Here is a 127070-nt window from a genome sequence, read left to right as displayed (position 1 = left end):
TTTTCCTTTGAAATGGACGATTTTCATGTTGTATTCACACAGAAGTTCCCACCAGCGGACTTGTCGTCTACTGAGTTCTTTTGTGGTGAGAAAATAAGTGAGATTTTTGTGGTCGGAGAGGACAATGAAGAGTTCTTTTGTTTGAAGGTAGATACGCTATTTTTGACAAGCTTCTACAATAACTATAAATTCTTTATTGTGTATAGCGTATTATAGCTGAGTAGCGTCGAATTTGTGAGAGATGTAGGCAACTGGGTGCCATTCTTTGTCGGGGTGTAACTGTAGTAAATAAGCTCCAAAAGCTGCTACAAAAGCATCTATTTCAATTTTGATAGGTAATTTTAGATTGTAAATTCTAAGAATTGGGGCGGATATGAAGGAATTTTTGAGGGTATCGAAAGCGGCGATTCGTTCGGGCGTCATTTCGAATTTAACTTGTTTTTTCGTAAGTTCAGATAGCGCTGCTGACATGAAGCTATACTTTCGAATGAAACATCGATAATAGTTGCAAAGTCCTAAAAATGACTGTATTTCCTTGATTTCTTGAAGGATAGGCCAATCTTGAATAGCTTAGACCTTCTTTAGATTTATCTTAACACCATTAGAAGTAATTATAGCTTTTAAGAATTTATATTCGGTAACAGCAAATTCAGACTTTTCTCTTGCGCATCGCAAGTCGTATTCTCGTAGGAAAGCGAGGATTAGGTTGACATGTTTTTTGTGTTCTTCAAGATTTTTACTGTAGATCAAAATGTCGTCTAGATAGACAATATAGATTACATCGATGTGTTCTCATAGAACATGGTTTATGAAGGCTTGAAAAAATGTAGGCGCATTGGTTAATCCGAAAGGTATAACCATATATTCGAATAATCTATAGCGGCATTTAAAAGCGGTTTTCTATTCTTCTTTAGGGTTGATTTGGATATTGTAGTAACCGTTAACAATGTCGAGTTTAGAGAATATTTAAGCGTTTATAAGGTGATCAAAAGATTCGCTTATGAGAGGTAGAAGTTCTGTGTCTTTAATGGTAATATCATTGAGACTCCGGTAATCAATACATATGCGTAGTTTTCCATTCTTTTTAGGGACGAAAAGGATAGGGTGTCCTGCTGGTGAATTCGAGGGGCGAATATACCCATTTCTTAAATTCTCGTCAATATATTCCCTGAGAGCAGCAGTCTTTTCTTCTGTGCATGTATATATAGGTAGGGACTTTAGTTATATTCCTTCTTTGAGAGGTATGTGGTGGGTGAATTAATTGATTTTCGGTAAGGGCTCGCTTTCTTCAGGTGGTTTGAAGACTAAGCGGTTGTCAGAGGTAACCCAAGTAGGGATATCGAGATTGGTGGTTTGAACAAGTTCTTTGGCCTTTACTAAGAAGCATCAAATAGATTTTGGCTTATTCTTGATTCGATTTTTAACTTCTTTAGGTGATATATGTTGAGTGAGGTTGAGATGAACTTCTTTGTCAAAGAAAAGATTCTTTGTACGAGTGGTACTATTGTTGCTTTTGATTTGTCGACATGAACAGCGAGAAAAATCGATGGTTTTTTGTTGCCAGTTGATGTTGGGGTTATGTTTTTCAAGCTATGGATATTCTAAGACTAAGTCATAAGGAGTATCTAAAATATTGATTGAAAAAGTTTCGATATGTTCATTAATTATAAGTGTGATTATAGCTTGTTTGGTAATGATTCCGAGGGATTTTCCTTCAAAGGCGGTAATAGAGATAGGGATTTTTATTTGCTTGGTTGGTAGATTAAGTTTTTGTACAATTTTCAAACTAATGAAAGAGTCTTCGGCACCACTGTCGATTAGCATACTGATTAGTGTTCCGTTGATGTGAGTGGGGAGAATAAAGTGTCTTTTGGTGAGGTTGAACTCGAGTATTCTTGATCCAGTTTTAACAATGCGTAGGCTGGACCTTTCAGGAGGTATCGATTCCTAAAACATTTCTAGTTTAAATAATTCTCAAAGAATTCTTCTGGGATATCATTCCATTTGTCGAAATCTGGTTCCGAAGGGGGAGGTGATTCATATAATAATTCACAATTGTTGAGGGAGTAAAATAAATTATGTGGGTCGGAGAAACAGATAATGTGGTGATTGAGGAAATGTCTTTTGAACTAGTCCCATCATCTAATTTTCTTGTTATCGCAGAGGTAGCATCGATATTTGTAAGGTACTTTTCATCTTGTTCCCGTAATTACCTTGAGGTAATACGCATGGCCGGTTCGTAGAGTCCATTTGTTAACATGCTTGTTATATAAGAGAAGTTCGTCGTAATAGAGCTTTCTAAAAGTTTTCTTGCAGAATTCGCAAGATTTCTTACTGTTGTGAAAGTAATCTTCATGACAGGTTTGGTTGAGATTGTCTATGGGATAGGAGATTTTCTTTTCCTGATTTTCCAAATAGGTTACGAGGTCGAGCTTATATTTTGCGTTGGGGATTTTGTTATTCTGTATCTTTTTTTTGTTGATGAGTTTGAGGCTACTTTGTCTGAAGGGATTTTCCGTGGTACAAATCTATAGGATGTGCTTTTTAAAATAATGGTCGAGGAGGTTGTTCCAACTTTTTTCCATTTCGTAGTATAGATTACATTAGTATTTTGGTTGTTTCTGGTTTTCTCTTATGTCTGCAAAGTGTACGAATTTGGTTCGTTCTCTTCAAGTATGCTGGTGTTTACTGCAGAGATATAATTGTTTGTATAGGAGGGAGGTGGCAATTTCAGAACATATATGGCATGATTTTCTTTCGTTAGGAACACTTTTATGAATGAGAAGGTGTTTGTCGAGTAAAAATTCAATATTCTGTTTGTAAATGAGGAGGTCTTTAAAAAAACTAGGTCGCAATTTCTGAACACATTCGTCTATATGGACTAGGAGTTGGATGTAGGTTTGAAATTGTAATTCTTCTGGATAAGTAGAACAAGTGTGTTGTTTTAAATCATCTTCGAAGATTATGTTGAGCGCAGTTGTGTGTCCTGTGTAGTAGTACCAATTATTGTAGCATTCGGGGCAGAGATAAAAGGTATTGTTGTATAGAGTATATTCAGCAATTCTTCCAATGTATAGGTGATATTCAACTTCTTTGCGGAGTTTGGATTCTCTTACCATTGGGTAGCTAGGGAATAGGTTGTGGGTTTTAACCAAATATTCGGCGCTGATTGCAAAATGATATATTTCGAAATGGTTGGCATAAAATTCTTCGAATAAATCAAAGTTTGCTCGATATAAGGCTTTTTTCAGTTTTATTTTATCTGTTTACTTATGTTTTCGTGCATAGTTGTATCCATTATATCCTACGTAGCAATCAAGGTATCTGATATATTCTTAATCTCCTTTGATCGTCTAATCTACTTAAGTGTGGATCTTGTCGTTACAATCGGGGCTGTGGATGTTTCCGTTGACAAAAGGGCTTTCTTCGTTATCCGAGGTAGAGGAAAAAAAATCTTTTGATAAAGGTAATGAGGGAAAATATGCGTCGTTATCCTAGTCGGAGAGTAGAGGTGGTATGAAATGTTGTTTATACGCTTCAGAAAAATCAATGGTTGATAAGAATTATTCAGTAAAAGGTTGTTGTTACGTAGCTCTTAAGTAAATTATTGAGTTTCAAGGTTTAGGATCACTCTTAACGAGTCGATACTTGTGTTTCTTGTTCTGTAAGTAGTATTGATAGAGTTCTCTATTAAGCTTTTGTTGGTATTAAAGGTGCCTTTTTGGTGGAGGGTTTTGCCATAGCTAATGATATTATTCTTTGGTAGGAAAATAATTAATATCTGAGGGTTGGGTAATGATTTTTTTGTCGTTATTGTCTTGGGTCGTTGATTTAGAAGTATTCATTTGGGTATCAGAGGTAGAGACTTATGAGGAGTTTTTATAAACGGCTTTGAGGATTTGTTGTTGAATATCTTTAATAAAGTTTTTCTTTTAGAGTATCATCTTAAATTCGACAAATTTTTTTTGATCTTTTGTTGAAATCTTAAAATTTTGATTGGTGTTGTGAAACTGTTTGTGTTAGTGTGTGGTATTTCGTTGGTTTTTTGGGCAATTATTTTTAAAATATCTAGTTTTATTATAATTTTAGTATAGCGGTGTGTTAGATTTTGGATTTTTTTTGGGTTTGTTGTGCAGATACTGTTGTTGTGTGTTGTTGAGATCTATAGGTGCAGGTTTAAAAATCTGATTGGGGTGCATCTTTCTATCCTTACCACGTTTCTATTGTTCGTTGTTATTTTTTTTATTTTTCTTGCTTTTAAAGTTGTTGGAGTTGTTATTGTTCTTCTTTTTATTGTTATAGGAGGATTGGTTGGTGCGAGTTTTGAAATTAATATCGTCAATTTCGATAGTATGTTGTTGTATTTCTATGCGAGTTATATTAGGGAGGTTTTTATCTTTTTGTTCTTTTTTCTGAATGTAGACATATCGTTGGAGTTTAGTCTTAAGTTCTTCTCTTGTTCGGTAGTAAAGATTACCATCATCTTATTTAGTTAGGATTGCGAGTTTGTTGAATTTTTGAAAATAGTTTCGAGCGAAATTGGTTTGTTTGAGGGAGGTGATGCTTTGTTGTGTACGAAAGATTTTGTTGTCTTCTTCATATTACTGTTTAAGGAATTTGGTGAAGACATTGTAGTTAATTATAACTTTAACAATATATTCTTTTTGCTTTTCAATGGATTTGGAATAATGTTGTTAGTAGGTAATGTAAATTTGTAGAATAGTATCTTCGAGGTACATTCCTGCGAAGAAGATTTTGGTTTTATTATCAGAGAATCGTCCAGTTTAGAGTTGGAAATGGGTATCAAACTGCTGAAAAAAGTGATCAAGTTTTCTAGGTGTTCTGTTAAACTTAGTTAGGTTGCCAATTCGTAGTAATTTTATGTTGTTAAATCGTTTTTAGAGCTTGTTACGCTTTTTTTCTATCTTCATTCCTTCCAAATCCATGATAGAGATTTTGATGGTGGCTTTCTTGATGTCTTGGTCGTATTTCTTTTGCAAGAGTTCCAATTACATTTGCAATTCTTCGAGGGTTTTAGGAGGAGGGGGATTTTCTAATTGGGGGTTGGTGGAGTTTCCTTCCCCACTGTTGGTAGGATCGATGTTTATTTGTTTAGTAGACATGTTTAATGTTGCTAGCAGGCTGTCAATGTCTGTACTGAGTTTTCTTATGTGTCTGTTGTGCGTGTCTTCTTATAGTCTTTCTATAGGTTGTACTTGAATGCCTAATTCAACTGTTGTAATTTCGTTTTGGAATCCTAGTAGTCTATAAATTTTAATAAATTCTTCATTTTCTCTTATATTAGTTCTACTTTGTAATTCGAGATTAGGGCTTACCTGACTTGCTAGTAATTCGGTTTGTGCTGCAGCGTGTCTAATTATTCTTTAATTTACAAGTTGTGCTAAAGTTTCAAGAAAATCGTAGAAGTTTTTTTGACTTTCACTACTTATATCTATGTCTAATAGACTGTAACTTCCCGACATACACTACTTCTTTCTAAGAGTTGGATCAGTCAAAGTGTTACACTTGTCCCAAAATTCCTTGGCAAGGTTTCCTAAAACAACTTAGCACTTTGCTATATTTCTCAACTCTATATGTTCAGATCTCTCAAAGGGTAGTATAGTATTCGGGGTGAAGATATAAAATTGTATGAATAGAAAGTATAATATAGTAATTAGCTATAAGACTAAATACTATTTAAATAAATTGTAAACTAAGTTGATAAGTTGACCAATAAAGTTCCAAGATAAACTAAGAACTACCATCGCTTAAAGGTCTTTAAATATATAATGAAGTTTTTTATAAATGAGTGATTAAACATATAACAGATGTTTGGTTGATTTGTCAATATTGTCGATAGTCGACCAGTTGATATGTTTGATAAAAAGGACTTAATGTTGAATATTACATAACAGACTAGTGTCAAACATTTCCACCTGTTAGTTAAAACAAGAAATATATTGTTTTATAACACATTTATATATGAAGCAGAAAACAGGCGTATAAACTCTCAATCTGAAAAATCCGAATAATTATAATTAAAAACATTCTTGTGAGATAAAGAGAGGTAGAAACAAGAAGCATGTTTGTCGCGCCAAGACATATTTCCTAATCGGGTTAGTCAATATGGCTGGGCCGTGACAGAATATATAATATTTAATTTTAAAAGATGTAAAAGGATTCCTGAATATAATATATCCTAAGTATAGGATGCATGTTGTTGATTCTTCTGTATATCTCTGACTAGCTGTTTGTTGTTTTTTCTGAAGCGTTTACAGTAAAAACTTTGTAATTCTGTTAAGCCCCCAGCATAGTTCGGAGAGCCGCCCCTGATCGGCAACGGCGCACATGTACCGAGGGCGCACAACATCCAACCAGTCGGGCCGACACGGCCCAATCGATCATGACCCTCCCGGTCGTTATCTAGACCTATTAGTCTTGGTGGTACAGGCTAATCTATAGTATGAGTATCACGGAGTTGGAAGAGTTTTGGTTGCCTGCAGAAGTTGTCTTTGTTGATCTCGATTCTCACGCCACTACAATACAATGAATACCACCGTCCCCCCCCTTTTTTTGAATCTTGATAGATACAAAAACTTTGAATCTAATCTTTTTGTTCCTCTAGATTTAGGGGAGTCGAGATCAGACAGACAGTGTAGGTTGGAAAACACGTAGATAGGGCTTCCACCGAACGCGCATGCCAGTCGAGTCAGCGCTGCAGCATGCATCTATACTTACTTACGTAACGTTGTACCGACACACAACTGTAGGAAAGGGAGGATCCCATTAAGAATCTCTAGATAAGCTTTCAATCTCGCGATCCACGGATCCGTGAGACATGTTTTGTACATACATACATACATACATACATACATACACTATGCATACTAACTATCCCGTGGCTCTACTTACCATCTGCGGGTCTTTGTATGTATGTGGGTATGTGGGTATGTATGCACATGCAGGTTCTCAGAAACTCTTTCGCACACACAGAAAGATAACATTGGATTTCACATGTGATAGGTCTAGTATATTCGGAACTCTACTCCGTAAACGAACCCGAGGAGCGGAACCACAGATAGTTTGGTTTTTTTCTTCTTTTCTTGTCTCTCCATAAAACGTTAACGAGGAATAGGTTACCGGGTACCTAGTATATCGATATCTCGGGCGGAATGCAATATATGTACGCCTTACTTTAGCGTTATGATAATGATGATGGTGGTGGTCCATGCTGTGCCATCGTCGTGTCTTTACATGATTTGAAGGACTTACTTCATAGTCTATCGTTTCACCCGGGACGTTTTTCTTTGATTTGATTTTAATTTGATTTGATTTGATATTCGAATGATTGCTCATTTACTACTTACTATAACCCGTCCACCAGCACGATATCCTACTATAGAGCTAGCTAATTGAAGCTCGTTCCTGTTCAACCACCATATCGTACACAAGAAATCCACTAAGAACTATGACTATACTATGACTTAAGAGAGAAGGGAAAAAAATAATATCAAAACAAATAGCGGCAGAAAGAAGAAAAGGAATCGCCAGAAACACCCAATGTTGCGCAATATTTGCAAAAAAATAAGAATCAAGTACTCGATAAACAGAAACAAAAAAAACACTGAGCAGTCATTTCGACACTGTATAAAAAGAAGAAGAAGAAAAGTAAAAGAAATGTTCAACCGCCTTTCTCGCCCGTTCGGTATAGATATAATATACTCGTGATAGTAGTAAGTTTGGTTCGTCTTCGTTTTCCATGTTGAATTTCCCGCCTGTCCGTCCTATCATATAGTAGTAGTAGTAAAAAATAAAATGTGGATATATAAATTAAAAAAAGCATGTTGAAACGCCATTGAGGATGATGGTTTGGTAAAAAGATAAAAAGAAATTCGATGATAAAGAGTAAAGGTTCATGGCAGCAGGAATGATGGAGTCTATCATTTCGACTTTTGTTTTCGCCAGAGTTCCAGAATAAAAGATAGCAACCTTGTAGTAGTAGTAAAGTAGAAAGGGAGCGAGGTATAGAGATAAGAAGAAAAAAAATAGAGAAAACACCGATGCGATGCAGGTGCGATAAAACAAAGCATTCTCATGAGTAAAAAGGGAGGGGTTTATCGACGACAGCAACAGTAGGGAAATCGTAGAAAGAGAGGTAAAGAGAAAAGGAAAAACAAAAACGCTATCAATACTTGCCCGTAAAATATACGCCTTTCGTTCGAATCCATTCCGCGAGAGCCCTCCTTCAGCCACTATTTACACACCATATACTTTCCTAGCTCTCCGGTTTCTTTGCAGAAGCGAACCATCGTCCCGTTTCAGGGATATAAGCCACGAGCCCTCTTCGGATCGCATCAGCTCTCTACGCCGATGCAGCCTCAACAGGCTCGGTTTGTGGTTGTTTCTGTTGCACCCCCATGTACTCTTCGACAACATCCGCGACGTGCCTAAGCATCCCCGGATTGCTATCGTTATCGTTGTCGGGGCTCGCCACAGTCCCAAGATTTTCATGGCGGAAGATATCATCCTGAGCTTCCAAGACCCTTGGGTCAGCTACGTGAACTTTCCCAATATGTTCGGCACCTTCGTCGGAAAGACCGGCTTCAGGAATGTTGTCGCCATAAACAGTCTTCAACTTTCCTGCCGCCCGGCTCATCTTATCGTTCTCGAGTAGTTGTTCGACGATTCTTCCGCGTGTGTTGATTCTTAACGCTTCGTCAAATTGCGCGTTCTGTTCTTCGATCATGTTGCTTCTGAATGAATTGTAGGAGCCTTGGCTAAGGAATGAACCGGCAAGTGCGTCTTCGTAATGTGCATCGTCGTCATTCTCGTCGTCATAGTACTCTTCTTCGCCATCAATTGGTCCGTCTTCATCATCCTCGTCGTCATCCTCGTCGTCATTATCCTCGCCTTCGTCTTCGGAGTCGCTGAAGGAAGCATAGTCAATTGGCTGTCTCCAGTAAATGAAATCCGTACAAGACTCGTCAGTTGTTAAATTTGAAGTCGGTGGGAAGAAATGGTCGACGTCGTCCCTCATGTTGACATATGTAGACTTGTAGGTTGTCAAAGTGAGAAGGTCCAGAATGACCGATCCGTTCGAGTCGATGGTGTAAATCCTAGTCGATGGGATGTTAACCGATCGATAGGAAAGGGCATCTGTCAACCGATTTCCGAAGCCCGCGTAGAAGGGGTTCGCATTCTCGCCGAACAAGCTAAGGATGTCACGCAAACATGCCATCTTGAAGACTTCCGGTTTCCGAAGATAGACTTCGCGACGCAGGGCAGCGAGAGTTCGATCCGGAGACATGATAACTGGTCCCTTTGGAAGCTTGTATTTGTCTTGCACGATACCATTCAGGTAGTTTCGTGTGGTATCCGCTTGACCAACGGATCGGCTGGTGAGGTAGATGATATTATACCCGTTGGCCGAAATCTCAGTGAAGAGTTTGGCTACACCCAAATGAGTCCAGTCCCTTCCGAGCATATTGTAGAAATGTCCGAGAGCATCAGACTTGGTGATTGTTCCATCGATGTCGGAAATCACGATTGGGATGTTCCACTTCCACAGCCAAAGGTTGGCATTGCAGACGGCCTTGTTGACCGAGAAGCTGAGAGTATTCGCACCGGGCTTCAAGTCCAAGCTCTTAAGTTGGCAGCTGGTCAACCGTAATGTCTTTGCATAGTTTTTAGGTTCCGACTGGAGTCCTCTTGGGGGCGGTGTCTTCGGTGGGGTGACAAGCTGCTCATTTGTCATGCTCTTGCCGTCATCCGACGAATAGCCAGACTCGAGATCAGAAATATCGATCGGTCCCGCGGAAGCTTCCCTTGCCCGCCTATCGGCCTCAGCCTTAGCTTCTTCGCTGGTATAGATAATAATATTACCATGCCTGTCTGCTCCAATCAACGAGCCAAGATCATAACCCGACTCGAATTCGTCAGCCAGGATTCTCCTAGCCATAACCTCGGCTTGTAACGAGTCCTCCTCCCCAGTCTTGTAGCCGTTCATATCGAGCATCAAGTCACCATCGTCGGTAATCCTCGTGGGAATCGAGATCTTACGAGAGAGCGCTCTAGCTCTTTCGAATCTCTCTGGATCACTGAGGGGTGAAGAGGAGCGAGGCGTATTCTCAGCTGATTTCGCTTTATGACTGTCATCGAGGCTGAACTTATGGCCCTCAGATGGTAGGATATCGGCCGAGGTTGATCGGTCCAAGCCACTATATTTCCAGTCGCCACTCTGCGGTCGGACTTTGATAACATCTGGTGGAGATAACGAATACGGCGAGGCTTGGCCGGCGTCCGACTGTGCCCTTCGAGGTATAGCGACAGAATCCGAGGTAGCAGCAGATGACGTCTTTCCCGCGTTCTCTAGATCCTCCAAAGTTTCCAAATCTAGCACGGATCCACCATCTGAAACCGGGGACATCGGTCTAGGGCTGGAAGCAGGTGATACTAGGGGCGATGTTTGCAGGTCTTCTGGGATGTCGCTGGTGGTTTCGAAAACGAAAAATGCCTCTCCTCCCTCGCCTAACTTCATGGGGAAGTTGGTTCTATGCCCATTGACACGGAATTCCACCTAAAATTGGCAGCATACCGAAGTTAGTTCTAGAATCAGGGCGGATGACAGGGCGGTAAGCTAGGGTAGGGATGTGAGGCTTGCCTTCTTCTCCAGCGGCCGTAATAACGAAAACTTGCCAAAGCGAACATGGAAGGGAGAGCAGGCCAAATCTCCTAGAAAAAACAGCAAGCATCGTATTAGCATGTGATAGCTTCATCCATCCTGAACATTTCGAAAGACCACCATACCATTTTCCTGTTCAACAACAATAACGTCGATTGCACCGCTAAGAGTAGCAGGGTTTATGGAGTTGTAGGTCTTTGTGACAGAACCGGCGATACTTCTGACGTACTGCATGTTGGCGGATTCAGTAGTCCCTAGAGTGTACTACTATCGACTATCGAAGTTTGAATGTTTTCGAGGGAGAGAATGAAAGGAATGAAAGGCCTCCTTGACGGAGAAGGGGCTTCCTTGGGGTTTTCTTCGAGCACACGACTCTCACACTCTCACTCTCACTCTTGGACTCCTGTCACACTCTCATGCGCTCGAAATGGAAATGGTATGGGGAAACGTGGTGTGCAAACTGAGGTTGTGGCGTCAAGAATGAAGGAAAGGGACGCGGTATTCTTAGGTAACGTAGCGAAAGCAAAGAAAACGGGCGACAGGCGACGGGTGACGGACGACGAACGACGTAGAAAGAGAGAAGGCTGGCTAAGTAAGGCTCAGAAGCTCCAGACCAGCGTTTAAAAGAGTAATGACGACAAAGTGCAGAACCGGAGGTCGCAGGGCCTTGATTAGCCGTTCCTAATAGGTGTTTGTTGGGCAGCTGACGACCACCACCACAAGCCAGGCTGGGGAGTTTTAAGCTAATTAAGCTGGCTGTCGGCTTTACGGCGATCTCCTAAAGTGACGACGGTTGAGACTACGAACGAAGGAGAGATGCCGATTCGCTGTGTATTGTGTGAAGTAGTTCGAGTCCTAGATGTGAAGATGGATGATGATGGTGATGATGATGTTGTGAATGAAAAAGAGCAAGCAGAAGGAAGGTTTCGAGGCAGTGGCAGGCAGTGGCAGGCAGGTTATTGGAGATTTGTGTTCTGTTCCGATCTGTTCGGTTTCAAACGTTGGATGGAATTGGAAAGTGTTGAATTCAACGTTCTGATTCTTATTCAAGTTAAGTTAACGTCAACATACGAGTCCTGCTATCTGCTTCTATTTTATATAATTTGGTTCTCTTATAAGGCCTCGGGATTTCGAACTTGGAAATTTGACTCGGGTTTGCTTTAATATATTATTAATTCCAGGCGGATAGCGGATAGCGGGGGGGAAGGAGGAGGATGAGATCGAAGAGCCGGCTGAGGCAAGATGCTAAGTTAAGTAGATAACCTGTTCGGGTCGACAATTGAGCCAGTGAGATGAGACGATGACAGTCTGTGGGACGGCTGGAATGCTTCGGATTTTGCCTTCGAACAATCAAAAACAATCAAATTACTGCTCGAATGGGCTGAAACAAAACCTCAAAGGCTATGAGACGAAAATAAAAAGAAGAGTCAAAAGAATACGAAAACTACGAAAGGGTCCTTTCTACGGTAGGGGCTTGTTCCGGTCTTTATTGAAAATTACAATGGTATACCGTCCCCTCCGGATATATCTCCAGATACGTCCATGGCCAGAGACGAAGACACTCAAAGCCTAAGCAGTTATTACATACATTACATTCCCACCATTTGCAATATTTAATCCCAACCGCATCAAGTATCCCTGTCGCAGCCCGTACGTGCAGGCCAGGCGCCGACTCGACTCCAAAGGAAATCATGGCACAAATGCGAACGTTCCAACCCCAATCGAAAGATGGCAGGATGAGCCCTCAACAGCCGCAGAGCCAAGGCGTAGGGCGGGGAACCACATGCTACATCGGTTCGGTCGGAGACTTCGAGAAAAGCATTTGTCTGCTCTAGCTCTTCCCGGTTCATGCGAGGATGGGGGAACTCCATGCAGACTTTTGGCCCCAGTTTGGTTTTGGTTCTCGATGCACTCGCAAGGTTACAGTTCCGGCAGCAGGTCACTTTTCATAATTAAATACATCATCCTACCCAGTGACGAAGCTCTGACGGCAGGTACAGGAACTAGTTGATGGAAGCCTCGGTCCAGCCAGGGGTCTTGAGTTTACAGGGATCCATCATTCCTGTCTCCTGTTATCTGTCAAACTTGTGGGTATTTAAGACTGATCTTGAGCAAAGAAAAAAAACTTTTTATACGTATAGGCGTATTATCGTTCGGAAATCACAAGCTTGGAACCCGGCGGGATTTGCACTATGCCGAAAGCCCCCATTGGAGGGATAAGACAACCTCGAGTTCCAGGTTTTTTTTTTTTTTACTTTCTCTATCAATTTCGTTCAAACACACCTGCGAACGGCTGTTTACAATTGAGATCCAAGTCCAATGCAATGCATCGAAGGGTTTAAGGACTCTAGCTCAAATCGATAAGTAGCAATCATCTTCAACGGAGACATACCGAGTCCGTTGACCGATTACGATCCGCAAAGTCGAGCTCAGGTCATTCGTGTCGGCCTGAAAAGGGTTGAGCTCCAATGGTTGCAATCGTGGGGGCTTGGGATTTCGAAACGGGCGTCCGTCATCAGTCACCTGGTACATTCACTTATTAGCCCCAACAGCCGTTAGAAAGAAGGTCCTGGCGCCCATCGATGGCACTAAGCCGTCGTCGGCACTTCAAAAAGCTTCAGTTCTGCAATTCTGCCCCAACATTTGATGCATAGCTGCACAGTTGATGCACGATGCTTGATTCAATTTAATTTACCCCGGACATTGATAGAGTTAGGCTCTTTCCCTTTAAAGGTTTGCGATATCGCGCCGATTGGTGCTCAATGTTAATGCGGAAACCATTACATTCCTGAGGATGCCCTGCAACTGGGTAATCAGGCGCCCTTGAGGCCTTCCTATGGCGGTTTTACACTTTTAGTATGGGCTCCAACGGATATTAAGTCTCGGACAGAACTGGATTGGATTGGTCCTGGGCTTCTGGTTGGATTCAGGACTAGGTTGTCGACCGGGATCTGGCTAACCACACAAACAACACCAATTAAATCACGGCGACTGGCATACAACCGGACAGCTTCTCGAAGGTATCCTACGAGTATTCTATAGGAGTTTCACTGCGAAACTGAGTCAAAGAAAAATCTAAATTTATCTTTTGTTCGTATGGTACACACATAATCGATTGTATGACAACGTGACCTCGAACTTGGAGAGGGTAATAAAGTACAACAACCGCGCCTGTCGAGCTGATTGGTAGATTTTCTAGCAGCGCAGTGTCCACATGAAGGCAAATTATTGTAACGGTAACCATAATCGTCAGCGCTTGACGAACGTGACTATCATTCGTTCAGATTCGACGTAATTCGTTTTATCTCGAACTCTTTGGCGCTATCAGTCACTTTTTCGGTATCAAAGGTAGCATTCCCAAAATCGATTATTCGAATTTGCAGGGGATCAGAACCATTTTCCTTGTCGTAAGTTATGTTGCTACGCCTGATATTCCCGTGCAAGACCCCAAGTCGGTGAATTTCCAACAATGCTTTTTTGGCCTGCTCCTTTGTGGCTGGGTCTTTGAAAACGTGCTCGTTCATTTCTTTGCCACAGTCTTCTAAAACTACGATACCGTATCCGCCGTCTATGTGATCGCCACTGACGTATAGTCGTGGGATGTGAGTGCCTTGGAGAGACGATAGATGTTTGTACCTAAGTTTGAATCTTTAGTAAGGGATATCAAAAGAGGTATTGAACAGGGAAATAGATAGATAAATATATCACGAATCAAAGGGGGGTATTTATTACTTACATTGCTACCTCTTTTTGTATTTTAGAATCGTCTTTGGATTGTAAAGATCATACATCTTTACAATAACCGATGTTCCCGTGCAAGTCTCGGGATCCTGACCTGCAATGAAGGCCTTGGCTCGTATAACCTTTGAGTGGCATCTTCCAATAGCATGTTGCAACAAAAATCGCAGGTCCTTGGCGCTTTTCCCCGCACTATTTTCGCGGCCGAGTTTTAAGCCTGGAATTGGCGTATTGATTTTGCTGCGTCCTTCAAGTAGGAGAATGGTCTCTGGCAGCTCGAACGTGGATGTAGGATCTATCGGGACATAGGTGGGATCTTTCCTGAAAGCCTTAAAAACTGCAAAAAGGTATGCGGCGAGGGGAGTTGGGAACCTTTCCTTCTATGTCAATTTCTGAGGAACACTCGAGCAAGCCCTCTGGGTAGTCTGTAGTGTGGATACGCCTGAAAACTCTTGTTGATTCAACGGTAGTTAAGATACCATAGTCGACCTTATTGTAGTACATATAACCGTGGAGTTGATGAACGGCTCGTAGGTACTTATTCGCCCCGTCTTTTCGGTTCTTGTTGACTTCGGTGACAATGTCTACTCCCTTGAGAGGAAGTTCGTGTGGTGTCTTGGTATTTACGAGCAACTTGGGCATCGGCATTCCTTGGAAACCAGAGCCTTCTCCTTGTTGGAATATAAGTACTCGGCTGGGGAACCCGATGTTCAAGAACGGACTTGGTGGGCGAAAGACTGGACGCGATCGTCCACCGTATATGGTCTCTATGGCTTTCAAGCATGGGTTTTCGAACGCATCGATGGAAGAATCTTTGACTACGTCTTCGTCTTCCAAATTTGTATTTCGAAGGACTTTCAATCCTTGTTTGTCAAAGGTCGAAAAATCGAACTATCTCATATTTCGGATTTGAAAGGTCAGCGACGAGATAGATTTCCTAATACTATCGCTATAGTCATTCAAGCTTACACGAGGTTCTAGAGCCACTTTCGAGAATATATCGACTTCATCGAAGAAGGTTTTCCAGGTCCTGAATTTAACTTTCAAGGCTGTTGGATCTGGACCGGCGAGAGTGGGTTTGTTAAGTTGCCACTACAACTGTTAGAGACTTCATGAAGGAACTCTTTGACAGTTAACCTAGGATATAGGTTGGGCAATAGACGCGTCCTCACCAATGTAGAGCATCTCAAAAACCTTTTACACTCGCGAGATCGTGGAGTGCTAGATTTGATGAAGGCAAGATTTGGACGATACATTTCGTTAGGTGGTCTGTGCAATGACCGGGTATGAAATTAGAGGTTGGTGTAAAGGTTAGAGCTGAAATTTAAAAACTAGTCCTGTGAGGTTGCTAGGATTGGAACTGTCTATGATCCCAATATGTAGAGTTGGTGAAGTTGTAGCTGGATCAATGAAACGCTTAGCGCTGAGGCCGTCTACAAGACCCATACAGTTCTCAAAAGAAAAATCCAACAGCGTTGTGCGTTGCAACAAAACCTCTACTCTCTTCAAGCAGGACCCTTCTCTTCAACCGTTTCACAGTCTAGGCTGAATTAAACTACATGCATAGAGCTACACAAGCAAGGATCCTCCTGACCCAATGGACCCTGGCTGATTCTGGTCCACATTGGCGAACCTTTTCAACAAAAGACAACACTTTTTAGGCTAGATTGTGGGTCGAGGGAGCTCGATGGGGACGGTTCGAGGTTCAACGGTTGTTATTTTCTTCCGGATTAATTATAATAGGCGCAGAAGCTAAAATTGGGCAGGTGCTCATTCAGCCGTTTTCTAGGGTCCTATTAGTCCGTATTTCGGATGGGCATGCTAGATCTATAGAACTAATTTTGCATATTGAAGCTATCGGGCTTTTTTGCTTTAAGCCTTTGTACAGGAACAGTCTTCATGATCTTGAAAGAAAGAAAGAAAGAAAGAAAGAAAGAAAGAAGGTATGAAATAAGACATTTTCGTACATATTTGATTCCCTATACGCCCACAGAGTGCAGTACAGTGGAGATCGATGTTAAAACTAGATAGTTACAACTACCATATCATATGATCACCCAACTGGCGGGCCTGTGGATTTTTGGAACATTCTTTCTTTTCGTTCGAAAGAAAGCTAGTCAGCTAGCTATCTGTAGCGTATAAACTTAAACGCTTAGTAATTTTTCCTCATTGCATAGAAGGGTCCGGCTCCCGGATGTTAACGTTAACATCCACCAGCGCTGCAGCCAAGATAACCTTGATGAAAATCCAACATCAACGCAATACATATATATATCGGCCTCCTAAGTCCAAAATCATACAAGATCGATGGAAATGGTAACGTATACGTTCTACAAGCCAGAGCATCACTATCCAAGTCTTAGGGATTCTTGAAAGTTTCAACATTGCTCAATGGTTTATAACGTTTAATTTATTTTGCATGGCCCGCTAGAAGTAGTTGTCCGTTGTGCACTATTCGCGATCGGTCTGCTTACAGCTAAGCTAGGGCCCCCTTGAACGGCCGGTTAACGGTACACGGTGGGTGTTGGGTGATGTTGGCTCATGTTACACAGAATTTATGCTTCGAGTCGGCTCCGCCCGTGCCCGCGTCCATTTTCCCATTCATATAATACACATCCAATGTTAGGACTAGAGTCTGCATTAGAGAATTAACGGCTGTGTATTGCTACCACATAGGGGTGGGGGCTATCAAGTCTGTATGGAGCTATGAGGGCGACTATTAATCATTTCTGTCTAATTCTAAGCTCTAAATCGTATGCCCTCAATATTGATATTGCTTAGAAATAATTTAATTTATTGTGTTTGGTGGACGATTCAAATGTGGCACGTATCTTATTCTCTGCTCCACGATAGAAACAGGCGAATTCAGCTGATTAAATTTCGAAAATGACAACTAGCTTTGGTATCCGAGATTGTTGATATCGCTATTATTTGAATAAGCCACACGATCGATGAAAGAATGGTCCATTCTTATACTACTAAGAGGTGAAGTTATGTATACCATCAATGGCTACTGGTCCTCTTCTATCCGTTTGCAGTGGCCTTAAAGTTACCCGAGCCCGCGAGGTTATTCAAACCAACATGAAACTTAAAGTCTGTATCACACTCGAGGGCGCCGGCGGTATTATAGACGAAACGACTGGGTGGGTGGTGCATAACTGCGTCTCCTCTTGTCTAATATGGTTGTACGGGTCTGCGTGTGCAGTATGTCGCCTTCCAGTTGAAGTCGGTGGGTGGGCCCAAGTGTCAATTTGCTGTCCTCGTGGATGCGACATCTTTAAGGTTGTGTGTTTAGCCCATTTCGATACCTGATAGTTCTACCCTTATATAATTGACCGTTTCATGTTCTTAACGTGAAAAATTCCTATTCCTCCTAATAGTAGCTGGATATATCCGAGGCTCTATTCTACCTGTGGTTTTAAAAGGTTGGAGCTAGTTCCAGATCCGGAGAGCCCTCAAGGCTGCAATGCTTTAGATATAGTTAGAGCTCCGACGTTAAGATCGAGTATTTAACCGGCGGTCCTCATGGTTGAAAATGGATTTGATGTATATTGGTTAACCTCAATCGGCAAGTTTGTCTTAATTTATGCAGAAGTAGAAGGTTGAGGGGTTAACGGTTCGAGATTGGATTTTTTTTTGGTGTGCTGTTGCAATTTTTGCCCTGAAGATGCCCAACCCGGTTTTTCGAATTTCCCCCAAAGTTTCAAGGGACCGAGTGCAACGTTGATATATATCAGCATGGACACAAGACTACTGTGTAGATATCGATCATAAAAGAGGAGAGTGTATTAAGATTGAAGAGTAGGAAGAGTTTTGGATTGTTTATAGATCATCCCTTCTACCTGCCTTTCGTCCCAAGGGCTAACTATTTCGGGTTGGTCCGCCCAAGGCTGACCAGCACAGCTGAACTTTGTGGCGTTTTTTTATGCAAGCATATCCTATTAAATGCACGTGTTTTCACCAGAGATATGGACTGGCAAATGAGGTTATGAGGTGATTGATGCATAATATGTGCCACTTGCTGGATGCTACCTTGACAGGGTCTCTTTCTGAAAAAGGGAAGTGTGGGGGCACAGCACATATGAATTGGGTGTGCGAGCGATAAGGGTTTTGCTGGTCCAGCCCGTCGAAGCCATGGTATGCATGGCTGTGTATACGAGATCGGGAGGATCTGTTGACGGAATGGAAAAAGCTTTAGCCAAGTATTGAAGGAAAGTCAAGGCAAAAACCTGTAATGGAGACCTAGACCTTGTTTTTCTCCGAAATGCGTCTTAGGTACATACCGCAGTGCTTACGTTCTCTCCATCGTCTTAAACTTTTGTGTAACTACTTCTAGCTTGACATATTACACGGCGGCTATTATTTCCTAGGCCATAAAGACATCCGTTCAAGCTAAGTCAGCAGCTGGGGCCTAACCCGTTCAACAAACATCGGTAATCATCAGACGAAACTGTCTAAGTTAACCTCAGGGTCGGGTCTAATACCGGTATTACTTAATATTCACCCTTGCGACTTTTTACTTTCCGCCACAGCGAAGATGTCGACCGACGATTCTCTCCCTTTAAATTCGTCCAAAAAGGCCTACTCGAAGTCGCATGCCCGGAGTTTATCCTTGGATCTCGACCTGAAGATGAAGAATACTCTCGTTTCCGCTCCTCCTTCTCTCAAGCGATTCGTAAAGGCGGTTTATTCTTGGCCAGTCTTTATCGCTGCCCTGTCTGTCACATTCGTTTTTCTACTTGGCTATCATCTGGGCAACAGTGCTGCGGAATATAGACCTGGGATTGGTCCTGATATCTCTCTCCAGGTAAGTTTTAAGATTCTTCTCAATTTTCTCGCGACCCCTCTTTTCATTAAACATCGTCGACGTCGACTCGGTGTAACAGCTCTGGTATTTGGGACTGGATACGTGCATAAACTCGGCTATGGAACCCTCTGTAGTCATCTCTTGCTCCTGTCTGTCATTCCTAATCGGCTGTGAACATATGTTGGTGTTTATGGATTCTCACATCAGAATCTGGTGATATAAGGCTTCGAGCTCCTACAAGATGAATGACTAATCCTAGCGCTCGATGTGATCATAGACTTCACTCGCACCGATAAAGGACCGACCCTTGATCACATATGTCTACTTCGAAACGGAAAATGCTCGCAAGAACGCCCTCTTTTTCATCCGACATGGTCTCCACTTCGAGGCAGATTTCATATTCATCATTAACGGCGAAAGCGACATTGTCGACCAAATCCCAGTTTTGTCGAACATTAAGATAATACGACGGAAGAATACTTGCTTCGATTTAGGTGCCCATGCTGAGGTACTAACCGATAATAACAATGCTTTGATAAACAGCTATAGGCGATTTATTTTACTTAATGCCTCTATTCGAGGGCCCTTTATGCCAACATGGAGTCGAGAATGTTGGAGTGATGCATACTTGGCCAAAGTCACCGAGAAGAATAAGGTAGGTCATGGATTTCTAATTCTTTGTACACGTGTAAATATGTCGATATAGTTGTGACTATCGGCTCACGTTTACTCCTTGTTAAGTTTTATGCTAATACAATGTTGTGATACAGTTGGTCGGCATGACTATGAACTGCAACATCGACAAGGGAAGGATGAAGGTCTTGAACTCAATGATATACGCCACAGACCGTATCGGTCTGAACCTTATCCTCCCAGTTATCTCGCATTGCTTTAAAAACTTTGGCTCTGCTGTACAAGCCGAAAACCGAGCCGCTCGAGAAGTTCTTAATCAAGGATACGATGTTGAGGCACTTATGACCGCTGCATCCTCGCTACCCGATTACGCCAGACAATGCACCCATGGCACCGTCCTTCGACCTAACTCATACTTTGGTATCAACCTTCATCCTTACGAAACAATATTTCAGAAGGCGAATCGTGACATTGCTCCGAAAATGTTGGATTTAATGACAAAATGGCATGACCAGTCGAACTATTCCAGCTGGGAAGTTTGCTCGAAAGCGAAGAAAGGGATCTGGTAGACTGTTTATGAGGGTATCTTTGGGATATAATGAGTCGACGAATTGGGGCGAATAGAAAGGGCAAATCATGTTTTGACTTAATATAATGTACCAAGGTGTAGGAGGCGTATCGGGCGTTTATGGATATCAATGTGGCCACGAACTCGTGTATAGATACACGTGTGTACTAGTACTGCGGTTTATCCACAAAGTACCTTAGTACATATGTACTTAATGGAAAGATAATATAGTCTATAAGCAAGCATAGTATTCAAGCCAACGTGTAAATGTCGTGATAGGAAGTCGAGAAACGGCTGTTACCTGTTGCATGTTGGCTGTATGTCGTCGAAAACAGGCTAGAACGGTTATATTAAAATTGCTAAGAAAAATTGAGTGTGGCTTGGCAGCTCTAAATCATGCAACATCCAATGCAAACCCCCATCTACAAACAGTTCCTCCAAAAAACCCACTGAACAAACAACCTCGATTCCTCTCACCAAGGGCTTCAAATCCCCAGATCCGGCAGCATAAACCGTGGCTGTCCTTTGTTAGGCCGGCCATAATGGTCGTCGCTTTAGTGGCGACACTTCTCGCCCTCGCATGGTACGCTCGTGATCGTTCTCCTCGCGGCATCCTCGCCCAAAAAGCGATCAAAACGTGGAGGGTAGACTTTCAAACACACAGGAATTGTGTACTGATGATATCTTCTACAGGCTTACTCACCGAGCATCGAAACTCCTTGCGATTCCGATTCCCGTCTTAGTTAAGGGACTAGGACTAGATATACCGGCACCTCCGCGGGTTTCACTACACAACATCTCAGCAGATTCAATCGAATTGCATTGGGCACCACCTGAAAAAGCAGGATCTGTGGCAAAACACATAATACAAATCAATGGCCAGAATGGTGAGTGTTTTTGGCATATTCTGTTGTGTTAGTTGCCGAGGGAGATGACATCTGACATGGGGTGGAAACAGTTGGCGAGAACGAACGCAGGGATACGAGCGTCGTCGTCACCGGCCTTAGCCCCGACCAAATCTACAACGTCCGTGTCATAGCCGCAAATTCATCGAATTTTCAAGCACCCAGTCCCTTGATACGGTTACGTACGCTACGGTCCAACGATGAAAATCCCAGGGATGGAGTTGGTGCTGCTACAAGTGTCGGTTCCGCTGCCGGTGGAGTAGCGACAGGGTTGGGAGCGGTCGGTGGAATGAATGGCGCAATTGGCAATAATCCGGCTCTTGGTCCAGACGATATTCCTACAATCCACGCTACCGATAATTTGGCTCAGACCCCTCAATCTAGACGGACGTTCCGGCGACAGCATTCACCGAATACGACAGAGGAGAACCTTCTGGCTACAAACGGGGCGGCAGGTCATGGCACCTCCCCTAGCGATCCAGCTACAACCGACGCTACCGTCGAAGCTCTAACAGCTGAATTGGAGAAAATTCAACGGGAGGCAGAGGAGTTGGAGTCTCAGTTCCTATCTCAGGAGGACGAACATAAGGCTGCCGAGGCTCTCCTGCTTACGGAATTAGAGGGTGTCCGAGACAAGAAAAAGGAAGAGGATAACATCAGGTCTCAGTTAAGGACGGAGACCAGGACACTTGAAGATGCGAAGCGTGCAGCAGAAGCCCAGAGAACCAAGGTTGAGAAAGTCCTGAAGGCACGCCAAGACGAGATTACGAAAATGCAGGAAGACTGTATTCGGTGGGATGAAGAGAGAGAGGCAGCATTGGAGGCGCTTCACAGGCTCGAAAGTGAAGCAGAGGCAAGAAAACAGGAAGCGGAAGATATGGGGAAAAACAAAAAGAAGGAACTGGAGCCTATTCTCACAGAGTTGGGTAGCCTAGAGGAAGAAATAAGAACTCTTTCCTTAGCGATTAAAACGATCAATGATGAAGAGGAGAGGCTCAGAGAGAAAGAAACTGACGAGAAACCCAAATCCATTGACGGTGATCCAACTGCGTCTGGCATCCTGCCAGGCCTACCAGGCATCCCGCAACTCTCACGGGGCCCTAGTTTCCCCGGTGAGCCCGAGGATGCCCGAATCGAGCGGGAATGGCAGGCTCGGTTTAAGGCATTGGAGTTGAGATACATGGAAATCCTTAAACACTTCCAGGCTGCACAGGATGAGTTTTTTCGCTCGGAGCATCAACTGCGTGCTTGGCATGCTCGCAGGGCTAGCCTTCCTGCCCCTCCATCCGATTCAACAAGCCTCAAAGGCAAGTCAAAACAACGGAGGAACCGTACTCGGAAGAATCGCACTCAGACGGTCTCTTCTCCATTAAATGTCTATCCTATGGGGGACCTTCCATATATGCCAGGTTCTATCCCCTTTAATCAACCTCCAACACCGTCGTCTACAACTGCTCCGACACGAACTTCTCCGCCTTTCCCTTCTTTGCTCCCAGCAGCCCCGTTATTCGGATATGGAAATGGTATCGATCCCATGTTTACACCTGAGATGGATAAAATCACGGGCGGCGCACCTATGTCTCCGACTGCAGATTCTCTCCTTCCCTCTAACCTTTTTATGAGTATGGACGAGGTCCCACCTAGTCCAAAAGGGAGCACATATCTTCTTGATCCTCAAACTTTTCCAACGAGTGATAATATTCAACCTATGATTCCGGCTGCCCAATCGCCCGGATCCTCGAATTCAATGTCTAATTCTCAAGTCTCATCGCCCCGGACTTCTTTCCCACAATTCCCTGTATATACTACTGAGGAGTCCGAAAGGCTGAACCGATCTAACAGCATTTCATCCGTTAATAATAGCCTCCGGGGCATCCCTCCACCGATGCCGGAGGAACCTGTTCCTCCCAAGAAAATGTTTCCGAATTTGTTTAACTTCACTCGACAGAGGGGAAAGACGTTATCAAATGAAACACCTGCACTCGGAAGTCTCAAGTCATCCCAATCAAGCTCTTTCCCAAAGCAAGAGGGCGCGGGCCTTGACCCAATCGGCACCCGTCGTCGGAGTGGCTCTCATGGAACTAGTTGGATGACGACTTCTGGCCTTGGGTTTCTCTCGAATAGTACGAATATCAAGCGCACTTTGAACAATACGAATGGTTCGCGTACTTCGTTCAATCACTTTGACCCCGAGTCAGATCCTTTGGACCCTTCACGACTTCTCTCAAAGGAACCACTCTCACCACGCCCCTCATCCATATCTTCTTTTGGGGAGAGCACTCTTCCCAAGCCTACAGCCGACTTTAGCGCGTTCGGATGGCCCGCCCGTGATAACGCGGTAGTTGTGCGTGCAAGCCCTCTCGCTGCAAATTGGGCCGATATCCCGAATGTTAATAATACTTCGTCTCTCATTCCATCTCTCCCACCTTCTCCCCAGACCTCGCCCCCGCATGCCCATCCGAGCCGCCTTGCGAAGATATTCTCCTCAAACAAAGGAAATACTAGCTCACCAGCCCCAAATACTAGTGGTGCTATCGGCCCACCTTCATCCTCCAATGTCAAGCTGAACCCTACGGCGCCGACTTTCGATGCATATAACGCCGGCTCGAGCCCATCCTCCCATCTACATGCTGAAACTCGATCGCTTAATACGGAATCTTCATTTGCAAGCTCTGCCAGTCTTGATCAACTCGCTCTTACAACTTCTATCACGTCCGTTGATAAAGAGTCGGCGTCTAGCAGTGCTGGGAAGGAGTCATTGCTTAGTCGTATCGGCCTCAGCCGGAAGGGAAGCCATACGAAGTTGGTTGCTGGAGGCAATACTAGCAGTCCTAAGCTCGGATCTCCTGCGAAGTTTACAATCTCATCACCTTTTAAGAAAGAGGGTGGATTGTTTTCTCGGAAGAAAGGAGATAGCGCCGTCACTCCTACCACTGATGTGATTGATGAAGAGGTTGATGGGCTGAGTAATATTGTCATCCCGACTCTTGATGGATCAAGCCCTGCTGGGGCAGCGACTCCGGTCGAAGGAAAGGAAAAAGACAAAGAAGCAAAAGAAGGCAAGCCAGCAGGTGGAAGAAAAGGTCATAGCTCCTCTGGTTCTATTGGAAGCGCCACAGAGTTGTTCGGCTCGTGGAGACGAGAGAGCACAGATGCGCTCTCGAGCCCCTTTAAGAAAGAGGGTGGATTTTTCGGTGTGATCGGAGGTAACAAGAAGAAGAGAGGGAACATTCAAGTCGATGCTATGGCCAGCACCTCGGAAGCAGACGAGGACGAAGGGTTGGTTATGGTTGAGGGCGGGGAAATATATCCTAAAGACCACGAATACCAGCAACATCTTTCCCCGCAACAGCACCACCACGGACATCACTACGGACTTCTCCATAAGAAGGGCAAAGAAAGTAGTGAGAAGGACCGAGAATTTCCTGGTGCGGCCACCGGGAGTGCTAATTAGGACTTACACTTCCTATACGCGTTGGGAGAGGGGAAGCAGGGAAGAAAAGTTGAAGATTGGAGTTTGTGGAGTTTGGGGGATATTATGATGTCTAATGTTCAGCAGCCGATCTGATATAATGCTATTTTGACTCTCTTTTATTATGTATTTTTTTTCTTTTTATCTGTCTCGACGAGGATACCTTGTATTAACCCAGGTCCTTCACGACTTTTTGTTTATGAGCGGCGGCATATCTGATGACGGGGGTGTATGTATTTATGAAGCTGCACGATGACGATGCACGAGTGTAAAGATATGATGTAGGGTGTTCGCGGCAAGATTTAATTGATGCTTGCGAGATAATCTCAGTGAATAGGATAGACGAAGCGAAACAATTCAATCGAATTCAAATCTAAGTACTTAAACGCTTCGAACAATAAGCCGTGATCTACTAGTGGCTGCTACTGAGCTTGACCGACTGAAGTTTTCGCTGAAGACCCGGGAGAAGGTGGGCCTGATTTGAAGTTACGCAGATTGTGGTGGCGGATGGAGGCTAGCCAGTTAAAGGTCTCGTCCCGGCGGACCAGTTTGTACTCTGGTAGGCATGCTGGACCGCGGCTCGTGTGTTGCGACAACACCCAAATATTTTTGAAGCCAGCAGACTAACTCATTGAGTCTTGATCGTAAATTAACGAAGTTTCTGAGATCAAAAGGTCATATTGTGTAAAAACCTATAGTCTACTCAATCTTTTGCTCGAACGGTGTCTGCTGCTGTTGACAGGGCATGGGGTGTAACGATAAACTTGTCCCATTTTAGGAACCGTCCGTTTTGGGAAATAGACTAAGCTCACGTGATTTGAGTTTAAAAGACAACAGACTCAACGCAAAATGGATGTGTTGGTGGGATGGAGATTTCTGCGGAGGATACCGTGGGCGGTGATATCGTGGATGCTTCATAGGTTTGGGGTTTTGTAATACATTTTATATGTTAGTATTGAATGTTAAAAGGCATATTCTGATATGTTTGATTCCCTGTTGTAAAGTTTATGCGGTGGCAATGGTGGATATATACTTCAACGTGCAATGTGTATGTGTTTTTCAACGATATCGATCTCGGGTCTGGGTCTGAGACAAATCGATATCTATGAACATGAGTATAGATATCAATACTGGATCCGCAACTGCTCAATTGAATCATGACCTAGTATAACAATAAATTAGCTTTCTGAGATACCGCAAGGATACGGCCCTGGCCTTGCGCATTATGGTGTTCGAATATCTTCATACCAAGGCCCTAGGCTGAGGTCCAGCCGCCAGTGTACTGGCCGGCTGGTCGAGGAACGGTAGTCCGGTGAAAGTTATCTCGCGATCTTTGAAAATATCATTTCCGGGTAAACGAAACCGATTTCTGTCCGCGCTATGCTCGTAGATGCCTCCCTTATGTATTAGCGGCTTTAGGTTTCTTAGGCCGGTTCCGCTGTAACGCTTAGGCTAGAAATACCTCGTGAGGCCTTCTCCCGGGTATAAATTAGCTCCCCTTTCCTCCCTTCGAAGAATATCTCTCTTTTCACAAACTTGTTCAATCTTCTTCCTGCTCTTCAAACAACTCGTCATTTCTCTTCATCGATCTCCAGCTCTTTCCAGCAATATCTCAAACGACAAGCAAGATGGCAGATCCACCACCACTCTGCCATTCGACTCCCTTGAAAGATGCGAACCCCAAGACACTCGCAGGGACCGAAGACCAGAAACATAAAACTACTGCCCCGGCCTTCGGTGGGGTCGGTACTACAAAGAACTTTTCTTTCGATTTCGGCGCGTCAGAAGCCCGACATGCTGTCACGGGTACGGAATTGGATGCTATATCATTAACAAGTGAGCCTGAGGCCTCCACCATAGAACTCGGGGATACTGCCATACCTGTTGAAGTCGAGCCTGAGAAAGCCAAAGCTACACCTAAAGATATCCCGTCTGGGTTGGTTGAAGAGTTTAGGGAGTCGTTGGAGTTATCAAAGAAGCTTAACGAAAGTCTTCAGCGTTTAGCTGGTCAGTTGGGGCCTGTATCTTTTGATATCAACGCGGACAAACAAAAATTGTTATCAGAACCAAAAGCTCCACAACCACCCCCTCCCATCAACATCATCAGCAACGATATTGGCCTTTACGAAATCCCTAGCTGGCAAGACAGAACTTCAAAGTGGAACCCATCAGAGAGCATTGATCTTACTGGAGCATCTCAGTTCCCGATCGACCCTGACACGATATCAGCACCTTCGGGGACATCTGCTGGTGCCAGTTTCCACTTGACTCGGAACAAGTCTTCTTTCTTTGTGCAGTCAGAGGCTTCAACAACTCGACCACCCATCAACCTTCCATCAAACAACAACGTCATCTCAAACAAAGCTACTGAACAACCATCTCAAGATCCCAAAGCTACTCCTTTAGGAATCAACGACGCGTCTAAACTCAAGCAGACCCTCTTTCCTTCTAACGTCGTCGAAGAGAAACCCCCAATTCCTGATCCAGAGCAGCACAAGAAGTTAAAAGAAGCTAGCATCAGACAGTGGGCAAACCATCTCCCTGTCTCCAAAACAGACGAAAAACACGTCCACGCTTTCGATATCGACAAACCCATCATCGATATTCCGACCGACAGCATCCTAAAGCAGGATACCTCACTAAAGTTTTCGCCACCAGATCCAAAAAACCGTCTCCAGCGTCGCCACTCAGATTCTTTCTGTTCCAGTGGCCGCGTTACGCATAAAAACACTTCATTTGTTGGCAAGATTAAACCTTACGATTTTGGAAGAGACCCAAAGCGTCGACCACGCACACCAACACGAAGAATGAAGTACGCCAATCGATCCCCTGATAAGTCCGAGCTTCGTAGCGACGACGAGCCGGAAGTTGATGATACCGAGCATGCTGAAGAAATCACTACCCCAGTAAAGTCCGCTGCTCAAGATGAAACTGCCTCCATCCTCACCGGCAATGATACCGACTACACCCCTTACAAAACTAAGCTCCTGCTTTCTGAGGAGGAAATGCGCAAGGAGCCGTATTTCTCAAAGCTCCTCCCCTTCAAAGATGTCAAGAGGACATCTGAGAAGAATCGTAGATACAAAAGGGTGTTCTACGATGAACAGTGCCGAAGTATCTGGATCGGTGCCTATGAAACGGTCAAGGCCCGAAAGACCGGCTCCTACAACCCCCTCACGGAGAAGAGGGAGTTCGACAAGAGGAAGGGAGAGCAGGAGATATACAATCCTGCAGATGAAAGTCGCGGATCCGTCGACTATAAGACCCACCAGGTCTTCGAGTGCTACTTCGGCATGCTTGAAGTGAACGATGAGATCAAGAAGATCACAGACAAGCAAGAAGCCGCTGGGGACGAGATCCCCAAGCTGAAGGAGCAATACGACAGCGGCGAATACGGCGAGTTTGAAACCGCCGAAGTCATGGCGCCATACATCCGCAGCCGTGAACTGGAAGTCACGACAATTCTTCCAGACCAGTTGAAGAAGCTCAAAGTCCGCCAGACTTTGTTGAAACGGGCCGGGGAGAACAACTTGTGGGATATCGCTAAGATGGACCACAAGTTCCACTATAACGGCGAGATGTTGGACGGAATCCTCTTTATGAGGAATTTCTTTGCAGAGATCAGCTCGGCCTACACGCAGGCCGAGCTGAAGGAGATGGGGATAGACATTCCCCATGAAGAGTTTTAATGGCCCCTCCCCCCACCATTGGCAACCATGCCTATTGTACCCCTCTCCCCCAGCCTGTTGCACACATACAAACTACATGTAACTAGTCAATCCTACCAGGCTTAATATCGATATTTGACCCCCGTAGTAGCTTCGATAGAACGTAGTGTTGCCTTTTCCGTAGGGGTTTTCTCTCTTCTTAATGGTTCCTTCGTTAAAAAAAGTCTGGACCGGGAATAGGTTTCTGTCTCGATATCACTGGACTTGGCTGGCCGGTTACGCATTCCAAAAATAAACTCAAAAGTAAGGAGAAAAAGGGAAAATAATTATGGAAATATATTAATACAAAGTGTACGTCTGAAAATACAACAAGATATAAAAGACGATGATGTACCGTCGGAAAATACCACAGGACGTTTATAGACGACTTCGAGGCCTTATAGGAAGGACAAATAAAATCTTATTTACACATTCTATATCCTCCGAAATAGTTTTCCGGCGAAAGGGATATCGATTCTAAGTTTGGAAGAAAAAGTTTGTCTGTCCTTGATTTTTGTTTCGAATCCTTTAAACCCTTTTCGAGAAGTTGTCAAGAGATACTCCAGATATGAGTCCAGTCGGGTAAAGATGGAAGGGACAGAAGCCCGTAGTAGAAAAAAGGCGAAGTCGCTTCAGGCTTGTTTCGTCACCAGAATCCTCGCAGAGTTGAAGAGTCTGGCGACGAGACAACTTCAGGCACAATATTGTTATGAAATGACTCACGTCGGTGAAATCTATCAGCCTTGCGGCAAACGCGTTTAACGTGTCAAAAATATCAGCCTCGTTTACCCATGACTGATATGTTCATGTTTGTCCCGTATGCTACCCTGCCGAAGCATTTCCTTCAAAGTCTCCCTTAATTTGCAACGTTTGACCCCAGAACTCGTTTGCAAATAGGATCCAGAGGAGCAACCCCCCCCTGAAACTGATTTTTGCAGATTCGAGCTCCATCTAATTTCAATCAATAGAGGATCAACGATCGTGAAGACTGGCGCACAGACCTACGGGAGTCTCTCAATCCAAGTCCTGTGTATGCGGCGTTGTGCAAGAGAGTCAATCGAATACGAAACCGATAGGTCTGGAGCCAGGAAAATCCTTGCTCATAGCATTCCTCAAGTCCCGGCGGCCCCGGACTACCCGACGGCGCCAAAGAGGTCGAGATAGCCAAGGCTAGAACAAAATTTGCAAAAGGATGGCGGGAGTTCTTCCGATATGCAGATGGAATTGCAGTTTTTCTCCCCAACTAAGAGGCCTGTCCTCACCCAATCACGGATCATGTCATCACTTGCAATAAAAGATGGCCACATCGTTTTAAGAAATTAATTCCGTCTGTCTCTGGGCAGCAGAAGCCAAAGGCTTTCAGGAAGAATTGTTGCCATGGCAAAGCTAGAGGGCGATAAGTGATCAAACACGTATTGGCATGAGAGGGCTGGGGTCTTGAATGAGGTTCACACCCATAGACGCGCAGACACATATGTACGTGTATGCACCTTGCAGGTCATCACTGAGTCAAAAGATAAACCCCCCACTTCACGTCTCCTGAATCAGGATTGTATTGCTAATAGAATTGTATCCCACCCTTTATTTTTTATTTTTTTGCAAAACTAGGTACTTCGTAACCCAACCCAAGTTTCGAACGTGAATCTAGGACAATATCAGGGCGTGTTGAGACATATTTTTTACTATATTCGTATATCTAGGTGAGAATAATTAGTACGTAGGTGAAGATACTTCTAATTTAAAACTACCAAACAAAAACTACCAAATTTAACAAAGTAAATGCTTTTTTTTATTTTTTTTTAATGTAAATATCTCAGCTTGTGAGATCCAAAATCTTAGAATGAATATTATATCTACCAATCTTGCAATAAGAGTAACAAATTTATAGCCCGCATCTTTAAAGTTTTCCACATATAGAACGTATATCAAACTGGTTACGGTGAGCTCGATTTCGATTGTATAGCATCATGTTTGTAATTAGACAAAAACAAATATTTAATAAATCGATCATGATAGCTACAGAATTGAGTTGAGTACAGGAGTTTTAACAAAACATTCAGGTTATTTGATTAAAATACGTAAGCAAAGAAACATAGCAAGGAGACTTTTTGGGAGCATGCTGGCAGATATTAATGTATTATGAGGGAAGCTTAAGGACAGCACGTACTAAGTGATCTTGACTCTGATACCTTATCTGCTGCCCATACATATCAAAAACTTTTAAAGAATCGAAGAGAAATCCAAAGATTTTGAAGAACATGCAATAAAAACACTATAACGATAAGTCGTGAATTTGAAATTGACACAACGAGTTAACGTTGCATAGAATTCCGTTTCCCGTTCAACACCGCTTTGTATCGTCGATGGTACCAATCGGATTGTGAAGATAGCCATCAAATCTAATTTCGATCGACCGTCCTGTGAGGAGTCGAAGCCTAACCGGTATCCGTACTTTGGCAAAGTAGAAATTGTGTCGGGGAGCCCCGAGGAATTTAATTAGTCCTAGAGGTCTCGAGGTTAGCCTTGAACTATTTTCCCCGGCCACCAGAATCATATTGTAGTAGTTGTGATCTTACCGGCGTCGACATCGATGGCGTGACCTATTTTGAGTTGATCTCAAATTGTATTTGCTCCTCTGGGGCCGACGAAACTTCAACCGCCCTCCAAGAGCACCTATACTAATGAGGTGGAGGATAGTGCGGAGTTGCTCGTTGCTCCAACTTGTAGGTAACATCGAATCCAAGTCCCACTCTGAGATACTCGACGACCATGGCCGTGCAGTGCGCCGACGTTTGAATATGGTTCTTTCCAAATCTTCCTGTTGTTTTTTCTGCAATTTCTTTCTGCTTATCCGTAGCTCCCACCCAAACACCGAATATCCGTTCCTCGAACTGAATATGCTATTTGTTGAATATATTTTACTATTCCTAGGCCGTCGTTGTTTCGTTATCCTTTTTAGGTAGTCACCTAAGAGTTTTATTAGTTTACGTCGGGACGTATACCTCACGTCTGGAACGTTGTGAAGAGCCGTAACCAGGTTAAACTTTTCAAGTTCCGGATCCATTGAAGTTGGTCGGACCATTCTCAACGTTGTACTTCTAAATGATTCTAATGAAATATATCTCGAAATGCTTTCAGTGATTGAATTTATATGAAAGAAGAGTAGATCTATAGGATAAAGTAGAACGTATAATAATAATGAGAGGACGTACTGCTATAGGTAAAGGTACCGAGGGAGGGAGGGAGAGAGGGAGGGAGGGAGGGATATATTCACATATAGGGTGAAAGGGTTCGCGTTCATCAACGCGTTATGGAAAGATTGGAGATCGAGGGGTGTAGCTAGTATATATTGTTGCAGACTCGGCACCGAATATGAATAGGTTAAGAAACCTTCTTCGAGCTTATTATACTTCGTCAATGCACCCTTAATAAAATGAGGGACTGCAAGATTGGGGGTACCAGAAGATTAGGGAGAGAGCGATACACTTGTTGCATGTCATATGCGTATGAAACATTTGAGTGCCTGGCTTTGGTGTAATTGGGCTTGTGCCATGCCGTTGGCGATGTTTTTTGTTTTATGAACCGGGTCCGGATATCCATAGTGAATTGTTCGACGGGTTTCGCAGACGTTCTACCAGATATTTGTCGATTACCGGTGTCAACTCCGCTCTGAGATTGAGAACCACGGTGTATCGCAGACGGCTGGCTTCGGTGCATGGTTATTTCTCTTGGAGAAGGTAATCTGGTCCGCGATTGTCTAGAATGCATATGATCGATATTTTGGCCCATGAGTACATCATGTATACTAGGACTAGATCCACACGTTAGCCATCGATGCATCTATGAGGCGGTCAGCACCGGCGCTGAAGGGAAGGTGACAAAAGTGCATGATCGCTACAATATTAAATTGAGCTCGGAGAAAGCGGCCTTGGATTTGGCGTTCGATGTAAGGGGCAGAGCAGCATTTCATTAATAGGCCTATGAGTGTCGGGTTCATTGAACGTACATCTAGGTTTATCCTTGTCTACAACACCGCATCGTGATTTTTTAACGGCCGGACGTTAACATAGCGTAGTGAAGAAAAGTTGGGAAAGCTAAATTCCGCGGGAGGCGTTTCGTAATTTGCAATCTCGTTGGTCATGTTCCCAGAATCAAGCGGGTCCGGGCTTGGGTTACGTTTGTCACGGGTTCTCAAGTTAGTAGGACTTCGATAGCATATCGCCCACCCACTTGATCACACCTGGGGTATATCGATGGGTCTTAAATTAGAAAAGAAAAGCCACATTAATTCAAAATCAGCCTCCCATTATTGGGAGTTTGACCAACTGAGGACGGAGTAGTTTTGCTCCATCTGGGCAGGCCAGGGCTATGTCAGAACCGGTACCTAGTACTTCTTCGACAATTTTCTTTTTTCAGGTTTTTCGCTTGATACTCAGAGCCCAACTTTACTCAGTGATCATTATTTTGGACAATGAGTCTATTACGTACTACCCCAGATCGTATTTGCTTTCTCTTTGAGATTCTTTAATTAACCGAGTGAGATACGCTATATGTTTCGTTATCTGTTTTGTCTACTCGGCTGTAGGAGCAGTTCGAACTCAGCACGCTGGCAAGTGGGAAGCCTAACCATGAATTCTTCATCCTGCCGGTATATAGTGAAGTAGGATCCAATTGATCAAGGGTGGTATATACTGGTTTCGTTCGCGCGTTCTCAGCATATATATCAAAATAGTAAACATCTAAAAAAGGACTAATTCTAGTGAGCATCTTCGCGAAGTCCACCAAAATTGAGCTAGGAAAGATACCTACCCGTGAGTTAAAGCAACCTCTGGGTACTTGGTCCTGTCGACAGTATGGACTTGTTTTTGGTATCGACGGGTACGTCGACGTCTCACCTGGTCGCTAGATGACACTGGCATATGCTCACGAGGCTTCCAAAACAACGCATCTCTGCGGCACAGTGTGTTATTTTCCTATTCGGGTCACACACACCTTTTTTGCCTTACCTACGCCAAGAACGCAGGTCGACTCCAACTCATATTTTTCCGGTTTTTGAATTTTCCTGATTTCGATTGTGCCAGTGGGATCTCATTTCCCCTTTCTCTATCTCCTTGTAACTGTCCCCCCACTATCAACTGAAAGAATAGATTCCAACTTATAATCAAATCTAATCAACTTTTATGGGTTTTGCGTTGTAAATTATCGCCAGAGCAATGTCACAGCAGTATTCTGTTTAATATCTTATACTGTAGACAGTGATAAATATATACATCTATATATTTAAGAATGTAAGAATGTCCTCCATTAGTTAAAATTTTGACAATTAATATTAATTCAGTATAATTTATAGTCAGTATTACCGTGACGATATTGACGCATTAATATTGAAACCTAGATGTATCGATACACTCGTGACTATTATCAATTACGGTATTTTTATTTCCTTTATTTTGTTTTGAATTGCGTCCTCAATTTGCTAATTTGCAAAATGAAAGAAACAAACAAATAAATGAAAAAGGAAAGAATTTTCGGGGAATCGGGACAAGAGAATCGGGCTGAAATATGATACTATCACTTTATTATCCTGGATTGGTGCAGAAGCCGGAAGTCTTGTTTTTGGTAATTGAAACACCCGGCGGCTCGCAACGGGGACTCTTTCGACATGGCCACCCACGGCGACCCACTAATGAGTCTGCCTAGGAATCTTCGTGCAGTTGACAGGGGGGTGTTCATCAGACTTGGGGGCCGCAGCGCTGTTGCTTGAAATAGACGGCACGAAGTGAGTATGGTGTTTTCCCTGAGTAGGCGACTCTCGCGTTAGTTACAGCTGCAAACCTCACATATTCCGGAAAGAAGCTGTGCCCACCAGTTTCCTAACCAGACCTTTTTCTGGAGAGCTTCTCTAAAAAGTGTCAAGCCACTACCCCAATTTTCAAGAACATATAGCAGTTTCTAGCTCAAGCTCTATTCCTTATCCTCAAAGATATCGTGAAACGCCCAAAACGTCAAAACTATCGGTGTTACCTTGCAATTGTCTCGTACCCGTTCTCCCCTTTTTCCAACATACACAACACTCTAGTTATTCGCATGAAATCTTCGTTGAAGACTCGACTGGTTGAACACTTCTAAATCCAAATACAACTACCATGGCGGACACTGCTATGGATCAAAGCTTCGATTCATTCGTAGCATCTCCAAGCCTCAAACGGAAACGCTCACGCCGAGGTTCAGAAGCCATGATAAATCTTCGAACAGAAGCTGCCAAAGTCGTGAGGAAAAAGCTTGGGCTTCATATCGAACCAAGGAAGGTCACGATCACCTGTAAGCCTTTTCCGAAAAGGAAAACGGTATACCTATGGAATATTAGCGGCGATCTGGACGAAACAGAGCAAAATATTGTTGCACGAACAATTAACAGCGAGTCTATACAACGTCGCTACTTTCGGAGCTGGTCTGACCATGAAAGAGAGCAACTCACTTCTTTGATCAAAAGAGGGGCCATTGTACCGGAATATTACATCAACAAGGCTACTACGGGCCTCACACCGAGGCTTCGTAGAGTGGTTCATACTTTGGGGAATCCGTCGGATTCGCAATCTGCCGCATGGGAGCTTGTGTCTAGTGACACCGAAGACGACGAGGAAGATGCCGAAGGCGAATATCCAACGGATTACCGGTCCAAATTTAGTCAGGATGGCCAGCTACAAGAGTCAACAAGTGAAGAGCATCCCGCAAAACGCTCTCGAGAATCGTCTACTGGAAACGATAGCGGGCCCTCTCCCGATAAACTCGTTCAAACTACAACTGGAAGCATACCGGAGTCACAACCCATGGTAACCCCGTTAATTCTCCAGACTTCATCAACGATTCAAACAGCTACGAGATGCTCTTTACGGCCTTCGCAATCTCCTCACTCACGGGCTGTATCGCCGGAAGCGAGTACCAGCCAGGGGCATGACGTTATAGAAGTCATTCCCGCCCCTCCTCGCACAATGTCCCTAAATGCCAACGGCATATTAGAGCTCGACCCGATGCCTCCTACAACAGTTCCTTCTCCCACCGTTTCGACAGCCGCGCCTATTGCGGCCTCTCCATTTACACCAATCACCAATAATCTCGCCCTCTTTATGGATCCTAATCAAATCGAGAGGGCCCTCGAGGACGAAAAAAATAACGAAATGGCCAAAAACGCCATTACAGATATGGAAATCATGATGAAAGCCTTCATAAGTCATGCCACGATCGGATTCCTGAACCTACCGCGAGTATTGAGCGAGAAACGCGTCCTAATGCGAGAGAAGGAAGAGAAGGAAAGTCATTACGAAGAGCGACTTAGCTTTTTGAAAAGGGAACTCGAAGGACAAGTGAAGCTCGCTTGTGACAAAGAAAGCATGTTCAAAGGAATAATATCTAGCCTGGAGACTGCAAACGCTATTCGTATCAAGGAGAAGGGAGACTTAGAGAAGCAATATACGACCCTTCAAGGCGAAGTAGACGCACAAGCTATAGTGCGCAAGGGTATGCAACATCGAATTGACGTTCTTGAAAAAGACCTTGCTAGATCCAAAGTTTCGGAGAAGCATCTTCAAGACAACGAGACTATCATGAAAGATTGCTATCAACGCCTCGGGGCTAAGCATGATAAGCTCAAAGAAACCGCCGACATCGAAGCACAGGGACTAAAGCAAAGAATCGAAGTCCTCGAAAGAGTGGAATCCGAGTTCAACAATCGTTCGGATGCATTGACTGAAGCCTATAAATCTAAAGAGGCTGCCCTTCAAGAGAAGATATTGGCTCTCGAAAGGAAGCAGTCCGAATTAGAAAATCGGTTAGAAGCGTCGGCCGATACACACAAATCCAAAGAAACGGTCCTCCAAGCAAAAATATCAGGCTTGGAATCGAAACTACACGCAATGGCTGAGAAACAGACATTGCTTAAGAGTATCTTGGAGGATTCTAGCACCTTTCTCCAAACTTAAATCTTAACGGTGACCAAACCAAACTTGAAGTCCCAAGTGTCGGGAACATCGCCATTGGTCAATGAACCAAAGCTCCAAACAACACTTGGGTAACCTTTTCTTCTTTCTATATAATACCCTAAAAAGTTGGGCATCCGACCCGTTCATTTTATAAATTTAATACAGGACTACCATTCATTATCATGTACTGGTACTTGCAACTGTCAAACAGAGCTCCCGAGAGCGAGGTATGTCAACTTACCTGGGTTATGTCCTTGCATTGTTTAGTTCGGCTTTTCTTGTTAGCCATTTAGCCAGTTTCGTAACCAAACCATCTCCATTTAGCGTCACCTATAGTTAATTTAATTCACAACGTATCCGAAAACTAGTCTCAACCGTAATATTACTCTAATCTACGATACTATAAGATTCTGAAGTAAGAATTGATAAATAATCTGACAACGAAAACAACACATCCTAGGCAAGTCCGTTCGAATTCCCTTATATTTCCATGGTGGAACTGAATTTGAAATTTCTTCCAATCAAATGCCCCTATTTTATGCTATTAAACCCTTCAAAAACACTCGTTCCCTTTTTAATATATATATTTTTTCTTTTCTAACAAGACAGAATTAAAAATAGTTTTCTTTTTTTTTATTTTTTTTTTATACAAAACAAAATTTGAAATGGGTGTTAAGTGAATATTGATGTGGTTTAGAGGGCTCAGGGGCTACATTCAGAAGATCAAATTGTGGAAGGGAATATGATCCAACGTGGGTGACATTGAGCCGGGTCATGTTGACTTGCAGCTGCGCGACTCGGAGCCGCCCGGACGAGCTACGGCAAGTTAATGATCCCCACAATCCCACGTATGCACTGCGTATCCTACTTAGGAATTTGGTAACCTTCAGTTATCTACTTAGGTAGCAAATTTGCCTCAGATTCTAGGACACTGCTATGACAAAATATCCAATTTAGTCGATGCAATTCCGAGCGCGCGGTGCACGAAGCTGGCCAGGCCGGGGCGGCAAACCTGACGCCGCTTCACCCGCTAACTAATCGGGCATCTATTTCAACTCCCCGAATTCTCAAAGGCCACACACAATATGCTGCAATTCTTGGTATGCCTTTACGAGACCGGTATGACCCAAAGGACTTTAGTTTCTCGCAACTGTTCAGCTAAGCTAAGTTTGGACGGCTCTTTGGTGTGAACTAAGTAGTCTGGGAGTCGCTTCCCGGCGTTCACAGTAAACTAAGCCAAGGTAGAGCCGGGCTGCTCAACTGCCAAGGCAGAGGTGAGCGTCCCCCAGGCTATTAACTAAGAACAAAGACCTACGAGTATCGGGTCAAGGTTATGTGGATCATAACGCGTCTTCACCGTTACGCTGAGACGGCTCCCCAAGCTAGTTACGGACGTCCGCGCGGCTACCGATTCCAAACCCGGGTTAGCTAACAAATAGTAGGTCTGTGCAACAGACCCACAAATTTATGTAAACAGCTAATTATTACGCCGATCAAAATCAATCAATAAACAAAATGTTTAAATTTTTATCCTTTCCCCTCAATAATCGCTCAAGGACCAACAGACTTTGAGCACAAGAAAGAGTAGCAATGAGCGGTGTTTTGAAATTTTGTGATTATAGTTGGATATATTAAGGGTCTAGTCTCGAGCGCGTCCTAGCATCGTAATGATAGATCAAACCATCGACTCTAGGGCTCTTGGTAACTTATTCCAGCCATTGTACCCCTTAAAGTACATGATAGTAGACAACCCTCGAGCTAAATTCTCGTATGCGCGATGCCCGTGTAAGTCAAGTTGAAATAGCATTATACAAAACCAAAACGTCAGATCTGCAGAGTATTCGTGGCGTCCATAGCGCGAGTCTTAAGACGCTGGATCTATATTTTTTTCGGATCCATTCGATAAGTACAGCTCATTTATCCCATAGTCGGGATAATCATAAACTTCTCTTCATCGGTATCATTTGGAAACCCGATGCTGACCTGCTCGATAGGATGTTGTTAGCGTCACCTCAACGTATTTGAGTTGCAATGAAACCTAACAGGTCAATATAACGTACCCTATCACCTTGGACCATCCACCCCTCCTGTGAGTCAACTTTATGGATCCTATGCGAGGCATCAGAAAATGTACGTTTGGGGGATTAACAGCTGATACCGAGCAATCTTACTTGTAAACACCACCGGATGGATCAGCTTCCTCTACAGCCCATTCACATGGTCCATTATTCCCCATTCCAACAGGGGAGCCTCCACCGAATGCGCATAATGCATGATCTCGTTCCCCAGCAAGCACGTTACCCATATGTGAAGTTTTGATAATGTACCGACCGTCGCCAAGTTCCTCGAATTTCCACTGCAAAATTATGATTAGATTATGAGCAGATGGCATATTTTTTAGTAAGGCAAACAAACTGTTGGGTCAGTATCATCACTAGCATAGATCTGCTTGATAGGGTCTCCAGTATTCATCAAGTCGTCGAAGCGAAGGCCAACCATCTTCTGGTTTGCGAGGCAGCTGATACGATATGTACCTGATGGAAGACCCATTTTGATCGATTGGTACCTTATAAGCTTGGATACGAATGACTAGTATATATATCTGAAGAAAGAGTTCTATACGATCGAGATAGTAATGGTATGTTGAGGCAGTATATTCGATTCGTTGATGTATGAAATCGTAAGAAACAATTCGATCCAGTGCGAAAAGCTGCCCTTTTATGCTTTTCCATCAGTCAAAACAATCACCCACCTGGCTAACTGAAGAACTCGAGATATTCGTCCGTCCGCAATCGAACATCAGAAAGCCATGCAAATGGGAAAAATCAAGTTTTGATAGCGACGGGCTATCGATTTCCCACGATAAGTTAGAAGATGCAGCAAAGAGCTGAAGCATCACATTGTGATGCCATAATCTTCATCATAGTGTCTACTTCCTGAACGAATGCGGTGACCTCGGGCGCTGCTACCCCAATATCCAGTTTAGATTGCATATCGTGTTGTATACTAGTTCATGATATTGACAATCCTCCCACATTCATTGCACGATGTTAACTATGTGCCGGCCGATCGACTGCAATAAACTCGCCTAGAATAGCATTTCCGACCTAAATCTCCGCAGAGGCCAATTTTCGGAAAGTTGGGAACTTCCGAGCCGTGGATTAACAGTATATCAACTAGTCCAGGTCTAGCGTCAGGACCAACAATCCCAGTTTGAGCGATTGGGCGATATCATGTTGCAGAAGCCGGGCGGTTTGTGTTGCTGATCAAGGCGACTACTCTTTCGAGACCCCTTAGTTGGAAGTGATAGCTGTTGGTTGAGTCTAGTTCCCTGCTCGTTAGTTCTATGAGTAGTCGTCAAATAGCATCTTGGCAACGGATAACGGAATACTAGTGCAGTTTGGTATAGTAGTATTCCATTATTCCAACGATCTTAGTTTGAAAGCATCGACGGAGCCAACGACCAGAGCCGAAGCTTCACTAGTCAAACTCGATCTAGACTGTGCTCGAGGAATCTCGTCCTTAACTGAAAATCCCGCATTCATCCTTCTACGATCGAATCGGATCCGGATAGTAGTCCAACAATAACGGAGAATACCCCGTGTGATGTAATCTCAGTTGCTCGCCAAAGGACTTGTATGAATGCGGGTGATAGATATCGACATCGATATATCCTAGGATCCTCTAGCTAGATGGTTTGCCGACATCATATAATCCAAACGGATTGCTTCATAGCTAGCTCCTGATTAACGAGCAGGATCAGATAGTATTTTCACTGTAGCATCAATGATGCAAACAAGTATCTATAGGCCGGTCTCGGCCTCTTATATGATTGCTTTATGATAATGCTGCGCAACTTAATCGATGACAGTTTACGGAAATTTGATAAGGTTGGTACACCGTCGTCTACGTTTAAGCGAACGGGTGTGCTAACTCAGGAACATGGGACTCGACGTCGAGTCACAATGCAATAAAACCTGAACAACCTTGCACAATGCTTGCTAGAAAAATAACAGGGCAGCAGGAAGTATCGAATCGTGTCCACGTAGTCTCGGTCTCAGAGCACCAAAATTTGCACTAACATGCCAGCGGTCCTGTCATTATCACTCCTAACGTGGCTAGATCTAGAGCGAGATGTGACTACTGATGTTGTATTTTTTGTGTTGTTTAGTCGTTCCAATATCTTGTGTGACAGGAGGCTAAGTTGCTAGGAGACGTCGAGACGTACTAGACAGCTGAGTACTTATGCATATGCGGATTTGGCTAAGTATAGTGCTAGCAGCAGCGGGATACAAGTACTCGGGAGTAAGGATTCCGACAAGATAAATTTTAAGTACTGACTTAGCAACCTATATTTTACTTCGTTATGCTTCACAATATTATCGCCAAACATGATATCATATGATCATGATACTGTCGAGCTTTATATAATTTATCATGGTTTTGGTATTAATTTTCAATGAAAGATGTTTCTATGACCGCTAAAGTTATAAAAGAAGTATACGAAAAAGTAACATGAGATCTGAGTAGGTACTAAGAGGTTCAAGATAAGTCACACCTCGTCTTGCAAGTTTCACCAAGATGTTTTCTTATTTTCGATTCTGATCATGTTCCAAAAACTTTATCTTGTTAGCTGTGTACATATTCATAATGTCACTAATCCTGGAACTAGTAATGTCACGTATGAAAATAGCTTCCATGAAAAGAATAATGACATACTATGCACATGTACGTGAGATTACACGCACGTCTCTGAATCAAACTCGGGTCGGTCACACTAGAAACTCTTTCCTGTTGAAAGTATAAACTTTATTGTTCGCTTGACGTTCACCTCCTATCCAGACTGAAGCCTCACGACTTAATCGAATTCGTGATACTCAAGCCCACGATTCTCAAAGTCTGTCGTGATATTATCTTCAACGAAAACCACAGGGCCTCACTGATCTGCTGCCACCGCTCCGCATCCATTGTCTAAACTACCCGCCCACCAACTTGACCCTAAATTCCCTCGAAGCATTTAAATACTGGCATCTGGAACAGTCCCAACTTCCACACTCCCACTATTTCAACCCAACGCTCACAAACCCTTAAGGTCTACTCAACTCTTTTTCTTGAATGCCTTTCCGTTTCCGCAAAACTAAACTTTATCTCCTCTTGGGATTCTTCCTCCTACGATTTGTTCTATCACCTTGATTTTGAATCTGACTATTGTCAAAATCTTATCGATCCCGTACTCCAAGACATACTAAATGAGTGCATTATTATTCCCTAGTTCAGTTGGCCCCGGTGGCGGATATGGTGGTGGATATGGCAGTGGCGGGGGAGATGACCCCGATCGACGAGGGGGCCATGGTCACGGTGGCCATGGTGCAGATGACAACTATGAGCCAATAGATGCTGAAGGAGAGTCTGACGGATCCTCGCACAGGGGGGAAGAGGAGGAATCGAGGGAGGAACAGAAAACACCAAAGGGAGCTGGCAAAAAGAAGGAGAAGAAAAAGCCAGATTATAATAGCGCAAAGCGCAGGAAACATTATAAAGACAACAATGTGACGGCAGCGAATGCCGCTAAGACCGCGATGGTAGACTCCCTGAACAGATTCAGAATCCCCAATCGGATGGGGGGAGCACCGGGGAGTTACGTATTAGCTGACGCGGAGAGAAGTCACTTTTGTCAGTCAAAGAGACCTGAACCAGAAAGGGTCAACGACTTTGAATTTTACTGGAGACAAAATCCAAGTACAAACTTTGACGCAAAGGACCAAAACGTTTGGGACCATACTTTCGGGAAATCAGGTACAGCTTCTAGATGGGGTGCTCAAAACCTGAACCACCTCGTGTCAATGCTCGAAAGCAATAAGATAGTGCCATCACGGTCATTCAAACGCAACAACAGGCCGGCCCAAGCACCGGCCCAACCGCCACAAAACCGATCTCAGCCATCGGCATCAGTACCGGTGCCCGGAATGAACCCAAACCAGTTTCAACAATCTCAAGTCGCAATGCCTACGACACAAGCACAAGAAGCACCGGCCCAATTGGCTCGTACAAATAACCCAAATTTACAGCAGAACACTGATTCACCCTTCGGGGAATTTGTTCCCTTTGACCATCCGTCTAGACAGCAGGGTCACGCAGCTGCGGCACAAGGGCATATACCCCCCATGGCACAGTCCCACGTACCAAACCTTGCTCATCGACCCCCTCCTCAATATACACAACAAGCACAGGGGCAACAATATTATCAGCCGGGCGGTCACCAATATTATCAAGAGCAGCATGGTGGCGTGCCCAACCCACAAGGCCAAAATCAACAGGGCCAAGGACGTGGGCAAAATCCACATGGGCAAAATCCACATGGGCAAAATCCACATGGGCAAAATCCACATGGGCAAAATCAGCATCATGGGCAACAACCTCCCGGGCAAAATCGTCGGGGGCGAGGTGGACCCTCAAATGGCTCCAAATACCCCCAATAGGCTGTCTGTATCTTGTGGACGGCAATATTCTTAGCCTAGAAGATTAGAATACATATTTAGACGACAATGATGTTTACAGAAGGTTCAGATCGTGGCGCTGGAGGCCCACCCATAGAACAGGTTGGAGCTAGCCATGATCTTGCATCTGTTCTCCTTTAAATCCTCCCTCTCCCTCTCCCTCTCCCTCTCTCTATCCTTCTTTTGCTATTTCTATTTTCTTCTCTTGATTAGCATAGTTCCCTCCATAGATCCACCATATATTTTATGGTTAGCTTAATTCCAGTGGTGGAAACCTTTGCCTGTATTGTTTTCTCATGTAAATTCTCTATGAATTCTAGATAATAGAATTAATATGAAATATTACACTCGGCTTCGGCCTGAAGCAAGTGAGAAACAGCGCTTCCATTCTCAAATATTGTCTCGAGTGCTCCCGTATCTGTTTGGTCAGGTATCATTCGAGAGCTTTTTTTAGTGAATAAGCTTACACCGAAATTTATTCTATCATAAGATCTAGATGACACTAGCTAGAAACTTGAATCTATATCTGCTTCCTTTTCTACTAACATCCATGGCCATCTACCATAACTTGGTTTTGGTTATCTATTGTTATCACGCCTCCCTACTTCTATTCTTATCGATCAGTTCGACCTATTTACAAGATTGATTCCCAACTTAAGCCCACTAAAAGCCTATATGCATAAGTCACTAACCATATTTACCGTGTAACTAACCTAAGCGATTATCACATTCTAGATGCTATTCTTCTGGTAGATAGGAGACAGGGCGATAGTACAGCTGATTCCATGCGTATTCTCGCCCTTGGTGCAAATACCATATGATCATTTAGATATACAACAGAAATTCTTGGGCGTTAGTGGTCAAATGGTACTGTAAATATTGTCAGCGGGCTTGTACTTCGACTATAGATAGGGCCTAGGGCCAACCACTGATTTTCAACGGTCATATTAAGGCTCATATAATGATTGAAGGGGTGTAATGGAGATATACTAACATTGTAATGGCATGGTTGTACATACATACGCATGTCATAGATAACACCTCTGTATTTGTCATTGCTATCATATGAGATAGCTAACCTCTATTCAGTTGCATTGCATTATTGGATGAAAATTTTAACCAAACTCCGCATCGAGTTTTAGCGAACACACACTAGATACAGCTGACAAACTTCGGTTTGTATTTTTTTCGCTTTGCGGCGTGATAATACCAAAGAAAGCTAGTTGTAGCGATTAGCTCGCCTCATATTGACACCGATCAATTGAATATTTGAATAGAATAGCATAAGCATATGTACATTGATAGCATTATATTATCGGTATATGTCTTATGATCAGCTGGAAACTATATCTTACTCAAGGCAACTTTTCGCTAGTGAAAATAAGTTTATTATTGAGCATTGGAAACTCAAGGAGTTCAAGTTAGATCTCATGACGAAGATAGCATTGGTTACTTATTGAATACACTATATGCCTTCGACCTTATCAGGTCTCATGCGCCTTGGAAAGATCCGACGAGTAAGATTATAGGATGACTCGATGCAAGCGCTTCGAGGCTTGTTAATTTACATAGCTCTTAGGCTTACAAAAGATGTATAAAGACGGTCAGTGTGCGCACGTATATCCTCCAGCTTAAGTCCAAATAAGATAACCTGACTCGAATTTCGAATTCGTCGTAACTGACTCCCTATCGACAACTATTAATTTCAATTTACTCTATTTTCCCCTAAAATTTATTAACCGGCCATCCTCAATTGGCCGAATACGAATATCAAACACCTCCATATACCACTCCTGGTCTGACTTTATTAGTCGTCATACGTGGAATCCAAGAACCACATAGCACTCACTTTCGCACCCCTAAAATCACACAAAAATGAATTCTCACGGCGGGTCTCAACGAGGTGGCGGTACGCCACCACACAACTTCGGCGGGGGGAAAAGCAACTACAACAAACACTATACGGGAATGATTCCTGAGAGCGAAGAGATAGGTAGAAATAGTGATGAACATAGTAATCCTTCCGAAGGGAGTGGGGGCACGAAAGGGAAAGGAAAGGCCGCATATGACTCTGCCTACAGAAAAAAGCAACATGAGCCAAACCAGGAAGCACAGGCGGCAATCAAAGATGTAGTCCAACGGAGTTTACAAAGGCACTTGCGCCAGTACCTGGGAGATATCGTGGTTCCTGTATCATACCACACAGATCCAAACGCCAACATGGGCAGTAAATCCTCAGGTCGAAATAGGTATGTTTGGGTCTGGGATGTTCACTGCGACGTAGCTATGAACAGTGGACATTTGGTGCTATTCAACGACACAATTCTCAATAAAAATAAGATGCAAACGCCCTCTAGGTGGACTCCATCGAATACGATGAAACTCAGCGAACTAATCGATAACAATATCCTGATACCCCGTCTAGTCTCACACGTCATGGAGGGAATTACGTCCGGTCTGCTCCCTACTAATTCCCCGAAGACATCTGCGGAGCAAAATCCAGTTGAGCATGCGCCGGAGCCTTTTAACCCTCCTCAATACAATCTGGAACAGGAACTTCTGTATTTACAGAGTCAACTAGAACTTCAACCCGCACCCCCTGAGCAACAATATGGCCTCGCGGGCTATGGTTCTAGTCAAACCTTCAGCAACGTTACAAACCGTAATTACAAGAAGTAATGAGCTTTCGATACATATGAAAATCCATTCGCCTCAAAACCATGGTCCTGTATCACCTGGGCAGACGGTGTTAATTAACTAAAAACTTTGTTAAGAGACAGCAATATCCGGTCAATAGTGCACAATAAGCTGTACAGGCTAGCTGAGACTCTAAATGGAGGAGCTGAGACACTAAATGGGGGAGCTGAGACTCTAAATGGGGGAGCTGTTGGCATCTTGAACTCATAAATCTATACATGTAATGATGTTAAGTTCTCCAAATAGTCTAAAAGTTTTCGAAAGGAGAACTCTTGATCAATTGAATATCATATTATATTATATGACCGCCAATCTACAGAGTATACAAAGATAGGTCTATAGAGTGATGGGTCGACCAAAGACCATAGCTACCTTAATTAATTATCTCTGAGGAGAAAATGATTTAGTATTTAGTATTTGAAAACACTGATGAGAAATTTAGTAGAGATGCACACGAAGAGTAAACTCAAGTTATTTTTCAGAACCCATATATATCCCTAGGGAATCCTTAGCGTTTGGTAGTCCATTCTAAACGGTGTGGACTCATCTAGCTATAAATCTCGAGGCGAAACTGCTACTGTTTGAATTCTGTCCGTGTGCGTTCTTTTGTTCAAATTTAAATTCTAACGTTAACTAGTTAATGATCAATGATTGTAATAAAACTAAATCGAGAGCATTGATATGTCTCTACAGCTTCACCGAATAAGTAATTCTGTGATTTGGCCATTGCAACTTGTATTGTGGTCGTAATTTTTTCAAGTCTGCAGTATTCAATATAGCCCTTCTAGTGAACAATCAAAGTGCCGAGCCGAGAGGGCCATAGACATCCTACTCATTGTAAAGTGGTGTATTGATTTTGGTGTGAAACATTAGAGAGAAAACTGGTTAACCTGCTAGTAGTATGTGCTAATATCAAAATCAACAACCACTGCCCGCTCCTTCAAGTCTGAAGTTGAATAAACCCCCAATCCACCACAAGAGCTACTTAAACAACAGTCTACCGTCCCTTCTGATCACCGTAGCTTCCATCTACACCCGCGTCTTCACCATCCTCATCAGCGTCCATAACCCGTCCTCAAAGATAACTTCTCTTCATTCACGCCAAAGTCACGATGGAATCTTCTTCAGATCACCAGCTTTCCTCCTATTCTTCCTCCTCTTCTTCTGGCTCCCTCATCGATGACCATCAGTCATCATCTTCTGCCGCCCCACCTGCCAAAAGGCAAAAAAGGGAGTATGACTCCCAAAAACGCGTCGAGTCGTATACGGCCTCACACAAGCCAGCATTTGAGGCCGTCAGGGAGGCAGCAGTGGATTCACTGCTCCTCTACCTCACCTACCACGAGACCTCAGAGGAGGTCTGGCTCAGGGACGTCCCTCAGCCAAGTAACCAGGTCGAAGGGGGACGCCCATACTACTGGGCAATCTCGGGCACCATGACGCCCATCGAAGAAGAAGGCTGGAAAGCCACAATCGGGAGGGGCAATTCAGGTCCCTCCCAAACCGGTAGCCGTTGGGGTACCGAAAATCTTCACATCCTCGAGGGGATGATGAAGTCGGGCCGTGTTCGCCCGTTCTTCGCTGACGAGGCGAAACCCGCCGTTTGCGGGATAGTCGCCCGGGGGAGTAATGTCCTCGGGTTGGGCTGGGGTCTGATGGGTGACCATGAAGACCCATCAACATACGACAAGGAGAAGTATGCCGCTAAGGGGATTACTCTCCTCAGGGAACTCCCTGACGCTGCGGACCGGATGGTTCCCTGCTTGTCGGGGGGTTCCGGGGATGGGAACCCGAAGGGCAGAAAAAAGAACAAGAGGTAGAGGGGTAAGAATTAAATGTAATTCATCGGCAATTATCCTTTATAGAAACGATTCTAACAATGTTTGATAGGTGGGGGTGTAGGGAAGGGGAGTTTGGAGGAGGATGTTATAATTCTTTTTTAATTTTTCTATTATTTATAGTATAGCTTTCTAGACCTCATCACTAATAGCACCGTGGGTCGAATTAATAGCCGATAGAGCGTGATGCTCTATCCTACGCCTTTGAAACTAAGATTTCTCCAAATTAGTATTTATGGATCATGGGGAAGTTCTACCAATACGAAGACAAGCGTGCATTTTGGAGCTTGTGGTATTTTGTGTGTTGGCACTTCATCGCGAGCTATCCTCCATCACGTCTTCCCCCACGCTCGTTCCGCGACCATTCTCCAAGCTTCATCCCGACAGCCACTTCCCACTATCAATACCTTCCTTTCTCTCCCATCTACAAACCAAATCAAACCACCATCGAAGTGGCCGAAAACATGGCGGAGACGAACGGGAATATCAATGGCGAAAGCTCCACTCAGTCGACGCTTAAGTCTACACAGACCACAGAACCGGCAGTTGACACAGGTGCATCGCGAAGACCTCGAGACGCGAGAACGATCCATCTAATGTTGGCATCTTTGGGTGTTACTTCATACCAAGAAAGGTACTTTCTTATCTTCACTTTGAAGCCCTCAATCAAGGCTACCTTGCTAATGTTTATTTATTTTTTTATCTTGTTAGGGTCCCTCTAGCTCTAATGGACATCGCATACCGATACACCAACTCCGTTCTCCAAGATGCTTTGCTCTACTGGGATGCTGCCCACCCAGCGACTACAACCGGCCAACCACCTCCCCAGATTACAATATCCGACCTTAGAATGGCGATCTCTGCGAAGGTTAATCACCAATTCGTCGCTGCTCCGCCCAAGGAATTTTTGTTGGACGTCTCGCAGGATAGGAATAAGGTTGCGCTGCCGCCTGTTAAGAAGGACTGGGGTACAAAGCTACCACCAGAGCAGTACTGTTTAACCGGTGTCAACTGGGAACTTTTGGCTGATCCGACTGATGATGGTGTTGATGAGGAGGAAGAAGAGGAGGAGGAAAATGGAGAAGGAGATCTTACACCGAGGGAGAATACAAGGAATGAACGTGACGAGGCGGATGAAGAGATGCCTGATGCCGTGGCTGATATGTTCCGAGAGAATGGCGATGGAGATCGAGACGAGGATATGGTGATGTAGATGGGGTATTTTTTTCTTCCTTTCTATTCTCTTTTTTCCTCCTAAAAGAATTTTGCATTCTGGCGTTCTCTGGAGTCCTTTTTCACAATCATCGAGATACCATCGTGTTTTCCTTCTGCATCTTCAGAACTGGTATGTATCATACATCTTGCATTCACCTTTTAATATAAACCCTGTTAGCTTCCGTTCCATTTTCTCTTTCTGCATGTTCAAGTTGTCATTGTCCATCTTTTTGGTGGAATTCAGCCGCGGGTCCTCTCGTTCGCGAAAAACATCCATGTCCCTTCGAATCGCACTATAAACTTCCACCAAGCCTATTCCTCCCACCACCCAGCAAACCTTCCTCCAGAAAATGGCCGTCGACATCAACTGGCCAGCTCTCACCACCGGCCCCGATGGCAAAGAATACGCCGACGCCCTCTGCGGCTTCTTCCACGACAAATTCCAACAAATCCCCTTCCCAAAATTCCTACGGTCCGTGAGCGTCGTCTCGTTCGACCTGGGTACCGTCCCACCAGAGATCGAAATCCAGGATATAACAGACCCATACCCCGAATTCTACGAAGACGCATACGCTGAAGGCGATGATGAAGATGAAGAGTTCGATAATGAGATCTATAACTCACCGGAGGAGATCCTAAAACGGGCACGGGAGAGACGGAGGAGAGACCGGCGGGAGGGATTATCGGACTTCGAAGGGTCGTACCATGCAGATACCACCACATCTGCACCGGTGACATCGCTACATACACCGATATTAGCACCGATGGGATTACAACCTCCTCCATACATCGACCACCGATATCCAGGTCTCAGACCATCCTTCACACCAGCAGTCGACCAATTCTCATCATCCACATTCCGCGGCCCGACATCAAACCTTCACTACTTCCATTCCGCCTTAACATCAGGCTTCTCAGGCGGGTTAACACCTCTAGCCTCCCTCCAACAAGCCTCAGTCGAAACCTTCCCCGGTAGATCACCATTATACTCCCGCAGCCGTCGACAAAACCAACAACCCCACTCCGGCCTCTCCTCAACCTCACCATCCCAATCCCCCCCATCAACAGCAGACTCCTCCAAAATCCCCCCTCCGATCTCAACATCACACAATAACCCCCGTCTAAACCTCTCCTCAGACGACACCCACCACACAGATGGAACCCGTGAACCCCCTCCAACCCCCTTCTCCGACATCTCCATCTCCTCAGGACCCCAACAACAGCAACAACAGCAAGGCAGCGGAACCCTCCATTCACCACTAGACTCCCCAACAACCCCACCAGACCCCCACGCCCCTCGCCTCCGTCTTCGAGAACCCCGCGATTCAGATATTCAAATAATCGCAAGAGTAAGATATACAGGCGACATCCGTATGGAATTGACCGCAGAACTCCTAATCGACTATCCTGCCCCTTCGTTCGTATCCTTACCAGTACGACTAACAATAACCGGCATGACATTCGACGGAACAGCCGTAATAGCACATATTGGGAAACGTGCACACTTCTGTTTTGTAGATAATGATCATGATCATCATGATCATGGGCTAGGAAATGGGGGGGATGGGATAGCAAGTATGTTGAAGGAGATTAGGATCGATAGTGAGATTGGAGAGAAGGGGAAAGGGAAACAGGTGTTGAAGAATGTGGGGAAGGTTAAGGATTTTGTTTTAGATAGGGTTAGGAGGATTTTGGAGGATGAGTTTGTGTTTCCTAGTAGTTGGACTTTTTTGCTGTAGGATGTGATCTTATTTTTTTTCCGAAATGCCTCTGCGTAGGAAGTATCTAAAGGACAGGTAAGGGTGTGTATGTATGTATATATTCATAGGACGGCGTCACAGGTTAGCATTTTTGACAAGGGAAGGAGCATGATTCCACTCAGAATAACTACACTACGTATACGATACGATGCGGTATCAAAAACGTCAAAAGCAGTGTATACTCCAAGTTATCCACCGTAAAAAAAAAGAGTATTCAAATAAGTTGACCATATAGACACGCAAGAAACCTTGATAAATATACACACGCAAGAAAGAGAAGAAGAAAAAGGGAGAAGAGGCAGACCGGGGCCGGGGGGTGTAACCCAAAACAGAAAAACCAAAGTTGATTATACAGAAAAATATGGAAAAGAGGACAAATAGACGTTTCTTTTGTTTTTGGGAGGGACAGGTTTATTAAAGCAACCTGAGCGGAGCATATGGAAGTCATCCGCCAGATGAGTGAAAATGAGCTAGCTCCTTGTCTTCTACTCGGCCTTCTTTCTTCTCCTTATCCTTCGTCCCTTCAATCTAGATCTAGGGAAAAAATGGCTACCTAATCTTGATTGTTATATTCCACCACGTCGAATCAATTAATCCCTTAACCAGTGAGTTTGCGCGAGATCTTGGCAATGACTGTAGGTAGATACGTTAGCACAGAGAAACCCGCGATTATGAAATAGAGAAAGAAACATACTATGTAGCGCCACCACACTGAAGATGAATCCCAAACTAAGCACCAAAACGACAACAGGATCAACCTTCAATCCCGGCGACTCATCGGTGTAAAGCTCTAAAAGGCGAAGAGGTGCAAGTAATTAGCCAGAGTGTCCTCCCCCCGAATATACTAAATAGCTCCAATTAGACTGCAAAACGTACTCAACATGGTACTACTGCTTCCACCAGCTCCGGCAGCTCTGGTGCTCGAAGGACGAGCATTGGCCTGCGAGGCGGCTCTGTCGGCTGCCGAACGACGCTTGATGACGGACTTTGGACCACCGGGTGGGGCTGGCGAGGCTCTACCGGTGCTGGCGCCAGTTGGTGGCGATTGTGGCTCGGGGGATTCAGAAGACTATATTTCGCACAAGGAGGGTCATGTTAGTCTTCTTTTGTCTATCATAAAGACTTTTGAGAGATGGGAGAGGCTGTTGTGGAATATGGGCGGCGACGAGGGGGGGGCGAGGAAAGGACATGGTGTAATTTGCAATATTGGGTGGGCTGTAGAAATGACATCGAGCGAATCGATAAAATACGAAAGACTCATAATAGCTTCATGATGTTTAAAAAACTCTTTTAAGAGGGTAGAGTCATCATGTTCCATTTAGCTCTTCCGGTTTCGTCTTTGTTCCTGGCCACCATCGCCAATATCGCTTCCACGCCGAAGGGAAGACCCTCGCACGACAACCAATTCCCCAGACGTCATGAGAACATTAAACAAGGACAAATCCACCATACCATTATGACTGTAGTGTTTTAAAAAAAAGGGTATAAAAAGAAACGACGCGCAAAGTTCTAAGAGCAGAAGCAATTGACTTTTTTTTTCCTTTGGAAGGGTATCGGGAGAGTTGTGATTTTCGTAGGAAGGTTTGTTTTATAATCGTGCGACGTATGTTTTGTTAGAATTGGACGACGGTGGTTTAATACGCCTTCGAGAGTTTCGGTTTTGGTGTTTTTGTCAGGGTGAAAGGACACCATACGCCAGAAACCGAGTGCTGGTGCGCCACACAGCTGGGTTGCCCGTTGCCGAGTCTGCACCGCCACATGTACTTTATCCATATCGATATATCTACTTCCTGACTACCTAACTTGGATAAGTAGGTGCTTAGGAATATAGTCTAGATCTGATAGAATATTAATTTGATGCATATAATTATGATTCTGGAGATATCATGAAATATTGTATGATCTATACAATACACAATGGCAATATATACAATTCTAGTGATAAATTATGTACATGACTCTCTCACAAGTCCAGCTATACAATACCAGCAAGGACCACTACCACCATCCGTCGGGTCGGTATAATATATACGCCCTCATATCCAAATGCATACCATAGTATATACCCAATGCCCGACAATTGACATCCTCCACATGCCATGCCAATGTCCAATCCATGACTCGACCCGATCGAATACCCTTAAGTACTAGGTCGGTCAAAATCCTCACGCCTTGCCCGTAGCAGCAGCAGCATCCTCCTGTTCTTTCCGTCTCTTAATCTTCTCCGCCTTCTCAAGCTTCTTCCTAAACCACTCCTCCCTCGCTCGATCCTGCTCTTCCTGCGTAGCATTCAACACCATACATCCATTCATAATCCTTTGTTGTTCCCTACACTTCCATACCATACTAAACGTCCTTCCTCGGGCGCATTCCGCATATCCTATACACCATTATAACCCATATTAGTATCAGAAAAACATGCACTTCACTTCTCTCTCACACGCAAGTTGATACCAGGATCGGTTGATAAGAAACATACGTCGAATCTCCTCCGCGCATATAGCCCTAACATTCGCATAATATTGATCACGCACTTGACTTTCCTGTGCCGATGATAATGGTAATGGATTCGACGATGGGAGGTGGTAGCGTGCTTGTTCGGGATCTGGGAGGGAACCCGATGGGTTCTGAACGGGTCGTACCATTTGGGCTATGCTCCGTTTTTTTTTTTTTCGCTTTCTTTCTATGAGTATTGGAAAAGCCCCTTATCTATCGTGATTCATGACGGGGAAAAGAGAATCTTGGGTAGAGTCGGGTTTTGGGGCTTTTGTTAATCCATGGTGGGATTGGATCGCGGTGGGATGGGAGTTGTAGTTGTATGGAGTGGCTAGTGGCGCGGGTGGTACGATATTGAGGTTGAATTTGGTTTGTAAGACGTGGGTTTTGGTACTAGCCACAATTGCACAATTGCCTTTTACTGTGCATGGTACATCCCCATAAACATTGTATTCATACTTACAGGCGAGTCACTTCATAATATAATATAGAATCATGGAAAGTATAAGTATATAATACATTCAAGAAAGCTTTTCATAAGCTTCACTTCATCATAAACAGGATTACTTTTTAAATAACCCAGACCTTTGGATTTATCTTTCAAAGAGAAAAAATAACTGAAGAAGTGAAAAAGAAAAGAAGAAGGAAAAAAAAGAATAGAATAAACCTAAACGCCAGTCCCAGGAAATGCATTCGATCCACTAAGTACCACCATCCCCTTCTCCCTCGAGATATACCCCTTGATATACCCCTTATAGATCATATTCGCCAAATAGCATTCAACTTCCTCCGTCTCCAACTCCACCCCGCTCTTCCAACTAACCGCCGCCTTAAAATGGTCAACCGGAATCCTAGTCTTCGACTCCCCAGCCGCTAAATACACTTTCCGAAACAAATTTCTCAAGGTAATGTCTCTACCGCGTTCGAGGGTTAGGAAAATTCGCTTCTTAACAAACCAGTCTTCGCCTCGTGCGAGGTTCTCGTCGTACCCGCGTAGATCACCGGATTTGATACATTGTGCAAGGGGTAGAAATAAAGATTCGAGGAGTGGGTAGGGTTTTAGTAATGTGGCGGAGGGGAGTTGACGTCGGGTTAGGAGTTTTGTGGGGATTAGATATGTTAAGATAAGCCTATATATCCCAACGTTAGCATCTCGTCCCCCCTTATTACAATACGAATGATGAATTGGGAGGGGAAAAAATCACATACTCTTTATTCTTCTGTGCGGCTTTATGGCAGAGCTGATAGGCCATTTCAAGATGTTCCTCTGCCCTGACGTAGTCTTCATCTAAGAAAGCAATGACACCGCAGTAGTACTTGAAAGTAACCACATCCGAAGTCCTAAAATCCAGCAGATCCGGCATCTCTGTCGTATTCGCAACAAGTGCCTTCAAGATATTCTTCGACAACGTTATAGCATTAAGCTTGAAATACGTCTTGAAGAGTATGTTGATAATATAATACGTGCCCCATTTCCTACTCTGTGCGAGTTCGGCTCTATACATCCACATCAAATTTTTCGTTAGTCAAAAGGTCCCTTTGTTTTTTATCTACCAGTGTGAATAGAAGAAAAGAGGTCGAAAACATACCGGTCGTTCAAGCAAACGTTGAAGGCTCGGTTGATAATCCTAGCAGCATCTTCCAACGACTTCCACGTATCCTCGCCGTTCGATCGTTTCGCTTCATCCGTCCGTATCGCAACGTATCTTAAATACTTGCAGGCTGTATATAGTACTTCAAGTTGCCAGACCTCCCATAATCCGTTCTGAAACCCTCGAATGACTGCCCTATCCAATCCGCACCGTCAGTCCCATAGTCCTATATCCCATCTTCTTCTTCTTCTTCTTCTTCTTCTTCTTCTTCTTCTTCTTCTTCTTCATCCCCATAACCTCCAATGTAACCAAAAAAAGAGAGGAACCAGACATACTGCGTCATATCCTTCATCGCCACAAACACCTGCGCCCAATCGACCTCATCATGTCTCTCCAGCGCCTGTGCGACCTTCCAGTAAGCAACATAAACCTCAGCCCAAGCCTCCAGACCCGTTTTATTTGTGATCTTTGGTCTAGAAGCGTTGTTCTCGTATTCGAGCGTACGGAAGATATCCTCGGCGACGCGAGCTGGGTTGGTGCTGTAGGCGAATTCCTCCAAGTCGGTGTTGGTGAGGGAGATGGTCGAGGCTAGGAGCTTGCCGTTTTCGTCGACGTGAGCGGTACGCCAGGCACGTCTGGTAGAGAGAGGTTAGTAGGTTGATGATGGGTTTTGGTTTTGGGGAAAGTTGGAGCTTTACATTAGAGATTCCATTGTGGTTGGTCTTATATGGGTCGTATTCGAAGGTTATAAAGACATGGTTGTCGCGGTTGTGTTTAAGCAGCGTAAGTTGTCGGGCGTTGGAGCCAATGATATCACAACGCACAAGCTAGGCTGGTTCAGGCTGGTCTCCAAGCCGGCCCTCAAACGATCAATCTAGATCTCGAGCTTCCAATAATTCTCTACGACATAATTTCTTGAGTAGCCAAGCGCTTCGTTATCATGTCAAAAATGCTTAGTAGATTCATTACTACTTTTAGTTAATGTTATATCCATGTGGTAGTCAGTCAAATGCAACATCAACGTCCCATACAAAAAAGCAATCCCAGAAACACCAAGGCGCCGCAAGCAATGTTACTGTGTATTGGTACTTCTAGAAAATACTTCTTCTTCTTCTATCTCTTGATTAAAGCATCATCTGGTCCATCTATTATCGATTGCTAGAAATAATATTGGTTTTTTTGCAGTTAAACTCAACAAAAGAATCAATCAATCAATTCGCCGTGACAAATGCTATATCCAAAGTTAGCTACTGGCTATCAAACCAAATATAGGACAGGCATTGGATGAGGGGGCATACTAGCATCGATCTGCTTAATATGAGGGATAGCCAAGCGGACTTTATTCCTGTAGGTCGCCGGTCCCATGAGCTGTAATGGATTCGCTTCGAAGTAGACGGTCTCCAGTTCGGCTTTGTCCTTCAGAACATCTTCGACCTCCTTGAAGGAGCTCAACTGATTCTCTGAAGCCCAGAAATCCACAATGTGGGACAAATGTTCGATCCCCTTTATCGAGGTGAGTCGGTTGTGCGTGACATCGAGATTCTTGATGTTCGGTGTGTTCTCAAGACCAGATAGGTCTTCAATGGCGTTATGGGAGACATAGAGCTCTTCCAAGTTGTTAAGACCGTCCAAACCGCTCAGTTTTGTCAACCGGTTTGAAGGCAGGGATAAAATTTTCAAGTTGGATAGCATCGAGACGTTCTACATCAAAAGTAAGTATGAGCATGAGCATGAGCGTGAGCAAAATAGCGACAGCGGAGATATGTATAGACGACAGATACTAACCTTGATCTCAGAAATCTTATTCTTCCCGAGCCATAGCTCCTCCAACTTTGTCAAGTTCTCCAAGTTTTGGATTTCCTATGCTTCATCAGCCTCCTCCCATTCAAGCAAGTTTCCACTCTCTACACCCTCCCAAGGGGGGGAAAAAAAGTGCATACTCTGACTTTATTAGCTCCCATCTCCAGGTTCTTCAACTCGACTAAAGTCCCTAGTCCTTCGATCGTTCCGATCCTATTCGACGCCAAATACAAGTTCTTCAACTTGACCAACTTCTCCAAGTTCTTGATATGTTTGAGGTCATTGTAGCTCAGATCTAAGTTCTCGAGGTTGACCAAAACCTCCAAATCACGTGTCATATGGCCGATTGCATTATCGTACAGGTCGATGTCTTGTAATGTACCGGCGATACATTCTAATCCTTCGATACGGGAAATTTCGTTTTGACGGAGGCAGAGACGCAGGACGGCGGTTAGCTTTTGGAGACCGAGGGCGGGGATCGATGTGATACGACAGTGGACCAGGTCGACATCCTATACAAATCGGTTAATTCGTCAACTTTTCTTTCATTTTAGAGGTAAGTGACGAACTTCAGAGTCTGGAGGAAAGTCTTCGAGAAGATCTAGAGAGAATATAAAAAAAAAAACTATGTTAGAAACCTGACACTAACTTTGATATTCTGTTCATTTCTAGAAAAACTGCTTCTTTTTTTATTTACCTTCATCGGGATTCAAAGATGGTGGTCGCATAGCGTTTGCCTCATCTTCGGCAGACGGATTGGTCAAAGCTTCCGGGTTTGTGAGAATGGCACGAGGATGCGTTTGTTCGGACCTCTCTGGTCGCTGATCTTCGTTTTCGGTCGTCATCCTGAGGAACGTTCGTATGGCCTAGTAAAAACCTGTGTCTCTGGTTTTACTAGATATTTGTTTTTTTGGGAGATCGGAGGGAATATGGAGGGTATCGAAGTGGTGGTGGTGGTGTTGAAGTGGTGGTGGTGGTTGATATGATATGTTGAAGGTTCGGTTAGAATTGGCAATGGTTCGTTTGACGTTAAGTGAGTTTAACTAAGCAAGCTTGGACAGGATCCTAAAACATGTCATGCCAAACCCCGACCTGCATGCACCTTGCATGCCACCTTTCGCCCACCTTTCACCTTTCGACAGGATCCGAGACTGACTAGTCCAGTCCATCCAATACAATATAACTTTTTCTACGAATTGGATTATCAAGTCGATATTCTAGAATCTGAACTGGACAAATGACTTTTTTTTTGCTAAGATCTCGAGAGTTTTCTCTCCGTATGTTCCAGCTATTTTCCCCTTTGCTTGGAATTGGATAATATGAATTCTTGGCCTAGATCGCACCGGGTTTGATTTTATGCCTTGAAATGAAATGGGTTTATTGATCTATACAGTATCTCGAACAGGTCTAGTTTTTTTTTCGGCTTTGGGGTCAGGTTGCCTATATAACTCGGAATTATTTCTTTTCCTATGATGAAAATAGATTAAGTTGCGAGTGATATATAATCAACAATGGACTCGACTGATAGTAGTCTAAAAGCACTGAGCTTGTAGGTAAATAATCTACATTTAACACTGGTCCTTTCCATAGACCTCGCTTCTACGCCCTGTAAGTCGGTACATATACTCTGGGGCCTTTCAAGTTGACTTGCAATTGACCTTAGTCGAATATATTTTCGAAATATAACAAATTACCCTGTTATGACCCGACCCGGATAATGGCGTGTCTCGAAACAGGTAATATTCCTAAATCCATCCGCTAGCTTCGATGAGCTAATAGTTGTGCGTGTTATATAGATTTACACTATTTTGTAATGCATCGAAAGAATGTTAGCATATCTTACTAAGCACTCGAAAACAAGACCTCGAATCTATATATCTCACCTTCTTCAAAGCGCCAATTCTGATGATCTGCCGGCCACCGTCCCCAGAGCTGGATAGGGGTGCCATTTCTCTCATTTCCATTATCGCCCAATTCGACATTCAGAGGACAAGGTTGTCGCGGGACAAAAATACTTCGACAAACAGGTCATTAGAATACCGATCCCACGGTTCAACTATACAAATGTGAGTGGAGAAATGTGCGCATACCGGTATATAGATATATCTCTCTCCTCGGGTACGATATCCCACTGGACGGGGAAATCGGAAGCGGCCAGACGCGTTCCAAAATCAACCTGGATCCCCGCGATTCCTAAAAAGCTTCCTTTGTCCTTATTTCGAAAGGTCCATAGACCGTCCTGTCGTTCCGGAATCCACTATTTAATAGAAATTTAACATTAGGAATTAGCTTTAGTATATCCAGGTAATATACTAAGATCGCAGAGGAATATTGTTTACCTTCTGGTTATCTCCGCCCTTCCATTCCCATCCTGTGATAGAATGGCCCTCCGTACCCGAGAGGTCAACGACTTTTCCCGCCTTGACGTTGACTATTCTGTAGCTCCTGCCTGGTATGATTCCCATTTTATTGCTAAAATATTAAAATGGAAAGAAGTAAATGCCTTTCTTTTAGTCCGCCGCAAGACATGAGTTTAGTTCAGGCTACTTATGCCCTGCGATGGCCGCTAACTAGGTTCTTGATGGTAACATTAGCGAGAAGCGGGAGAGGATCTTGGCTTGCGCTGGGGCACGACGCTAGCGGGCCGGTTACACAATTGAAGCGGATGACAGAAACAACGACGAGACTCTTTAGTGTCTGGGTTGGCTTGATCATGATCATGATCCATTCCCGTTATTCTAGATTGAATTCAGTGCATGATTTGATTCCGATCCGTCAGAGAGCTAAGCTATAGAATTAATTAATACACAGACACCATCTTCAACAAATAAAATAGTCAATCTTCCACACAATATATAGGTAATCCCCCCTTCGACCTTCATTAATATCAACACTCATCCCATCCCATCCCGCCGGTGGGATACATTGACGTCCACCGCTCCTCCACAAAGCGACATCATAAATAGCAGGTCCCGCAAACTTATATTCATACCTCAACAAACGGAAATCCCCACCCGCACCTTTAGCCAAATCCGCTCTAGCGGGATCGCCGTGACCGAGACGTTCTACACCGATGTATTGGAGACGACGGCGGTCGTCGGCGTTTTGTTCTTGCTCCTGCATCTGTTGCTGTTGTTCGAAATGGTGTCTGCGCGGACGTGGTGGGAGGGTTTTTACTACCTTTTTGAGGTATACGAATCTGACGTGAAGAGTTTTATATTTTATCCAGCCGGTCTTTACGTATACACGATAAATCTTTTAATTTTGTTTGAATATGGAGAGGAAACTTACTCGCCCTTGTGTCCTGAATTCAAGTCTGTAAGAGCACCGTTGATCTCGGGGATACTCTCGGGCGCCCGACCCACCCCGTAGATAACCTGCAAGATATGATTTTAAGTATATTCTCGAAGTTAGTCCTTACTAGATTGACAAACTAAAGTAAGTACATACCTCTAAATGATCAATGATCTCTGCCATCGATGCATATAAAATCAACTTCTACTAGTTATATATCCTTGAAAAGTCGTATCACCACTACTACTACTTTTGAAGAATGGAAGTGTAAGTTCAAAACCACCTCCATGCATTTTAACTGCTGTTCAGGAAAACTTGCCTGAAAGTCTGTCCTAGAATCGTCGCTCGATACTCATCCAATTAGGTAACAAAAGGAACCACCGTCACAAAATACTTCCATATGTCCTGCATGTCGATATCAAACGAATCAAACTTCACAGATTCCATGTTGCAAGTTACCCCGCTTGAGGCTTCAAAGTACCCCTCTAGGCTTTTTGATAAAAGATATATCTTTTAGTTTCGATTTTTGTATACATGCATATGCGGATCCCCATTAACATTCTAGGACCTAACGGGGTTCGACACCCCCCCTTTTATGATATCTACAAATGAGAATCGACTCTAGAGGCTTCGTTCCCTACCCCGAAGTTCAAACCTTAACAAATACTAAATCCAGATCTAATACCATACAAAATCTAAAATCACTTTTCGCGAAAGTGTTCCCGGGTCTGGTCTACGAGACAAATACATACTCATGTATTCAGATTCACGACCCTGTGTATCAAAACTTTTTAATTTTTTTTTTTTGAAAATTCAAACTCCTTGGGAGCGCGACAGTTCCTCTCTTATCAACCCCACTACTTCGCCAAACGCAATTCCAACTACTTCGTACACCTGCCTGCCGCTCCGCTTCTTCCGACCCTTTGGCTTAGTCTTCACCATATACCTTTCATCCAACAACTTCAAAAGCACATTCAAAAATCAGCAATCTAGAAATAATAAATAAAAATAAAATAAAAAAGAGAAATAGATAGGGAGAGGGAGAGGGAGAAGGCCCGAGTCGACAACGTGCTTACCTCATAATCGTCCTGATTTGGAATTCCTAAGTCATGCTCATCCCCTTCTTCAATAACCCTCCCATCAATTCCAACGATAAACATATTGTAACAATGTTGTCCAGCCGCCATAAACAAGCTCCATCCGTCACTCTCTCCTAGTTGACCGAGAAAGAACTGAGAAACGTCCATCCCCTTTGAAAGGAATACAATTATAATTAGATCCTTAGAAAACCAAATATGGGCATTCAACTTGTTGCAAAGAAGTATGGTACCTCACGCTCCCCCAAGAAATATCCTAAGCTTTGAGGGTAATACCCAACAAATTCTTCCAGAGTCATGCTAGAATAAAAGTTAAACCCCCCCCATTTGCATGACTAGTCTAATAATAATCCCCAAACTCACCCATGCCGATAGTAGTTCATGTTCAAAGCCTCGAAGCCTAGTGTAAAAGCTTCGAATACACAGCTGCTTTCTGAAAAGATGAAGTATAAAGTTCTCGCCCTCCGGCCCGGTATAAGATTACAACGCTGGAAAAGGTATATTATCAGTAGATGGACCTGCGACCCCGCCTCAAACAATTTCAAATCATATTTTAATATCAAATCGACTTCAGGCATCAAATGCAAACTCGCAAACAAGGCTTTCGGAAATGCAACGTTTTTCGGAAAAAATCTATAAAAATTTCCTGTTCTAGCCATTACAATCGCATGTACATACGACTTGAGACAGGGTAGATCTATGGCGTTAATCTGCGTTTGCACGCCCTGTAAATACAGCTGTTTGTCGTATATTCTTAAAGGGCATCAGACTTGGTAGCTTTTCGTTGCAAGTCGGAAAAACTGGATCTTCTGTTATTGAAAATGAAATACCCCCCCCAAAAAAAAAAGAGAAAAAAAGATCCCGCCCATGAATATTATCTATACTTGAGCTATTGTATATGCCCATGAGTCCACTATACCGCCAGCGAGTAAAGGAAACCAAAATATACATGCGCATAAATCAAACCTGCTGCTACCAATGTCCGTACCGTGAACCCATCGCTTTAAACTTCAATAAACCAGCCCAAAGTGATCTCGTTAGTCGTACCAAACAAACCCAAACGTTGCAAACTATGAAATCTCCAACCCAACAACCCCAGTAACATGCCCAATATTCCCAGTAGAAAGACACAAAAACCTCAAAACGATAACAAACTCATCATCCACCGTTGTAATCTGCGGTGGTGGTGGCGGCGCCGCCGCCGGATTAACAGGTCCTCCTCCCGTCGCCGTCGTCGTCGTTCCAGTCGTATTCGTAGTAGGCGCAGCAGCCTGTGCAGCCGATCCACTTTTCCGCAACTCCTCAAAATCAATGGTTTCACTCCTTACCTCATTATTATCTACAAACTTCCCATTTATTCGAGCGAACAACTTGATCCCGCGCTGTACCGGCGCCGTAAGTGAGATGAAATGTAAAACGTTGGTATCATTTGAAAACCATTCATTCCCTTTATTAAGTTTCGTATGACCCAAGTCGTAAATTTGGTTCAGCCGCTCGAGTGCCGCTGCGGCCGATGTGAACCCGTCAACAACGCCTCGAGGCGGTGAACTGATAATGTCGATTGAGTAGTGAACGTTTGGAACTGCTACGTAACCGTGGAATTCGAGTGTCATCTTTTTGAGGTTGATGCTGGTTGGGAATCCTCGAGGGATACGAAGGGTGTGAATGCCGAGCATATTGAAAGAGGCTTCGTCGGCACGGATGAGGGTTGTGAGCTTGAGGGGCTCATGGAGCTGTTGGGCTCGAGAAGCCATGATTACGAGCTCTGGTTCTGGTCTGTATTTTGGTTCTGGGGGTCTCTTGCCAGCCATGCACTTTTAAGAAAGACGGGTAGGCCGTTTCTTCTAGAATTCTAGAAATCCTGGATATTAATTAAGAGACGAAGTTTTTTTTTCAGGAAAGAGTGAAGAGAGTTGCCCCGAATTATTCAGAGTTCATGATATACTTGAAGGATCATGAAATCAGCGAGCCTTGGATCTAGATAATCCACCGGTTTCGTAGTATATGATAGGGCAGTGTGGGATTTGGTCTGCAGGGCGGCCAATGCAAGACAAACATGCATGAGCTGAATGCCGCCGCGATTATGTGTAATACTATATACCTACAGTACTTCTAAACACAATCATGGAGGTTATTCCGGGGGAGAAGCTGTCGTTTCTGGATGTACATACATGTACCATGTTTCATTTTGAGATCCCTAAGCCTTCAATCTAGGATATCTGCACCAGCTCTCTCGAAAACCTACAACATATCGGCATCAAATACTTTCCGAATACACCACTGACGTCACCCACCGGTACCATTTATTATGCATGGCTCTCATTAGAGTATGTATAGTGATACATACGATCTGGCGCTTCAAAATTACAATGATCAAAACTACTACTTACTTTCGTAAGGAAAAAATACCATACTTTCATAACTTAACTCAACTCGTCTTGCATTAACATTCGGAACTTCTTGATATACATTTGATCAGTATCATTTTATTAGTTTTACTTTTAAAAGAATCGACAATATGACCATATCAATTTAACAGGATGTTCCGCGGTATCAGATTCTCTAACTTTTGACAATAACGGTTAAGGATCCAATGCATATACTGTAAGGACTGTACAGCAGTGTAATGCTATAGTTTCAAGATGAAGATTACTAATTTTATGCTATCGATATATTACTGCTTACCTTTAGGTAACCACCCGCCGCTTCGGACACCCATGTTACCCCGCGAAGTTTAAGTTCTTCATACTGATGCACTTCATATCATAGCACCGTCCCGGCTCTGGCGTTGACACTCAAAAACTAGGAAACATATAAACCCAATTTCAAAGCACTCTACAAAACCTAATTAATACAGGGACAAGAATGATTAAAACTGCCACAGTTACTATAAATGATTATGATATACTGCGAAACCAACCCCCATTATTGCAGTTGCCTAAACTGCGTACAATGCTAGAGTCTATAGAAGCTCTGGCACGCGTACCGGCGTACTCCGTCCATCAAAAAGCTGTTATATTCTGCTTTTCCAAAGTAGACCTTTCATTTGACGTAAACATAAAAAGAAACGTTAAAGATTACTCCCCCCAACGATATAATTCCCAACATTCTGACTCTGGAGGAAAGTGATCTAGATATCTATCGTCCTTCCCATGATAGTATCCCGTGTTATTTGTGTTGGATTCTCTCTCCTTCCAGAGTTTAAGAGCTAGTCCTTGAAGGGGCTCTGCGCTATCCTCCGTGTCCTAGACTACCGTGGGGGACTTTGAGATACCTCGGTGATTGTAGATCTATGGCCGCGGCATACGAGATTCATTTCATGACACCCTTGTCTCGTACGATCGTACATACCTAGTCCCGGTCCCGCACACTTTGTGTCACTCGATTTAATCGATTTCCAGTCGATATCGCCTACGCCTTCCCGCATTAAGCGATTAATTACCATTATATATACTGAATCATTACCATTTGCTTTCAAGAAATGTTTGGATGTAGGCTCCTTCCTTAAATGGTCGCTTATATTCGATCTAAGCGACCATTTAGGGAAGTTAAGGCAAGTTTATCGGTATAGGATTCTTCACAGTATCGGCCAATAATTAACCGTTCTTACCGGCTGTGATATCGATAGCTTAGACCCCCTGGTGCATGATGATCTAGATCTGGACTTGTGTCACATCAACGGCCGCCGCCGCCCTTACAGCACATATTCGAATATTCAACTTAACTTAAGGAATTTTGTTATGCATGAATTATGAACTGTAGCAATCAGATCGGATATATATACCACAGCTCTGGGCCTCTTTCTTGGAACTTTTCTAAAAGCAGGATTCTAGGAATCAATAATCCAATATCTCTGAAAATTCAAAATTTCCGGAAAATAAAGGTCAAAGATGAAGGTCTCCCACTCTACCGCAATCCTGCTTTGTGCAGCTATAGCAAGTGCCCATCCGGCGAGCTTTACTTCTGAAAAATTCCAATCCCTGATCTCTCAGAAAAGGTGCGTCACAATTCTCAACATTCAACAAGGAGTTTAATTAACTAAAATTTTTTTTTTTCATCATTCAGCTTGCTATCCGATCTCAAAGCTTTCGATCAAATCGCTTCGAACAACAACGGAAACCGTGCCTTTGGTGAACCCGGCTACGTCGCATCAGTCAACCATGTCAAGTCCCGCCTCGACAAATCAAGCAGATTCAAGTCCTGGACCCAAAAATTTGAAACTCCTTCGTCCAACATAGAGCACTTGCGTCTCACCGTCAACGGCAAAAGCTATAACCTTAAGATGCCACTAGGTTGGGCGGGGGGAGAAGCGCGGGACTTAGATATTACCGCTCCACTAGCCGTACTTGATTGGGGCTCCCCCGGGACTTGCGAACACCCATATTACAACAATAATACCGACACAACCGGTAAAATTGTTCTGAATCGATGGGTGAACTGTCATAACCCGGGCAAGCACAGTCCCCACGTGGACATGAGCTCTAGCTCGCTCGGGTACATTTTCTACGAAGACAACTATGAGCCGTTGGGGGTTTCCAAGAGATCAGTACCCAATATGGTGAAGAGGGAAGAACATCCATTTAGCTTCATATATATGAGCCGGGCCGACGGAATCGAGCTAACCAGACGTCTCCACGCCGGTGAGGAGCTCATCGCACGATTTCAATATAAAACATCTCCGGTCAAGATTGAAAGCCAAAATGTGATCGCCGAAACAAAAGCTGGCGACCCGAACAAAGTTATTTTACTCGGCGCTCACCTCGACAGCGGCGTCAATAGTCCCGGAATCAATGACAACGCCAGTGGCGCTGCTCTTTTACTCGCTCTGTTCGATGCTATCAATCAAGGCAAATTCAAGCCAAAGAATAAGATCCGTTTCGCATGGTGGGCCGGCGGACAGGAATACCTAAATTTCGGTTCAAGCCATTACGTTCTAAATTTGTCCAAAAAAGAGGCCGACAATATCCTCCTTTACTTGAACTTCGATATGGTCAGCAGAGGTCACTTTGGTGTATACGATGGAGACGGCAGCAGATACGGTTATTACGGTTACCCGGGCTCCGAAATTATCGAAAAACTCTTCGAGGACTACTTCACCGCCATGGGACTTCCCGTTAGACCTGTTCATTGGCACGGCGACAGCGACTACTACTCATTCATGTCGCCGGATCTTTTGATAAAGCCCGTTGGTGGATTGCACGGTGGGGACGGTCTTCTTGACGATGCCTGCTGGCAACAAACCTGTGACAACCTTGCAAACGCCAATGTAACGCACTTGGAGATTAACACCAAGGCTGCAGCTCACGCCCTTTACGTTCTCTCTCAAACGTATAAGGAGGTCATTCCGCTGGTCCCATATAACCATACGGCGGCCCAAATGGCGGGTTATTAGATCTATAGAAAAAAAAACTCAGCCTCGTAACTAGAAAGTTTACGACGGTTGAACGGATGGGATTGGAGTTTGTGTTGTACGTGTGGTATAATTATAAGCCATCAACTAGCAGCTAAACCTCTTATTTCATCATGTAAATATTCGATTCACCAGTAGATAGGACTGCCGCTGTTGTATATAACGTACTTGCAAGGGGAATGAGATGAGACGGGGCGGGAAGTGAAATATAACAATATCATATTCTTCTAGACGATAACTACGCATTTACTCTTTAGTGTATTATACTATAGTCAATACCGTCGCGTGGCTAACTTTCGATTTCTGGTCACTGCTATTATATTATCGGAATTGAAACTAGAATTTCTGAAAGCAGAAAATGGAAAGGACAAAGAACAGAAAATAGTAAAGAGAACTATGAATACTCAGATACTGCTTAAAATGGAATTCCGAATCCTTATAACTGTTCTGGATATTGCATTGAGGCAACCTCGATAGTAACACAATAGTTTTATATCGTTAGTGTACGTAAGTCTAATAATTATGAAGTATCGAATTCTATATATGAAATTCATGATCACTAACTTTTCTTCTTCTTTTTTTCTTTACGCATGTATTTATAATCTCTATTTCAACTTGATCAGCTTAAGCTTTATTATCTCTATATATTATTTTTATACTCCATAGAGCCATCGAGCTCGAGTTCAATCCAACAAGCCACCCCAGTAGAGTTACGAGACTAAAACCACCCATTCTCTTTCGTACAATGCGACTTTCGTGTTGCCAGTGTGGTAATCCGTCCCATCTATTCTAGTCACGTGAACCAAAGAAAAACGCCAAGCTTCTCGAAATTTTGGTTCCTTTTCAGCGACCGACACAAACCCAGCCGACAACTTTCACCTCTGCGCCAACCACAAAACATCTCATCATCAATCATCATCAAGGCCACTGTCCTCAAACAGTCACCCCAAATCACCATGTGTAAGCCTCCTCACTCCACCCCCCAATCTAAATCTACTCATCTAACCTTAAAAAACTATAGCGTCAATGCGCAATGCAATCCAACGTCGCAACCACAAAGAACGTTCCCAAATCTCCTCCCGTCAAAGATACGGCCACCTCGAAAAGCACAAAGACTACGCCCTTCGCGCGCAAGACTACAATTCCAAAAAGGCCCGTTTAAAGATCTTAAAATCAAAGGCTTCGGAGAGGAATCCAGATGAATTCTACTTCGGAATGGTTAACGCCCGCACGAGGGATGGTGGTGTTCTCGTCAAGGAGAGAGGCGCCGGTGGGAATGATAGTAGAGTTATGGGGATGGATAGGGTTAGAGGGCTGAAGATGCAGGATAAGGCTTATATAAGAGTTATGGGAGATGTGGAGAGGAGGAAACGGGAGAAATTGGAGGAGGAGTTGGTGTTTGTGGGTGTTGATGGGGTGAGTGGTGGAATCGACGGAGGAAAGAAAAAACTATTCGATGAGGAGGGTAATGTGATCAAGCCGGCTAAGGGGAAGAAGAAGAAGGTAGTGGATGAGGATGAAATGGATTGGGAGGATGAAGACGACGATGAAGACGAAGGGCCCAAACCAACCAAGGCGGAGCAAAAGGCCGCGAAGGCGCGGATGGTAAAATACAAAGAACTCGAGGCGAGGATGAAGCGTGAGGCGGAACTTCGGGGCATGGAGAGGGAATTGGATGCGCAAAGAGAGTTCATGGGCAAGAGTGCACCTAGGATGGGTCTCACAAAGGAAGGGAAGCGGTGGTTCAATAATGCTCGGAAGAAGTGAAAGTTGATCAAATTGCCGCCTTCTCACGTGTACTATATTGCATGGGTTCTGGTGTTTCGGGAATTCTTAAAAGTCGCTTTTTTTTTTTGAGATCTTAGCGTTTTTCTTAATAGAATTTGATTATCTATAACGACGGCTACCTGTTAGTGTACACTATCGAAACCTATCAGCGTCGCCTAAGTTCAAATTAGGGGTTCGATTTTGAAAGGAAATAGTTCCGCTTGACCCCAATACCATTTAGAGCAGAGTTATTAAAAAAACAAAAAGGAAAGAATAGGAAAGAGAAAACCGATAACGCCTCGACACACACTGTCACATATTGATACCCATTCCTCCAAAAGCCTACGCCAAAAACCCATAAACCCAACACTTTCGCCGGTAACTACAGATATATCTCTCGAGCTTCTTTCGGTAAGCTGTCAGCAGGGCAATAAGGACATTTATACCGGCTACCAGTGCCCCTAGCAAGCTTTTGCACGGTATCCTTAGCCAGCACATGGCCACACGGAATCATCATCGGAGGGTTCGAGTCAGTAGTTTGTTCTTTGGAGACCGGACAGACGAATATCGAATGGTATTTGAACTTGTCTGGTAGGGGTACTTCGACGGGTAGTTCGTTTTGACTCGTCCATTCGGTCTTCTTAGCTTTCATGATTGTTGCCATCTTGTTGAACGTCGGAAGTGCGATGGCGCCAGCCGTTGTTGCCACATAAAGTGGCGACTCTGCTGAAAGTCGAAGAAGAGCACAGAATTCAGTCGTAAATGATTCAATGATGCTCTGCCATGAGGATTCATCTTGGATGAGAGCAGCATAAGGTGACATTGACAGCTTCTCACGCCATACCACGCAACCAGCAAGCTGTGAGATTTCTATAAAGCACCTCGTTAGGTTTTTGTTTTCGACCTAGGCACATATGAAATGGGGGGCACAAACCTGTAAGGTACTTTTTCTGGAAAGGCCCGAATTGAGCCTTAGCATAAGCTAATGCATTCGGTATATCATCCGGCGTCCCCTGAAACAACAAGATCATGTACTGCAAACGATGCAATTCAAACTCCAAATTGGTAGCTCTAGACTCCAATAAATCTCGACGTTTCTCAGCCCATTCTATCGCGGGCTTTAGCTCCTTCCGCCGGAGAGATTCTTGAATCGAAAACAGCTCTCGAAACTCAATATCCAGTACCGAGGGAACACCTTCAACAATACCCGCTTCTTTGGCAAACGTTTCGGCAATCTCGAAGTTACCCTCGCGGAGGAGGTGCATTTGTATTGCGCGATTAATGAGGGGTTGTCGGTTGGCTAGGGCACCGAATGTATTTTCATTGGTACTGTGTTTGAATTTCTATATACCATGTTAGCTTTCCATATAAACCACCATCTAATAGCATCATATACCTTGTCCAGAGCCTTGCCATATTTCGCGATACCTCCGTGGGGGCCTTTCAGACTGTCAGTCGCAAGCTGGAATCCTGTCTTAAGCTGCGATTCGAGGGCTTGTAGCGTAGGAACTGTCGCAGTAGGATCTTAAAACAATATAGTTAGTCTAAACTCCACCCTGGTGTCCCCAGTACACGAAATAAGAGCAGCCTGCAGTACCATTTTCGATGGTCGTCCGAGCATCCATCAACATTTCCAAGCATTTGTCGATGTCTTTAATGGACTTGGACAGGTTCGCCCCTCCATTTGTGAGCTTGTCCAACTCCTTCTCAATCGCATCCATCTTGAAGCCTTATCTGGTAGTTGTAGTATTATGGTTCCGGGAAGGTAATAGTCGTGACGGTTTGCACCATATGTTGGGAAGGGGGGAAGGGTCCACGGGAAGATGTATATCGTCAGCGATACATCGTTGGAGAATGGTGGCGTGTGTGTCGTCGTAGCGTGGAGGAGGCTAAAGTGGGCTAATTAGCAGCCGGTTGGACCGCGGTGTCGGGGTGTGGCGTCGGTATCCCAGGCACCTTGGCATGCAGCCCAACACGTCTGGCACGTGACTATCAAATGCAGTCTTCAGTGTCTTATAAGATCTGACTGTGTATACATCCTATCGATTCTCGAAATACCTTCACTACTAACCATACAGTCTAACCATCGACTATTATTCGCAAGACACGTCCGGTCTATACCACCACACACATGCACTTGTTACAAATACTTAGTGAAATACAAGATGCAGCTGTTAAGACAACACAAGTTACAAAGTCCAACGGCTCCAACTCGTCCGCTAATGCAATACAATGCACAATTTTGAATAAGGTGATAAGTCGGCATCTGCAAGTCTACGATCCTAAATGAGCTCGATATCGATCTGGCAGGTTGCACCAAAAGAGCAAACTGTTGTGCTTTCCGTCCCAACAATAGCTTAGACGCTAGTGACTCCGTGTGCAAAATAAATTGCTCAGTTTATGAGCGTCCCCCAGACTAGGTATCGGTTTATCAACCATGCATTATTCATGCAGAATTCCGCATATGTACGACATAGACTATAGACGGTGATCATGGATTCTTTTAGCACTATCTTCCTATGACCCTTCATGGAACAAACGGAGTTAACAGTCTTCAATAGGCAATCTGGTTAATACTTTGGGGTTACATTGCATTGCGAAACGCGAATTTTTGAATTACGCGAATGAGTTGGCCTCGCCAGATCAGAAAGGACTCAAAATCTCTGTATCAGTGTTGGCTCCATGGGAATAAGAACGTATTCGCTGAAGGTTAACAATGCGGTGACATTCCATGCAGTTTCTAACTTCATTCGTGGGTGTGTGTCCTCTTGGAATAGCTTTGGGCATTAGCGGTTTATATATAAATTTACTACATCGGATAATCCTAAAGACCGACCTATCCAAGCAATTCTGAAACACACATTATAACCCGCAAACTTAAAAAATATTTAATTACTACAGCGGATACTAAGTATACGAGTATCTAGTCTGCATACTTCAGTCACCCCCTCTATACCGAACCATCCCACAAAAGATGACCCACAAAGCCGACGAAGACCCCACAATAGTGGAAACCCTCCGCAAGCTCCAATCCCGCGTGCAAGTCTGGGTCAAACCCACAGACCGCATCCTTACCGACGCAGATGCCTACGAATACGACCTCTACCGAGCCGAAAAGGTATCAGGCAAGGTATCATTCCAATGGGGTCTCTCTCTCACCATCTTCGGTATCCTCGCGGGGTCTATAACATATTATACCTGCTGGCAATTAGTTACTGGAAATCTTGCAAAAGTGGAGCATGGGTGGGGGTTGTTTCCGAATGATGTGGCTGGGTTGGTTTCGGTTATGTTGTTCCATTTACTCAGTTTTCCGGGGGTTGTGATAGTAAGGGGGAATCGGAAGGTTAGGAGGGTATGTGGGGAGATTGTGGGGCATTGTGTATTGTCGTTGGTTCTGGCGGCGTTATGGTCTACCATGTTATTTGGGTCGAAAGTGTCGGGGAAGATTGTTCTTTTTGAGCTTAGGCCATTCAAAGTTCATACGGCAGCACGCTCGTAGTGGTCCAGCGCAAAATCCGAAAAAGAGGGACTTCAAAGGAGTCAGCGGGTCAAGTTCCCTCAAAATACTATGGTATTTTTTTTTACAAAGAGACTTCTAGGCCCTTAGTTGGTTCACGATAGACATGCATGGGAGACGAGCAATATAATGAAGTCAAGACAATCTATATATATAGGTATATATAGAGAATTCGAATTGATTCTTATTACAAGATGCCAACTAATTATATATAATATAAGGGTATAAGTATATACACAAAAGATTTCCGCTCCATGCATGCAAGGGTATATTTAATAAAAACAACTTCTCCACACCAAACTCTTATAAAGTAAGAGCTTTACAAAATCCAAACTTCTTTTCGAAAAGAATATGCTTCTTATCTTTATTAAGAGCCGCGCTCGTGTCAGCCCAACTTTGTGGCTTAACTAAGTCGAATAAAAAGTTGGCAAGCTTGCTTTCGGACTCAATCTTAGCTACTGTGGTATAGCTATAATCGAATCTAAAGCTGCTCTCGAATTTAGCGCCGATTTGGGGCTTACCCTCGCAAAGACCTGCTGAATCATAGCCTAGATCCATAGTCGAGATCATCTGAGGGTTTAATCCGGCCCAGACACCTAGTTTGCCGCTGATGGTGCTGTTCTTGAAGAATGTTGCGCCGACGCCAACTCCAAGGCGGAAGTACGGGTTGACTTCGGAATGTGATTTCACCTGAGAAGCACGGACGATAGGGTCAACTTTGAGAGTTCCCCAGTCCTTCTGTAGAACTTGGACTTTATCGCCGCTGGTAGCCTTCAACATCAATAAAGGCGCACCGGTATCCAACTCGAATCCAACGGTGAAATTTCCTGAAGCGCCAGCCTTCATGATGACACCTGGTCCGCTCAAGAATTGAGGTTCTAGGCAGACGATATTCTTGACAACATATGCCTTCAACCCCTTCGAGATAAAGTCCGCAACATAGTTGAGCTCCTTGGATACGGTAGCTGTTCCGGTGAGTTCAAGTAGAAGCCTTGCTTGGATCTTTGGTCTAAAGCCAACTATCAATTCGGTCTTTCCGGTCTTTGAATCACGTCCACCGGTTGCGGTGTACTCAAAGGTTCCTCTGACATAGCAACCAATACAAGTTCCTTTAACCTCGTAGTTGGAAACGACACCGTCGAGATCTGGGATTGTGCCAGATGATTCCACAAATACGACTTTATCGTTAATGTCGTCATTGCCCCATTCAATGGTAGCAGAAGCCATCGCTTCGAAATTCGGGATGAGTTTCCATGCTCCTTCAAGAGCGGCCTTGGCGGCACCGGTTAACAGTTCGAAGTCTCCAAAGCCAAAATCGCCGTTTGGTTTACATCCGGACATTTTGATTCCATGCTGATTAGCCTTGCTGCAGATGAAATCCGCAATGATGATTGAAATGGGAGAAGGATAGTATCCGACTTCGATAGGATCCCGTCTTTTGGTGAGTTTGATGATTGGGTGTTGGATTGTTTCGAAGTTGAATGTGAAGTCTCCGAGTGCTTCGTCCCATGAGGCATCTTCGGTGGTAAGCACTATAGTCGATTTTCGTGCGTCAGACTTGACGGAAACGACTTTGTGAGGTTTTCTTTCGTCTTCGGGGTTGCAGCCGTTGTGGTGATGTTGGGAGACGAGGAAGAAGTGGTCCTGGTCCTTATGATTGACCCAGTCCCATTGCTTGGTGGCGTAGGTCATTGCATCCTTGTCTTGGAATTCAAGGACGATATCTTCGCCCCTGCAGCTGATCTGCTTTGTGAAGCTATCGAATTTCTCTAAGGAAATTAAAGGATGTTGCGGGTCTGGCTTTGCATTGATTGTGGCAAGATGGATATCATATCCGGCTAGTGTTCATCAATATTGTTAGCAACTGACTCTGAAAAAATGTATTGATATATACATAGTATATATATATAGAAAAGAATAAACTTACTGGCCGGTTTCCCGAAGTATAAAGTAGCGGTCTCTTCGAGATGTAAACTCGATAGATCATCGCTTCGCTTCTGCAAATGTGGGAATAAATACTCCTCACGGATTGGAAGTAAATCATGGGAGTCTGAAGCCTGCTTGACTACCGGAGCAGAAGCAGTTTTAGAGCGAGTGTACGCGGAATAACCGCGATCTCCATCATAATTGAAAACACCAGCTGAAGCTTGTGTTCCAAATAAACCGGCCGATAACGCGACTGACAGGAGTTTCGAAGGTACCATTGTTTGTTTTACCCGTTAAAGATGTATGCTGAAATAAAGAGTACCTCTCGAGACTACTCCTGACGGATATACTTTATAATATACTATCTTCGAGATTAGACTTCAACAGTACCTCTTATAAGAAACCCGTAGAAAAAGAAAAAGGCAAAATTAGGTAAGAGGATTTAAAGAGAAGGTAGGTATAGATGTGATATGAAGATAGCCTCGGCCCCAGTTCTGGTGTGATAATCTTAATTCTTCACTATCACGAATTGGAAGAACCACGATGTCGTGTCGGATCAGGATGTTGGATACAAAGAGCAACTCCTATGCGTATTATCCATTGCTTATATACTCAGAGATTCTGACAATCACGACTACGAAATTTTGAAAGATCGAATCGACACTAATGTAACATTGACATCGATCTCGGCGCACTCGAGAACTCGGAGAGCTCTATAGAGCCTCAGGGCCAAAAAAAATTTTGAAGAAAAAAAATTGGTTCTAGATGTCCCAACAAGACTACAAGTGTTCCAACAAGACCATCGATGTTCCAACAAGACTTCTAGTACGCTCATGCTCTTACGTACTAGAAGAGAATAATTGCATTCGACATCGCGAGCTCCATTTGGGTAACAACCAATACAGGGCATGTGCATACGCCATGAAAAGGCCAAGAGAACTAATAATGTATTGTTCAAGTTAAATGGCTACTAGGTAAGAGTCCCTTGTTGCATTTTGGCAGGTTTCTAACGCCCTTTCAGTAAACGACGGAGCATTAGCAAATCTTAACCCCTTCCCTAGCCCCTACCAAGAGGAAGGCACTTGCCGCAGCGATATTAGTAGATATAAAAATTTCCGCTACGAGGCGAAATTAGCCTCTCGCTAATCTATGTTGGATCTAGAGTCTGTATAGTAGGTCGCTGGTGTGGCGAGGTCGTGTTTTAAAAGAGCAGCTGGCTAGTCGAAATGGGGGAATTCGGAACCCTCGAATCCCCCGCCCCGAAAGAGGAAGACAACCATACGATTAGAATTGATTCGAATCCCACCACCTAGACATGATTCAGATCCCCGCAAATGCTTCCTCAGGAAATACTCGAGATGATCTGGAACATATCAACTTACCTGATTGGGAATTAAACTCTATCGCATAATATACGAATATGCGATAGACCCCAGGCTGCAAGGACCTGGTTTCTGGGTGGAATTCTTTGGCGAAAACTCGTGACAATTGCAATACACGAGGTTTCACCTGTCGAAAAGCCTTCGAGCCAGGAACTTGAGACTCATCCATGGGAGGGGTACATTTACATAATCCTATGAACTTACATATGTATATAAATCGATATTTCGATCGTACAAGGATTATCCTCTCGAGATCTCCTGAAATCATCATAGGAATCCATTCCAACTGGAGTCCCCCCGGTCATTACTACCATACTACATACTATATTTACACTGGTTAATAATCTCGTGCCTAGGCGCCTTAACTGGTTATTACCTTCTCTCCGGATCTCTTTTCTTCACTGGTTGAACATTGCGATATCACCCCGGCCTATAGCTATACAGGCCTGCTATCTATCCCCGCCGAATCCTACCCCCAGCACACCCTTAATAAATCGAAAAGTCAATCGATTCAGATCTTTCGGAAATAAACAATATACTACAATCATGAAGATCTCCGCCTACATCATCGTGCCTTTTCTGATCCCTGTTGTTTTGTCGGCACCTCTTGCCAGCAACGATTTTGGTATCTACAAGCGCTTTCCGCAACTGGCCTATCGATCCAAGATCCTCCAAAGAGCGCCGAACTCGGACGTCGCAGATGTTCCAGAATCCGGGGTGATGAAGAAACTATTCCTCGAAGCACCTGTGATCGAAAGGCTTGATCCCCAAATTCGCAAAGCTATAGAAGACATGCCGGATCCTGTGTTCGATAAGCTGAGTACCCTCGCAGGCGACCAATTCCTGGCTTACTTGGACGAGCTTCTGGCTGGAAAGGTCCCCAGCTAAAGGTGCCGTCTGCGAACTTGTTTCTTCATCTTATTTTCATTTTTCTTGGAACGAAAGTTACGAAGTTAATGTTTTTCGTCTGTAAACATTTTAATGTTGTCGCGTGTCGTGGTCGGGTTCTGGAGATTTACAGTAAACGAGCGTCCTTACACTTTTATCAACACTTTTTTCCTTACACTTTTTGGATCTTCTTGGCTTGTGGCTGGTACCAAGCAGGACAATATGCTGAGGTTGTGGCGTTCATGTTTTAAATTTTTTAAGGGCTAATTGGGTGGAACTTGTTTTTTCGAGTATTTTGTATAATAAATTAAATTTCAATCCTTCTTCAAGTTTGTAGATTATGCAATTCTATGGAGATAAGAAACTTTTTATCGTTCAAAGCTGTCCCCTGTTAGGGCTATCAAGTGTAGTTATAGGGGAGAACGTATCTGGTGTAAATGAACACCTTACACAGGAGGCCGCCCATCAATACTGTACCAAGATCGTTGTGTGAGGAAACACAATATCATGTCAGAGTAAACCAGTCGTACCCAAGAAGCTACTAGGTAAGACTGAGATATACACCGCCCTTCTCTTCTCTACGCAGCAGCAATTAATTCTGGTTTACGAGATAACCGTATATACATGCGCAACCTCAGCTGCGCAAAGCTCAGCGGGTTACAAACTCGGAACCTCGCAAGACAGAAAAATGTGTTGCGGCAACCTCGACAATGTTACACGAAATCAAACCCCGAAAAATGTGTTGGACTCTTTTGCTCCAAAATTTTCTCTTGGCATCGCGCTTTCTGTTCGAAAATTTCTGTTCGCTGGATTCGATACCCATTGATAATTGCATCCTTACCATTTCAAAAATCTATAGTTATCTGCGCGCGACCAATTGCCCACCGCCACCACCACCGTCACTCTTATCGGTCGCCGTAATATATACTACTAGTCGCCAGTCATGGCCAAATCGAAAGCTACCAAGAAGTTCGAAAAGAACAAACTGACAAAGGTCATCGAGCAGCGGAATGCCGTCAAGAAGATAAAGCAACGGGTTAAGACTTCGAAGAAGCGAAAGACTGAAGATCGAGAATACTATAACGACGAACAAGCCTCAGGTGACGATGAAGAAGCCAAGAAGAAGAAGAAGCCCAAGGGTGCTTCGGCGACCGATGGCGAACTATTCGAAAATATGAGTGTAGAGCAATTCTTCCAAGGAGGGTTCGAGGTGCCGTCGCAGCCAGCAAAGGAAAGCAAGAAGAAAGAGAAGAGTGGGAAGCGAAAGAGGGACGAGACGGAAGGAGAAGCAATCGCTGAAGGAGGTTCGGAACCAGAAGGCGAGGGAAGCGACACAATCGAGGGCCACAAAGACCAGTTGGCAGCACTCGCAGAGAAGGACCCCGAGTTCTTCAAATACTTGCAGGAGAACGACTCGGAGCTGTTGGATTTCAAGATGGCGGAGCAGGACGACCTTAGTGCGATCAGCGATCTTGAAGATGATGATGAAGAAGAAGAAGCACCTTCGAAGAAGGGCAAGAAGGGCAAAGCAGAGGGTGACGACAAGTCGAAAATCGTCAAGAAAGCACAAATCGAACAATGGGAAAAGTCGTTAAAAGAGCAAAATAGCTTGAGGGCGACAAGAGAGGTTGTTCTAGCATTTAGAGCTGCTGCGCACGTAGGAGAAGCAGAGGAAAAGAACTTCAAGTATTCGATTGCGAGCCCTGATGGTATGGTTTTGTCACCGGTCCTCTTCTCTTTTTACGAAATAATAAGCTAACCCATAATCTAGTTTACCACGATTTGCTTGTTCTTGCGCTGAAGCGGATACCAGAGGTTCTCAACCATCATCTTCCTGTAAAGGAACTACCAAGCGGCAAAATGTAAGCTCCCTCACCTCACCGTACTGTAGCCGCCACGGTCCCGTGCTGATATGATTTTATAGACGTATTTCCACCGACTCTGCCAAGTTCAAGACCCTCACAACCCTCCTCAAGTCCCATTCATCTTCTCTCCTACACTTCCTCTCCAACCTAACAGACTCGTCCACCATAAAACTCGTCCTAAACTCTACCCTCGGCCTCATCCCATACCTTCTCTCATTCCGTCGATTTCTCCGAGATTTTGTGAAGCAGGTCGTTGAAATTTGGTCATCACCCTCAACCGAGGACTCCGCTCGGGTAACCGCTTACCTGGTCCTCCGAAAGCTCGTTGTCATTGGAGACTCGACCCTCCAGGAAGCCTGTCTCAAGGCCGCATATAATGGTCTCCTCAAGGGCTGCAGAGGAACAACCACACATACCCTCCCAAGTATCAATCTCATGAAAAACGGCGGTATCGATCTCTTCGGTGTCGATGAGGACCTTTCTTATATGCTCGGATTCAGCTACATCCGCCAACTAGCCGTCCATCTACGAAACAGCATTACAAATAACTCAAAGGAAAGCTACAAGCAAGTTTACAACTGGCAGTATGTGCACTCATTAGACTTCTGGTCTAGAGTACTCGCTACACATTGCGATGGACTAAAGCAGGCAGAGAAGGGCAAACAAAGCCCGCTTCACCCGTTGATATACCCACTCGTACAAGTCACGCTAGGCGCCGCACGGTTAATACCTACTGCGCAATATTTCCCACTACGGCTACATCTAGTCAGGTCGTTGATCCGTCTGTCGAGACATACTGGGACTTATATCCCCCTCGCATCGATAATCCTAGAAATCCTGACCTCGAATGAGATGAAGAAGGCACCAAAGGCGTCTACTCTAAAACCCCTGGACTTCGCTACAATCATCAGAGTACCGAAAAGTTATCTACGAACCAGAGTTTTGCAAGATGGTGTTGGAGACCAGGTTGTTGAGGTCCTTAGCGAGTTCTTTGTGCTATGGGCTACGAGCGTGGCTTTCCCGGAATTGATCGTTCCGCCGGTGATGATTGTGCGAAAGTACTTGAAGAAGGCTAGTACGCCTGGTACGGGGAATAAAAATGTTAGGTTTAATAATGCGTTGGCTGGGTTGGTGACGAGGTTGGAGAGTAATGCTAAGTGGATTGAAGAGAAGAGACGGGATGTTAACTTCGGACCTGGAAGAATGGATGAGGTTATGGGATTCTCGAAGAGTTTGGAGTGGGAGAAGAGTCCCTTAGGTGTTTATGTTATCACGCAGAGAAACGTGCGAGACGAGAGGAGGAAGAATTTGGAAGAGGCGAAGAAGGAAGAAGAGATGCGGGAGAAGAAACAAAAGGAAAGTGGAAAGACCAAGGCGAATAAGAACAAGAAGTCAAAACAGACCGCAGAAGAAGAGGAAAGCGATGAGGACATTAGCGACGATGACGATGAAGAGAGCCTACAGTTCGAGAGCGACGAGGATGACGAATGATCTATTGTATAAAAGATAATTGCAGGTTTGGTCTATGCGGATCTAGGGCACAAGTTTATTAAATATTACGGTGTACGATAGGAGTTTCCTGTACAAAAATATATACATTCAAGTCCCTAAATCTTTTTATTTTCGCTTCAAACACCAAAGTATGCTACTTTTATATGGGAGAGCACCGTGACTACAACTTGATCGTGATATTTTTTAGATCAAGTCCAACAGCTAAACTGCTCAAACCAACGGCGTATGCAAACAAAACACTCATAGAAACCGGTGTTTTAGTTTCTATCGTATTCATGGTCATGTTAACCAGCCCGGTAGCAATATTCGCCTATAGACCCGATATAACTTTTATTAGCATGCTATACCAGTAAAGAACAGTAAAACAAAGGATCTACTCACCACCAAAAAAATAATCAATCCATTCCTATTAAACGCCCTCAACAACCTCGGACTCCTCTCCTCATACGACGCCACTGAACTATTCTTCCCACCAGCAGATTCCGAATCACCCCAACATACCGCCTCGATCAAATAAAACGCCAAAAGCTGCCAGCAGTTAAACGCCGCGACCCAGCATATATAAGGCATATTCGCTATTCTTCTCGAGATCTGTGTATTAATCATGCCGTACTTGTAGTTATCGGTTAACTGGTATAACATCGTCCATACGATTGCTTGAAGCAATAATGGTTTGATAAGTGGTCTTTTGGCTGCACTTTGAGTGGATGGTTTCTTCTTGCTGGATGTTTGTGATTGTTTGCTTTGGGATTGTGATTGTTTGGCTTGTGGTTGTGATTGCTGTTGAAGGGGTAGTATTCTCATGCCTGTTGCTTGACCTGCTAGGAAGATAGCAAGGTATCCGAAAAACGAAGCAATGCCTTCTTTATTCGCATTGATGATATTAGTACGTTCGGCAAGAAGAACCCAATTCTGAAGTCCATAGTTGAATAAAACCAACTGATATCCAGCACCAGTACAAATAGCCAATAGCTCAGGAAACGCCATCTTCGTAAAAACTCCCTGGAATAATGCCACAAAGGGAGGTAGACATCCAAGTGTCATGAAGAAGTTCCAGTGTAATCCGTATTCGGTGATATGTTCATGATAATCGGCGGTTTTGGTAAGGAGAAGTCTGACGAGACCGAGAGCTAGTAGGGCTAGAGAACTTCGCAAGCTTCGTTTTAGACGGACGAGTAAAGGTGCGGTTTTGCTGATGTGGGCATCTCGTAGGATACCGCGGGCGGTGGCGACACCGTTCGCAAAGACGAAGGAACCGACGCCGAGATCCATCTATTTAACAATTAATAAAGTATTCCCGAAGTGACTTTGTATACAGTTCGAGTCCATACCAAGCTCTGACCCCAGGTCTCGACTTTAGCGAACCGTCTTGGGAATACAGGAAAATCTACCGCGAGGATAGCAAGACAAGTGACCATCATCATGCTACCCCTCCAAGCGGTAATGAACGCCTTTTTCGGAAGATAAACATCCAGTTTCTCTTTCTCAGATAATTCCTTCGCCGCATCATCCTTCGGTGGTGGTTTCCGTTGTTTCGATTGAGTCAATGGAGACTGTGCGAAATAGATAACACACCCGTTAAGGGCGAGGAAGAGACTGAAGTATAACGCATACTGGGAGTATACGGTAATCGAAAGCAAAAGAGCTGCGGCGTTTAATCCGAAGTCTATCAGGAATAACGGTAGAGAATATTCATCTGATTGAAAGAAGCCTTTTCGGGTTTGAAGTGCGGCATAGATAAAATACGCAATCTATAAGACACACCGTTGCAAATATTAATGGTAAGAACCTGTCCACACCGCCAAGTACCTGGATAGACAGACATGTCAAAGTGGGGGGAAGGGTACATACCGGCGCTACGGCAGTGACAAAATTAATCTCTGCTATCGACCCACCCTTAAGATTCGAGTAGAAAGCTTCTTTGTTGTCCTTAAGTGACTGGAATATTTTGGCCGCAGCGGCCTGCTCCGGCGTTACTTCCATCGTTGCGTCGACTTGAGAAATGAATGAATGAAATGAACTGAATGTGTTTTTTTTCGAGATCAACGTCGTGAAATTTAACGTTCTCAACGGCCGTTATATACTTCAATAACCGGTATAAGATAGACTTGGGGGGCCTTTATTCAGGAGCTCGTGGTGGAGAACATCGTGGCATATTCACTGGCGCAGAGGCTTCGAGAAAGACATGACGTTCGAGGTTAGGCTGGCTTTGAGTACAAAATGGCCACAGTACTGCAGCCAGGCATCCAGGGCTCATGCGCCGAGAAATTGGTGCCTGGCGGGGAGGCTCTGGGCAGGGGAATTCCCGGTCTGTGAGCGTGGCTGTTTTGGGAAATACCACACGTGAGCAACGCGGCTTCTCTGTCTCTCTTATAGACGGGTGTATATCGATTCAGAAAGACTCGAGGACGAGAATTAATAGATAAAAAGGAAGTCTTATTAATTTGTTAATGAAGTCATTATCTCAGTTTTGGGTCTGGAGTAGATTATGATCGGGTACCAGCTCAAAATTTCTGACTATATCGACGACTCTTTGGTCGTTCCCCATACTAAATGGATATCTATAGAGCTCTTCATGTTCCTGCACATTATATCCTCAAGATATGTAACGTGGCAAGCAGATACAGCGTATTATGGTAGTGTTCTGAGCGTTTGCTTCAATAAATGTTGTACCCGAATATCGGTTCACTGCTTAGTTCGATCTCCAGTAATACCCTGTGCACTGTATCACACGACCATATATATAACCTCTATCGATTTCCATTAATGTGCGTGACAACGGATGCAAAGTGGGGCTCAGCATAAAATGAATATATAAAACGGAGTTAATTAATCTTTTCTTGGATTCTTATTCAAATAGTTCATCCGACTTTCGCGGAAATATATATCCTGGCCACAAATGCACATATACGGCGGCGTTATCCGCACCTTATCTAGTCTTCGGAACCGTGCTTCTAAACGAACCGACAAACTTTGAGTTCCATGGATCCAACATGGTATATTTCGAGATAGTGTCCCCATCAGTCCTTAAAATGTGCGTATAAGATATATATCTTTCTGCAGGGGCAGGTGTATCCATGTCACATCCTAGGGGTCATCTAGATGCTGGATAATGGCATACAGAGGTCGTCATTACTAGTGGGTCTCGTTTTCAAACTTATAAATGCATAGGGCACACTGAATCCATGTATATATAAATCAACGGACCGAGCTACTATGTCTTATCAGCCCATAGCTATATACAAAGATAGTTATCAAGATACCCCTTTGGTTGAAAACCCTCAAAATTGTTAATTTATAAACCACGAATGTCTTCGGCTTAAGCTGCCCTTAAGTTATATCATTCACATTCAAATTCTATCTATCCCCTAAACCAATTGAACCATGGCAAGCCATCCCAACCCCACCGGTCCCAAAGACCCACTCTCCAGAGCAGCATGGAGACTTCGAAAAACTGCTGCAAAGTCCCTACGCACCAACCTCGGACTCCACATCGATCCACGCAGAATAACCTACACCGAAAAGGCATCTTCCATCCACGGCTACAAATGGGTCCTCAACACCAAAAACCTTACCCCAGGGTCCGTGGAATTCAAAAGAATGAAACGGATGGCTGTTAGTTGGGATGTGTATCCGAATAATTGGAATAGGATGGATAGGTTGAGAATCGCTCAGATGATTGAGATGGGTTGGTTGAAGCCTGTGTCTTTGGGGAAGAATAGGAGGATGACGACGCAGAAGGTGATTGATGTGGTTGACCAGGATGAATGGGAGGAAGAGGATGATGGGCTTGAAGATGATGGGGTTGCGGGGAGTTTGAGTAACTGCGACGATAATGCGGATCTTGGAATAGAGCAATGCTGTGAACGGGAACAGCTTGAAAATATCGATCATGACCCGAAAGTCGAGTCTGCTTCCCCCCCTGTTGCAATAGGGTCGTCAAGAGCTTCCCATCGCATCGTTAAAGTGGGTGAGAAGCTGTTGATTTCAGGAAATACATCTCAATATGAACCTGTAAGTTATGGTCTGGCATAGTAAATTCACTTTATATATACGATGTAGATGCTAATACGTCCTTTCTAGAACAGCGATAATTCCGAGGAGAACCCTCTCATCAAAGCCTCTCGTTCTCTAGACATAAATTCGAAGGTTAGGTCCTACCTCGCACTCACAGCCGAGTTAGTACGGGACATGGACGCCCTTCGCAACCAACCCGTCAGTGCTAATGAGAGTGAGCTGCCTACACGGGGAGAAAAGGAAATCGCAACGGAATTCGTTCGAGACGAATTAAAGGCTTTTCGGACTAGTCGACTAGAACTTGATCAGAAAATAAATTCTTTGGAGAAAAAACTCGAACACCTTACACGAGAGGTGAAGGAGGTGTCACCTAGAATTCAAGCTCAGAATGCGGCGTTTCGGTCAAATTCACGGGGGCTCTCTCGTGGGAATAATAGTATGCGGGGAAGACCTGCTTCAACTGTGGGACGGCAATTTCCATCTGAAGATTCTAAGTCGATCTTGTAATTTAATAGTTATGTAGTTGGCTCTAGAATAGTATATAGCTAGAGGACTAAATATGGTTAAAAACTCAATTGTTTTCTGAAATTTAAAGAGGCCCAGACCTACACGTATATATCCAAACCCAATTAGACCCAACTTGGAGGCTGTTATGTTAAGTTTGTATTTCCTAGGACAACTTTAAGCGTCAACTAATTGACAATCAATTGCAACCTAGATATAGCGGGCTAAGCTAGTATCGTTAGTCAATTGACAACGTGACAGACTAGAAATACCGAAACGATTGTCACGTTTTAGGAATGCCGTACCGAGCAATTGGCCGAAAATATGACCCGCCAGTATATACTGCGAATTCCCTAGCTAGCTGAAATTTGTTCTGTCGCATGTTACCTCTGACTTCGATTTGGTATTACAATTCATAATCATGACAGGTACATGTGCTTGCCAATTTGGATATGATGTTGAGCCAGTACACGTATAACTTCCGAGTGCGAAGACCTCCTTCGAATTACATGTATCCTAGCTCTCTTAGAGCTAAAGAGGCCCCAGAAACTAATATAAATACGAATAGATATCATGCAATATCATGCATATGCCATCGACTGTGCATGTATCCAAAACCAAATTTTCTAGCTGCAGTGGAGCTGTGCAGCACAGCTAGTGCAGCATTCACAACCTGCGTTCAGCCGCACTTAGCTATAGAGCCGCCACCGATATTTCTTTACGAAGACTGGCGCCACCTGATTGGCTTCGCACTTCGGAATAAGCGGGCCAAGACCGTGTTCCAAGGGTACCCAATGCAAGAATCGTATGTCGTGACGGCGTGTAATGTTATGTTTGGTTGCTACTAGGCTCGACGAGCGCCACAAAATGTTGCAATGTTGGGATATCGTGACATCGATAGCTATAGGTAGCAACTAGTGCAGTATACAATGGTATCCTCACGTCGAGCAAGCTAGTTTAGTTGTGCTGGCTTTATGGAGCACCCGCGATTAAGTTTCCGATACGTATTGATATTCATATTTAAATAGACCCGTTTCCTTTACCTAGAATCAAGGAAGAAAATTAAGGTTACAACATTGTCGTTCTCAATTGAAGTTCCGGTTTTGCTAGACAATTTCTAGGCATAGATTTCACATTTCCTTTATCCTACTTCAAAACCGCATTTTGATATCCCAAAATGCTGCATACTTTCTCGGGCTTTTTCCTCTCCACCCTTCTTCTAGGATCCACCGTCAATGGTGTCGTTATTCCAAACCAAGATGGCCATCAATTAGAAAAAAGAACTGGAAGCAGCGGTTGCAACGCCGACAACTTGCTCCGTCTCATTCGCGGCCAGGACAATCTACCACAGGGACTCGAATTCTGTAGTACCTGGCTCGGAAAGGTCCATACGACCATTACCCTTGTCGGGGAGACCATCACACCCACCATGTAAGCTCGTTCTCAACAGATACCTTCTAATAACATCCAATAGAATACATACTAACTCTCCTGCAATAGCACCAATACCGAAGTATCATCCACCACATCCACCGATCTCAGCACTGAGATATCAACAATTACAAATACAGCCTACACCACTGTCACAAACACCCAGACATTTACCGAAACCCAAGAAACCTTCACATTTACCAAATTCAAACACAGACGTATACGTGCTGCAACGGCTCGACCATTATCAGACCAAATCCTATCGAATACCTATCCAGCATCTAGGATCTCTAGTGCTTGCAATTGTCTTACTTTGCAACCTCCTACTACTGCCACTGTCTATTCGACCGAAACGGCTGCGCCGGTCACTTCGGTTGTTGTTGTTCCTGCTTTGACGGAAACTTCTATAACTATTACGGATTTTGTGTCGGTGACGACCACTATCACATCAGAGGCGACTAAGACAGTAACCAAGACGGTTTGGGATGACTAGTGCTTGACAAAGCGTAGTAACAAGAGGGTGTGATATCTAGTCGAAGCAACAACTATTGGACATATTTTGTATAGTAATTTGTTTATTGTTTAATGCATTAATGCCGATGATACTGGAATAAGTTAGAATTGATATTTGAATGAATTTAATCGTATTTAGTATCAATAGTCTGAAGTTTTGAAGTATGATCTGTCGTATATATCTAATCTGCGGGGATCCAAGCCGTCGACAAGAATTAAAATTTGCCGTTTTAATTGTCGTCCGGGGTAGATTGTTGTAATTTTCGCGTTGTCGACCGACCAGAGGCGCGTCCAAACCGTCTTGGTGCTGTTCAAAGAGCTTCATCCGATGCCACTAAACTCGAGATAAGCAAGCCACAGGACATCGCCATCGCCATCTACCATCCACTATCCACCATCCATATCATGGAACCATCGACCCCACCTCCACGACCATCTGTCCCTGCGACGTCCCCCTATGGAAGTCCAGATCCTCTCAGCGATCCACCGGGTCCATCGAGCCCGGAATCTCCACTTCCAACACTTCCTGCACATCTACCACCTTCATCTCAGTTTACCACCGATAATACCCCATGTAAACCTCGCGCTAGAGTTATCCATGACGAAGAAGAAAATGTACCTATTGTTCAGCAGTCTAGTTGCCCTGCTGCCCTACCAGACTCGTCGATGGAATCGAAGTTCGCTATATTCTTACCGTCGGAGTCGAGTCCGCCTCCGGAGTTCCAAACCAGTCCGATGAAGCAACCAACTTTGCAAACCGTTCAAGAACAGGAAGATTTCAAAGTTAGCATCGAGATGGTTGATGTTGAGGAAATTGATATTCAGAACCCCAGTTTCAACAATGAATACACCGAGATTCCAGTTTCGGAAACGGTTCATGAAAAAGATGGACTCGACGCTAGCATCTCCATTGGCGGTATCGAGGAATCAGACATCCAAGAACCAACTCCGGGTAACGAATACATCGACCTTCCAGCCCTCCCAACGATTGCCGAATCCCCACCTGCAGAATCTTTCCAACCAGAATCGTTTACTCTCACATCGTCGCCTCCACGAATGCCTAGTCCGACTCCTAGTACGACAACTACGCCTAGTGTCCCAGCCGCGAAACGTCGCCGTCTAAACTCCTCAATGACAGCCACGAACAAATTGATGAGACCCTTCAAATCGCCTTTGAAATCCAATAATACACCCCACAATACCTCTACACCCAGTCGTGAATCTCCACGCAAATACCCGCCATCTACTCCACCCCAAAAGACTGCAATTCCGTATACCCCACTCCCTCGCCTTCAGAAGCCTAGCGAAGAGATCGAAACAGCAGTAGAGGATACAAAGCCAATTGTTACACCAGCAGTTCGCCCACAACGATCTATCAAATCTACTATTAAATCGAGTAACCCACCTTTCCGTTCGTCCTTTGCAAAGACTTCAAAACTCAGCCTCTCCAGTCCAGCTTCACTCTCCACCAAAGATCCATACATCCTATCATTAGAACAAAAGCTCTCACAGCTCCAAAACTCGGTTCGCAGTGCCAAGCAAGCCCTCGAAGAATCATCGCAAGCCCTCAAGATCGAACAATCCGGGGAAGATGATAAACTCGAGGAGCTTATTCTTAAATGGCGACAAGCAGCGCAAAATGCTGCTGACCATATGTTTTCGGGTGCTGAGCAGCGTTTTCAAAGAATGGGTGGGATGGCGGGATATCGCGAGAGACAAAACCGTAGCAGAAGTGGCGGTGGGTGGGGCTTTGCTGACGAAGATCCCGAAGAAGGGTTGACGGAAGACCAGAAGGAAGCAAGGCGACTTGCGATGTATGAAGCTGGCTTTGATGAAATGTCTGAGTTGGAAAAACAACAAAATGAAACTAAAAATCCCATTAAAGACGACGGTGACGTGAGTGCTTCCTCCTCCTTACCGATACTTTATTTCTGTTCAAACATTCGTGAAAGACACCCTTACTGGATACTTTCATGTTTTAACATACACCTCCTTTATTTTCATTTTCTCAGCATTGAGGAAGGACAAGTTTCTAACTTGATCATTCAATGCGTCTGATTTTATGTTCGTGTTACAGCATTTTACCATGGATATGATGCTCGCGTCACTCAACATCGACATCGACATCATCAGGTATGACAAGCAGTTACAGCGGTGGGGTAAATGAATTTATGATGCCCTGCTAGATTGTGCTTTACCGTTTTACTACCACCTAGGCTTTGAAGACCTACATTCGGAACACAACAGATACCAATTGACTACCAGCTAAACTGCTTTGGCTATAGATTGGATTCTATGGTAAGTAAATGGTCAAAAACGCCGAATATGTATGATTATTAAGAGCTAATTCTTCTAGACTTTATTATAGATACTATATATAATATACCGTTTGGGTTGCTATTCCCCTTTTACGCAGTGTTGTCGACCCTTGCTGCCCTTGTAAATTGACAAAAGCAATGAACAAGGGGGGCCCGGTTGCTCTAGCTTTTGCCTGCATAGCTGCACTTTTTGCATTCCTTCAGCCAGTTTGGGCATCAATATAATTAGTACAAACCACCATCATTATACCAATCAAGAACTCGGCCTCCAGGCTTTTACCAGTCCATCCTCTCCACCAGTAAACACCACTGCATTCTAAACCACGCACCACGATTAGCCCTGATTCATTAGACGGAAGTAATGATATTGCTCCACTTACCACATCATCCAAGTACAGACATCTGACAACCTCCCCTCTATGCCCACCCACCAACCTAACCACGTCCTCCCCTCCCAACGCCCAAGTCCCCGTCCTATCCACATTCAAAGAATGCAAATCAATCCATCCTTCACTATGAGAACCCACGGCCAAAATACCAGTTCCAGCACTCTCCCTACCCCGTAATAACACCTCAACAGCATAATCACAGCCCAATTTCTGTCTTACATCACCGAATACCACCGGTCTGGGTTCTTCAACGTCATCATTCGGGTCTGCGAGTTTGTAAACGGATAGGCTTTCGTCGTGGGATAGACCGTATATTGTGGAGTCGTTTAGGAAACCGGCGTGGTGGATTGAGGAACCGTGGTTTATTACTTGGTGGAGGGCGTCGTCTTCTTCGGGGATTGTCATGTTGTAGATGTTTATTAGACCGTCTGTTGAACCGGAGAGGAGGAGGGAGGAGATTGAAGGGTGGAAGGCGAGCTGTGGAATATTATATATTTTTTAGTCTTCTTCTTTGGACTTGGATTTGAACTTGGTGGAGGTTGGAGGATAAAGTACCTGAGTGACATCGTCGTTATGCGATTCTACATAAGACATTTTCTCTCGACCTTCAAGATCCCTATATACACCACCATAGACATCTTCGTCAGCTTCAATTACAATCCATCTCATAAGAAATCAATGAAAAAAAAATGGGTTTAAGTAAATACCTACCAAACAACAACCTCAGCCGCCGTCCCCGTCAACTCAGTCCCAACAGCTAAAAGCCCCCTGTTCTTACAAACCGCCAAAGACAATATAGGATCTCCATTCTTTCTAAACACGGCCACAGCTCTCCCCATCCCCTGTCTCAAATCCCATAATTTCGCGGTCCCATCTCTCCCAGCTGTAAATAATAGGTTTGGGTCGTTTTCGTCAAGACATGATAGACAGGTTACACCTTCCGGGTGGGAAGGGGAAGTTGTGGAGGTTATTACTGAAAGGGTTGTGGGATCTAATACGCGGATTTGGTCGTCGGAACTTATGGTTGAGAGGTAGGGGCCTAGACGGGAGAAGGAGTAGTGGTATGTTCCTTGTGGAGAGGAGATTGTGCTGGAGAGGGAGGGGGTGAAGGGGATCATTTTGTGGATCGGTAAGTATATAGGTTAGAAGTGTTGTTTTCGGGGAGTTGTGAAATGGGGATTTTTTGTTATAGAAAAAAAAAGGAGAGGAGGTTTTAGAGTGAAAGAGAGGGAGCTTTTTGAAGCTTTTGAACTTTTTTTTTGAGGTTTTGGAGAAGGTGCAGAATTGGGCTTTCGAGTCGAGAAAATTCTTGCAGGGATTAAGATTGGTAGGTTTTTGCGCAAGGGATTTGATTGGTTGGGTTTGTGGGGTTTGTGGGTTCGTACACGTCGAGGGTAACTCTTTTTATTTATAGACTTCAAGTTTATGAATTCAATTCACGGAGATGCTCATATCATACTTGATTCACAATCGATTCAGCTACTTAAGTAGGTAAGTAGGTACTTAAGTAGTTAGTAAAGGTAGCAAAGGTAAAAGGTAATTTAAAAGTACAAAGTGCCAATTGCAAATTCCCCAAAAAAAAGTTACAAATTATCGTACTCCTCACTCCTCAAGACATGTACATATGCATGTGCGCATATGCAAGGTCACGGTATTCATGATCATGATGATATAACAGACTGTCCACCAGAAGAACTAAGCCCAGACCTAATCTTACTCAATCCCAACCTCTCCTGTGCTGGATCCGGTTTCTTAAATGCATACTTCTCATCATCTTCTTCGCCCTCATCCCATTGACCGGCTCTCCACCCATCAGAGTGCCATTCCCAGATCCCACCGCCTTGTAATGTTCTCTCCTCTCCCTCCCATACAACCACTCCACTGGTCCCCTTTGGTGTTTTAACTTCAAGTTTACCACCTTTCTTCCATTTCACGCTGAATTTTCCAACGGCGGTGGCGTATCCTCCTTCCGCCCAGTCGAGGTCGACGAAGTGAGGTTCGATCTTCCAGGTATACCCCATTGGGGTTATGAATTTGATACCGAGGATTTCGGTGGAGATGACGTATGTTGGACCGCTAGACCAGCCGTGGGCGTGGGAGTTTCGTTCCGAAGAGCCGTAGGCAGGGTATTCTTTTTTTATTTATATTAGCTTCTATATATTTTCTCTTTCTCGTAGCATGGATTTGGGAGCTAGGGCTTACTGATGTTCCCATCAATCGTAAATCCTTCAAGGAATGTACTATTCGTCATTCCCTTTCCGTCAAGCATGTATCCCCACATTCGACGCATCAGATCTACTGCGGACTGGTGTTCCTCAGCATAGCAGTGAGCGATAAGTTCGAATCCTGTTGCGAAGGGTGAGATCGTGTTTGGCATCTATAACATAGGCAGGTATCCAGTCAGAATAAATGAGTCGACGCCAGATATATTATCTAAGGGGAAGAGAAAAAAGGGAAGGGTGTAGGACTTTACCTCAACTGCAGGAGCACCATACTTATTCCACCTCTTCCTCAAGTTCTTGCTAATAACCTTCGCTCTCTCAAGAGAAATCAACCCTTCAGAAAAGATGGCCCAGCTATTACCATCCTGTGGATAAATATCCCTTCTAGTATCGATATTATCCCTATAAAACCCTTTTTCCTCATCCCACAGGATTTCATAATTAAGCTCCATCGCACTTAAGATATCATTCAACATTCTTGCTTCATCCATGCTAAGATACCCAGGTCCCATAATTTCCACCAACGCCAGGGTTTTCTTCACCGTCAGGTAGAATATCCCATTAGCTTCGGAGTTATAACCACCTTGTCCCGGTCTGAGCCAATCAGCAGTAGACCAACACCAGAAGAGACCTTTATATCTATTCCACCTCCTTAACGAAACTCGGAGCGCACGTTTATACGCCGGCCAGTATTGTGCCATCCACGAAACATCACCGGAGTAATGGACGTAATTCCAAACACCGAGTAAAGCATGTAGATGATATGTATCGCTAAATTCACCGTGATAACCCATCGGAGGTCCGGCGTATGGCATCCCACCGTCCCAATATTGATGAGCAAATAGAGTTTCCAATGCATTCTTAATACTCTCAAGATCATAGGTTGAAACGGCAATACCGGGGACAGCGATTGTCATATCACCGGCGTAGACCATACGATCACGTTTAGCACCATCGGTGGTGACAGAGGTCCCATTGCTTATTGTGAAGTTACTGGCCCATGCACCCGGTGGGAGGTGGTTATGATCCACACGTTTGTTGAAATCGACTAGTGAGCCTCCTTCCTCTGGGTTTACGGTGGTGAGTTGGAGGGTATACGCTCCGGCATACCAAATGCGGTTTAGGAGGTTATCAGAAGAATGGAAGTATCCGGTGTAGGCCTTTGGGTTTTCGAAGTGTGGCATGGCAGCGTAAGGGACGAAGATGTCTGAGATTGTGAATGATGGGGTTTCGCCGCCGGTGTAAGATGAGTTTTCATTGATCCAGATGGTCATGTATTTGAATGCTCCACGGATGTATATCTTATCAAAGCTGTTGTTACCGGCTTTGAGAGGCTGGTCCAGTGGAAGATCTTGGTGTCTCGCATCGGTGGTAGCATCGGAGTTTCTGCCGATGAAGTCTGGGGATTCTGTGAAGCCGAAGGAGAGCTGGAAGGATTCGGTGACATGGTTATTGGACAAATGTGGACTGTCGTCTACGGTCCAGAATACTCTATTATACTTGTATTAGAAGATATACTTTTTTTTCCTATAAAGAATAGATTTTGATTCTTACCGTCCAGCAATGTTCTCTGCGAATTCATATGTAATCAAAGACCCAGGCGTCAAAGTGGCTTTTCCATTTTCCGTCAGTCCTTCAGGAGTAATAACATCTCCTTCGGTGCCATACACCTTCAGCGGTCGAACTATTCTCCCATCAGGTGCTTTATTGTAAGACTCCCAAGGACCCTTGAATAAAGTCTCGATACCGTGCCCCTCAAAAGCACGACCTTCGACCAAACTGCGCACAGCGCAAATATAAAGCAGAAGGGCAGACCGTAACATCGTTTTCTAAACCAAACCAAACAAACAAACAAAACCCTAAACCACTCAATAACTCTTATCAAGAACCACAAAAAACAGTGGTGATAAGGAGTCAAAGAGAAGATAGGATTTAGGGGAGGGGAGGAAGATAAAAGGGCGGAGAAGTAGAAGCAACAACCCCTGTAAGGTTATCTGGGTAGCTAACCGCTACTTACTCGCCCAGCTGCCAGGGCTTGGAGACAGGCAGGAGGCTGGGGATTACCGAAGCTAGGATGGTGGAGTCTGGGGGCCCCACTATTTCATCCCGAGTTTGGTTTGGTTTGAAGTTGGAGATACTTGTTCAGGGAGTGAAACAGACGAGGTTGTAGCCGTAGTAGTAGTAAGAGTGTATGTAGGTATGTACTTAAGAAAGTAGATATAGTCGGCGTTATGAGCGCAATGCCGCGATCGATCTTTAGGCCTCGTGGGTGCCCCGTGGAGCAGCTAGAGTTTAGAACACTCCGTATAGAGTCTTTAAAACTTCAGCCCCACCCCGGATGCAAACGAACTAACTCCAACAGAGTTCTTATTCGAAAGCACATGATCACGATGTTAGAAAACGAACATCAAAACTTCTGGTCGAGATACATTAGTGAAGAAGCTAGAAGAAGGGTCTTTTTGCAGGGAAGAACACAACGCGGGTTGGAAATGGATCATCGCGTGACCGAATTAGCTGAAGGTCACGGCTGCATGGACAGGGAACAGCTCGTCCACAACAGGTCTCGATGAGCATGCCGTGCCAGGTATCGATACATCCTCGTAACGAGTGGCTACAATGCATAGCACATGTATACACAGGAATGCAAATGTTCCTTTAATTCCGACAGACAGGTACCGTATAACCGACCGGTTACCTTCGAATTCGACTGGTCTGATTTGACGTTAGTGTTGCAGGCATTGCCTTCGCTGACTAAGAAACATGTCGTGATTGTATTATATAACAACGTTACCTACTGCGGGACATCCGACGGCTTTTAGCTCTTTTTCTTCTTTCTTTCGGAAGTCAGTGGTTTCCAGTGAAAAACTAATTTCTTCCAAAGGAGATTTATCGGAGACTGCTTGGGAATTAACCAATAACATTTGATTGAAACCGAGTGAAGATAATAGATTTTAAAGAATCATTGCATTGGGCTAGACGTCTACTCGACTCCAAAGTACCCCGCCAATTGTCGCAATTGCAATTACGTCTTACAAATATTAACCTGACCAGCGGTTGACCGACCATCGGCTTGGCCCGAGGTTAAAATTAAAAGTTCGAAGTTATTAATATTCGACAGTAACTTGCATTAATTGCTGCAATTGACTTCATCTTGATATATACCAAGGTACTTCAATACTATACTGGTTCAGAATGACATCTTTCACTTCAATCCCAATCCTTGATCTATCTCTGGCGAGGTCAGAAGATACTAAGCCGGGTTTCCTCAATGAACTTCGTCATGCACTAATCGAGGTTGGTTCTTTTCTTCCTTTCCTTTACTTCCTTCCTTCTTTGTACATCTACTTGCGTATACATGCATGCAATTGGACAGTATAGCTCTTTAAGATACATGGTAAAACCAAGCTAACCAAACTCGGTACGTTCTTTCACGATGGTATAACTCCAAAAGGTCGGCTTCTTGTATATCAAGAACACCGGAATTTCCAGCGAATTGATCGATAGGGTCAAGAAACTCGGGGTCGAGTTCTTTGATATCCCTGAAGATGAAAAACTTCGTCTTGAGATGAAGAATTGTATGTCCCTTCCGTCCATCCGTGATCAATCAATGGCTTCACATAGTATGGATCCATGGATAGCTAACAGCTATATAATATCCCATAGCCCCCCATTTCTTGGGATACTCAAGACTTGGGAATGAAATGTTTGAAAACCTCTCTTCGAATACTCACTTCTTGATGTACACAAAGTACTTACTTACATATAAACTATGTAGTACCCGCTTCGCCGTCGACTGGCGTGAACAAATCGACATTGGCACAGAGCTACCCGCACCAAAACCAGAAGACCCAAGATATCGATATCTAGTGGGACCGAACATCTGGGTCAAAGATGAGCTTCTGCCCGGTTTTAGAGCTACTTACGAACAATATATGAAAGAGATGGCGGATATGAGTCTATTCTTTACCGGTCTTATCGCAGAAGCTATTGGATTGCCACGGGATGCATTCGATAAGTAGGTTATCTTTTTCATACCAAAAGTCGGATTCTACAGATGTTAGCTGACCACTTTTTAGGTATTTTGAAGGTGAGAAGGGTGATAGACAGCAGCATAAATTGAAGATTGTGAAGTATCCGGATTTGGGACAGCTCAAGGGGGGTACCGGGCAAGGTATATACACTCTCACAAATACAAACATACAACGAGGCTGGAATTCTAATCCAAAGTATTTGTATTTATAAAGGCGTCGGACCTCACAAGGACTCGATGTTATCGTCCTACTTACTCCAGGTAACACCCCATAAAGGTCTTCAAGTCCAAAACTCAGATGGTCTGTGGATCGATTGCCCACCCATCGATGGAACATTCGGTAAGTCAAGTCAACCTAACAATACCTCCATGATTACCAACCCCACGACTAGTCTGACAACGAGATATCAAAATAGTCGTCGCGATCGGCCAGGGCATGGAAGCAATAACCCAAGGCGTCTGCACCTCCACAACCCACCGCGTGCTCTCTCCAGCACCAGGTTCTGGCGCCAGATTCTCCATCCCATTCTTCCAAGGCGTCTCATATGATGCTTCGTTCGAAGATATGAACGTTCCCGAAGCAGTACTTGCCTTGAAGCGGCAGATCCTCGGAGGAAGTAAGGATTCGATTGAATTTACGTTTAAGAAGGATAGGTTTAAACACCTTGGGGAGGCGACGCTTTTGAATAGGATTAAAAGTCATCCGGATGTTGGGGAGAAGTATTATCCGGATTTGTTGGAGATGATTAGAGAGCGGGAGGCTAGGGACGCTGAGGAGTTGGAGAGGCAGAGGCAGGCGAGGGAGGAGTTGAAGGGGAGTGCGGGACAGGAGATCGGGGTTCATTGATTTGCTTCCCTGTCTTCTCCTGAATTTCTTCTAGCTTTCCTTACTCAAATTAATTCTAAAGACAGTTATGAGATGTTCCTACAGCCAGAAGAAGATTTTGTTTACTCGAGATGGATCATCACTAATCATCCACAGGCTTTGCCATCTCATAGCTGGGTATACATCTATATACCCGTTTGAAAGAGGATATAAAATTTAAAAAAAAAGTGTGCTGGCTGTTACGTTCTAGTAACAATATCTCGGAGCTGGGTGAGTAAGATCCAATATTTTCTCTAAATTTACAAACAGGATTGGAAGTATTCCAATCAAATGGGGTATATGCATATGGACCCGGACGCGATGTTCCCAATTCGTATCATGCATATGCACGCCAGAATTTCTTGCAGCCCAAACAGTGCGCCTTGCTAGTCTCGGAGCCTATATAATTATCCACTGCCAGACGTCCAGGCTGAAATCTACGCCATATGCACCGCATATATACAGAGGTATATAAGTATATCGTGAGGTTCAGCCTACTCCGACCTTATAATTTTTGATTGTCCCGAATAATATAATCCCAAAATTCAAACTGTAGTAATATACTACAGCCACACTGCACTAGACCGAAGTTGCAAAATACCAATATCGAAGTTCGCAAAATGCCGCCAACTGTCACCCTCTCGACAGTTCCCCCGGAACTAATCCATGGAATATGTGATTACCTTTCAGATCAAGACTTTTTAAAACTTCAACTAGTCTCTGCAGCCCTGTATTCCAAACTCCCACATTCCCGGCTCGATAAAATCCATTCTCGGCGAATGGTCAGATTCACTGACACCGAAACTCGCAAGCTCAAACGACTAGCATCGAACCGTCCAGAGAAACTATCACGTATCAATCACCTAGTTTTCAACCTCACTAGCCCCCATGTAAGATTCATACCTGAGCACCTGTTCAGCCATTGGGCCCACAGTTCTAGCTTGTCTATTGGGGTGAAAATGTTTAATTTCTACCATAACTATCGAGAAAGAAACCCCAGCGAACGTAAGAGCGAGGTTGTAGAGGCCTCGCAGCTCGAACCCGGATCCGAACAGCTCCCTCCAGGACAAGATCCTGGTTCCGGGTATCTCCTGGCGTTCTTCTCGATCTTACAATCTATTATCCAACCACCCCCCAAGTTCGACCAAAAGGCTCTATTCGAAGCCTTGATAGGAGTCCTTAAACTTCTACCAAATCTCCAAACCATCGAATTCATGGAAGATTATCCACATCCTCGAGATAGACACCTTATTGGATTACTCTTCGAAGAGTACAACCCTTCCTTGAAAGCCTTTGTTCAAAAAAACCCGGATTTAGAAGAGCTACCATGGGTAGAATGGTTGCGGGGAACAGATAACCAAATTAGATTCGATACGGCGTATTCAACTGCCTTGTTCTGTGCTGCAGTAGCTGGATGTCGTCGTATAACTGAGATCAAAGTAAACAGAATGCGGTTTATAACATATTATGATACCGCAGTCTCGTTATCCCGGTTCAGTACTTACGACACCAATTCAGTCTCCATCCCGCCATCTCTTCTAACAAAACAGCGCTACGAAGCAGCCTACCTCGAACACTACCAACGGGCCTTTGAAAACCTCAAACGTCTAGAAATTTGGTGTTCCGGGGTAGAATTGGATAAACCCGAACAGGTCTCACCACTGTTCCTAACCACCATAGAAAACGTCCAGGAACTCAGCTTCAGGCGACCCTTGGACTACAGGAATATATACTTCATCAAGCTCCCAAATACTACTTTACCAAACATACGAAGACTTGAAATAATATCTGCTCGTGTCGACTTAAACTCCCTACAAGACTTCGCCCGAACTAACAAGAATTCCTTAAGAGAATTGATGCTCCAAGGTCCTTGCAACGATGACATGCGTAAACCCGAAATAATCGAGTTTTTGGAAACGATGAGACGTATTATAGACCTCGAAATCTGTCAGATCGACTTTGTAACTCGCCGCAAAGAGATGGTTGGCGCTTGTTTCCTCCTTGTTGACGTCAATGGCAGCTGGCGAGAAGAGGGTGTGGCTTGTAGATATCGCGTTGGTTCGAGGTGTGCAAACCGGGATGAACACTTTGAACCTTGGGATGGGGCGGATTGGGTGGAACAGCAGACATGGGAAGAGTTTATATTAGGGATCAAGGAAGTGGGTGCTTCTGGCCTCGTTCCCAGGTTTCAGAGATCGATGAGTGATGAATTCATAGATTGTCAGGATCATTGGAGACGGGATAGGACGTGGTAGCAGTTGGTTTAGGAAATATAATACAATGTATGCGCTTTGATAGCACCTAGCACAGTGCCTCTCTCATATATATTCGAAAGTACTTAGGTAAGTAAGTAAGTATATAATGTATGTACAATGCAATGTGGCTAAACTAAGTAAGATATGCTAAATTGATAGAAAGAGTTTCGAATGGTAAAGTAAAGAATCATGTTCCAGATATCATTGTGCTGTCTTCTTAGTCTTGTTCCTTGTCTTCTATATAATGCGCATTAATGCATGTACTTAGCTTACATACGATGTTTATGCCATGTTTGGCCATCGACAGGGGAGCTTAAGCTGGGGTGCAAATGTGTTGGGTGTGTTGCCGAAGCCCTGAAGATGTTTGTCCCGGAAATCTTTCCTGATCCAAGAAAAGCAGTCACCTCCCAAGTTTTGGTGTCTCGCTTGCCCGCCCTAGCAAATTTGGGTATCTTGAATTTTCGACAGAGTGCTTTCAACACCAGCAACCATCATCAACGACTACCATCAACAACTTCAGTTACTAACCCGCTACAGGTTCTTATATCAAAGTAAGCTCTTTATAGACGGGAATTATCGCTGGCCGAAATATTCAATACTAACAATTTATTCTAGGATGGGTACGTTACTATTACTCCTGGTGCCAATCGTTTCCGAGAATTTTGGGGAGAGTGGATAGGTGGGAAGAGGAAAAAAAAAATAATACTTCGAATATCGACATCACGACAATACTTGCAATCCGACTGTTTTTCCGATAAGAGAGCATTGCTTGCTGGAGGATGTTTGAGCTGGACAGAGATACGACATTTTCGAACAAATTGCTGATGGATGGGGCTTTATGTAATTGCAGGTCGTCTTCAGGAATACCAGGTCATCGGCCGCAAGCTCCCATCGGAGACCGATGAGACTCCAAGATTATACCGCATGCGAATTTTCGCTCCCAACGATGTCGTCGCCAAGTCGAGATTCTGGTACTTCCTCAAGAAGCTCAGAAAGGTCAAGAAGAGCGCCGGAGAGATTATTTCCTTGAACGTCGTATGTACCACGCAACCACAGAACAGACCCACCTAGATATGCTTGGGAGATTACAGATGGGTTAACGAGAGATTTGTTCGGAAAACGATTTAGATCCATGAGAAGCGTCCATTGAAGGTCAAGAACTTCGGTATCTGGGTCAGATACGACTCCCGAAGCGGTACCCACAACATGTACAAGGAGTACAGAGAGCTATCGAGAACCGATGCTGTCCACTCCCTCTACCAGGATTTGGCTGCCAGGCATCGTGCCAGATTCAGGTCCATCCACGTATGTCAAATCCACAAAAAACAAATGGGGTTCCTTACGAAAAGATCGTTCACTAACCGATTATTCAAATACAGATCCTCAAGGTTGCTGAGATCGAGAAGTCCGCTGATGTCAAGCGACCATACATCAAGCAGCTCCTCACCCCCAACCTCAAGTTCCCTCTCCCTCACCGTGCCCCAGTTGGCGTTGGCAAGAAGATCTTCCTTGCCAAGAGACCGAATACCTTCAGCTAGATCTTTTGCGCATCCTGTTGTTATCCGTCTTTTCCGCTTGTATATTTTTTCCTCACCCTCCTATTACGCCTCTACATTATTATACCGGCATTGACACGTTCCCGTCCGCCTTCTTCCCATACTTCCTTTTTCTGTCATACGGTGTTTACTACTACCAAGGGAATTATATGATCATTTTCCCGCTCTCGTCCTCTTCTTCTTCTTTTTTTTTACTCTCATAGGTTTGTTAAAAGGGGGTGGGCTATGGATCCGGTGTACTTCTTAAATGCATTGATGATAGTCTCGGAAACCAAAGAATATAATGATATTTACGGAGAGCAATTATCCTTCCAGGTTGAGGTCTCGTATTGAGCCGGAAATTCGGATATCAATAACTACTTCGTGATTTTATATACAATCCGAAAGTCCTAGTTCAGATGTATGTAGAATATTATGATGATGATACGTAAAAAAAAACATCATGAACCGTATATTAAATAGTACAGACACTTGCTCAAATAGACACAGGTGGAGCTAGTCTGCATGCATAAATCCTAATATCGATGCCGGCCTATCAGAGCCGTAGCATTCCAATGTGACGTCTCTTCTCCATTAGCAGGTTCCGGCTAAGCTAAGGCCTTCGGCGACAACAAAAATTTTAGCCACAGCGACATCGGGTTACTTGACTGCGACGATTTGACTCAACTTGAACCCACCTCAACAATTGCAACCAGGTAGTCATCTCCCCTTTAAAAAGGGACCTTCTAAACGCCCTCGGACCGTATCTTTCCATCTACAGCTCTTACCTTCCCAAACGGACTTCAATTGGCTAGTCTCCATCGAGATTTTCTGGTCAATTTCAATTGCAGTTCACTCCTTCCAATTCAAAAATGGCGGCCGCCCCACTAATCCCCGCCTACGACTTTGTCACCCCACCAGCCACTGGTCTATCGATAGAATCGATTTCCCACCTTAGCTGGGTATTCCTCAGCGTCACGTCGGAAAACTACACTCAATCCCTTGAGTTCATTCCCCAGAACTTCAATCGATTTCAATTCCTCGTCGATGTTTCAACCCTAAAATCCGACGACTTTACGCAGATTAAGCAACTGTTAAACGTCGGAGCCTCGAAAGTCATAACCAGTCTCAAACAACTCGAATCGCTTCGTGATCCGAAGTTACAAATTGACGAGGATCGGTTGATACTCGCTATCCCTCGTGGTGATAATTACACCCGTGATGAATTTGAGAGTGCGATTCGACATACGTCGCTCGGAGTCTTTGTACCCGATGTTCCCGATGTTAATGTCGGGTCGGTGATCGAGTGGTTGGAGGCGTATGGGACTGAGAACCGACCGCCGGTTTATATTTCGTTTAAGAGCGAGCCGGTGCTCGAGGAAGTGCTGAAGTTGGTCAAGCTGAATGCTACGACTATTATCAATTCGCAACAATTGACAGTGGATTCTAAGAAGGAGAGTGGATTGCTGAGTGTCGCTCCCATTTTTGCGACGGCTCTTAAGAGCGATAGACCCGATAAACTGTTTACAACGTTAGTAGTAGATGAGCAGGGTGTCGCATTAGGGTTGGTTTACAGCAGTCCGGAGAGTATCTCAGAAAGCTTAAGGACCAGGTCTGGAGTTTACCAAAGCAGGCAGAGAGGATTATGGTACAAAGGAGCTACGAGCGGCGCTGTCCAGGAACTTGTCAGGATTGATATGGATTGCGATGCGGATTGCTTAAGATTCACGGTCAAACAGAAGGGCAAGGGGTTCTGCCACTTGGATACAAGAACTTGCTTTGGATCTTCTACGGGTTTGGGAGCTTTAGAGGCTACATTACAGTCACGGTTTAAATCAGCACCAGAGGGCTCGTACACAGCGAGGTTATTCAATGACCCGGCACTATTAAAAGCTAAGATTATGGAGGAAGCGGAGGAACTGTGTGATGCGAAGACGAAGGAGGATGTTGCCTGGGAGGCAGCAGATTTAATTTACTTTGCTCTTACGAAATGTGTCAGCGCGGGTGTTTCCATTGCTGATATTGAGAAGAACCTCGATGCGAAGAGTCTTAAGGTGGTTAGGAGAAAGGGGGATGCGAAGGAGAAATGGACGAAAGGAACAAACGGGGCCAATGCAACGAAACCACAGGAACCAGCTGCTGCACTTGCAAAGGCTGTTGAAGTTCCGGCTCAGAAGGACGCCAGCGGTGACCGAATCGAAATGAGAAGATACTTCTCCTCTGAAATCACAGCGGAAGAACTTGAAGCTATCCTAAAGAGACCATCACAAAAGTCTTCAGAAACAATCATGGGGATTGTTAATCCTATCATCAAAGCCGTTCGTGAAGACGGAGACAAAGCTCTCCTCGGTTATACCCAGAAATTCGACCGGTGCCCAGACTTGAAGTCCACGGTTCTCAGAGCGCCGTACCCGGAGAGCCTCATGACTCTCACAACCGAAGTCAAGGCGGCCATTGACCTCTCTTACGAGAACATCTTGAAATTCCACTCAGCCCAGAAGGAATCCAAACCGCTAGTGGTTGAGACCATGCCAGGTGTTCAATGTTCTCGCTTTGCAAGGCCAATTGAGAGGGTCGGATTGTATATCCCTGGAGGCACAGCTGTTTTGCCATCCACGGCACTTATGCTCGGCGTTCCAGCTCTAGTTGCCGGCTGCAAGACGATCGTATTTGCATCGCCACCTCGTCCCGATGGCTCGATTACACCAGAAATCGTTTATATTGCTCATAAGGTTGGAGCCGAAGCCATTGTGCTTGCAGGAGGCGCTCAAGCTGTCGCCGCCCTTGCATACGGAACTGAATCTATTCCAAAGGTAGATAAGATTCTCGGACCAGGAAACCAGTTCGTGACAGCTGCCAAGATGGTAGTCTCAAATGACACGGGGGCCACCGTCAGTATTGACATGCCAGCTGGCCCGTCAGAAGTTTTAGTGATCGCAGACAAATCGGCAAATCCGGCATTCGTTGCATCGGATCTACTCTCACAGGCGGAACACGGTGTCGATTCACAAGTTGTCTTACTTGCAGTTGACTTGTCCAGCGAAGAGCTACAAGCCATTGACGACGAGCTGCACAAACAAGCAATGGACCTACCCCGTGTGGACATTGTTCGCGGTGCTATCGCCCACAGTGTAACTGTTGTCGTCGATACAATTGATAAGGCATTCGAAGTGAGCAACCTGTATGCGCCGGAACATTTAATATTGCAGATCGCAAATGCAAACGCATGTGTCGAGAAAGTGCAGAATGCAGGCAGCGTCTTCATTGGGCAATGGACTCCAGAGTCCGTGGGAGACTATAGTGCTGGAGTTAATCATAGTTTACGTAAGTGCACTTTGTCAAGAGAAATCTAACTTCCTCCTCTCCCCCCTATTTGCCCGCATCTCCCGGACGTAAGGGATCCTTGAAGGGGGAGGCTTGAAAATATGATATCGGCTAACACTGTTTATCTTTGGTAGCGACGTATGGCTATGCAAAGCAATATTCTGGGGTTAATTTGGCGACCTACGTCAAGCATATCACTAGCTCTGAACTGACTGCGGATGGCTTGCAAAACCTTGGCACTGCTGTCATGGACCTTGCAGCGGTGGAGGGCCTAGATGCCCATAGAATGGCGGTAAAGATCAGGCTGGATCACATGGCAAAGGGTGCCTCGATCTGGGTGGGATGAAATGGGCGGGCTAGAACGTACATGTATTCTGGAGGACAATTGCTAACAACAATTTTTACATGTCACATTGCCCGCGGTTTGCATGGCATTAAACTATAGTTTCCAGACCAAGACGGTACTGCACAGCATAATATCATATTTTCGAACAAAGTAGAGAAAACAGCGAGCTCCTTGCATTCTCGGTCATATGCACGTACAAGTTGTAGACTTTCGGGCTTAAGCTAATTAAAGAGCTGTTGACATGTTTGTTAATTATAATTACTTCATCTTCCAAGACTTTTGCGTTGCCGCCGTCGTCATGATCCATTGCTTAGCCCAAAGCTCGGGCCAACTCTAAAATCGACTTGTCCCGATACATATACCTCCTGAACATCACTAGCCGTTGAGCTCACGACCTTTGAAGGCCCCGGAACCGCTGGCCGTACCGTCTGGACCGGCCAGGAAGGCGGACCAAGTTCCAGAATCATGAACAACCCCCAATATCACCCCGCGTACGCGCCTTCTCCGTCTTTCGTCCCCACTCCCAGCCTCTCTTCCACAATATCATTGGATGAGGAGGTCAAGCTCTATACGACCACGGCCCAGAGGTCACTGCACGAGTCCCTGGCCGATCTTTTCTCGATTATAGTCGCTCTAGACTTCCTGGAAAAGGCCTTTGTGCGGGATAGTATCAAGGAGCATGAGTACACACCAACGTGTTTCCGCTTGCTTGGTCAGTATAAGACGATTCTCAGCAACGATGAGGTTAGCAAGGCATTTGTGGATCTAGAAACATTCAAGAGAGAATATGACGTAGGTGCTACCCGGTCCAGAATCTTTAGTTTTTCTACCATATTAGTATTACCTCTATGTTGTTATTATTTTCTTTTCTTTTTTAATCTATTCATACCTTCTGGAACAGTATTACAAGATACACCAGCCCTATCAAGATACAACATCGGGTATCCGATATGTGTCCTGTCAGGATATGTGTAAATATGTGTCGGCTTCTTGCATCCCAACAAGGGATGGAATTTACACAAAGATGGCGGTTGATGAGTTCCCTTTTGGCTGAATGTGATACAGATCGAATACCCCGCGGCAACCTCACGCCTCAAAATTGGAGTACCCGCTACCTCCGAACACCCATCACGAGGGGGCGGTGCTGATCATTCACAGGGCAACATCCCCAAGAATGGCATCACGGCAATCCTCGGGCAACCGCAGCCGTCAGCCGGGCCATCTGCAAAGGCGGTTGCTGAGTGTACCCAGAACTTCATCACCTTTATGGACGCCTTATCTTTGGATTTCAAAGCGAAGGACCAGTTACACCCTCTGCTGTCGGAGCTCATGAGCAGTCTTAATAACGTTTCCAACGGTGATTTTGAGGGTAGAGGGAACTTAGTTCACTGGTTGATCAAACTGAACGGCATGAAAGCGACGGAGGAAATGGAGCAGGAAGATGCACGTCAATTATCCTTTGACGTGGACCACGCGTATCAAGCTTTCTTTAGGACACTTGAATGAACAAGGCCAATGGCGGAACTTTCCGGTCAAGGTCAGTTTCTTTTTTTTATTCACGACTCGATTTCGCAGTTCGAAACCGCAAGCTACCTAGTATTATCGCACAATAGGCTCGTGAAAATGCATCAAAAATTTCGTGATCAAGGGTAGCTAGGCAAAGGATTGTAAGGGGCTCTGACTCTTTCCTTCGATATCTGCAGATTGGCAAAATGATACCTTGCTTTTTTCATATTTCTTCCCCTCTCCTCATCCAAGGATTGGCTGTATTACTCGATCTTGCATGAGCGAAGGCGTCGGATTCCTGCAGGACGAGCCCGTTTCAGAAGGCCGCAGACAGCATGCGTCCAGCTTCAAGTCAAGTGATTTACAACTTCATCTTGCATTCGTATTTTTCTTTTCCCCCTTCAAGGATTATAAAAGTCAGGAAATGATGACCGCATTCGGGTGTTTGCACCGGCAGGAAAATAGCCGCGCTGTCATAGATATCGCTGTCTTCTTCTCCTTCTTCCTTTTTTTTTTTTTTCAGCACATCAGTCGTTTGAAGCTCTGTTAATGAAACCACCCCCAAGCAATATCGAAGAGATTACGGACACCGAGAGGCTCCATCCTTTGGACACGGACTATACCCGTGTTCATATTCTGCTATCGGGCGAAAGCCATTGGAAGGGAGGGATTGCTAACTCCCCGATTCGCTGGAAAAATCCGTTCCAGCTTCTCCCATGCTTCCTTTTCTCCAGGTCGAAAAAAAAGAAAGAAAGAAAGATCGAATAGTTCAACGGCCAGGTTCGATACGCAAGGAGTTACTTGTGATTTCTGGAGTTAACGGCCGAGCAAAGCTACCCCCAAAATCCGGATGAAGGTTCTCCTTCCGCCGAGGAGACACAATTTATCCCGATTGGAATGCATACTACTTCGATCTGCTGCTTATTCCCACCGAACTGTGCCGCGCATTTACATGGGAAAGGCCTGCAACAGAGAACCAAGCTCCGTGAGCTTTTAACTTTGCAAGGACGAGCTCGCAAAAAAAGGGCACTAAAGCAAACTCCACGCTGCCGATTGAGCATGGGAGGCCCAAAATGCTCAGGCGCGGTGGCGCCCAAGAGCTTCCCTTCTAAACGAGTAGTAAGACAACGTTGAACTGGAATCCCGAGCCTAAGCTCGAAGAAGATCCACGGAAAAGGGAAGAAAAGAAAAGGAAAAAGAAAGATTCTTTTTTTTTGTTTTGTTTTTAACTCCTTGACAGGCGGATCAAACGGAACGGGTTGGGATTTCGAATGATCGAGCTTGCGTGTTTTCCCTTCCGCCAGCCCATCCCTTTTGCTCACACACACCCGACCAACCCTTGCAAGCGGTCGAAAGGTTTGTGCGTTAAAACCCTCTTTGGAGATGGGTGGAAACGCCGGATGGTGCAGAGAGACCAAAAAAAAAAAAAAAAAAAAAAAAAAAAAAAAAAAAAGAATGACAAAATGCAATGCAAATGCAAATGCAAAATGCAATGGAAAAAAGAAGGTCCGACGATAACCTAACGAGCGAGCGCGCAGGCGGGACCATGCAAGCCTGCAGCTTGTTGCATGGTACTTGTACTTACATCCGAAGCAGGAGGAACATTGGGAGGGGGAGTGCACGGGTAGCTAGACCCGAACATGCAAATGTACTTACTATACATCGAGATAAGCGGAAATGTTCAGTTTCGTTGAGGTCTTATTCTCAATCAGATGGTTGCAATGTATCCATTTCAGCTCGTTTGAGCTCACCCGGTGTTCGAGATATTTCTTCCATATTCCATTCTCTACAGATCATCCTCTTTTTTTCCTTCTTGCTTTTTCTTTCTTAGTTTTAATTGTCCTTGTCCGGATTTTATACGCAAATATTGAACTACCTCGCTTCGGCCCACTCCCTCATGGCCGCCCTCGCCGCTTTCTCACTCTCGTTACCCCATTCCCTGCTGTTGTTGAGGTCTCGATCAAGCTTCAGGATACGAGAACGGACTGAATCCGTTCTGATTTCATACATTTTGGGAGCGATCTGGGTTATAATCAACTAAACGGTGTCTTCTTCTTCTTCTTCTTTTTGTTTTTTTTTTGCACTTTCTCACTGCATTTACCCTTAACGTTAGGAAGGTGGTGTTACGTTTCACGAAAACAGCCTTGCCGCGACATGGTCACTCGAATCTCGTGATAATCCATGATAAACCTTCTCTTCCACTCTTATCCTATCCTTTCCTTTTCGTATACATTCATTGATTCATGAAACAAAATATAAAGAATTTAGCCTTTTGCCCAACGTTGATGTGGTTATAGAAACATAAGCCTCGATCGTGCAGTGTCATTCCTTTCTTTGCCTTTCCTTTCCTTTCCTTTCCGTCGAGAAAAAAATGGACGGGGGTGTATATATATAATATATAAGTTGATATATACTATATATACCCTAGCTTTGTGTAATCGATCGATGATATCAATGTAGTAAGCCGGCTAGCTAACTAGCTAGCCGGAGGTCGAAACGGTTTGACATATAGTAGTAATCCCGCCTCGGCGCCGGCCGTTAGAACTGTTCGAGAATTGTCGTACCAACATGGGTCAAGGTATACTCATTCATTTTCTTTCTTGTGAAAGTATATTGCAAAATAGAGACCTGGACCTGGACGAAAAAGAAGTTTTTTTTTTAGCATATTGCTTGTATTGTGTATGCAGAGGTATGTAGGTAGGTGTGTATGTACGGTACCTAGCTGGGAAGTGAGAATGAGACTCCGTCCGGGGTTCTCTTTCGTTTTTCTGACTTTTCGTTCTCCTTTTCGTTCTCGAATCGAATTGCAATTGAGAAAGAAGAAGAAGAAAAAAGAAAAGAAAAGAATAATGAAGTAGTTAGAAATGGAGATTTTTCAACGGTTTTTCTCATTTCTGTCCTTTTTTTTCCCCTTGGTGGAGCCTGTTGAAGATAAACTTTGGGATGTTCTTTTGGGAATGAGTGAGTGTTCGTTCAACAGTGGTGGTGGGCCATCGTGAAAGCTTGCAAGCTTGTTTTGACACCTTGCTTTGCAAGGAACGGATAAATCCATGGAAATTTTTCAGATTAATCGAATGAAAGAAAAGAAAAAGAAGAAAAAAAAATTCTGGCTAACCGATGAATTCAATTTGAATAAACTGACAACTTCATCACTTTCTTTTCTTTCTCTCTCTCTGGTCGCCCTTGCTTCCCGAGCTCTTCCACAAAAAGGGCCAATATCAAATATTGAAAATTCCGAAGTATAGTAAAAAAAAGATTGGGGGGTCTTCTTCTATGTAATGGTGGGGTGAACTTCATATGCAAGGCAGAATTCAATGATGTGTGAGTGTGGTGGAACTTTCAATTAATTCGTGACTTTGAAATTCTTCATTTCTTTCTCTCTCTCTCTTTTCCTTTCTCTCTCTGTCCTTCTACGCGGTAACAAAAAGTAAGCGTCATCATTGACATTAGGAAATCATATTTCAAATTCAAAAAAAAAGCATCCATAAGCATAGCGCAGCACAGCATTTGCAAACCAAAAGAAAAAAACAAAAGTAAAAACATCCGTAGACTTTTTTTTGAGGATTTTCGTCCACAATCCGTGTAAAAAGAAGAAGAAAGAGTATGGTGGAAAAGTATCATCAGTTAGGATGAGAAACAAAAAAAAATATTATTCGTGAGCAAAATTTACGCCAACGGAAAAGAAAAGAAAAATCAATTTTTAGTTCCCTTTTTGATAGAAAAGACGACAGATAGAGAGACGCAACCCCAGAAAGGAAGCCAGGACATGACATGTCGTGATATTAGAATCAATATTGAGAATAGACGGCGCAAGGGAAAGAAGTGTAAAAAAAAGTAACTCCATTGGAACACCTGCTTTCTTGAGAACAGAGGCCGCCCACACATGATAAAGGAAATATACCCAAATTAACCGGTGTGAGATGAAAGTAAAATCCCGATACAAAGGAAAGCGAACCAGAAAATCAAGAAAAGGCCGAGCGATTGGAGGGAGGCTAATGGCAGTTAAAGGAGGGGTTTATGCACCAAAGATATGCAGGACGAACAGGCCCTCTTTTTTTTCTCTGTTCGAGAGTGATGTTGACGTTGCGGGACAGGTGGGGTCGGCGCGGACTAGGTAGCTGTCATGTCGGCATCCCATATTTTCTGCTGATGGTGGTGGCGGAAAATCCATCGGTTTCAACCATGAGCTCCAGATCAGCTGCATTAAATTGACCTTTCTCGGAGCATATGTATAAGGTGAGGTTAATTAAGATGTGGATTTTTGACAGTTCGCTCGCTCGCTCGGATCGGAAAAATGGTAATTAAAGGATAAAGAATTAAGAATCCTGTCAGGCCCCAGATAAGGGAAAAACGAAAAACTCATAACATTCGGAAATGAAACCCCTCCCGTTCAAGAAAAAATCAGGCGGAGTAAGCTGAGGGTTCTGTCCGTTGGCCATGATGTCAGGTGAATGGGCTGCAACCGATTCGAGTCTGTCAAGGCGTCTAATTTGATGCTGATATTCGTAAAACGGGCCATGGCGTGATAAGGTATGTATGGTATGTATGGATTATCCGGCGGGTGCCATGTGCAAGCCTCAAATGCCCATGTGGAGAAGTTTAAGATTATTCTCCTTCACGATGCCTGCTTGATTGCTTGCAAGGTTGGAATTTTCAGGCCTCCGGATATAGTGCTGAGATCCTTTGAGCTGTATAGTTGGTGCGACGACACCACCACGGCGAGCCTGTATTATGGAATTTTCCTGCTTATTCAGGACGGTAGAGCGGGACGCAGAAATGACTTCGAACGGACAACGGCTAGATATCCCATACGAAGAGAAGGAAGGGCTTGTCAGCACTCGTATAATTATTGAAGTGATTAAGCAGCTCGCCCGCCAATTGGCAGCTCGACGGTTCGGCATAACACATGGGAAAGCGCGGAACTTACCCAAGACGAAAGGTGGGAAATAGGAGCAGGAGGACATCATTTTCTGCAAATATAGTCGGAATTTCTGTTGGCCGCTAGACAGAACCCGCTCCTTTTCGCAGCCCACCGGAGCAGCTGTGAGCAGTTGTCACGACCCCTTCCCCTCACAATCTTCGCACTTGTAATCATGTTTTACTATTCTTTCTTTCGGGACGCAAGTTGTTGTTCTCGATGCAGCACACGTGACTGTATTGCTGGTCTTGTGGCCACAGCTGTAAACCTGGATGAGGTTTTGGCACATTGTGAGGGTCGTGCGTGTGTGTAGCAAAAATGTGGAGCTACCAGGTCGGCCCCAGGGATCTTCTTCCTGCAGAACTAGCTTCGTTTGCAACTTGACCGCACACCGAGCAGAACCAGAAGAAGGGGGAAAGTTTCCGCACGGTCGAAGAGGCTGTTGATTGATTGATTGAGCTGAGCTATCGAGATTTTGAAAACCGCAGCGTGCTATATCTTGTCGTCGTCCCAAACGTTCTCGATCTTTGTGACATAAACATGTATGTATGTATCTGAGGCGGTGGATATTTTTATGGGGTCTGGTTTGCAGAGATACCAACAAACGCTCCAAGCCAGTGTATGTATGTACTATCCGCGACGAATGAAAAGGTTTCAAGGAAGTTAGAGGTCGAAAAGGTGGATACGCAAGAGAAGGATGAGAAGACTAAAGAAGATCTGGATGCAAGAGAGGTATGCCTTCTTTTATAAAGATCCAAGCACGAACCCGACAACGCGGTTCCGGTCCGTAGGTGGTGCCATTGTTGCCAAAGGGAAGATAGCCCGTAGATATCTCCTGAAGGAATGCGGATGAGGTTGCGTCGTGCCCTACCGCGGGTGGGGTGTGTCTTGCAAAATAATAAATTATACCTACCATGGGGATATAAGGTGACTTCGCCATTAGCATGGACTGACGCCCATTGATTTGATCAAAGTTAGCTCAGTTAAGTTAATTAGGTTTCGTCCGTTGGATACGGTACATACCTACACCGTGCATCCTGGCTCGAAACCCCAGCGGCCTTGCCCTGCAGCCTGTTCCTTTGCTCTTTGCTCTTGCTGCTTGTGAACTGGAGCTACGACTATTGAAGCTAGCCGGGACCTTGCGTAGTAGACACGGCAAGGAATTCATGTACTCAGAAATAGGCCCTTGGTTGGCTCCTTGTTAGTGGCGCGAGGCTTCCCCAATCTCGACTGATTTGCATTTGCGGGAGGCATCCAGCTTGGCCCATTCGCCAGATTCGATTTCACTTTTTTCTCTCAGCATCGTATTGTATCAAATCATACCATGGCATGTGCATGACACGGCGAAGGGGGCAAAGATGGTTACCTGGTAAATTTAATTGCAATTGACTGGAAGCAAGCTCAAAACTCAGAACAGTATAAGTGCTCCAGACTGGTTTAGCGTAGTTCTGGGCCCGTCGGCAGCTTGACCTCGAATGGGCACTCCGAAAGATGTATGACGGGTCTAGAGCTCGCACACTATCATGGGGTCAACGGGACTAACGCAACACGATAGCGTCCGCACCCCCAGTCCCTTAGTTGGGTCTTCTTGCGTGCTCTCGGCTTGCTTTGGTCTGGGTATGGCATATGGGCCTGGGTATGGGTACATTGCCATTACATGTATGTATGTCTGGGCGGAGGAGGGTGGACGAAATGGGGACGATACCGAGATCGATGGTTCAATTCAGTTGCGTATTCCAATTTCCGTTTCACTTCCAATTTCACTTTCATTGCATGTTATATTATTATCATCTTGAATATTAATCACTTCACACTCGTCATCCGAAGACGCAACGTTAACCCTTCCCGGTGTGCATCGAATGCAAATGCACATGTGCTTATATTCTCACAGTTAAAGTAACTGGTATCTGACCGCTCGGTGTATAAGCCGGAGTGATAATAATACAAACGGTGCTATTACGAGGGACGGGCTCGTAAACTTCCCCAACCCGCGGGTTCTCCCTTTAATTGCTTCGCTTTTCTGTGCCCGTTTGGCACCGTCTCGAGTTTATGGCACCGTCAAAACTGCCTCGATCGACCAGCCTATCCTTGTCAAATATCCAACTTCAGAAACCTTCTAGAGGCCTTCCACCGCTTTGATCCAGGGTTTGATCCGTCATGAAGCCTCAAGGCAAAACTTTAGACAATGGCTGGCCACATGGTCACACAAAATTATCCTGTTTGATATAAGTCATTATCACCGCCTTCGGTCGAAGCAATACATCACGAGACTACGACAGTCTGCTAAACATGGGGTCCGATCTGAGACTCTTCAAGTAGGTTGCCAGGTGTGATGCGACAGTCTGCTAATCTAGATCAAAACAGCCATTCCATTCCGTCCCCAGTCTGGTACTGTACCTCTCTCTCTTCCTGATCGAGGCCCAGTTTTAACTACGCATAGAACCACCAGACTAGCATGGAACCGACGCCCAAGCAGCTGGCCTAAAAAAATTCACTTCGCCTCTCTGCAGACGGCGGAAGTGAGGTCCCACCCCGCCCTCCGAGCGGTTATTCACATCCAATTCTTTGACAAATCATATAACGCGACTACACGCCGGGCTGCTGCACCACGATCCTTGCGACCATCAAGTAATTCCCCGAGAGATTACGCATTTCGCTGATTCTTGCTGTCTTCTATCGGCCAAAAAATGAAAAAAAGGTCTCACGGCAAACAAGCAAAGTAAGTTTGTGCATGAGGACCCTGTTTCTTTTCGAAATAAGGCCCAGATGTAGCAGATTTAGCGAGCCCTCGGCGAGATTGCAGATCCTGGATGAGACGTCTTGTCTTCGAAACGAAGGGAAAAAAGAAGAGCAAAATCCCGATAGGATGCACAGCTCGTATAGAACGTTCTGCTCTGCGGAGTCATGGATATATAAGATCAGCTTTTCCGGGCTTATATCCTGTAGACGGGATGACTTTCGTCCACAAAAAATGCAAAGTATTCCGTGCCCCTCGGTTTCACGGTTTTATCCACCAGGAGTCGACGGGGCCTCGGTCAACAAGCCTGCATTTCGAAAATCATTTGCAAAAAAAAAAAAAAAAAGTAGATGAGCAAAAAGCCCTCAAACTGTGCTCCACATTAACTCAGGACGAACAATGCAGCTGCTCAGTTCCCCAAACAGCCAAGCTATGATATCTCAAACCCGTACAATAAATTACATTTTAAGGCAAAGCTAAAAACGAGGAGATTATGGAGGTTGTGAGTTCATGAATGACGTGGCTCGTCTCGAGTATCAAATTTGGATCTCAGCTCGGGCTCTTATGAGTTCCTCGTCTGGATGGAACAGGAATCATCACAGCAGATCGCTTTTGAAACATATTGCTGATTCTTCTGAAGCAGCTGCATGGAACGCTCGAGCTGGTAAACTTGAGGAGTTTTTCGCTTCAACCACCCAAACTCATTCACTAGCACATGCTAATTAGAAGCTGTCGTTTGCAAATGCATTCCGATTGTTTAAGCTGCGCAGATTCCAAAACACCAAGCTTGCTGTATGCACCCACTGGGTAGCGAGCTGTAGCTTGTGCAGCACTGCATATATTAGACAGGCTTGGACCTGTGCCCAAATGAAGTTACTGCATTGCCAATTGGCTGTACTGAGTTTTCTGACATGGAAATCCCAGTAGAATGGCTGTGGCACCAAAGTGTTGCCAAATGCGCCTCCGCTGATCAACTATTGCATTGAAAAGAGAGCTCGAGAGTATCGTAATGCATTAACGAGATACGATGCGGCGTTCATTTTACGTACAAAAGGATTCTCAGTTACCAACGTGGTATCTAATAGTGAGATATATTTAATTTAAAAATAAGCTTAACTTTGCCTTACTAACTAGTCGTACAGATTGTTCACTCGTATTCTAACGGAATGCCCAAGCCTTTAGCTTCCCCCACAGTGGAGGTAATATACAGGGTTGAAGATAAACCTCCAAACCAAACGTAGATTGGCACTTTGATCCAGAGTGTTTTAATGTTTCGACTTATAGCAGCGAGGTTAGGCTACAACCTCTCACTAAGGATCGCCGAGTAGGACCGAATTTAGGATCAAAGATAGCATCTCTACGCTTACGCCTCAAATACTCCACAAATACTCCACAATCCTTGAGGAAAAACCAAAAAATATTAGCCTCATAATCCCTAGTCCTCTTAACGATAGAATCGCTGCCTGCTTCATAAATACCCCACAGCGCAAGGTTCTAGTCCATCTATGCGCTAGTATCTATGATTAGCTTCGTTGGCCGGAGCTCGGGATCGATCCCATTTTGCTCGTCTAGACAGACAGAGATCGGGGATACGCTGCCGTCGGGGAATACCGCCTCTTTTCGACCAAGCCTGTACAGCCAAAGTCCAGGGTTCCTTCTTTTTTATTTTTTATTTTTCTGACAAGTGGATCTCTCTAGGCGAAGCATTCGGACTGACCCCACCGTGTCGACGGGTATACCTGTCTATCCCTCAATTAGCAAAGCAGTCTCGCTCCTTGGCGTTTTAGGACAGAAAGTAAATTTATTATAAATTTGAAAGGAAATTCAGGCCAGGTTTTGGGCTTTCGCCAGGTTGTTCTGGGAGATAAGCCGGTTTTTTGATCTTGGCAGATAGCCTTATGGGACTGGGGATCGTACTATAAGGTCTCACGAGACCACAAACTTCCTGCAAGAGACTTTCAATTGACAGCTGTGCGATTATGCGTGTGAACCGGAAATCTAGAACCAGCATGTACAGAGCTCTCATGTGATACGAGAAAGGTAGAAGATATCCATGATATGTACATACCGGCGTCCTCATTTTAAGCTTAATGGTATCAACACCCTCAAAACATGGCACCGGAGCGCGCTGGTGACTGGTATCTGCAAGCAGCGGCGGTCACTGTCACAGACAGTTGTCCCGAGATGGAGCCGGTCCCGATAAACTGGCCGATAAATTAGGTGGACGTAATGCGCCACTAGTTCTGTGATCTGTCGCGCGTCGAAGGGGTCTAGGTAGCCACGTTACAGAAACGACATTTCCCATGTCGCAGCAGACGAATGTTTAAATTTGATTCCGGATACCTTGTGTCTCGAGAAAACATATGCACGAGCTATATACGAGCGGAAGCCGGACAGCGGATCGTGAAGAGGCCAGCCGCTCCCTAACCCTTTCCTCGAGCCCTCGTTCGTCGCGGATGTGCCCCGGATTGAAGCTACATGCATAGCCAAACCATCCAATGGTTGCAGATTGTGCGTTGTGTGATATCGGGATTTGAAGTTCATTTTCCTTGATTAAGGGAAAGTTTTCCTGCTTCTTTGTCCCAAGCTGCGGTGTGATAAAAGCGGCTGCGCGCCAGCGATAAAATGTGATATTATAACCCCTCTTCCATCGCTGGGAAATACCAAAACTCGCACACGTGGTGCTGGAACTGGGTTTTCCTTTGAGGTTTGGGAGCTCGTCTCGAAGCTAACTTTAATCGTGATCATAGGTTTTCGGAAGCTGTTGTGGACTTCCGGGAATTCGAAGCGGATACCTGACGGTGCAGTAGTTCAATCATAACTGATTGTGCAATACTATAGCTAAGCTATACTGACGGGGTATATAACTAAGCCGTCTCCACCGTCCCATTGCCATGCTCTCGGACGAGGAATGTTCCAACATCCAATTATCTCACCACCTATAATTAAGCGTTTTATAATGGTTAAATGCAATCCGGGATTCTAATATCACATATGGTCTTAGTATAGCTAGTCCCGGCAGAACTCCCATCAGCATTTCGTAGCGTATATGCCCAAAGGCTGCCCTTGTTCGTTTTGCAAAAGCGTCCACATCAACCCCTATTTGTCTATAGTTTGCAGCATCGGCGTCGTTATAAAGGGTATGTCTCCGAAGAGTCAGGGAGGTTGATGTTCCTGTTCAGCTCTTTTAGCACCTTTTCCCCTCCCCCTTCGTTTCCGGCATTCCAAGCTTCCATGAGTTATATTTCCAAGCCTGTGTCACATGGCAGGGATGTTGCGTTCAAAATGCAACATGGTTTTGCGTTTGGACGATCATGCTCGTGTCGACAGGACACTGCACTGCGATTGATCAACATAAATCTTAGTACATGGTTCTAGGTTAGGAAAAGTGCTAGGATCTATAATTATAATAAAATTATATCTATTTCAAGGATATAGCTATCGAAACAAGGATATAGCTATCTATATATTTCAAATGTGAAGAGAGAGAATCTTATCGATCATCCCTTGCCCTTGACGTAACTGTAATGAGATTTTACACATGTCTACAACTTGTGTAACATTTGAAGATCGTCTATAGATCTACAGAAGGCTTGATAGTGATAAACTACTACTTAAAAGGCAAAAATGTAGCGAAATATTTATAAGTTTAGTAACTCGGGCTAGCTGCTTGTCCACTGTTAGCTTCATGGCCGAGTACACCACAGGAGTGTTATCAAAGCCCGCACGGACAAAACCTGACGCAGTCGATGTCCAACCACACGGGCGCCGCGGCATGTATGCCTAGAAGTAGTCCAGACCCACAATGATCTTGAATCGGATATAAAGGACCAATGTTGTGATATAGAAACGCCAGTTCCAGGACGGAAGCCAGGATATACCTTGAACCCGCAAAGCGTCTAAATCCTAACATTACTGTAAACGCCATGCAACCCAGATGGGTTTCGTGGCGTACTATCTGAGTGGATCTTGGAGACATCGATCGATCGGACCCGCCGGGAATCTAAAACATCCGGACTCTTGGAGCTTGCATTCTGCTATGCAATGCAGGTCATTCCCGTCTGATATTTAACTTGGGATTAGTGTATCGACAGGGAACCGGGGGGACCGAAACTTGGTCAATTGAGAGCTGGGGCTAAAGATCGATTGTAAAGGGTTTAAGTTGTGATGCCAGATATGACTTTTTGTTGCAAATTTGGTGCACTCACCACCCCCATAAGTTGATGAAAGGCAGCGAAAAGCAATCTGGGGACGGTAAATTCGAATTCTGTTTGGTATAGCGATGCCGTGATTTGATACCCAAGGTGTGAAGTTTGCTCACGGGTCCGGCGCTGGAAATGGGGTCTAGAACTCACGAAAACAAGGCTGTCAAAATTGAAAATATCAACATTCACCGCTCATATGTTTAAGACACTTTACCAACCGGGTGCGTGTCCATCGAGTACCAAGCTGAAATGCACGCGAAATGCATCAAATTTGCAAAGCATGTATACGGAAAATTGACCCTGACCCGGATATGTGCCTATAAAAATATTAAACGTAGCTAGGCCCAACACTCAACGACAGTGCAGACGCAGTGACCTTCGGTTGGCGTATACGTATATATGGCAGGACCTGACCGAGGGCCCTGACTTTTAGTTATTCAATAATAGATTTTGATTGATTCAATCGAACCCTGTCCGAAATTAAAGTTGCTTGCATCTATTAGAAGAAAGCGGTATCCGCTCGAGCCTGCGTGAAAGGGATACGTCGTAGAGTCGCAAAAAGATCCCAACCAGAGATCTCAGATATATATGCGGAACAGTTCATCTTATAAAGAGCGCTCAGATCAAGGGAATAGAGCCAAATCATCAATAGGGTGATGTGAAAGGGGCCACTCACGTTGACGGAAAGCCTCGCAAAGTTCTTTTTTTAACCGGCTGGAGGGCTGGTCTTTGACGACAGAACTAAAGGTCCAAGCACATATGTACATACGAGAGGCATACGGCCGTACTTCGAGATTCTCTAGAAACAGTACAATCATCAGAATCTGGTGGCTCCTTCTTATCTTCCTACTCTTGGATTTCGTAAAAATCAGTAACGTTTGGCGAGGGTCTAAAGATACGTGGCATTCTTCGGTCGATCGGAAATAAGTTTCGGGTCGTAAATATAAAGGTATATTTGTAGGATTGATATAGCCAGAAGCCTACGTATATAACAGACCACCGTAAGCATATCGATACTAACTTGCCAATACTGCTGATTTTCTGATAAGCGGATTGGGAGAACGAGACGATGGCTGCATATAGATATTGGTGCGAAATATTAATATCACCAAAATGCTCAGCTTAAAGGACATAGTTTCGAAATAACACATGTCAGCAAGAGAGAAACTAAGGGTATAATCGAATCCTAGACCCACTCTCGCTGTTTCTTGTCTTCGAGCCCTCTCTTCGTAATGTCTGGGGACCGGACTGGGGGGTGATACAGTGCCAATATGCAACTAGGGGTCCAATAGATTCCCGAGGATAGAGAATCGTTATCATCGATTCAACCTCTTGCATTATCGCCCCAACGACCCTACGACGAAATCTACTTGCAAAGGTTTCCCGATAGCAATTTCAGCCGAGGGATATTAATATGTACTAGGTATCATTCTGTCGAGTGGCAAGGAAAAGATTTTTTTTTTTGGGCCAAAGAAAATGCCGCTTTTAGTGGCGAGTCAGGACCGCATATGCATCAGAAATTCCGAGCCCATGGTCGGCTATTTTTTCACTGACCGCTCTATGCTATGAATCTAGGTCCTTTGGGATTCTAGAGATCCTAGGAAATTGTTACTAGGGTAGAATAAGCATGTGTGATATCATCACTTCCGACAAATCAGCCTGGGGAGAGTACGCACAGAGTGTGGTCAATATGCGGAGGCATATAGCCTATTCAATAATCCGACAAGTAGGTAATTATACGTGGTAAATGTCAGATCTTAGATCATTTCATCTTGCCCTTTTTTGCATCAGAGGAGGTTAATTCATAGGTAGGTTTCCCCGCGAAGGGATTTCTGTAAACCACCACGATGCCGTTTATATGTGTCTCCCAAAATAGTATGGGCTTCTGTCTTTATACCAAAGTTCCCCAAACGGTAAAGAGTCATTATATTGCAAGACTTAGCACACTGCCGTCTAGATTCTGTCGACCTAGCTTATTTGGCATTGTATTCTCGAGCAACCACACCGAGCTGCTAGACCTTGACACGATTCACGATGATTTAGAGCACATACGCATATGCTTGCATGTCTCCTTGTCAGAACTTTGAAAGGCCTGGAATACACTGCCTGTAAGCCTCCACAGCGCCCCTCAATTTAAACTAAGTATATATTCTGAAACATAATCATAAAATTGTACCCGCGGAAGTGGGTCTAAAATACATGTATGATCGGAGGAAGCCGAAAATTGGGGGACACCGGGAAGTTCAAACGATTAATCCTTCCGTGAGGGAACATTCGAGTTCTAGGCATGTGGCGTTTTTTAAATTGATACCATGGTACCATTTTCTCCAAGAAGACATAATTAGATTATACCAGAGTATTTCCCGCACTTCGAGCGAATTTCTGATTACATCTGAAGACACGGAAGGATCCTAGCATTCATGTAATTCCTGAGTCGTAGGGTTTTGAAACCTCCCGATAAGAAGCACATGCAAATGTACTCGGTTCCTAGACTGGTCTCAACCTCTTATTGTATTTTCTTTTGTTTTATTTTTTTTAAGAAACAAAAAAGAGGTTCATCCGATCCATGCATTATTCGCTTCTACCCGTTGACTATACAAATCAGGAAGCTCGTGAGCTCTTCTTGAAACAGAAAAGCTTCGATGGTGCTAGTCGGATCTTATCTTTCTTAATATCACCGTCTATCAAAAGATCATTCCACTCTCGTGACATATGCAAGGGAAATTTTTTTTTATATCAGAACCTTTCGGGATAGTCCTTATCAAGAAAAGCAGGCCAAACCGCCACAAAACCACAGCCCACACCTCGGAATTAAAAAAATCCTCACCATTCCAAGGTCAGACATCATTTCCACAGCTGGGCCCTGCAAGGTACACGAGCGAAAACTCCCGTTGCGTTATTTTTGCTACCCGATTCCGATACAAACAGCAGCCAAAAAGCAAGCCAGATTATAGCAGAGCCGTTTTATGTAAGACAAGGTGGGCCTGGAAAATGCGGAGAAGCCTGTGCCTATCAGGAAGGGAAAAAAAGTTTATTCGGACTTGCTCCGGTGTCTTTGGCTGTCGAAAACCCTACCGCGGTCTCGGGTCCTTGATATCAGTTGACATCGGGTTGTTGCCGGTATCCAATCCGGGCCGTGTTCGAAAGTGAATCGGGACACACATGTTCCATAGAAGGAAGCCGAAATTCCCGAGAAAGGTCGTACGCTCAATGAAAGACAGTACAAACTCGTGTCCAAAGCATTTGACCTTCACGAAAGTAGAGCTCCATTGCCTTGAACCGCCACCGACGCATTTGAAAATATGACCGTCATATTGAAAGGGAAACCAATCGACATTGGTCTTGGGTATGCACTGCAAGGAATCACATGAAGTCCCCACCTTCACGTAAGCCCTGACTATCTGCCTTTTCCCATAATAGCCTTGCCTATCAAACATGTGTGCCCTTTCATGGTTTGTTTGCTGCTGCATGGTTCCCCACTAAGCGATCGCTGGGATTATCCTAATCTGCGCTTGAAGCGGTCGATGACGAATAGCCCACTACATCATTGAGTACCCAAATGTTACCATTGGATATCCTTTAATCCCCACTATACTCAAAAACGGGTTTGAAATGGTGTTCACAAAATAATAAAACCAGCCGTGCCATGCCGAGTAAGGATAGGGCATGTAGATGCTTTTCGGCACAGAGATCCACACATGCTCAGAACAGCAATTTCGCGGTCGTAGATAGGGTTGGTGGATGCAAAGTTACACAGGTCGAGGTATATGTTCCGTGAGATCATACCAGGGTACCCCGCAATTTCCCGTCAACGAAAATCACTGAAGGACTTCGAGCGTCAAGGAATCGACCGTCTACAGGGTTGGGGTGGGTACATCGACGGTCTTTTGTGCATCTGGCCGCCTGGGCATGATTGTTTGCGGCTGGAATGGTATGATAATGGCCTTTCAAGTTCGAAAGCAAATTTTCCAACAGGAACACAAAGGTTGCAGGTCTTCTTTTTTTCAACAAAAATTTTTCCCTGTGGCTAAACTTTTTTTTTTTTTCCCTCTTGTCGGCACGCACCGAAAATTTTGTCGGTAGAGCTCTCGACTGAAATTCTCTCGGCTACGAGGCTTGTACACGGGGTTTGCGGAGTCATTTTTAGGCTTATGCAAGCGAAAAGAAAAAGAGGGTCGGTAGGCCGAAGGTCCGCCTTGAATTTTTCAGCAGAGCCGGCTTCTATAGCCCGGGTGGTCGGATGTCAACTAATTGCATAACAGATTCAGTTCAGCCGGTTCGACATTGTGCCGTGCGCACCGATATAGGTCGGTCTGGACTAGGCAGTTGGTAGAGAGGAGAAGAGCTAAACAAAGACGGCCAATGATATACAGCCAAGATATGCAACAGGCCCCACCCTGAAGAAGCTTAACGGGGGAAAAAGGTTGTCGGCTTTCATGGTACTTACATATTTCGTGTGACATCTGTGGGAGAAGAGGCCAGAGAGACAAAGCCATGGACCATTACATGCATGAAAGATTGCATATCTGCGCAGGATTCCTGCTAGCCAATGCTGTGGGGGGACAGACTGGGCAATAAGCAATTTGATAACAGAAACTGTCGTCAGCTATGTAGGTCTCGAGCTCCCGGCTACCGCGGGGTTCAAACCCACAAAGCCCGAGGCTCTCAACAGAAAAATTAATTATTTCGAAAGGTTTCCCTTGCATCGATGGGAAGTTGATTGGAAATCTGTATTGATAATTTGAAGGCTGACAAAACAGCCGATTACCGCGTCGTGATTACCCCAGAGTCGTTGCGATCATGCGCCGCCTCAGCGTCATCATGCCCGGCGTTAATACCAGAATCCGACTCCGCGAGCTCTGAGGACCCTGAGAACCAAGAAGAAAAAAAAAAAAGGGAGGAATGGATTGGCCCATGGAAAGTTCCAGTGAACTCTGCTGGGAGAGATCTGGATTGGACCACCACGTGCGAGTGGTGTGAACCTCGATCGGATGGCATTTGCCTCCGAGGGAGTCGGTTGGATCATGACGCTGGGGCTAAACGTCAGTGGCCCCCGTTCACTGATAAGCTTAAATGCACGAGGGACCAATGACGGGGTTCCGTCCCACCAGGGATGTCCTGATTTGCTGCTCGCATCCCTGAAGCGACAGAATAGCACCAAGCAGGGCGAACGGACTGGAGAACAACAGGTGCAGGTGTGTGTGGGTGTGGAGCTCCAGGAGTTTGGCCCGTATTGTATTTGAATTCCGGCAGGAAATTTAAGAATTGGGCAATTTTGGCTCAACACCATCAGGAAAAGGCAGGACTATCACCACCTCCAAGGAGAACAAGGAGAACCGGCGGCGGGCTAGCGTCACACACTAACTGTTGCCTGCGTCCGATCGACCATCGTTCGCTTTCGCCAGCCTCAGCAGAGGATTCACTTGCATTTTTCTTAATTGGCACACCTTTTTTTCTAGGCCAATAGACGGTCAGTTCGCTCTGTTGTGTCTTTCCATTCGCCGGCTTCGATACTTCGTCTTGGCTAATTCCCTTGGTTTCCCATATCACCTCGCCGCTGTAACAGAGGAATGGTACTTTTACATGTACAGCCTCCCCCTCGCCGTCGATGATCACGGTTGTTTGAAGTTGGCAAGTCCAAGAACCTCTCTGTTGTAGATTCGCACAGCCAAGCGTTCCACTGCCGCCTGGAAATAGTAACGACTTGCCCTTTTTCCTCCGTTGTTTGAATCTTAGACAGAAACGACCGTCTAACATCGACTAACTCCAGACCGCTGTTGCGAATTCTCTGCGGTTGCGACGGGGTTTTGAAATTCAAAAGGGGAATTAAGGTTATCCCCCGCCTTCGTCCGGTACAACGGGTACAACGTGACCTCATAGATGGTCTCGTCTTTCTTAGCGCATTGCATCAAGCCGACCACCCTGGAATTTTCAAACGCTAAATGAAAGAAGGTTGCGGAACTCTTCGTGCCATTACGTGGGGGAAGTTTTCCTTTTTCTTGCATACAATGCAATGGCAATGGCCATACGCCGAATTGGTGATCAGATGCTACAGCCACTACTACACCACCACCACCACTACCTGGGGAAAGAACTTTTCGTCTTGGAGCTCTCCTCGAAAGTTATAAGAACCTCCCCTCCTACCCTCCATCTTCCTTCTTATTTTTTCAGTTTCACCAGTAGCCTCTCTACCAACAAGCCAAATCATCAATAACATCTATCGGTCCTTACAGTCCTTTCAACGAAGATATCACCAATAAAAAGTTTCATCTGTATAATTATAAGCATAGCTAGCTGTCGCAAGTCGAAGCCTTTCAACCGTATAATATTCATATCTCGATATTCACTTTAATACTCAAACTTCAAAACAAAACAAAAACAAACTTCATCTTTCAAAATGCAATTCCAAACTCTCGTCCCAACTCAATCCGAGCCAATCCACACTCCTCACTCGGCTCTCTCTCACCACGCAACCATGGTCCGCAGGGAATCAACCTTCCTCGCCCTCACCGAGGAACCCGCTGTTGCCCCATGGTTCTTGAGACAGCGACGACCATCCAACTTCCTCGTTTTGGCTCCAGTTACTTCTGAGTCTTACCCATCTGCTCCAAGACCACAACGGGCAACCATCATGACCTACAGCAAGGATAACGAGGAAGCCATCGCTTCCTCTCCAGAGCTTGGTCCATCCGCAGCTATCCTTCCAGTTGAGCCAATGGTCCTCAAGACTCGACGAAGCACCAGTGTCAGCTCCACCAGCAGCGAGGGTCGCCGACTCAGGTTCCTCAAGCTTAACCCAGTCCACTGGGGCGGTGAGGAGGGCGAGGATGACTACGCCATTGAGGAGTAAACTGCTTCGCGCTCTTCTAGCAAAGTAGTTTTCTTTATCATACTTTTTAATATCATACGACCAACCGGCGTTTCCCGATCACTATTTCCTTTACTCTCATAATACCACGGTCGCTTATTTCTTCATGACCAAAAAAAATTCAAAACTCTTCTTTCATTGTGGAGTTCACGAGGAGGCTACTCTTATTGTACTTGTACGATTGTTTTCTTCTTTCTTCTGCATCATATTTCTTATGTTACGGCGGACTATGACAGCGTTTTCGGTGGAGTTCTTTTTTTCCCTTTTCTAGCTAGCTTGCTTGTGGTTTACAATTGTGATATCCTTGGAGGGACTGGGACTGTAAATGTTTTGATAGATACTGGCGAGGAAAAGCAGATTTTTTTTTATCAGAAATGGGATGACAAAAAAAAATATCATGTTCTCAAGTAGTCTTTAGCTTAGCTTAGTTTGAGAGACATTCAAATCGATATTTTTCACTCTTTTCTAAAAAAACAATCCATATTTCGTAGAATTTTTCTTAACTTGTTCATAGGAATTCCCCTTAATTTCAACACAATATTTTGATCGATCTCTAGTAAATGACGATAATATTTCCTCTGCGAAGAGATATGATAGCATTCGCAATCGCTACGACTTCTTTGTTTGCGTTAACGAAGAATTCGGCTTCTGATAGTGCTGTAGCCATACGGAGTACTTTTCGGGCAATCACGCTAGATGCCGGAGATCCGGGACCCTGTTATCGTCACGGAAAATTTCGACTTTCCCTTCTATCTCTTTAAATTTGGTACGGAACAAGGCCGAGAACGTGAACGACAATTAAAAGATAGAAAGGAGATAAAACTGGTGCCTCTTGAAAGAAAGTCGGATTTTCGTTTTCGCGGGATTTAAAATTTTTCCTTTCATTTTTTTTATGAAATCTCGGAACATCGATGCATACATCGAGGGTTTCAAGCAGAGAAGATCTCTCTATGATTTAGATATCTTTCTGGTCTCGAGACTATCCATTTCTTTCCTATCGACTATCTACCAACACAACTCAAGACTCTTGATCTCGTGAAATTTCCACAGAGTGTTCCATCCCGAATTCAAAAATGTACCCCTCGGTGATCGCGGCAAAATTATATATATATATCTGGGGAACAATCACTGGGATGGCCCTCTAACCTACTGTCACTTTTTGTTTTAGCAGGAAAGTCGGAAAATAACCCAAGACGGGTACTTGAATACGATGTTGCATAGTTCTGCTCGAATACAAAAAAAAGTTTTCCCACAGTTCCTGCTTTCTTTTAAAATACTCTTTTAATTCTTTCTTCTCTTTCTTCCCTATTCACATCTCAGTGCGCATGCATGACCCCTCATATATCTGCACCAATAGATCAAGTCCTGTAAGCTTCAGCTGATAAACTTCATGCAAGTAATGCATTAGTCAAAAGACCGTATTTGCATTCAAGATGATTATCAAAACCGTTCTACTGGCGCTTTGCAGTTCTCTTGACGAAGCGAACCAATCTTGACACATGATTATTATTATTATTCTTATTATTAGGCCCACCCACGCAAATGTCACAAATAAGCTTAACTGGAAAGAAAGAAAGGGAAACAATCACTTTTTTCTTGTCGCTGAACGGAGAAAGTGATATTCTCGCTCGCCGTTCATCCGGAATCCTAATTATTTGCAATTGGGGGGGAAAAGAGAGGCTGGTCGGAAAACGAAAGGGAGAGAGAGAGAGGGCCAAGTCTTAGCTAAGAATTTGACAACATTGCTCTGCATGATTTGAAGATGCAAAAGCAAAGCCCCTCCCCCGGAAATCACCTTCATATTTGTATGTGTAGTATCAAACTCTCAAGTTTAAGTACGATTTACATAAGGAGAGGGGAGGGGCTCTTTTCATGGTCACGGTGATGAGGATCGATCCCAGGCTGATTCGGCAAAATGGATAGGTTATCCCCAGAAATTCGATTAAACTTTTGAGTTTTTCTTGGGTGGTGTCTCTTTTTTTTGTTCGGATCTGCAAGATACAAACGTAGATTTCGTTTCCCCACAGCGACCATGGCGCTCTCTCTTTTGGGAAAAGCTGGCCGGGAAGGGTCGAGGGTTCGATAGACATCTATCTGCTATGTATGTACCCCACTTTTTTTTTGCCTGGGGGTGAGGGACGAGGATTCGTAAGTTCTATTCCGTCTCTTTTGTCTCCTACGGAATATGGAAAGCCTTTTTCTTCTTCCTTTTTTTTTCAGCCCTTCTTAGTTTGTGTCTACCGATGTTACAATTGCAGATTGTTACGGAGCGGTAGTAGTTGCACATATGTGCGCGGTACATGGCACATCTACAAACATAAATCCTTCAGCCTGCAGTGGTCGTATTACCTACCAAATAAGGGGAGAGGTGATTGTTAGGTTGCGGCAAAAGAGAAAAAAAAAGTACGGAGTATCTGAAGATGCCATTTTGCTCGACATGGTTATCCTTCCCCCTCGGAATTCGAGGGAAAAATGGGAGTACATGATTGGTACTTTTGGCTACTTGGATCATCCCGCTGGGCGGCTAGCAGTGTGGCGGGTGGGAAAGAACGTGCTTTCCAATTTTGGGGTTTAGGTGGGGTTTCTTTTCGGCGAAGGCAGTACGGCAGTCAAGCCCGTTGGACAAGGGGCTTTGGGAGATGCATATTGTGGCTTGCTGAAGTGGAATGCTGTCTTGGGTCGCTCAACCCTCTTTGGATAAAGGTGGAGAGGTCTGACAGGGGTTTTTGCGAAGCGTTCATAGTATTGTCTTGTAAGTGTGAAATTTGGTTGATGGATTTTTGGAACTGTGGAGAGGTGTGGCAGCCAAAATAAAAAATAAAAAGTGATAGCGGTGAGGCTGTCGATGTTTCTTCATGTAGTCGAGATAAGGTACTTTACCTCTGGGGGAATTCCGAGCAGGCGAACTTTGTGGTTTGCATGTAATTAGTATGACGGCGCCATTTGAAGAATTAAAAATACTTAGAAAGGAAACAAAGCCTTGCAAGCTTGATTTATTGGAAATAGTAAGGTTGATTTGGGTTCCTGAACTTGTTCGATTGCGACAACCAGGGGCGCTGAATTCGAAAGATTGTTTATGGCAATGAGGCCGCTAAAGGGGAATGCACTCCCGGTGACGGATATGCATCTGGCATGGTCTTCGATAGATCATATACTATTTAATATCTTTCTCTCTCTTCCATGTAAGGCGACGGACGGGTCGCTATGATCTATAATCCATCCTGTTATAAGAGCCCACTCCGACAGATCGATTTTAAATGTTTCTCTGAGATTTGGATATTTGTTTCATGAATTCATTAAATTCAGGTGGTACTTTCGCAGTACAATATCGGTACATAAAACATATAACAGCCACTAGTTAGATTCGCAGCTTTCTTCCGTTCCACGTCAAACTTCAGGCGACTGACCCGAGCGGACTGGCTTCGAAAGACAGTTAAGTTAATCTTGAGAGGAAAAGATCCCGTGCGTTCGGTTCAAAACCGTGGCTGCGAGTCTGAACGTTTTTTTTTTTCCCTTTCCTTTCCTTCTATCGACTTCCTAGTCCGCTACAGATGCAAAGTAGCGGGTAACTTTCCTGGAGCCAATTTAAGGATCGTATGTAGCCCATGCCGTGCAGTATCACAGACCACGGGTCCCCCTTCTACCCAACCTTATTTCGCTTGGGTTCACCTGTCCAAGCATTCAATTTCTCTTGACTTGCTTCCACGTTTTTTTTTTTTTTTTCCCTTCTCTTTGTCAGAGACCGAATTTCCCAGGGAATCCGTCGCATTGAATTTGGGGGTAATTCTGGATAATTAGCCGCTAAGGGGGGATTTTTCTGAGGATTGCGCACATCGATATTATCTGTCGAAGAAGGAAAAAAAAGAGAGTCTTTTTTCTTTTCTTTCGAATAAAATCAAAATCGAAGACATCGAAACCCAAAGGCGAGGCGTGTCGTCGGGCGATCCAACAGAGCCTCGCAGGATACCGTTTGTGTCGAGTTGGACAGGATTGCATATTATCTTTGCGCTACTGCGAGAAGGAAGGACCAATACCAGTGCCTCG

The 127070-nt window shown here is 44.4% G+C and overlaps 39 protein-coding genes across 39 annotated transcripts; 22 read left to right on the top strand and 17 right to left on the bottom strand.

Moving 5' to 3' along the window:
* Positions 1–8362: 8362 nt before the first annotated feature.
* On the bottom strand, positions 8363–10915 carry AOL_s00193g190 (uncharacterized protein; the record flags this gene model as incomplete). The annotated part of the gene is made up of 3 exons (XM_011128801.1): positions 8363–10576; positions 10706–10731; positions 10807–10915. The coding sequence occupies 3 exons, from the start codon at positions 10913–10915 to the stop codon at positions 8363–8365; spliced, it is 2349 nt and encodes a 782-aa protein (XP_011127103.1).
* A 3038-nt stretch (positions 10916–13953) lies between these two features.
* Positions 13954–15675, bottom strand: AOL_s00193g189 (uncharacterized protein; the record flags this gene model as incomplete). The annotated part of the gene is made up of 5 exons (XM_011128800.1): positions 13954–14317; positions 14426–14756; positions 14821–15310; positions 15389–15511; positions 15592–15675. The coding sequence occupies 5 exons, from the start codon at positions 15673–15675 to the stop codon at positions 13954–13956; spliced, it is 1392 nt and encodes a 463-aa protein (XP_011127102.1).
* Positions 15676–18956: 3281 nt separating this feature from the next.
* AOL_s00193g188 (uncharacterized protein) lies at positions 18957–20428 on the top strand (the record flags this gene model as incomplete). Its single annotated transcript, XM_011128799.1, has 3 exons — positions 18957–19226; positions 19504–19881; positions 19997–20428. The coding sequence occupies 3 exons, from the start codon at positions 18957–18959 to the stop codon at positions 20426–20428; spliced, it is 1080 nt and encodes a 359-aa protein (XP_011127101.1).
* A 541-nt stretch (positions 20429–20969) lies between these two features.
* Positions 20970–24786, top strand: AOL_s00193g187 (uncharacterized protein; the record flags this gene model as incomplete). Its single annotated transcript, XM_011128798.1, has 3 exons — positions 20970–21010; positions 21121–21314; positions 21386–24786. The coding sequence occupies 3 exons, from the start codon at positions 20970–20972 to the stop codon at positions 24784–24786; spliced, it is 3636 nt and encodes a 1211-aa protein (XP_011127100.1).
* Positions 24787–26432: 1646 nt separating this feature from the next.
* Positions 26433–28493, top strand: AOL_s00193g186 (uncharacterized protein; the record flags this gene model as incomplete). The annotated part of the gene is made up of 1 exon (XM_011128797.1): positions 26433–28493. One exon carries the CDS (start codon positions 26433–26435, stop codon positions 28491–28493), a length of 2061 nt encoding a protein of 686 aa, XP_011127099.1.
* A 2696-nt stretch (positions 28494–31189) lies between these two features.
* On the bottom strand, positions 31190–31575 carry AOL_s00193g185 (uncharacterized protein; the record flags this gene model as incomplete). The annotated part of the gene is made up of 2 exons (XM_011128796.1): positions 31190–31411; positions 31519–31575. 2 exons carry the CDS (start codon positions 31573–31575, stop codon positions 31190–31192), a joined length of 279 nt encoding a protein of 92 aa, XP_011127098.1.
* Positions 31576–34657: 3082 nt separating this feature from the next.
* On the top strand, positions 34658–36490 carry AOL_s00193g184 (uncharacterized protein; the record flags this gene model as incomplete). Its single annotated transcript, XM_011128795.1, has 1 exon — positions 34658–36490. The coding sequence occupies one exon, from the start codon at positions 34658–34660 to the stop codon at positions 36488–36490; it is 1833 nt and encodes a 610-aa protein (XP_011127097.1).
* A 1917-nt stretch (positions 36491–38407) lies between these two features.
* AOL_s00193g183 (uncharacterized protein) lies at positions 38408–39040 on the bottom strand (the record flags this gene model as incomplete). Its single annotated transcript, XM_011128794.1, has 4 exons — positions 38408–38473; positions 38551–38599; positions 38662–38846; positions 38906–39040. 4 exons carry the CDS (start codon positions 39038–39040, stop codon positions 38408–38410), a joined length of 435 nt encoding a protein of 144 aa, XP_011127096.1.
* Positions 39041–41739: 2699 nt separating this feature from the next.
* Positions 41740–42969, top strand: AOL_s00193g182 (uncharacterized protein; the record flags this gene model as incomplete). The annotated part of the gene is made up of 1 exon (XM_011128793.1): positions 41740–42969. The coding sequence occupies one exon, from the start codon at positions 41740–41742 to the stop codon at positions 42967–42969; it is 1230 nt and encodes a 409-aa protein (XP_011127095.1).
* A 1893-nt stretch (positions 42970–44862) lies between these two features.
* On the top strand, positions 44863–45666 carry AOL_s00193g181 (uncharacterized protein; the record flags this gene model as incomplete). The annotated part of the gene is made up of 1 exon (XM_011128792.1): positions 44863–45666. One exon carries the CDS (start codon positions 44863–44865, stop codon positions 45664–45666), a length of 804 nt encoding a protein of 267 aa, XP_011127094.1.
* A 1130-nt stretch (positions 45667–46796) lies between these two features.
* Positions 46797–47504, top strand: AOL_s00193g180 (uncharacterized protein; the record flags this gene model as incomplete). Its single annotated transcript, XM_011128791.1, has 1 exon — positions 46797–47504. One exon carries the CDS (start codon positions 46797–46799, stop codon positions 47502–47504), a length of 708 nt encoding a protein of 235 aa, XP_011127093.1.
* A 482-nt stretch (positions 47505–47986) lies between these two features.
* AOL_s00193g179 (uncharacterized protein) lies at positions 47987–48735 on the top strand (the record flags this gene model as incomplete). The annotated part of the gene is made up of 2 exons (XM_011128790.1): positions 47987–48156; positions 48234–48735. The coding sequence occupies 2 exons, from the start codon at positions 47987–47989 to the stop codon at positions 48733–48735; spliced, it is 672 nt and encodes a 223-aa protein (XP_011127092.1).
* A 352-nt stretch (positions 48736–49087) lies between these two features.
* On the top strand, positions 49088–50476 carry AOL_s00193g178 (uncharacterized protein; the record flags this gene model as incomplete). Its single annotated transcript, XM_011128789.1, has 1 exon — positions 49088–50476. The coding sequence occupies one exon, from the start codon at positions 49088–49090 to the stop codon at positions 50474–50476; it is 1389 nt and encodes a 462-aa protein (XP_011127091.1).
* A 619-nt stretch (positions 50477–51095) lies between these two features.
* On the bottom strand, positions 51096–52270 carry AOL_s00193g177 (uncharacterized protein; the record flags this gene model as incomplete). Its single annotated transcript, XM_011128788.1, has 4 exons — positions 51096–51130; positions 51192–51287; positions 51374–51566; positions 52139–52270. The coding sequence occupies 4 exons, from the start codon at positions 52268–52270 to the stop codon at positions 51096–51098; spliced, it is 456 nt and encodes a 151-aa protein (XP_011127090.1).
* A 392-nt stretch (positions 52271–52662) lies between these two features.
* AOL_s00193g176 (uncharacterized protein) lies at positions 52663–53142 on the bottom strand (the record flags this gene model as incomplete). The annotated part of the gene is made up of 2 exons (XM_011128787.1): positions 52663–52877; positions 52977–53142. 2 exons carry the CDS (start codon positions 53140–53142, stop codon positions 52663–52665), a joined length of 381 nt encoding a protein of 126 aa, XP_011127089.1.
* A 518-nt stretch (positions 53143–53660) lies between these two features.
* Positions 53661–55297, bottom strand: AOL_s00193g175 (uncharacterized protein; the record flags this gene model as incomplete). The annotated part of the gene is made up of 5 exons (XM_011128786.1): positions 53661–54123; positions 54203–54490; positions 54583–54780; positions 54912–55220; positions 55284–55297. The coding sequence occupies 5 exons, from the start codon at positions 55295–55297 to the stop codon at positions 53661–53663; spliced, it is 1272 nt and encodes a 423-aa protein (XP_011127088.1).
* A 499-nt stretch (positions 55298–55796) lies between these two features.
* AOL_s00193g174 (uncharacterized protein) lies at positions 55797–57230 on the bottom strand (the record flags this gene model as incomplete). The annotated part of the gene is made up of 6 exons (XM_011128785.1): positions 55797–55816; positions 55884–56286; positions 56371–56445; positions 56526–56897; positions 56955–56986; positions 57083–57230. The coding sequence occupies 6 exons, from the start codon at positions 57228–57230 to the stop codon at positions 55797–55799; spliced, it is 1050 nt and encodes a 349-aa protein (XP_011127087.1).
* Positions 57231–58227: 997 nt separating this feature from the next.
* On the bottom strand, positions 58228–58850 carry AOL_s00193g173 (uncharacterized protein; the record flags this gene model as incomplete). Its single annotated transcript, XM_011128784.1, has 3 exons — positions 58228–58399; positions 58476–58642; positions 58725–58850. The coding sequence occupies 3 exons, from the start codon at positions 58848–58850 to the stop codon at positions 58228–58230; spliced, it is 465 nt and encodes a 154-aa protein (XP_011127086.1).
* Positions 58851–59205: 355 nt separating this feature from the next.
* AOL_s00193g172 (uncharacterized protein) lies at positions 59206–59862 on the bottom strand (the record flags this gene model as incomplete). Its single annotated transcript, XM_011128783.1, has 3 exons — positions 59206–59584; positions 59677–59762; positions 59836–59862. The coding sequence occupies 3 exons, from the start codon at positions 59860–59862 to the stop codon at positions 59206–59208; spliced, it is 492 nt and encodes a 163-aa protein (XP_011127085.1).
* Positions 59863–60492: 630 nt separating this feature from the next.
* AOL_s00193g171 (uncharacterized protein) lies at positions 60493–60839 on the bottom strand (the record flags this gene model as incomplete). The annotated part of the gene is made up of 2 exons (XM_011128782.1): positions 60493–60639; positions 60756–60839. The coding sequence occupies 2 exons, from the start codon at positions 60837–60839 to the stop codon at positions 60493–60495; spliced, it is 231 nt and encodes a 76-aa protein (XP_011127084.1).
* Positions 60840–61846: 1007 nt separating this feature from the next.
* AOL_s00193g170 (uncharacterized protein) lies at positions 61847–62587 on the bottom strand (the record flags this gene model as incomplete). The annotated part of the gene is made up of 1 exon (XM_011128781.1): positions 61847–62587. The coding sequence occupies one exon, from the start codon at positions 62585–62587 to the stop codon at positions 61847–61849; it is 741 nt and encodes a 246-aa protein (XP_011127083.1).
* A 2079-nt stretch (positions 62588–64666) lies between these two features.
* AOL_s00193g169 (uncharacterized protein) lies at positions 64667–66168 on the top strand (the record flags this gene model as incomplete). The annotated part of the gene is made up of 2 exons (XM_011128780.1): positions 64667–64773; positions 64842–66168. The coding sequence occupies 2 exons, from the start codon at positions 64667–64669 to the stop codon at positions 66166–66168; spliced, it is 1434 nt and encodes a 477-aa protein (XP_011127082.1).
* A 974-nt stretch (positions 66169–67142) lies between these two features.
* AOL_s00193g168 (uncharacterized protein) lies at positions 67143–67953 on the top strand (the record flags this gene model as incomplete). The annotated part of the gene is made up of 2 exons (XM_011128779.1): positions 67143–67146; positions 67208–67953. 2 exons carry the CDS (start codon positions 67143–67145, stop codon positions 67951–67953), a joined length of 750 nt encoding a protein of 249 aa, XP_011127081.1.
* A 382-nt stretch (positions 67954–68335) lies between these two features.
* AOL_s00193g167 (uncharacterized protein) lies at positions 68336–69674 on the bottom strand (the record flags this gene model as incomplete). The annotated part of the gene is made up of 4 exons (XM_011128778.1): positions 68336–68823; positions 68888–69296; positions 69350–69477; positions 69551–69674. The coding sequence occupies 4 exons, from the start codon at positions 69672–69674 to the stop codon at positions 68336–68338; spliced, it is 1149 nt and encodes a 382-aa protein (XP_011127080.1).
* A 1253-nt stretch (positions 69675–70927) lies between these two features.
* AOL_s00193g166 (uncharacterized protein) lies at positions 70928–71452 on the top strand (the record flags this gene model as incomplete). The annotated part of the gene is made up of 1 exon (XM_011128777.1): positions 70928–71452. The coding sequence occupies one exon, from the start codon at positions 70928–70930 to the stop codon at positions 71450–71452; it is 525 nt and encodes a 174-aa protein (XP_011127079.1).
* Positions 71453–71773: 321 nt separating this feature from the next.
* Positions 71774–73674, bottom strand: AOL_s00193g165 (uncharacterized protein; the record flags this gene model as incomplete). The annotated part of the gene is made up of 2 exons (XM_011128776.1): positions 71774–73308; positions 73398–73674. 2 exons carry the CDS (start codon positions 73672–73674, stop codon positions 71774–71776), a joined length of 1812 nt encoding a protein of 603 aa, XP_011127078.1.
* Positions 73675–75324: 1650 nt separating this feature from the next.
* Positions 75325–75666, top strand: AOL_s00193g164 (uncharacterized protein; the record flags this gene model as incomplete). Its single annotated transcript, XM_011128775.1, has 1 exon — positions 75325–75666. The coding sequence occupies one exon, from the start codon at positions 75325–75327 to the stop codon at positions 75664–75666; it is 342 nt and encodes a 113-aa protein (XP_011127077.1).
* Positions 75667–76609: 943 nt separating this feature from the next.
* AOL_s00193g163 (uncharacterized protein) lies at positions 76610–79022 on the top strand (the record flags this gene model as incomplete). The annotated part of the gene is made up of 3 exons (XM_011128774.1): positions 76610–77375; positions 77438–77528; positions 77591–79022. 3 exons carry the CDS (start codon positions 76610–76612, stop codon positions 79020–79022), a joined length of 2289 nt encoding a protein of 762 aa, XP_011127076.1.
* A 181-nt stretch (positions 79023–79203) lies between these two features.
* Positions 79204–81026, bottom strand: AOL_s00193g162 (uncharacterized protein; the record flags this gene model as incomplete). Its single annotated transcript, XM_011128773.1, has 4 exons — positions 79204–79353; positions 79425–80315; positions 80375–80794; positions 80895–81026. The coding sequence occupies 4 exons, from the start codon at positions 81024–81026 to the stop codon at positions 79204–79206; spliced, it is 1593 nt and encodes a 530-aa protein (XP_011127075.1).
* Positions 81027–82427: 1401 nt separating this feature from the next.
* On the top strand, positions 82428–83567 carry AOL_s00193g161 (uncharacterized protein; the record flags this gene model as incomplete). The annotated part of the gene is made up of 2 exons (XM_011128772.1): positions 82428–83057; positions 83127–83567. 2 exons carry the CDS (start codon positions 82428–82430, stop codon positions 83565–83567), a joined length of 1071 nt encoding a protein of 356 aa, XP_011127074.1.
* A 1174-nt stretch (positions 83568–84741) lies between these two features.
* Positions 84742–85488, top strand: AOL_s00193g160 (uncharacterized protein; the record flags this gene model as incomplete). The annotated part of the gene is made up of 2 exons (XM_011128771.1): positions 84742–84995; positions 85065–85488. 2 exons carry the CDS (start codon positions 84742–84744, stop codon positions 85486–85488), a joined length of 678 nt encoding a protein of 225 aa, XP_011127073.1.
* Positions 85489–85913: 425 nt separating this feature from the next.
* On the top strand, positions 85914–87675 carry AOL_s00193g159 (uncharacterized protein; the record flags this gene model as incomplete). Its single annotated transcript, XM_011128770.1, has 2 exons — positions 85914–87404; positions 87586–87675. The coding sequence occupies 2 exons, from the start codon at positions 85914–85916 to the stop codon at positions 87673–87675; spliced, it is 1581 nt and encodes a 526-aa protein (XP_011127072.1).
* A 404-nt stretch (positions 87676–88079) lies between these two features.
* AOL_s00193g158 (uncharacterized protein) lies at positions 88080–89333 on the bottom strand (the record flags this gene model as incomplete). Its single annotated transcript, XM_011128769.1, has 4 exons — positions 88080–88142; positions 88207–88692; positions 88771–88831; positions 88927–89333. The coding sequence occupies 4 exons, from the start codon at positions 89331–89333 to the stop codon at positions 88080–88082; spliced, it is 1017 nt and encodes a 338-aa protein (XP_011127071.1).
* Positions 89334–89876: 543 nt separating this feature from the next.
* AOL_s00193g157 (uncharacterized protein) lies at positions 89877–92260 on the bottom strand (the record flags this gene model as incomplete). The annotated part of the gene is made up of 4 exons (XM_011128768.1): positions 89877–90346; positions 90418–90592; positions 90689–91928; positions 91992–92260. 4 exons carry the CDS (start codon positions 92258–92260, stop codon positions 89877–89879), a joined length of 2154 nt encoding a protein of 717 aa, XP_011127070.1.
* Positions 92261–93629: 1369 nt separating this feature from the next.
* Positions 93630–95314, top strand: AOL_s00193g156 (uncharacterized protein; the record flags this gene model as incomplete). The annotated part of the gene is made up of 7 exons (XM_011128767.1): positions 93630–93731; positions 93889–94012; positions 94101–94185; positions 94213–94452; positions 94514–94608; positions 94682–94807; positions 94884–95314. 7 exons carry the CDS (start codon positions 93630–93632, stop codon positions 95312–95314), a joined length of 1203 nt encoding a protein of 400 aa, XP_011127069.1.
* Positions 95315–96111: 797 nt separating this feature from the next.
* Positions 96112–97587, top strand: AOL_s00193g155 (uncharacterized protein; the record flags this gene model as incomplete). Its single annotated transcript, XM_011128766.1, has 1 exon — positions 96112–97587. One exon carries the CDS (start codon positions 96112–96114, stop codon positions 97585–97587), a length of 1476 nt encoding a protein of 491 aa, XP_011127068.1.
* Positions 97588–97947: 360 nt separating this feature from the next.
* Positions 97948–99125, top strand: AOL_s00193g154 (uncharacterized protein; the record flags this gene model as incomplete). Its single annotated transcript, XM_011128765.1, has 5 exons — positions 97948–98138; positions 98203–98207; positions 98438–98622; positions 98716–98892; positions 98967–99125. 5 exons carry the CDS (start codon positions 97948–97950, stop codon positions 99123–99125), a joined length of 717 nt encoding a protein of 238 aa, XP_011127067.1.
* Positions 99126–99994: 869 nt separating this feature from the next.
* Positions 99995–104298, top strand: AOL_s00193g153 (uncharacterized protein; the record flags this gene model as incomplete). The annotated part of the gene is made up of 4 exons (XM_011128764.1): positions 99995–102446; positions 102581–102769; positions 103172–103584; positions 103858–104298. 4 exons carry the CDS (start codon positions 99995–99997, stop codon positions 104296–104298), a joined length of 3495 nt encoding a protein of 1164 aa, XP_011127066.1.
* Positions 104299–122555: 18257 nt separating this feature from the next.
* AOL_s00193g152 (uncharacterized protein) lies at positions 122556–123008 on the top strand (the record flags this gene model as incomplete). The annotated part of the gene is made up of 1 exon (XM_011128763.1): positions 122556–123008. One exon carries the CDS (start codon positions 122556–122558, stop codon positions 123006–123008), a length of 453 nt encoding a protein of 150 aa, XP_011127065.1.
* Positions 123009–127070: the final 4062 nt, after the last annotated feature.

The sequence above is a fragment of the Orbilia oligospora genome (assembly GCF_000225545.1).
Source record: "Orbilia oligospora ATCC 24927 unplaced genomic scaffold scaffold00193, whole genome shotgun sequence".
In the NCBI taxonomy this organism is placed as follows: domain Eukaryota; kingdom Fungi; phylum Ascomycota; class Orbiliomycetes; order Orbiliales; family Orbiliaceae; genus Orbilia; species Orbilia oligospora.
This window is presented reverse-complemented; position numbering and strand designations above follow the sequence as displayed.